Below are 142,346 nucleotides of genomic sequence, written 5' to 3'. Positions count from 1 at the left end.
TTCTTAGGGAGTCTGTTTCAGCTTCGAGGACCAGTGAGATGTAGTCTGCCAGGTAATGTTCTGGTAAAGACCTACAGGAGGTGGCAACATCTAACTTAAGTGTTTTACAATGAAATGGGAGCATTGACGAGCACTAATATCCATCTGTGGCCTTCATTGGCAGTTGATTGCGATACCAGTGGAAAGTCTTCGGTAAGCAACAAATCCGTTGATTAAGAAACCAGTTATAAAATTATTTTCTCAAAAGGGACCACCTCACGAGTCACTGAGGGGAAAAAACGCTGCCAGCAGGTTGCAGGGCGAAAACACTTAGGGTATTTTGTGGTTGTTTGGATTGAGTTGATCCAATCCAGACTTTTCCGGCCCGCGCTCACGTTGGCGTTGCACCTGCGTTTTTAGCCCACACGGCTTGATTGCGAATGAGAGATATCCAGGTACATTTTTAAATGACTTGTCTAAACACGTCAATTCTAGAAAGCCTGCTCTTTTGGACATATTGGCAACTAAACATTAATGAAAAGGCCACGCCAAGAGCATCATTTAAACCAACATCAACAGCATTTCACCAGATATTCAATCCAAGTGTTTTAATTCTTCAGTTCTGTGTGCTTGGCTGTGTTCACATGGTAAGTGCTGCTGTCCAAGGCCTCGGTGCCAGTAAAGGTTTAATTTGATGGGGCCGACACGGATAAAGGTGTTTTTTTTTTGCTAAAGTAACTTGCTTTATTGGACATACACGTGCTTAAATGAGTTTTTACAAGAATGCATATGCATGACAAAAAAGGCTGTCAATGTGGCAGCAGGCGGCACGGAAAGATCATTACGAGTCTTTGTATCCAAAGTAATTACATCCAAAGCCAAGACACGTGTGGGTGAGCTCTTAATACGTTGAAAGGCAGATTTCTTATGTATGAAACCATTTCCTCTGGCTGATTCTAAAACACCAGGAGCAAGATGGGCGTTTTTAGAACGGCAGCAGGAGTTGTCATGAACTCACTCTTTATGCCTGAGAGGTAGCTGCATGTTGCTCGTGCACAGAGCTAGAGAAGCTAATCTTTTCAACCATCACATTTACATTCCTTTAAACGTTACGTCCCGCCTCCTTATCCTGATTCACTCAGAAATAAGTCACAGATAGATGCTCTTGAAATGTCCTTTCTGCTAGACTTGGGAAGTGATAAATTATGACACTAGAATGATGTGAAATGCAATTTTAATCTTAATCAAAATGTAGTTTTTGCAGAGAAACATGAATTACTATAGTGTTTGAATACATTTTCAGTTTTATAAAGCGCTTTTCCAGATGATCAAAGACGCTTTCACAAAAGCAACTAAATGTGTGTAAAGGTGCTTAAAATTAACCATCAAAACTAAAAGTTTGGGTAAATTAAACATCTTACTTGCTAAGTTTCTTGAAGTTTAAATGCTTTGAATAAAAACATAGAGGTACATTTTGTAATGTTTTGACTAGATGGAGTCAAAATGAGCTAAAGGAGGAATTTTCCGGTAGTTGTTGTCTTGTCTGGGACCTTCAGAGTGAAGAAAACCTGTCGGGTTCGTGGAGAGAAAAGATGTACTCGGCAGAGCACGGCCTTTTTGCCCCAGTCATTGGTCCTTTGGGAGCCCTGTGGTTTCTTCTGTCTTTTATGGCTGTCAGAACGTGTCCTGGGACTCTGCGGCTATCTGTGTGTGGTGTGTTTATATTTGAATTAATCTGCATTTGAGGGTTTTTCATACCTAAAATACACAGAGTAACAATCTGCTAATTACCTTAAAAACTTTCTTCACACCTCAAACCACACACACACACTCACCTCCTTCTCACACACACCCACATTCAGTCTTGGTGTATCTCCACGTTGTGGCTCAACAAATGTTCCCCTCCATTCAACTAAATTGATGTCAGGTTTATGCACTCGTTGAGAATGACTTCAAACAGCTGGAAAAGCAGAGACTGGTCTTGTTAGCTGCTTCAAAGGTAGGCCATAAATTACGTTAGTGATAAGAATGGCACCATTTGATCAGCACCATCAGTCGGCCATAAAGTTGCTGGTTTCTCCATGTCTGTCTTTTCTTACCCACGGCACACAGACTCTGCTGATGTGCTTCATTATAACCTTAACTTAAAGCGGATTTCTTTTAATGTAAATGCTTTATACATACCTTTAACACTGTGTTTATTGATTTCTTTTAACATAAAGCCATGTGACAAATATTACAGACATAAATTAATAGTTGAATAAGCTGGCAGGATGGTACTTAAATTAAAATAAACTAAATTAAAATAAACATATACATACTAAGCATGGGACAATATGAACATTTCGTGTCATGATTATCTTATTAGGAAGCAAATATTTGTATTGCGTCAAACATCTATCCACATAAGACATGTGATTCTGAAAGAATGCTGAATTGAATACGAGTATCTCTTAGCATGTTGCATTTATTAAGTTGAAAGCTCTGCCCTTGTTCGTTTGCCAGCAGAAGGAGATTTGTGACCCATTTGCTGTCCCTGTTGGTGGTTTGAATCCCCCGGGCCAGTGGCAGTGATGAATGAGTCGGGTCTCTGTTTTATTGAAACGTGAAAGTCCGCTAGTCCCTCAGACACTCACTCACTCACTCATCTCGCCCACTCACAGCATGCACACTTTATTAGGGGGCCCGGACCCCCCACATGCCATGAAAACGGGTGATGTCTGTCTTGCATTAACACACACACACACAGACACACTCTTTTAATTTTCTCACTACAAGCTAGTGAGCGCGGCTTGCTCATTTGTGCTGCCATCTCCCTGCGGTGACGCCGTCGTGCCTCCGTCTTTAATGTTTTAACACAGGGAGCGAGCCACTCAGTCTAGAGACTGAAACATCCAGCTTTAATGCAATAGACGGAGGAATTAAGACTGCGGTGGCTCTGCCAATGAGGAAAGGCTGACTAACGCAACCAGACATCACACATGTAGAAAGTCCCGCGCAGGCTGTTTTACATTTTGAAGAATTTCACGGACGCAGTCATCCAGAGTGAATTGCTGTCAGTGTGATTGTACTAGAAGCTACAAGTGGTGCATCAACAACATGATGAGCCAGTGTTGAAGAGTGGTAGCTCCGAACCACAGCGTTCTGGCAGTAAAAACTAATATTCATGTTGGATTTCAGCAGAAAGTGCACGGAGAGTTTTTCCCCTGTCTGCGTTAGTATTCAGTGCGAAGAGTTTGGGGTTTTTTTACAAGGCAATAGAAGATGTTTAGGAGCAGTTTGAGGTAAATTGGTTTGGCCCTCTTCCAGTCGAGTGCTGATCTAATCAATAACAATTCCCAGCAACGTGGAAAAAGAGCTTTATCTGACTTGTATTTAAAGTATCACACTTTCATCGACTGTTTTCGTGACTATTGAAGAGCGCAGGACTCACAAATTAACTGACAAATTGTTCCTTCAGCATTGATCTACTTTACAGTAAGGGTTTAATAGTCGTGTAACAGCAGCATCATTATACAAGTCTGTGTTTCCAACTTGAGTTGCATTGATTTGGTCACAGTGGACCGCTAACTCCATTTATAGGACCACATCTCTGACCCTATGTTAACATATGCTTATATTATTCCACACAGTGAGGTATAAAGAGATTAAATGGGTTAATAGAGGGGGGAAAAGTTAGCTGCTTGTACTTAATTTACCTCATGTCGTTCAGTTCCTCCACATTTTAATTGAACTGCTGCCTATTCTGTGTAGGATTATAGGTTGTAAAGATTGTGAAGCACGCCGAGGCAAAAACTATTCCGAGTGAATAAAATTGGCTTCACTTCTCATTGCCATGTGTTAATCAGTGCACATTCCTGTCTGTTATTTGCTCTTGACAAACTCCTGAACTCTGCTGGCTATGACTGAAGTTTTTATGACTTCAGGAGTCTTACGATGCACTTCAAATTGATTTTTAAATATAAACGCAGAAAGGGTTGCTTTGTAGATCTAGCGTCTCTGTTTTGTCACATCACTGTCTCATCCCCGAACTCTAGCATTGTCCTACTAGATATAATCAACAGTGGAGCCTCTTTGTCTATGTGGAAAGATGCTGAAAGGAAAGCAGCATTCTGGGAAATAGGAGGATGAGGAGATGAAATTTGATTGGCAGAAGTAAGGGAATGAGTCACTCATCCAGTTCCCTGGATTTGGAGCGACAGGCCTATTCTGGGATGTGGTGACGCGTGTGTGTGTGTGTGCGCACATGCACACCACTGTTCACATGGTTGAAGTCACCGAATTTGTGTGTTTTTGAAGGAAAATAAAAGTCGTCTGGCAACCAAACCACAACACAGAAGCCAGATTTAAATGCAGATGTTTATCTTCTCTCTCCTGCTCTGAAGTCCTTCTGCAGCAGCACCACTCTGCAAATCACTCCAGCTTCATAACGGCCTCCATCGGTTTCTAACTTCTCCTCCAAGTTGCGCGATATGAATTATGTCCCATCAAGTATTGTAAGAGTAAAGTTTGCCTGTGGAACTTAATTTCAGACCCTGGTCCCTGTAGTCTAAATGGGGATTAGTGACTTTTCACTGATGGTGCTTCTTCTTGCAGTGATTTTAACAGCTTCTTGTTGAGTCTGACTGTGGATCTGACTGGTTTGTTGGCCTGCCTTATTTCCTGCAGACTCTCAAGGTGTCACCAGCATGCACGAGTTAGGTGTGATTTTTGTGTGTGTGCACATGTTTGTTGTTGTGCAACTGATACCCAATCAGTGCTGCCTTATTGCACCTCTGCAAGGGCACAATGCAGTCATATCTCACTCTCTCTTTCCCATCTTTATTTTGTCGGCCTGCCTCTATTTCCTACCCACTATCATTCACATGCACTGATACATTTGAACACACAAACTAAAACCAAACTCTGCCCTGACTATAGGAAAAAATAAATATCCAGGGTGGCTGTCAGTAGCCAGGTGCTCATTACAGCTGAATGTTTTGCAGGGGTGTCATTTTCTGGAAGAGAAGCGTGCTCAGACAAGTTCCAGTGCACGTGTACATGCATGTATGTCTACTTCTTCTCTGGTAATATGGGCCTCCAACCGTTTGCTCATGTGCTGCAGATTAGGAGCTAGAAGTTTGACCTCTGGTGATATTCTGTTTCCCTCCACCACAGTGACTGATGAATGCACAGGAGCGTCCCCTCATATTTGTGTATAATAAGTGACTATTGAGTACGCGCACGCCTCGACGCCGAGCCAGGGCTGGCTTAATCACAGCCGCGGCTGCCTCCGAGGTGCTGCAGAGTTATTCAGGACGCGACAGGTTTCTGTCTGGCGAGGTTCAGGTTGCCGCGGTGTCACAGATTAGAGGGATAGCCGTAGCCGAGATGGTTTACACACTTAAAGGCTTCGCATTGCAGTCCAGTGCCTTCTTGCAATGTCAAACGCTATACTTTCTACTAGGGATCGACACGTTATTGGCCGATAATCAGCTGTGACATTTCACATTTTCACAATTAAGTATTTTTTTTATCAGATTGCCACTAAAATAAATGAATTTAAAACATGCTTCTTGGGTTCTGATGAAGCCTCTATCTGTCGTCACCATTCTCTAGTCGCCTGCAGCACTATCTACGGTTACACGTGGCAAGTAATAGCCTATCAACCCCACTAAAGGCAACAACCACAGAGGGTTCAAGCTGCTCCGCTGAGCGAGTCCAACCTAAGGCTGTATAACCAGATTATTAGAGGTTATAGAAAGTATACACATTTCATACACCATGTACGTACATAATGCAGAGCTACCGATGCTCGTTTACCCCTGGACCCCTTCATGAGTCAGCACAGAATTGTACAGTAACAAGCTGCTTCATGACAGGGTTATCTTCTATTATATAATTGAATAAATAAATAGTCCATTTGATATAATCACATGGTTTTTACTCGATGAAAGTTTTTGTAATCCGTCAAACAGTCCTCACTATGCAGCCTAATGGGTTATTTACTTGTTACATTACTCTTTATTAATATTAGATCATTGTAATTGATGCAGTAATATATAAGATGCATTTTAATGTTAAAGTTGACGTCAATAGATCTAATTCTGATTTTATACTGTTGGGTAAAACCATAGCTTTATAAATACGCGTAGTGAAGTATAATAATATTATTCTCTGAAATGTAATGAAGTAGAAAATGGTGTCAACATTAAATGTACTTACTTACTATCTACCACTGATCAAAACCATGCTGTTCCAAAAAAGGGTGCGACCAAACCAATTGTGCACCAGTGCAACCACTGGAAAAGTTAGTCTGGAGCCCAGTCTGAACTTTTTTGAGAAGGCAGCTGCCTTTGCTCTTTAAAACTGCTCATCCCGAATGGTGAGGCTTTGTTTGGTTTGGATTGCTCGCAGTCTACGGGAATCAGCGTTCACTATTTGGAAGATGGATTACCGAAATGGAAAGCAACCACATCATCCCCATGAGAACAGTGGGCTGATTTTGAAGCCATACAATGCCACTTCATTGATGGTCTGCTTGAAGCTCCAGCGGTGTTCCCAAGTCTGCCAGCAAACCGAGCGTTTCTCATTATCATCTAAGGCGTTTATAACGTGTTGTCTCTTGGCAGCTCAGCACATTAAAAACGGAGCGTCAGGGCGACACGATTCAGCCATTAAATTTAACACCCATAGAGTTAAAATTAAAGTTATTAAAATGATTATGGTATTCCTTTTACTAATACCTAGTACTTTATCAATGTTTGCTTCTTGGTTTGGGAAACACGTTTCAGCCTGCATCTCATATAGCATGAGACACCTTTTTCTGTCTGTCTTTCTGCCCTCCTTCCTCTCCCAGTCCTGTCTATCTGCTCATATGTGTCTGTCTGTGTCAGCTTTGTGTAATGGAGGAGGCATCATGTGAGACGCGATGTGAGGGTTCACGCCATGCACCTACAGCCATCCTCCTCTCCCCGTGATCTCTGCTGGACTCCTTCTTTTTCTCCTTCTTCTCTTCCACTTTTCTTCCACCTCCTCTTCCTCACTTTTCCACCTGATTTCCTCCTCGTCCCGTCTGTGTCTGAGACTCCTCCCTGGCTTTAAGCCACTGGCTCCTCGGATCTAAACTCCATCCTTTAAGGGTTATTATGAGATCAGCTCAATGAGGAGCAGAGGGTGTTTTAAACAGTAGTTAGAGCCTCAGGACTCCTCAATGAAGTGGTGTAAGACTGTTTACGCAGCAAGGTAAGTGTGGAAACACAGACATCGTCTGCACAATCAATAGTTCATCCTCTTAAACTTAAAGATGACCTTCCACTTCATACAGATTGCAGACATGCATTTCACCGTTAAAGTGAGGTTAAAACTTTTTCAAATAATTATTTCCATTAGTTGTTTTTTTTACTTTCTGCACATGCCCGTATCGTTAACGCCCAGTTGAGATTCCTCTTTTCCTGCTCTGTAACCATTGGTTTCCTGCCTTTCTGTGTTGTCCTGATCCCATCCCCGATAAACCTGATCCAGTTTTTAGTGGTCAGCCAGCCATTTAGCTTGGCCGCTTACCTCTCTGCGTCGCTCTCGGTGCCCCTGAATCATTATCCTGCAGAAAGACACACACCGACCTTTTGCAGCGGCTAAAAATAGATCCACCAATGAATAGGAGGAAGGGAGGTAAAAAATAAATGGGGGGATAGTTGGATAAATGGAACAGCATGTTAAAGAAAGTTGTAGTGGAGAGCACGTAGAGTAGGAGGCCGTTTGTGTTTAGTCTTCTGGCCTTCTGGACAATACCCCAATGATGGCTATCGGTTATTAACAGCGCTGTTACAACACCGGTGACGTCAGCGCCCCTAAGAAAAGCAGACCTGCGTGTTAAACCCCCTCACCCATCGGCTGCACAGATCCCGTGTTTCTCTTGGAAAGGAGATCGCAGGTGGCTTGGGACTGCAGGCTAATAGTAAATGAGTTTTCCTACCCTGTACGTGGCTATATATAGAATCCAATGAGGCCTGAAATGGTGTGTTTCACCTCCGCCTGACAATCAGAAATTCTTCCTGTCTGGAGTAAAGCTTGCCAGATAGCACAAAGGGCTTTGGGTTTGTTTGTCTGCTTCAGTTTTCCCCGACTTCCAGATCGGACTTCTATAAAGTAGCTGGAAAACCTAAAAGGCTTAAAGATGCCCTGTAACATTATTTAACACTTACACACCTCAAGTAGGGACACACTGATTCCACTTTCCTTTACTTACTTTGGTACTGAGTACGATATGAGTACTATTACTCTGCTAAAAATAAAAATCTCTGTAGGTTTCTTCCAGTTATGGTAGTTTGTGTTCATTCTTTCCTGCTCCTTTTCTGCCCATGACCTGTTCCTACTCTCTCTTGTCTTCTGAGTCATACTTCTTCTTATCTGTTAATCTGTCATATTACTCACATTATCCACCAGCTGTAGCAGATGCAACTCAGTTCAGTGCATCTGTCACACCGTCGGCTGTGCCGATTTTCTGTGTCCTTGTCTGTTTCTACTAATGTGTTGCCTCTGAATTATGGGTGACAGCAGTTAACCATCAATTGGTTGGACATTTTTGACCAGTTAGGGATGTCGTTCTTCAGGTTAACTTAAGGTCTACATGTTAACCAACAGAGCTATGTGGCGCTGCAGCGAGCTCCGTGGAACGCAGATAAACGAATATTGAAAAGGCTTAACTTCAGAATCAATGCATCATCTTCTAATCAGCCTTTAGAGAGACCGCTGATCAAACTATTGAGATTGAATCAGTGGCCGATCAGCTGATATTTGTAACCCGGCCTGGAGCGATGTGAGTGCAGGTTGACGGGGGGTCGACACGGTGTTGTTCAGGTGGCCCTCATCACACCCCTCACGCTGCAGCTCCCTGGATCCGCGCCCAAACTCTAAACTCTTTTGGCAAGTTCTGTAATTGAATCATATTTTGTCTTGTCCGTCGTGACTTGGCCGTTTATTTTTAGAGCTAAAAGCTTTTGTTGCTAGGAGACCGTGTGTCTTAGGAGAGGCTGAGCGAGGGAGGGACAGAATGAAAGAGAAGAGAAGAAAAGAAACAGGCAGTGGTGTTGAGGGGGAGAGAGACCGAATCTGTGAAAGCCGAACGACCAAGTTACAAGCTATGAGTCAGCAGGGACATCGGCAACACACACACACACACACATGCATGCGGTGGGCATGGTTGCTATTCCTGCGCTCTTTGTCTGTGTGCTCTGTGCACCCACGCATGAACCCACTTACCTCTCCCCACTAACCTGCGATGTGTGTGTGTGAGAGATATTAGCTCGCCCACTTTGATGTAATCCACTCCCGGTGTGTGTCGTGTGCGTCAGTCTGTGTCCCTGCAAAGTGCGTATATGGACGTGTCCACGTGTGTCGTTTTCTACCCCATTATACAGCAGCGTGTTGTGTCTGTGTCACCGCCTAACCCGTCCCCACGGACAAGAACCGGATTGTCTGCTTTATGAATCATATTCTCGTACCCCCATTAGTAATCTGCCTTCAAATGGCTATTATCAACCGTCACAGCCGGCTCGTCTGTCTTTGGGCTCTCTCTCCAGCACCGTAGGAGATCAGATAGCAGCGTGAGGTTTATTAGTCACCAGGAGCGGGTCATTTATCAGGAGTTTTTTTTTTTTCTCTCCAACTTTGTATGGTTGTTTTTGTTTTTCAGTGTGCTAGCCTCAGCATTCAGAAAACAAAAGGCCAACGCTTTTTATAACTAAGAGATGTTATAACACATCTCACTGTGGAAACGAGCAGAATCTAGGGATTGTAGTTCATTGAAGACATTTCCCACTAGGCATGGGATGATATGAACATTTCAAATCATGCTAAAAACTCTTTTTATTGTGTCACCAATAAGACTCATCATTTCAGTGAAAAATAATCTAATAATCTTAAATAAGATGATCATAAATCATAAGGTCTCCCTGCATAAATACACTTTAAAATGTTTTTTTTATCCTGTATTTCTTAAATAATGCTCTTTTTTATTTCTCTACCATGATAGTGAACTAGACAGCTTGGTCAAGTCACTCGTGACAATATTTACAATTATCCTGATCATGGAAATTCACCACGATCCTGATATTTGTTGACGTAGACTAAAAGAGTAAAGCAAAAGCAGAAGCCCTCCCATCATGACATGTCCATATATCCTGGTATCTCTAGCTACTAGCTTCTATACATAAGCCTCCTTTATGAATGATTGCCAATTTAAACATGGCAGGCCTCCTATAAAAACAACCACAAAGCTTGCATGATATTTGGCACACGAAACAAGGCAACACAGGAAGGTATCATGTAATGCATGAGGTGAGAGATGGCTGACTTGTTATCTCATCCTCAATTAAATCTCTCCTAAAGGGGGAAACCTTGCAGTTATTCAACGTTTGTGTGCCTCTATTATCTCGCCAGATGCTGACATGCATGCAATGTCACTCATGCAACGCTTGAGTTAGGCTGCCTGCTCAGTCTAAACTCCTGTGACAGTGTGGGTAGTTTTTTCAAGCATGAACAAGATTCAAAACTCTGCCTCCACTTGAGTGGCACTTGACCTTTTGTTGTAATGTGTGAGGTAACACTGTATTGTAACCACAAGGTATTACATATTCAAGTGTGTTCTTGTGGCTTCCTCTCTCTGTGAGTGACGTTCTCATAGGAACATTCAGTGCGTGTTACTACTTCTATAACTACTACTGCCTCTACTAGTACAGATTAATGAAATTTGCCCAACATAGCTGCACGTTGCACACCTGATAATGGACTTTGGTTTCACCGTGTCTGACTGTGTTCCATGACTCACTCCATTTACACCTGCTATTAAAATGTCATCTGTATCTGGATAAGGGAAAGCACATGTTAAGGCCTGCTGTAAATGCACGGATCATTGTGGTCTTACATTGAACGTCAGCAGAGTCAGCTATTTGTTAATGCTGTTCACGAGGATTCAGAAAGTCTTACTCTTCTTCTTCTTTTTTTTTTTTGGTTGAGAAAGCACCACCCATGTCGTAGGAATGTCATGACTCACTCTGGAGTTTGTTGTCTCGGTTTCACGAAGATACTGATCTCTGACTGCTGTTGCTGCTTTATTAACTGATCCACTGTGGAGGAATCTCTGAGCATTCGGAGCAACGCTGTTGCAATGAAAATTACCAACCTTTACTGTTTCCCAACCTACTGAGAAACTCACAGTACAGACAACAGCAAATATTGTGCAAATGGAAAAGTCATAATTGGCTTAATTGCCATCTGTGCACCATATTCAGATACAGTTCACTTTACCCTGGAATTTAGTTGCCAGATTTAGGTGTTCTGCCTCTGATTGGCTCATGTTTGCTACCTTCTTCGGTTTGTTGCTGGAGGAGAAGGATCGGTGGAAGGTCTGTTGGTTTAATGGTTTCAACGTGGAGGTGGAGGTTTGCATCAGGAGGATGTTCTCCTGATTATGGGAGAATCAATTTCTTTTAAAAATGTAAATTTGGAGTAAATTTGGATGTGTCATAATGCAATTAATGGTCCTTAATGTTGATATGACCCACTGATAAACATGATAAAGTGCCACTTCATATCAAGCAGGCACACCAGATAGTGTTTTTTAGACCCAAATCATATACATTTATTGTGAAATCCGACAGTTTTCTGTCCTAATTTCCCTGAATTCTGCGTGGAATCATGTGGTAGAGGAGTAAAAATTCAACGATGTATAAAAAACCTGATGAATGTCAATTAATTTGATGTAACACATCATTGCATTGTTTTTTTAACGTAATAAAGTGATTCAGTGCCGTTATAAAACGAAACATTCCATCCTTTTCTAAAATAAATGACTCTGAATGTAGCTGTTAAATAAATTGAATAAATCTGTGTTTTTGATGACTAACAGGCGAACCGTCCCTCAACACGCGTCTTGCGCTCTCATTGGCTGCAGCTCCCTAACAAGTCATGCTAGGTGATGCATTTGTGAGACCCGTCTCGCACCGCTGAACGGCGAGCTCAGAGCCTCTGATCTGGGGCTTTTATTGGGAAGCTCCAAAAACTATCTGGGAGTGGAAAGTCAGGGCTTAAGTTGTCTCCGAGGGCCTCCTCGGCACGACTGAGTGTGGAGGAGCTCGCTCTCGCCTTCGCTGAAACACCAACGCAGACAGCAGATGTCACGAATATCCCGGCCAAAATAATTGCGATTCACAGTATTATCCTGTTAATCATTAAAATATGCTTAAAACTCAAAAAATGCTGGTATCACTTCCCATTTTTCTAAGAACATTTTTTATTATGTCAGCAATAAAACACAGAAGTCTTTCTAAACATCCTTTTTTAATGAAAAACATTCAAATATATTACAATAAAATAATAAATCATAACCTTTCTACCATGACTGCGAACTAAACAGCTTTTTCTAGTCACTCGTGATATTAAAGATTATCCTGATAACAGAAATGAACCACAATCAACGTGTTGAGATTATTTCTAAATCACATGACCCTACATGCAGTATGATGCAGCAACTTCCATGATGTATCAGCAATATCCACTGCAACTGGGCTCAACGGGCCACATCCCAGCCGTGTTATAGTCTGGCAGCCTTGAGCACGTCATTGTTAAAAGTTCAGTGTCACTGCTATATAGATATGACAGCCTTTGTAGAGTGTGGGAAACTGATTGTAACCTTGGTATTTAGGATACTGTGTTTCTTTACAGTTACATAAACACACTCGCGCACAAAATTCAGCATTGTTATATTGTGCCCACATGTTTCCCACCCTTTGCTTTCTCAGCCTTATTGCCAAGACACATCTGGTCCTAATGAGGTGTGTGTGAATGTGTGTGTGTGTGTGTGTGTGTGTGTGTGTGTGTGTGTGTGTGTGTGTCACTATGCCTCTGCTATGCAGCCCTTCAGCCTGGCCTTGTGTTGAAGTGGTGTTGAGTCTTTTACTGCCACCCACTGCTTTACAACTCAAAGCCTATACTTTTAACTGGTGGATAATATTGTGTGTGCGTGTGTGAGTGTGTGCGCTCTAGTTATGAAACCATAGCTTATATTGTGTCTGCACGTATCCCAAGGCTTCTTAATGTGTTACAACAATGCTGATGATCCAGCTTTGATGGCGATAGCGATGCAGTTTTGATGTGACTGCAGTCTCTGGGAACAGATCTAGTAGAAAGGCTCACAACCGGCTCTCCTCGAGGCACTAAATCCACTTAAAGCCATAGACTGTAAGGCGTTAAGGATTTCAGCGTACAGGTTGTATCCTTGAACCTGTGATTCCACACAGCCTCGTGTATCGTTTCACAATGCTTAGAACCGTGTTTGACATTTTGTCTCATTCCTGATTTAAGAGCCTGTGGAGTCGAACCTTTTCCTCATCCCTTAGTCCTTTGCAGGTTTTCAAATAGCTGAAACACAATTATGTTGCTTGAAAACAGCAAGGCCACAAGGAAACATTTGTAAGAATGGAAAAAAATGAAGTTGGATTTGAGAAATATTTCTTTTTGTTTACATCCTGGCTCAATGTGCTTGAGTAGAAACCAGTCAAATCATTTTTTTTTTTTTTTTTTTTTGCCTATGTTTGACTCGTCAAAACACAACCTTCAAGCACAAAAGAATGGATGCCAGTCGACTGGTTTCTTGCAAATGCCAGGAAAATGCCAAACAAATAGTACAGAGTCCTGTCTACTAGCTGGAAACAGGAGCATTTTTCACCTATTGTGTTGACCCCTGGACAAAAACAACCGCAGTCAAACAGATTGAATATGAATTTATCGCGATTAAAAACTCTCATAATGACTCAATGGTGGTGAGAAAAGCTTGAAACTGATTGGCCAGTCAGCGGTCATCAGCTTCATGATCAGCTGATGATCATCCAGCTGTAACACCCCTCTCCTCTCTCTCCCCCGCAGGGTTTGCCTTCCCGGATTGGGCCTACAAGCCCGAGTCGAGCCCGGGCTCCAGACAGATCCAGCTGTGGCACTTCATCCTGGAGCTTCTGAGGAAAGAGGAGTACCACGACGTCATCGCCTGGCAGGGAGACTACGGGGAGTTTGTCATCAAGGACCCGGACGAGGTGGCTCGTCTGTGGGGGGCCAGGAAGTGTAAACCTCAGATGAACTACGACAAGCTCAGCCGAGCTCTAAGGTGAGACGGAAGCAGGTGAAAGGAGTTGCATGGCTGCAGGGTCCATGTGATGTAGATTCTGCATCCGAGTCCACATGGACTGTACATGCCAACAAACAAGTGAACACATCTGTATTCAACATATAGTGTAACCAGAACTACGCCTGTGTCCGGTTTTGTACCTGCCCTCAAGCGTGTAAATAACTTTATTTATTCACTCCTTTATATCATTTTGTTTGAGCAAATATGAACATTGTCACTGAACACAAACATTTACAATGTAGGATTCAAAGTGTTCAAAAATGTCTTAAAGCAACGAGCTTTGGCAAACAGAAACTTGTTTGTTCGCACGAAAAACAAACAGTACAGCACAGTTTAACTCTAGAGAAACTACACTAGAAACCAACCTTAAAACCTTCTCAAGCCTTTTTAAACCCCGATTTTAACTCTAGAGAAACTACACTAGAAACCAACCTTCTCAAGCCTTTTTAAACCCCAATTTAAGTCTCATCAGGAGCAGAGCTGCAGAGCTAGGTCTGGAGACGCTTGTTGCAAATATTACGCTTCATATTGAGGTCATTCCTGATGGGTATCAACACCAGAGGTGTCGGATAATGGCGAAGAGCCCAGACGTGTCGATATTAAGTTACAGGAAACTGGAATTGTGTCCTTTTGAACTCCAGGTGAACTGCGATGATCTCAGTGAAACGTACAAGACTGATTTTAAAATAATTTGTTCTGGGTAAAGTTACAGCAAAGGTTAAGGATAAGAACACACCAGAGATGGAACCAAACTTGCTGTTTAAAAATTATTCTCAGCTTCATGTATTTTTGAGTGAAAGGTTTGGTTTTTAAGGAAGAGAAAAATTAAGGATTTATTTTATCAAGAAATATACAAAGAAATACATGTTTTATATCAAAATGTTGAAGCTAAACAGCATTTTTCATTCAGCTGACCTTATTTGTCACCTTTTTTTAAAGATACTGTGCAGTTATATAAGTGACATGTATACATACAAAGTTTTATGCTTTGCAGTATAATCCAGCTAAAAGATGTTACTTTGCGCCCCGAGCCTTTTTAAAAATACCCTCTTTGTTTTCGGTGCAGGTTCATCTGAGATTTAATTACAGCTTGAAATGTGTAAAACTTAAATGTATTTTGTCGTGAATGAGCACCTGTGCTTCGTGCTGCAGCTCCAGGTTTGACGGCAGCTTTAGAAACACACCCCACCGTCCTCCGTGCAGCACATGTGGGATGCTGCAGAGTTTTATTTAGCTGGCCGTCTGTTCATTTACACAAACACACAGATTGCTAGTCATCAATGTCGCCTCCTGTTTTGTAGGTTGGTGTGGGTTAAAGTTTGCCATGGCGATGACTAGCTACACTGCCTCATCACCTCACACACACACACACACACACACACTTCACACCTTGTTACATGTCGGTCCTCCTCCAGCCCATCTGTGTCTTGTTTTTTACTTAAAGCTTTTTTTGTCTTTGACTTCAAGACACTCAACTTTTCCCGAACTTGCAAAGGAATATATTTTAACACATAATAGTTATGTGTGGTCCTGATGTTACACATTCATTTTGCAGTATTGTTTTTTAAGGATAAAACCAAAAAATGCAATTAATTGTCACGACTGAGATCTGAGAGACGGGGACGGAGACACTCAGCGCTGTGCTGTGTTTCCCATTTATCACTTAGACTGTGGCGTCCCGCCAAAGTCTATTCTGTCCCGCCGCAGTTTCATAATGAACCAAAAATATTTTTACACTTCTCGACGGGTGGGCTGGCTGGTCCTCTCTGGATGCATTTCCTCCGCAGCTGTGCACAGCGACCGGCTCGTAAAGTGAAAGGGGGCTCACGGCTCCGGTCGTGTCGGCTTAACGGCAAAGCTTGCCCGGATTTTCGCTGCTTCTCGGGGCCGTGAACTTGGTGCTCGTCGTGTCCAGCTTTTTGTGCTTATTTATAATGGATTTAGGCTATCGGGTAGAGTGCAGCGTGTGCTGTGTCTGATTTATTTAAACTGGACTGACTTGCAGTGTTTCATTTCAGTCACTAATTTAGTAGTAATTAGGAGGAAGTTCAGTCGACCTTTTCTTTGGTTAACTACAGCTCAGTGTTGGCGCTTCAGTCAACGTGTTTTATTTGTTGATCAAAGTTGGGGATGAATTTGCTTTTTGAAAACATCAAACTAAAACAACGACATCTCAAGAAGGAAAGGGTTCCAGATGGACTGACAAGAGAAGAGACTAGAAATAAAACCCTGTGGTTCTTCCTCACATCCAACTACATCACTGTCACGTTAATTGACGGCGTTGGAGGAACGTTTTTTATTGCACACACTGAGCAATTTATTGCTTCAGACGACTACATTTACCATCAACACTGATTAGACATCCACTTAAAAAGGTGGCATTTCTTTTTGCTTTTAACAGGGAATAAAGCCCACAAAGTTTTAACAGCAAATAAACCGTCTGTTTGATACCGGAGCAGCGACGTTCCCTCTAGTCTCAGTGAGTGTTTTACATCAAGGACCTAGCCTCGGCCAAAATTAGTTTTGAATGTCTTTTCTGTGGTTTGCAAACCTTTTTTATATATGAATGAGTGGCTGTTAATTAATTCTGAAGTTCTCCCTCTTTGTTAGATGTGAAGTCTTTGATTGTAATTGTGTGTGTGTGTGTGTGTGTGTGTGTGTGTGTGTGTGTGTGTGTGTGTGTGTGTGTGTGTGTGTGTGTGTGTGTGTGTGTGTGTGTGTGTGTGTGTGTGTGTGTGTGTGTGTGTGTGTGTGTGTGTGTGTGTGTTCTTGGCCTTTTCCACCCCGACTCATTCAAAGTGTCATCCATCCAGCCACACGTCTGTGAACATTATGTCCTTCCAGCTTTTACGACACATCCAGGCCCGATATTGTTAACACCCACTCACAGACGGGCCGTTCACCTCCTCCAGCGACGGCAGCGCGTGCTGTACGTCACTGCGTTCCCTCTGATTAGTTTTGTGCTCAGTAGTTTTGTCATGATTTCTCTGCGTTCATTGTTTGTTGTTGTTTGTGCGGCGGCTGTACATCTGCCTTGTTTGTGTGGGTGTGTGTGCCGTCGTTGTCTCTTTCAGAATAGGTCCTTCACTCATCGAGTCATTTAGCGGCTGGATGAGCTCCTGGTTCACTCACACTCCCGCTCTACTTTGTTCTGTATTGTACCAAAGTCCAGTGACTAACACTGCGATCACAGAGAGGCAGCGATACAGCCGGGCACGGCTTCATCACTCTGACTAATTACTGTGTTTTGTTTTTACTTGTACTACTAGTGTGACCGATTTTACCAATGTTTTACCGTTCTGTAAGAATCATATCTTATTTACATTTTGGCTTCTTTCTAGACAAAGTTGAATTGTATTTTGAAATCCCTGGATTAAGTTTTTTGGGGGTTTTAATGTTGTGCTTGTGTGATGATTAGATATGACAGATATGTTGTATAGGAGCCTCACCACGGGAAGATCATTTCCTGCGGTTACGTTATGTCAGCTTGGAAAGGCCCGAGGGTTAAAGGTTGCTCCGTCCGTGACCTTTAAAGCACCCGTTGCCTTGACATCGCCGCTTCCCGGGGCTGTGGACTTAGTTCTCCCTCACCCCTACGGGGAGGAACAGGGCCCATAGCGAGACTGTCAACTGGGACAGTCTGTCCAGGGTGGGCACCCTGACCCTGAAACACGGAGCCTGTCTCGTTAAGTTTATGACGTTTTTTACTCAAACATCAAGTCGTTTATAGATCTTGACTCTTAATTTAGCTCACCACGTTGATGCATTCAGCTAAAAATGTGGATATAAATTATTTTTTTTATATCACAATGTAAATTGCATGGAAAAAAAAGGTGAAATATCATGCATCCCTAATGTGGTTTTTGCTTTTCCATTTGTAATCATGAATCTTGTGTTTTATATCACATGAATTATGCATGTTAGTCGGACGGATGTATGAAGGAACTTGGATGGATGGATGAATAAATAACAGTTTCTCTACCTGATATGAATTCACTGTCAGCCCTTTCTCCTGCTGGAGAGCAGCTCAATTATAACGTATTGGCAACAAGAGACGTGTCTACAGCTTTATGTTTATGTTTTTATGTACAAATATGACCACTGAGCTCCCCTCTGCTCCATCCTACTGGAAATGATGAATAATGTAATGTTATAGTTCCCAGAATGAAGCGGCCAGTCTCAGCTGAATGAGGGACACTGATTTCTACGTTTTTATATATATATATAAAGAAATGTGAATGTGGTTTGGACCCGAGGCCATCGGTGACTCACAGGGAGCCATTTTATCTTTTGGACGAGCCGTCAGCGGCTCACTATTCACTCCTACATCGCTCTGTGTATTGACGATGACTAATGCAGTCTCACTAATGGAGCCGCCGGGGTAAGACTGAAGCAGAGCGTCTGTCTCACTTCCTTAAATAATCACAGGGAGATTTTCAATTGTGTGCTGTACAATCAACACGCAGTGGAGCTTTGTACAGCAACACTGTGCTTCCTGTCATACTACATTGTTTTGTATCTTTATATATATATATATATATATATATATATATATATATATATATATATATATATATTCTATCATAATGTATTATAATATATAAGTATTATCCTACTTATGTGATGTAACAAAATGTGATACCTGACATCAGACTCTCTGGTCATGAACATTTGCCTTAAATGCATGGAAAATCCTTGGAAAGTCTTGGAAATTCATTGGTAAACGTGTGTATGAACCCTGTATAGAAATAGCCAAACGTCGTGTTGATGGTCGTTTGCTTCTGCAGGCCATAACGAGGCATCAGTGTACTAAAATCCTGTTATATCTCCGGTAATGTAGAGCAGCCTCTCTGCACCTGAACACTGTACGGGTGCATTACTGAGATATGTATCAGGTCATTTTCTTTGTCCCAGCGGAGGTGGTTTTTCCCTTTTTCCCTGAAATAACAGCTCCAGTTTAACAACTGAAAACCCACTAATGGCTCTTATTATCTTTTCATCCATTTTCCATGTAGTGCTGTACAGAACTGCTCACGTACAGCAATTACCTCACATTGGTAGAAAATGCAGATTTGATTGGCCGTTGATGACTTGTGACCCCCAAAAGCTGCGGCCAAGATTACCAAATGTCCGCTCATGTGCCAGGAGTCACGGTTTATTCCGATCTATGGGAGAATAATGGCCGACGGTGATTTGCTGATCGTTTTTGGTTCGAGCTGTGAATAATCGCTGACTGCTGCTCAGACGTTCTGTGGCAGGACGAATCTTCCTCCAGTTTAAGCTGGAAAAATGTGCTTGAAAAGTTGACTTATGGTTTCACACTGATTAAATGTTCGGCTGAAACAGAAAAAGTGGCCAAGACCTGAGCTTTACCATATGTTGCTGATGATAACCGTTTTCAGACACGTGGAGATAACACTCTTTTCCATCCTTCCCTCGTTAGATACTACTACAACAAGAGGATCCTCCACAAGACCAAAGGGAAGAGGTTCACCTACAAGTTCAACTTCAACAAACTAGTGCTGGTCAACTACCCCTTCATCGACATGGGCTCTGGTACGTACACACATTTACGTACTTTAAATCTCAGGTTGGGTGTAGATCTCACTGGGAAAGTGTCTTAAGATGCATAATAATCAGAGAGCACTGAACCAGGGCTGTGTGGGTGAATGTTGACATGTAGTGGAAAGTGCTTTGAGTGGTCGGAAGACTAGAAAAGCACTGGAATAATGCACGTCCATTTACCATTTACAACACAGCCAGACAGACAAGGGAATAATAGACTATAGATTATGAATTTTCAACTTTAATCAGAACAAAACCCGGCTTAACATGGATTTCTCCCATTTTGATGCCGTTTTGACGTGTTATCCAAGACCAGACTTTTAGATGCAACTACATTTAATTTATGTAGCATTCCAATAATAAAATAATAATCTTATATTTTGCACTGATTCTTCTTGAAGATTTGTCAGAGTATGCAGTTGTCTGCAAAGACAATTTTTGAGAAAACGCTTGTATATAACGGAGACATTCAAATTTAGTCTTCCAGTCTGCGATAGGTGAATTACCAGTTTATTTGCCAAAATATAAATCAGACAGACTTTGGTCACAACCGAAACACTGCATTGCCTTGTATCGGATCATACAGCGTGCTGTACACACAGGGATGATGTACATTTTGTCACAAAACATTAGTTAAAATGGCAAAAAACAAGGATTTCCCTTTGGATTATTGCAGAAAATAAGTTCTGGTACAAACCAATTTTTATGATACTTATGACACACCACTTAATGTTTTCTTTTAAAAGCGTGAATACAATCTGCAGATGCGAAAAGGGGACGTTAAGCCAGAGTCGCATTAGGACGAAGCTAATGCTCTCATTTAGTCACTTGTTGCCAAACGCCTTTTTTTAGCTTCAAAATTTCCGAGTAGGGTATTTACTGACATATTTTATATCGTAGAAGAAGAAAAAACGTTAAAATATTTTACGCCTGTGTTAACCACAGACCTTATTTCAGCCATCCAACAAAAAAAAACCCACATGGGACGAGGGAACCAGAAGAACAAAAAATGCTGACTCATTTCTGTGTTTTAGGATTAATTCCTGCAGCACTCTGTTCATATCAAATATGTTCCTATTTTTACAAATATAACTCAATATTAGAAGCACAAATCCAACACACAAAGTGATTTAGATTTTATTTGAAGTGTGTATCTGCCTGGTTGCATTACGTGTGTGTGTGTGTGTGTGTGTGTGTGTGTGTGTGTGTGTGTGTGTGTGTGTGTGTGTGTGTGTGTGTGTCAGTGTGCCACGTCCCAGTCTTACCCTGTCCTCCCTCTGAAGTCGTCTCTCGTTCTGGTCCCGGCCACCCAGCGTAAACACAGCCCATATGGGAGCGTTGGATACTGGGTGACATAAGTGCAGCACGAAACTTTAATTATAGCCTCCGTGTGATGTGGCCCACACACTGACATGTTGTGATATGATGGTTTTCATACGACCGTTACACACATGCCCACGTCAATCTGGATTGATCGGCCGGCGCAGACGCTCACAAACATTAGATCAACACACGCGGCGTTTTTTTTCTTCTTCTTTTCCCCTCCTCATCGTCTGTGACACACATGGCTGTGAGATGTGGACTTTTTGAAAAAGAGAGCCACACACACACACACACACAGCGGTACTGGAAAAAACAGAGGAACCCAACCCATGTTTGTGATGGCAGAAAGACCGACTTTTCCAATATTTAATTCTGGCACGTGCACGCATGCCAAGAATTTACTGCAGTGCCACAGTCTCCCTGGCAGGAGAGCGAGAGGAGGGGTTGAAAGAGAAGGGAACTTGTGGCTTTGTGTAACCCAGTGTTTTCTTTCTGTGAGCCTCTGACCCTCTGGGTAAAATAGTTGGAGCTATGGGAGACATGTGACCTGCCCTCATTAGTTACTGCTCTCTTTCTCTTCAGTTTAAAGGGCTGGTTCTTAAAACAACATGTTTACCCACTTAGCTCCAGTGAGATCGTGCATAAAGATGGTTGTATTTGTCTTCATGCCTCTGGTTCAGACACATTTGTGGTCACTACATCAAATTAGGAGAAAAGTCTCTTAATAATGGCTGCAAGGAAATGTAACTAACTCACCCCTCTCCTCCTCCTCCTCCTCACAGGTCGAGTCCCTCAGAGCGCCCCTCCAGTGCCAACCGGCGGCAGCCACTTCCGTTTCCCCCCCTCCGCGCCATCGGACATCCTCTCCTCCAGCGAGGAGCTGCGTAGCCCGGGGATGTTCAGCAGCGTCGCTCGCCGCATGGCCCGCGGCTCTGTGAGCGACTGCAGCGACGGCACCTCCACCAACTCTGAGCTGGAGGAGGCCCTGGGGGCCGATGAGCGGGGCGTGGGGCCCGATAGGGCTTACAGGGGCCTGCTTCCTCCACGTCTGCCTCACGACTCTCTCTACAGGATTTACCCCAACCAGTCAGGGCTGGCCCGACATGGCCCCAGGGTCCATCCAGACACTCTGTCTCCATTCCCCGTCTCCCCTCTGCCTGGCCCCGGCGGTCTTCTGGCCCCGACTCTGTCCCCGGCCCTGTCCATGACCCCCACCCCCCATCTGCCCTACACCCCCTCTCCCTCCATGTCCTCCCCCATGTTGGGCTCCCACTTCTCCTTCAACCCAGAGGACATGAAGCACTACCTGCAGGCCCACACCCAGTCCGTCTACAACTACCACCTCAGCCCCCGAGCCTTCCTCCACTACCCCAACATCATCATCCCTCAGCCCCACCGCCCCACACTGGAGAAGCCCGCCGCCCATCACCTCCACGGCCCGCCCATGACGCTCTCTCATTCGCTCAGCCAGCAGCCGAGAGGCGGGGAGGAGGGAGAGCAGCACCCGTCTCCGTTCAAGTTCAAGCTGCAGCCGCCGCCGCTCGGCCGCAAACAGAGGGAGTCCTTGGGTGCTGCTCCTTCCTCCTCCTCCTCTTCCTCCAGCCAGTCCTCCTCATTCACAAGCTCTAGTCAGATAATCAACTCTTCCTTGGCTGCAGGGCCTCCTAAGATCAAGGTGAGCCTGCTGACACACACACACACACACACACACACACACACACACACACACACACACACACACACTTAGGGATGGTTCAAGCATGAATAATATCTGGCGTTAATGAAATGTCATTCTTTCTCTCCAGGTGGAGCCAATATCAGACATCGAGTCAGAAGAAGAGGTGGAGGTGACTGACATCAGTGAGGACGAGGAGCTTAATCACATGGATGATGATGATGAAGAAGGTGACATCTTCACCCCGACAGCTCGTCACAATCACCATCAGCTCAACAACCATCACCGGGCCAACGGACACGGGAGCGGCCTCCCTCCCCCTCCACACATTAACCCCGACGACGACCCCGACGATGATGAAGAGGTCTTCAAGACTCCCGCCACCCCTTCCATCGGCAGCGCCGGCCTGGCCTTCCCTCTCATCAACCTGAAGAGCGAGCCGGGTCAGGCGGCTCCCATCAGCCCCGGGGGCACGCGCTGCATCCCGCTCAAACTGCGCTTCAAACGCCGCTGGAGCGAGGACCAGAAGATGGAGGCGGACGGAGAGAGGGACGAGGCGGAGGACAAGAAAGTGAGGGCCGAGGAGGAGGTGGTGGAGGGGAAGAGAGAGGAGGCGGGCGGGAGAGTGGGGGAGGTGGAGAACGGGGGAGGAAGAGGAGGTGTTATTTTGGGGCTGATGCTGCCACCGCCTCCCACCCAGCGCAGAGCGAGCTCGGAGCTGCAGAGGGCGACGGCGCAGCTGTCTCTGGAAAACACTGGCTGCTGAGCTGCACGTTCCTCCTGTCTGACAACAGTTATAGACCATAATGCCTTGTGGTTTCTTGACGGCACTAGTGAACGTAGCAGGTTTTGTGTGCTTATGGTGAAAAATGGAGACAGAAACTGAAAGGCGATAGTGGAAACTTAAACGGCTGAATCTGTGAGTGTATCATGTGTTTTTTTTGTGCAATAATTTTTGGAGTTGGGCACTTTTTACTGACCTCACAGCCCCACAAGCTCCTTAAATTATTAAACATAAAGCCAGATGTGTTACATCTACAGATTCACAGCATCGCCATAGTTACCTCTCGGCTTCTGTCACCGTTTGCCGCATTTTTTCTTTGCACCCCCCTGTGGTCGGCAAGCAGCCACCAGACATTACGGCCCGTGTAAAACCATCACACATAGACGTGTAGCCTTTTAACATTAGAGCCCTGCAGACCATTCATATCTCCTAGGAATTGCACATTTCAACGCCTCCTCGCCGTCATAGCGCCAGTTAAATCTGCCACCTCCCGTCTCATCTCTTTTTAATGGGTCTATTTGTTCATCTGGTGCAGTGAAACAAATCACAGTCCACCCTGAAGACTACAAAGGCAGCCTGAGTTGTACAGCAGTAGATTTGACTGATTTCCTCACCTGAAGGTGGAGAGTCCTCCCCCCCACGGATCCTAACGTTACTAAAGAACACTTTTAACAGCCCTGATAGAGATTACAGAAGTGCCTCTCGGTCTGCAGCCATCACCAAGCAGCCGTTTACAAGACGGAGGGCAGCGAGGGGGGGGAGGACGTGAGACCTCGCTCTGATGGATCTCACAGACTGAAGAGGGCGATTTAGAAAGAGCTCTCCAATCACAGTCCTTTCTCCGGGAAACCACTCGGACTCAGAGAGACGCATCAACGCCAGACTAAGTGGCCTCTTCATCCTCGGCTCATTCACTACATTTTCTAAAGACGTTTAAACGAGGGCGGAATTAAACACCTTGAGGACAGTCAAACTAAAAAATAAAAAAACACCCCGAGAGGGGGAAGAGGAAGATTGTGACGAACTGGCTTTGACCTCTCAACCTCCGAGACGCCACACAAGACATTTGTTCGCCAGCAGGTGGACGTGGCTCCGGCTGTACAGAGAAACCTCCCTCCTCTTCACTGGTGGAGGAAGCAGAGAGGAGAACGGATTAATTACAGACACACTTTCTGTGTTCAACTCACACTCTTTGAGGGGTTTGGAGATTCGAGGGCATTCGTAGTGTTTATTCCTCTAACGTACAGATTAACGCCTCCCCCCTCCCCCTCCCCCGTTTGTTTTTAAAGACTCTGATTCCTGTCAAAGGAGGCTTGTGCCTCCTCACCAACACGGACAGTATTTTCGGGCATTTGCAGTGATCTGAGGACTTTCTGTATGGTGGATAAAACAGCCGAATCTGTTCACAAGATATTTTGAGAAGCTTTGCATCGGTTGGTCTCCGGGGCAACCGTGTGATGAATGTGGAACTCAGGCAAACCCTTCACTATCCAGATATCAGACCGCTTATTTTTTTTGTGATTGTTTTAATTAGTTCAAAAAGAGAGAGGGAAAACCTTAACAAACAATTCCAAATAAGATTGTGCCTTTTTTAAAGCCAACAAAGAGTTTTATCACGTGACATCCCCTCACACACACACACACACACACACACACACACACACACACACACACACACACACACAGTAGCACCATGCCTTCTACTTTTTGTAAGAGAGAGCTACAGAATAAGCAAATCTACACGTATATATTTTATTCAAATATATATTGAATTCAAATATTATATTTCAATATGGTCATTTGATACAAATCAGGAAAGTCCTACTATTTTTAAAGGTAAAGATATGTATATATTCTAATGGGCATATTATTACCAGTATAATTCAGCCTTTGCCTTCTCACCCTTGCCTTCTCTTGACCGTTGAGCTGCAGTCACAAAGGCCACCGGTGTCAGAGTTTTATATTTATATTGTACAAATTTAAAAAGCAGTTATTGTGTATCCAGGGGGACGGGGGGGTGGACGGCCGAGCCGTGGAACCGGGTCAGGAGCTGCTTTGTTGTTGGGGAGCGCTTGTTTTATGATCCCGGGAGAAGCAGACAGGCGGCGTTTACCACAGACGGGTGATCGTCTCACCTGCCTGCAGCTGGAACGCCGTCAGCATCAGGCGAGCCAGCGCTTGGCCCCTCGATGCTGATTGGACGGCAGCAGCTCTGCGTCACACGGCAGCACCACAGCTGCCGATACAACTGGACTTTGGTTTGAGTGTGGACTCTGGACTCTTTGTGTGTACGGGGCTGGGTTGAACCACACACACACACACACACTCACCCTGTCCTGGTTACAGTGAGGCTTTACTGTGGCTAGAATAAAGGGAAACATGACATCACACATGACATCAGACGCCCCCACAGTCTCTAGACGGCAAACCATAGAAACTACACACACAATTACACACACACACACACACACACACACACAGAGGAAATGGCATCATAAAACCTCAGAGCGGAGCGGAGAGACAGGGACTTCCCATAACCTGACTCGCTCATTCTGCTCCATGTGTGTGTGTACTTGTGTATGTGAAGGTGTGGTTTCTATGGTTATGCTTACTACACACACACACACACACACACACTTCAGCACAGCTTAGAAAGGACTGGCCAGATGAAGTCTTGGCTCAGGTTATTTTCTTTAGTCCAGAACTCGCTCCGGTCTTGTGTGTATCTTTTTAAAAAAAGGCTCATTTTTCTTCACCACACACACAAAAAGAAAAACATCACGTCTGTCCTTCTAATCGGTCAGCATTAAAAAAGGCTCATTAATCGTGGGTGGAGATGTCTGGCAACGAAGGACCATTTTAAGGACAGATTTGAAGTGTGTGTGTGTGTGTGTGTGTGTGTGTGTGGTGAAGGAGGACCTGAACTGAACACCTGCGCTGCCTTACCTGCTTCCAACACAGAGAATCCACCGGGTCGATACGCTCAGCCCTCCATATCGTCCCTTTCTTCTCTATTTTTTCCAGACATATTACTGTTACTCTTGTAATTATTATATTATTAACATGGCTGTTTTTTATTATTATTTTGTACCCTGCCCATGGCCCAGCCTCTTCTCCATGAATTCCTGGTTTTTCTGTGAGTTTTGTTTGCACTCTTTTCCATGAACTTCAACTAGTTGGCTACAGTGCAGTCTTTTTATTTTATTTTTTTAATCTTACTCTCACTGATTTTATAACCTTGTTACCGTGGACAACAGGAGGGTCACATAATCCCCACGTGATATACAGCGGGGGAAGAAACTTTTCATTTTACTTTTGATGTTGTATATATATTTTTTTTCATTCTGGAGGATTCTGTAAGAAAAAAAGCTTTGTACTGTTTAACCATTGTATTATTTGAAACGCGTCCCCCTCGTCCTCTCCGGTCGTCTCCGTCTCTCCTGTCTTGTCCACCTGGACGGGGAGAGGAGGGGAGAGACGGGGACTTTAGTTTCACTTCTCTGTTCATCTTCATTTGTAATTAAACAATAATCAGGGTTCATTAAAAAAGGTAAAAATGGATTTCTGTTTCTCTCTTTCTTTCAATTATTCATCTCATTTTTATTTACTTCTAATTAAGTAAAGCCACTTAATACTTCTACTCAAATGGGCCGCGTTGCATGAGGAGTACTTACCTTTGGGTACTTTAAAGTATGATGCTGATTATTCAGTGAAAGTCTACATTTACATTTCCTCCCAGATGTATTCATGTGTGCTTTAATGATTATGATGCTAATTGTGTCACAGACGACACCTCGGCGTTCCACCCACTCCACGTTTGTACTTCAGCCAGAACGGAAGTTTGAATTACTCACCAGACTGGCAAATCTCTTCCATCCCCGACGTGGGTTTATCTTCTGCTTCGTCTCATGATTTGAATCAGACCCATGACTGGGTCCTCCGGCTGCTGCTTTGATTGGAAGGTCAGAATTTGTGCTCTGATTTAATTTTTACGCCAGGCATTTAGATTCGTTTTCCATTTTTTTGCCCCAAAATAACTTTTATTGGTGAAAAGCTTTCCAATTATTATCTCTTTAATTATTGTGTTTGCAATTAAATCAAGTAATCATTAGGTCTATAAAAAGTCAGGGCGGGATGGCGTATTCCCATCATGACTTCCCAGAAGGCAGGAGGATGTCTTAAAATAACTTGTTTTGTCCGACCAAGTGTAAAACACCCAAAGACATTCAGTTCACAATCATGAACGCATACAGAAACCAGCAGATCAACAGCGTGAATATCACCAGGTCAACATGTTATGTGTAATATATATTATATTTGTGTGAGATTGAGCTAATAACCAAAATCCATCACATGGTAAATGGCCTCATTTATATAGTCCTTTTCTCCAAAGCGCTTTACATTAATGACTGACATTCACCCATCAATATTTTTGGAACATGTCTAACTAAAGAGCTTAAAAAATACCTATTTGTTTCAAGAAAAAATACATACTCAATGTATAAATACACACATAATATATAAATACATGTGTGGATGTGGTTTAATTAAAGAGTTTGTGCCGAGGAACGGTCAGATCTGAGGTCAGTGAGTATGTTTGAACACCACGTCGCTGTCGGCACGATCATCACGCTACATGTAGTTTTCCACCTCCTGTTTGATCACCAGACTCACTGGAACTCTGGCTCCCCCTGCTGTCCGTTTTCCAGTACTTCACCTTCTACATGCTCTACTGCTCAGATCTCGCGAGATAACATGTAAAAACCAGTCAAGAGTCGATAATCAGTGTTTTACTGAACTTTGTTTACATAAAAATGTCAACACACATGTATATATCCAGTCTGGAAGCTCGTGCTGAGGGGAAAGTCTACATTATGAAAGGTAATTAAATGGAAATATAACAGCTGCTCATCACGTTAATGACGTAACTGTGGACTTTGGTGACGTTAGGTCTGAGCAGACGTTATATTAAACAGATTAACGCTGCTATTTGATCGTTTTCCTTTTTTAAACAAACAATACAATATAAGGCACACAGTGATATAATTCTCAAACACTGAATTTTAATGTTGAGTAAAACGGCTTTCATACATGCTAAATATGAAGCTACAGCTAGCAGTTAGCTTAGCTTAGAAACAGCTAGCATGGTTGCGCCTCTAAAACTCACGAATAACGTTATGTCGTTTATTAATCCTTTAATTTACATACAGTAAAAGTATAACTAAGTTCATTAACTTGAGTTATCTACTTAAGTACAATTTTGAAGTACTTGAACTTGGGTATTTTCTTTTTTTTAATTATTATTTTTCACACAAAATAGATGTATTTCCAAAACAAAAGTATTTTCAACTCTACTAGTAATACAAACAATAAAGTAATACGTACACAAGAAAAGATAAAACAACAACCACTCTTTACTTGACTACATACTTGACTATCTGAGAGGGAAATACTGGACTTGTTCACTGCATTTATTTGACAACCTTAGTTACTAGTTATTTTTCACACTTAAACATCTCATAGTTTCAGCTTCACGAAAGTTTTCAAACATTTTCAATGCAGTACTTTTACTTGTAATGTAGTGAGATTGAGAGTTTTAAGCTCATTTGATGATTTTCGGGGTTAATATCGTGATAATCGTGATATATTTTCATATTGTCGCTAGCTGGGTTGCTTAATGTCTAATATAAAATAATAAAATATATGAGTTGATTAGTTTCTAAAGTTGTGTAGTTAATGAAGAGTGAAGTAACAAGTGTAATAGTGCTTCCAAAATATCATGGAGTTGAAGTTTAAAGTAGAATAAATGGAGTACTCCAGTACTATGGAAAAGTAGTACTTAGTGTGAATGTATTCGGTGACGTTCCAGCAGCGATTTGTCATTTTCTATACTGTCCTCACTTTCACAGGCTCTCTTTGTGTTCCCATATTTTAAAGTCCTGTTAATCATTCCACTATGTGTTTCATCTCTCTGACCAGCAGCTCTCGTCCTCCCCTCCACCTCCCCCGCCTCCCCCTCTCTCACCCCTCCAATCTGATTTGGAGCATTCATCGGCCCCTGATCTCAACAGGGGACGGCCTGTATTAATCGGAGGCTGATTGACGGGCTGTTTGGCCTCCAGCGGGGAGGGATTGTTGTCTGGCTGTGGGACGAGGTCAGAGGTCACAGTCCAGAGAGCCCGAGACAGAAACCAGATCACAACAGAAGGCTAATTGTCATGCATTGTAGCCGGGCTCCTGCTGGGGAGCCGCCGTCCCTTTCACCAGAGGTCAGAGTGAAAACACCGGACCTCCAACGTTTAAAACCCGGTGAGACACACCATTCATGGACTTTTATTTCTATATCAGCGACATACTGACTTTATGTGAAATGCACTTCGCTTAAAAACAACATTATAGTCACTGATGTTTTAAATGTGTAATCAGATAAAAAACAGTAAAATATCTGAAATAAAATACATTTTCTTATATAGGAATTTTCTATAAATTAAAGTTACTTTTAGATGAATCGAGGAATGAAATTATTAGGAATATTTGTTATTACAAAGTACATAAAATAATGAAAATAATCGTATCTAAAGTTTGAGTTTATTATTAATATATTAGTATTTGACCTTATATACCGCTTCTTTAGGCAAAATGTTTGTTTTGCTAGTATTGTAGTGTTGAAATATGGTAACAAATTCATAATAGTTATCACTCTCCTCACTCTGTTTTCTGATGTTAACGATAATGTCAATTAAAAAAAATATTATTTTATAAATAATATATATAATAATAATTTATAAATATTATTATTAAGAATTCGCCTTTTATTTTATTTTGTTTCTATTAGTTGCTTTCCATGTTTAACTTGATTAAAATGTATTCCCCTTAATGATTCGCCTGTGAAACCAGTCAGGCTTTAATGAATGAAGTTTAAACTGTATATATTCTGGAAATTGTCTTTTATGTACATTCTACATTCTACTTTATTTAACTTTCTTTATATATTCTTAGTGTTAATATCTTTTTTATGTTGTACTTTTCTTGTCAATGCATGTTTATGATTTATTATCCTTATTTTTTTGCTGTCTTGCTGCTGTAACGCTGTAAGTTTCCCCTCTGCGGGACGAATAAAGGATCTTATCTTAACAACAGAAACCCCGTTTGATGAAATGCAGAAGGAAGACAGTCGAGTGCTCTAGCAGGTCAGTCGCCGTGAGTCCAGGATTACATGCTGACTGTCGGTACTTGTGTGTGTGAGAGAGTATTTCTGGAGGCAGATTGTCGCCGGCAGAGCAGCCTCGTCAGTAATAAGGATTCATTATGGGAGTCACGAGAACGTCCCCTATAGCTGCTGAATCACCTTGTCTATATGAACCCTGAAGGAGCCTGAACCTGGAGGAAACACCGGCGTCCGTGCCTTGTTACGGTTCCTAAACAGTCGCCCTGACATCTCATGTGATGAAGGTGCTGGAGAGGCGGGTCCTGACCCACCTTTGACCCCAGGTGGAACCATCTCTGGACCCTCCGTCTCCCCTCAGCCTCAGCTGGGAGTGGACGATGCCGTCATCCTCCTGCTGCAGCGAGCTCACTCGTATCTGGATGGAGCTGTGAGAATCACATTTGATTGGAGCTCCACAGGGAACTGTCCTGTCTCCCTGTTCTTTTCACCTCGTACACCACAGACTTTCAGTACAACTCCGGGTTGAAGTTTTCTGACGACTCTGCAGTGGTTGGGTATGTAGTTGATGGACGGGAGGAGGAGGACAGACTGGTGGAGGACTTTGAAGAGGACTGGAAGAAACCACCTCTAAACGTGGCCAAGAGGAGGACAGCTTCACTACCCCGGTGCATTCTGGGACACGATGTTGGCTGACAACCCTGAGCTTGTATATTAGAAGACTATAAATAACTCAATTCTATTTAACTCAAAAGCAAATTTAAACACTGCCTAATGTATATTATATATAATTTGTTATCCTATTTTTATATCATATATATTTTATACTGTAGTATTATCTAATATAGTATTTATATTGTGTATTCTATATTGCCTGTCTATCTATCTATCTATCTATCTATCTATCTATCTATCTATCTATCTATCTATCTATCTATCTATCAGAGGTCAGTGCATTTTAGTTTTAGGATACAGCGCCATCTACTGAGCAATAGAGGCTGTTGCAGAAACTGTAGGGTAAATAAAACTGAATTCTTTGAAATCCCTCCATTTTACAAGTAAAACACAACACATATATTACAGGAAACCTCACCCTTCAGGACGGAGTACAAATAAACAATAATACCAAGTAACATGATATATATTCAACTGGGAAGTAACGTTTTCTGCAAAGACAAAGAAAGTTCCACACATCCTTTTAAATGTCTTTGAAGAGCCTTTAAGTTATATATTGGGGTTTTATTCTAGCTGTGAATGATTGAAATGTCTTCTTCTCCACAGCAAGGAACAGAGGAACCTGAGGAACAGAGCAGTCATCCAGATGATTGAATAAATGCAGGCGAGTGACACATTTCCCACATGTAGGCACGTTGATAACCTGATGGTGTTTTTAGTTACAAGCTTTAAACATTACAGTCAAACCGTGAGCAGCATCTAAACGTCGGCTCGTTACCTGTTCAGTTGTCATCAAAACAGTGACAGAAACTGCAAATATTACAACACATGGCGGTTTATAGTATTCATATACAGATATATTTTATATTTTACAGTACATCTACATTATGCCATGGTGGAGACGATCACGTGATCCGTCTCTCGCTCTCCATTTGGTCTTTAAAACCAAAACACACAAAAGTGCTGTTGAATTAGAGTGTGTGAGTGTTGGGTCAGGTACAGAGCAGGGTCCCCCCCGAGCTGTTTAGCAGTTTAAGTGGCCATAATGCATTTAGTGTAAAGTGACTGGGATTCAGGGGGCTTAGCCACAGCTCTCCGCCTCGTTCTTAGAAAGTGCTCAGAGGTGCTAATACCAGCCGGATTTATGGCTCATTCACAAACTGCTCGACTTCTGCAGCAAAGAGGCACTCTCAGTCCACCTCGCTGGCCCTGTTCGCTGACACATCCATACCCGTCTCTCTCTCTACCTGTCTCTCACAACTCTCTTCACCATCTGTCTCACTGTCTACCTCTCATTTCCAGTCTCATCCATAAGCTTGTCTCTTCAATCTGGCTTCCCTTTAATGTCTCTCGGCGGCGCCTTACGAAACCAGACGCCCCTCAAAGTTGCGTACTCGCCCTACATTTCTGACTACACACTCGTCTACGGTGAATGAGCAGGGAGGGAGACAGACAGAGAGAGAGAGAGAGAGAGAGGGAGACTGCAGTGCTTCACTATCAGGGTGTGGGAGATGTCTGGAGATCCCACTCACTCTGCACTTACATGTCTGGCTGTGTTTGTGGTGCGTTCTCCATTTATGCATCGCAAGTTGTACATGTTTATGGCCAGGATATGTGTACTGTACATACAGAAGTACAAAGCCTCTGTGTGTGCGTGTGTGTGCGTGTGCATGTGTGTGTGTGTGTGTGTGTGTGTGTGTGTGTGTGTGTGTGTGTGTGTGTGTGCATGTGTGTGTGTGTGTGTGTGTGCATGTGCATGTGTGTGTGTGTGTGGGGGGGTTGCCTGTGCATTGATGTGCAAACTAAATACTAATAATAAACCTGTGTTGTACTTTGTCATGTATGCAACAGTGCATATCTGTATGTTTGCACGCTCAAAGAGGTTATAGAGTCTGCACAATATACACAGACGTGTGTGTGTGTGTGTGTGTGTGTGTGTGTGTGTGTGTGTGTGTGTGTGTGTGTGTGTGTGTGTGTGTGTGTGTGTGTGTGTGTGTGTTCCAATACACGTACAGCTTATGTAACATCGAGGCATGTAATAACTCCACCACGCCTACTATGTGTGTGTGTAGGTGCTGGCTTGTATGTGTACGCCTAGTTGTGTGTATCACACTCGCCGCATGTGTGTGTGTGTGTGTGTGTGTGTGTGTGTGTGTGTGTGTGTGTGTGTGTGTGTGCGTGCCAGGCAGACTGCATTGCCGCAACCAGCCAGCTCTGTATCATCATTGACCAGATTCGCCATCTGTGCCTGTAAGCTATAGAAACAGCACGTCGCACTGCTTCACAGCAATCCACACACCATTAGTTGCTTATGAAATTGCAGCGGAATGCCATTATGTTGTTTGAGTGTGTGTGTGTGTGTGTGTGTGTGTGTGTGTGTGTGTGTGTGTGTGTGTGTGTGTGTGTGTGTGTGTTAGTGTATTTGTGTGTGTGCACTCATGCATCTCAGCCTGTTTGCATGTTGTCTTGGATTCATCGGCGTACAGCCTGTACCTGCTTGCACACATGCACTGTGTGTGTGTGTGTGTGTGTGTGTGTGTGTGTGTGTGTGTGTGTGTGTGTGTGTGTGTGTGTGTGTGTGTGTGTGTGTGTGTGTGTGTGTGTGCAGGGAGGCCTTCAGTGTATATGGGTCACGCTCTTAGGAACCATAATCCCACGTTTGGACCCGTTTACTCACTGGGGTTTCACTCTTCCTGTTTGGCCGAGCTGATGGCAACAAGCATAATGACCTCACCGCAGCATTCGGTCATTGGCCTGCAGACCCCGGGCCCGTCGGCCAATCACACGCCGCTCCGGTGACGTATAGCCTCCAGCGGCTGTCCCGATTGGCTGCGGGGGCGGGACTTGGGGATAAGCGCGCCTCTGATTAGCTGGGAGTGGAGAGAGAGGAGTTACGGAGAGAGAAGCATGTGAATTTGGGAGTTGGTGTTCTCTGTGGTTCCCCTGAAACTACACTCAACCTGTGGATCATCGATATCTGCTGCCATTCATACAGATCAATAACATAGCACTAGATAGTTTATTCATCTGTTATAAGTGAGCTAAAGTTATGATTTATGAGACATGACGTATTGATCTATATTCCTTCTAATAACGCCATGTCAGTGTTTGTAAGTGTAGTGAAGGAGACAGAGAGCATCTCCTGTTTGTAGACACATGAAGAGGGGATGAGAGAAGAGGAGGAAGAAGAGGAGGAAGGAGGAAGAGCTCAGTCCCGTCCTGCGTGCCTGTAGAAGCCGGACATGCCCACACCGGAGCCCCATTGGCCGCCGCAGCCTCGCTCTCCCAACAGCTGTTCTGTGTTTTCCCACACCGCGATTGGCCGCGGCGCGCCGTCCGTCAACCACACTTTGACGCGAGGCCCCGCCCCTTCCACCCATCCGCGCGATCCCATTGGCTACTGTACGCGTTTCCAGCGCGGCGATTGGCCGCGCGGACTGGTTGTCAAGGCTTTGGGGCTTCATTCACCATTTTGCGACTGTAGTGTAGAATGTACAGGGCAGTAGTTTTTCCTCCTTTTAAGTTGCTTTGCCGGAGAAACATGAAGTGCCGCTAATTGGCAAGCTCGCGGACGACCGGCCACCCTTTGCCCTATTTTACCCGGCGGACTCAACAGAATCACGTTGGGGGTGTACTACATTAGGTGAGTAATAAGCTGCCCACAAATCTTTCTCCTGCAGCACTGCAGTGGGGCTTGTTGTGCTTTTTTTTTTTTTTTTTTTTTTTTCTCTCCCTGCCGAGCTGCTAACGTTGTTCATGTTGGCCATAAACAGCGTTAGCAGTCGAGCCGATCGGCGTATTTATTATTTATTTTCGGTGTGTCGGGCTGGCCCGCGGAGACGAGTTTAGAGGGCGGATTGTCTTCTTGCGAACAAAAAAAAAAAAAAAAAAAAAAAAGGGAGCGGTGCGGATAGACATTAGTGAGCTTGAAACTTTTCCACTAGAAATAAATTCAACGCCATAACTGCCGCTGGACTTCCTACAAACTGTCCTGCGTTTGTATTAGAAAAACACACACTCGCTTCCTCACTTCACGTCGGCACATTTCTTCCTCTTTTTTCTCTCTCTCTTCTTCTTCTTCTTCATGAATCAACGTGGCTGTTTGGAGTGTTTTTGTTGGAGGGGCCTTCTCCTCGGACTCATCTAGTGGTTGACAGCCTCGTATCTTCCTCTAGCGATCATGACGACAACATAAAGTTATTCGGGGCAGTTTTTTTGTAGCTGTCACTTTCGGATGGGACCAAAAAAAATAAATAAAAAATGAAGGCACTTTTTTTTTTTACCCGCTGTGTTTTTATGGTGTCACCGAGTGGATTCACAAAGTTGTCATGCAGCACCGATAATAAGCGCCGTATTACTCCGTATTAAGGCTCTAATATGCCCGTTAAACCGCCCCCCCTCCTCCCCCGGTGACGGTGAGTTGAGGTTTTCCAAGCAGGCCTTGTGTGTGTAATTGAGGCCTGGTCGCTGCACGCCACCGGGGCCTGGCCGCCGTGTTTTGGGAGTAGAACTGGTAGTAATCGCGGTACTACGAGGGCTTGACACATGAACGCTTCTGTCCCGCTGAACCACAGTGACGACATCGCCTCCCGGACTTTTATAACTCGTTCTTTGCACCCTGTGGCGCGTCGCTGCCGTATCTACTCTTGGATTATGATTATGCGAATGTATTTATACACCAGGTCGTTAATAAAGCACTGTAGTAATCCTGTTATACACGTTTGGAAAGGAGGTTTGCTCCATTCTCTGTTAGTGGGAGACATTAATGTAGCATTCAAAGTGAGTTGGCAACTCTGCAGGAGTGACACTGTCATGTGTGTGATGGTGAATAATTATAGTGAGTGTGTGCATTAAAGCATGTTCAGCAGGGGGTCCGTGCATGAATACATGAATACAACCTATAATAAGCAAGTATACATCTTCCTATTTGTTAAATGTTGTTAAATTGTGATGTAGAAATGCCAATATAGAAATATATTCTATGAATATGTCAACAATGTCTTAGCATTGTATAAATACATCATTACAAAGTACTTTAATACATTATTATTATTATTATTGGACCGGTTTAATAAGCAAGATCAAATTTGGTCTGAATAACATTAAAGAATAACATTAAAGCCTTTATGTTTGTAGCATAACTTTATTCTTGATATTGTAGTTGCATTTTTGTTGATTTATGGATAATTAAAAAGTGATCCAACCATGACCTAACCCTGACAATCGCCTCGTTATAATGCATTGTGCAACCAGAAAGTCATCCAGTTCATGTTTTTTTCTTCTTCTCTCTCACCTCGCATGACACTCAGTCGTGTCTGTGTGTTATTTGTTGTACGAAAAGAAGCTAAAAGCCGTAATGTAAACATACAAATATGAGCTGAACCGGTTAATCAGCAGGAAGCGCTCCTCTTTGATTGCTGGAACATGAAACGATAGGAGGCCCCACTATAGCTTTCTATACGGTCCTCCTCGCTCCGTGTTTCACCGAGGGGAGAGTGAGTTGCGTCAGTTTGTCTTTAAGCTGTTATCATTAGGCCCATGACTCTGACACCAGCTGTTGTACACAGTGCACTACTGAGTAAACACACGTAGCATACCTCTATCGTGACCAAGTAAGGCCGGCGGCCAAATTATTTTATGGTGGCTTGCTCTACGGCTGTCTGTCTGTCCTAAATAGGGATTTGCATAGAGCACACGGTGATGGCTGTTAGCTCCCTGGCTGTGCACCCTCCACTATCACCGCCTGGATGTTTGCTGTGTGTGTGTGTGTGTGTGTGTGTGTGTGTGTGTGGCCTTAAGACAGGCGGCACTTATCTCTGGAAATGGATTTCTCTCCAGTCGATATGATGTGGCAGATATTAAAAGGACGTGAATGAATGCAGGCCTTCACAGACAAACAGGAAGGCAGCGGGAGGGAAGCAAGAAAAGAGACTGGTGGGAGGATGGATGTAGAATCAGGGACAGACATGGAAGTTAACAGACAGGCAGTGACAAGTAGACACGCGTGTGATAGAAGGGTTTGACAGTGAATTGAGTTTTGACCCCCCCCCCCTCCCCCTCCCTTATACACTTGTTGTAAACATGGTTCTGGCTCTCGTAGCTCTGTGGAGACTCTTGTATTGGAACAAATGAGGCACGGCACACAGCAGCTACACCCGAGGCGAGTCCCGCGTGTATCAGGCAGCACACGGCAAACCAACCAGTTAAATGACAACAGTCTCCGGTTCAACAAGTCAGCAAAATCAATCTGTTTTTACTTTGTGATCTGGAGGGGGAGGTGAACCAGCCCGGTGTGGAATGGGAGATGTTCTGAAAGACCAAATGACCAACGAGCGATACTGAACGACTCTAGTGTGGATTGGAATAACAATTATTCTGCTTCTTCTTCTTCTTTTTTTTTCTTTGGGGGTGACCGCAGCACAAAATGAGGATACTAAGTGGAAGGAGAGGAGGAGGAATGAAAGAAATCCATATCAGGAGAAGGCAGGCAGAAACGGGATACAAGAAAAAAGAAAGTGTGATAGTAGCAAAGGGAGCGAGAAGGAGGAATAAAGTAACGGGAAGTTAGGTAATGGTCTTCCACAGGAAATGGAGTTTGTAGGGGCGGATTGACTCCGCTTTGAAATACATAGATAAAGGTCGCCACAGAGCGAGAGAGAGAGAGAGAAAGAGAGAGAGAAAGGGAGGGTTTCAGTATGCGAGCGAAGAAGGAATTCCCCCGCCTCTACTGCCCCGGCCAAGTAGTGTGTGTGAGAGTGTGTGTGCATGCAGAAAGGCTTGTCTGGGCAAATTGCAAAGCGCTTCTCACTATTTCCATACTGTGTGTGAGCCTGCATTGTGTTTACCCTACAATATGACCTCCTGTTTTCTATATGTACCTGGCATGGATGCAGGCCTTGTGTAATGTGAGTAGAAGCTGTTATGTAACAAACTGATGTGTAATGAATGTGTGGTTGAGTCATTAGCATTACTACTCTACTACATTTTCTTTTTTAGGACTACTTCTTCGTCTTTATTCCGTATGATGCCTGTGATCAGAAAAGCTTCCACTTTTATTTGGATTTTACTTCGATGTGAATGTTTTCATAGATGTTTTGATTTTGATTCGATCAGTCACTTTTCCTCCCAAAGCCATGCAGTTAGTCGCTATCTGTCGTAGTGAATGGGCTTTGTGCATGTCTGAATGTGTTTGCCACATGAGTAACCCACACTCCCTGTTCCCTTTCTTTCAGAGTCTGTGGAATAAGGTGGGCAAGCGCCGAAGTCGTGCGACGAAGACGAGACAGGATGAGAGAGAGTGGCCCCGGCAGAGGAGGAAAATAGAGAGAATAGAAAGGAGGAGGACGAAGGAGAAGAAGAATCAAATCGAGGCGAGAGAGGAACACCAAAGAGAAACTCTGGGATAAATAAATAAAAAGACTTGTTTGAAGGAAAGGCAAGCTAGATGAAAAGATGAAGCCGATAAAAAAGCAGGGCCGGCGCTCTCCTCCCTCCACCCGGGCCAAAGGGGGGAAGCGTCGCGGCGTGGGGGATGCCCAAGAAGGCGGGGAGAAGAGAGACTCAGACGAGAACAGAGACAGAAGCAGATCCCCACCAAACCGAACATCTTCATTTTCTTCAAACTCACACTCGGAGTCGTCCCAGACGGACCCAATCAGAGCACGGGACACCTCGGAGGGGGAGGGGCTTCACAAAGAAGGGCTGTCGGAAACAACGGTGTCACTCGTGATGGATTGTGGGAAATTTTTAACGTCCCCGGATGACAGATCAGGGAGGTCGGCGGTGAGCGGCAGCAGCCACAGCGACAGCGGCGGCAGCAGCTGCAGCAACAGCAGCACGCCGAGCGCCAACAACAGCCCGAACCCCGCCGCCAGCCGCAAAACGGCCACCTTCAAGGCCCGCGTCCCCAAGAAGAAGTACACCTCTGAACACTGCTTGTCTGCTGCTGGTAACCATAGCAACCTTTCCTCCAGCACGCCCCCTCCTCTTCCTCCTAGTGGCGGGGTCATCAACCACGGGTCGACAGGTTCAGGAAGTGACATCTGTGTCTCGCACCCTGACGCCAACACTCAGGGCAGGAGCCTGATGGACGAGTTCCACAGCAGGACCACTGGCAGGGAGGGGCCTCAGGACGGCTCCCCGGGACCCCCTACCCTCACGCTAGTGGGGGACAGGGAGAGGCCCGGAGGAGGTGAAGCCATGAGGGATGCGGAGCGCGTGTCGCCCAGCCTCCTGCCCCGCTGCTCCTCCACAGACACCGCCAGCGAGCACTCGGCCGACCTGGAGGTCGTCGGCGACTCGCACGCCCTCGCACACGCACCATCCAGCCTCCCCGACGCGCTGTCCGACGCCCTCGCCAAGGGGCTCAAGAACCAGCGCGTCCTCGCCCGCCAGCTCAGGAGAAGAAGTGACGACGAGGGAGGAGGCGAAAGGAGGGATGAAGAGGGGATTTCAGACTTGGTGTTCCGGGCCGGAGTGGTGCGTAAGGTCAGCGGGGAATTTGGAAACCTGGAGGTCCAGCTGAACGGCGAGAAGAACATGTGCCGTTACCCGTATCGACACGACAGCCCTCCGGGGGTGGTGGACATTATCCTCGATGCCGCGCCGCCCGGTGTCCATCCCATAGCTATTGGCACCCGTGTCTGTGTACCATTCGGCAATGAGGAGGGCAGCGAGGGCCAGTGGCAGTGGTACCGAGAAGGTGTGGTGACCCAGGTGGACACGCACCCCGCCGTGGCCAACCGCTACCGGGTCCTGCTGTCCGAGGAAAGACCCGACTCCGTCGATGAGGAAGAGGATGGCAGAGGGACGGCTGGCGGCACCCAGGCAGTGTGGGTCTCCCGACAAACTCTCCGGCTTCTGGTGCCACCGTGGGACCTGGATCTGCCGTCTGTAGGGGGGCGGGATGGAGAGGAGGTGTTCAGAGACAAGGACAGGGAGCGGGAGGACAGGGAGGAGATAGACGTGGAGCAGGAGGTGTGTCGTCTGAGCCGGGGGATGACACCCGGCGTGGGCTCGGTGTTGGGGAGAGGAATACCCTACCCGGGCATGGTCCCTGTCTCCTCCACATCTGGCCATAGCAATACCTCCCCAGTTACCCCGGTGTCAGTCCTCAGCCTGGTTCCAGGCCGAGAGTGGGAGATGGAGAAAGAGTTGGAGAGGGAGAGGGACCTCCAGAGAATACAGGAAAGAGAGAGGGAACGAGAGCGAGAAAGGGAGAACAATGCAAAGCAGCAACAGCACCAACAGCAGCAGCAGCAGCACCACCCGTACATGCCACTCACCCCGGAGGAAGACATGGAGGTGTCCCACTTTAACATGCTCCCAGTGGGGGCCATCATACCTGGGGCCAAACCAATGGCACTTCCTCAGCACCGCCACATCATCTCCAAGCCCCCGCCTGGCTACCTCAGTCCACACCTGTCTGTTGTGCGGGGCATAGGGATCCCCCCTACCCACCTCGCCTTGAACCCCCACGCCCCTCCTACACCTGTCCTATTAGGCCTTGACCCACTATCCGCAGCAGCTGCGGCAGCTGGTGCCGTCATTACCACCCCTCAGCTCCCTCCCCTCCCTCCCATCTCCTCTTCCACCCAGTCCTCCTCCAGAGTGGAGAAGGCCTCGGGAGGAAGCTCTTCCAGCGGAGGAGCCGGTGGCGGCGGTGGATCCGGATCGGGTTCGACCTCCTCCTCCTCCTCGCGTTCCCGCACCCCGTTGACAGCCGCCCAGCAAAAGTACAAGAAGGGAGACGTGGTGTGCACGCCGACAGGCATCCGCAAGAAGTTCAATGGGAAGCAGTGGAGGCGGCTGTGCTCGAGGGAGGGCTGCTCTAAAGAGTCCCAGCGCCGAGGATACTGCTCCAGACACCTCTCAATGAGGACCAAGGAGATGGAAGCCAGTGGAGGGAGCCGGGAACGGGGCGGAGCCAGCAGCACAGGGACCCTGACGCCGTCCGACCTCCGGATGAGCGGCGGGAGAGCTAGCTCGGAGTTCGACTGGGATGAGACGTCGCGTGAAAGCAGCGAGGCCAGCAGCCGTGGAGGAGACTCCCGTCCCCGCCTGGTCCTGCCCTCCCTGCTCCCCCAGGACCTCTCTCGTTTCGACTTTGATGAGTGCGAGGCGGCGACCATGCTGGTCTCCCTGGGGGGCTCCCGCTCAGGCACGCCGTCATACTCCCCGATCTCCAACCAGTCGCCCTTCTCTCCCACCCCGTCGCCCTCGCCCTCTCCTCTCTTCGGCTTTCGTCCTGCCAATTTCAGCCCAATCACTGCTCCCGCCTCGCTGACTCCACGCCGCCACCGCCAGCTCAGCGGCACCAAGATGGGTACACCAGGTGTTGAGCGAGAGCGCCACCCCTCAGGGATCGTGCCCACTTTTCAGACCAATCTCACGTTCACAGTTCCCATGAGCCCCAGCAAGAGGAAGCTCGACACCCACCCGCCCCCTCCACTGCCTGTGATCCAGGACTACCAGACCAAACCGGAGCACCAGCAGCTGGTGGGCATCGGGGGAGGGATTATGGGAGACCCAAACCTGGGCCACAGCCCTGCCGCCTTCAGAGTCCTCTCCCCCCAGAGTCAGCCCACAACCCCTTCCTCACTCTCCTTCCCCCGGCCTCGTAGCGCCACCAGCAGGCCACCATCCTCCGCCGCCTCCACGCCTCCACCCATGCTGGTCTCACCCACTCCTCCCTCCCCGCTGCCCCAGGAACCCTCCCCACGCCGCATTGTACCCCTCCGGGATTCCCCGGTCATTGTCCGCAACCCCGATGTCCCCCTCGCCAAGTTCTCTGACGGTCCGTTAGGCAGGAGAGAGAGGAGCAGGTCCAGAGAGCAGAGCCTGCCACAACACACGGCCGTGCCAGGCCTGCAGGTCCCGGTCCCCATCAACGGGGCCACCACCAACGGGGCAGTCCTCCTGCGCAACCCCACCTCCACGCTCGTCCTGGTCACCTCCAGCTCGGTAGGTTTTCTTTTTGAGGAATATGATGAGGGATGGACCATGTGGATAAAGTCGTACCTCAGTTTATTTTATTATTTAATGTGATAGAAATATTATATCATAGTACAGTTTGTATTAAGTGGGTGGCTTTCATGAGCCTCGGGCCCTAAAAATGAAGAACATCCATTTCACATATTTGGAGTGATGAGAATGTAAGGATACTTAAATGCTTCTTTTTGTTGAGGGATTGGTTGTTGCTTAAAGGCTGATCTTGCCAAAGAGTCCATTTCCACACAGACAGAAGGTTGTTTTATATATTTAAACCCAGACACTGTATGATCTCCATTTCAGTGACCGAGAAACTCCACTTTGAAAGTAAACGATAAGAACACTCCACTGAAAAATCAATATCTCTAGTATGACATACTTATTCTGATAGTTACCAACGTGGATTTACAGTCCAATAGAGAGCCATCAAACGTCTGAAACCAACCCTGCACTTAGAGCACCAGCCTGACATGGAAGCAGTGTTATTGCCTGTGTGGTGTGTGGACTCTATGAACGTCTGGAACGTACTGAAATAATTGATTAACAGCAGAGAAGTGGATGATGCTGCAGTAGTAAATTGAGTGGCTGCTACCAGTTAAGTGTTTAATACTCAAAAGATAGATTTCAGTTTGAAAGAGACTATATTATTGTGTTAAAATACTGTTTTGATGTGTCCTCCCAGTCCCTGACTCCAGCAACAGGAGGCCACGCTGCCCTCTCCAGCTCCTCAGCGATGCCCACCTCCACGGGCTCCGTCCTGGCCTCCTCTGGGTCCGGAGGCAGGGAGAGGGAGAGGAAACCCGAGGGACACCAGGACGCCTCCGGAGGGGGGCTGCCACAGCCGGTAGCCTGTCACCCCACGCCGACCGCCCTGCTGCCCCTCATACTGCCAGCCGAGTCGCCGCACCCTGCTCCACGCAAGCAAATCATCATGGGACGGCCGGGGACCGGTGAGTAAGGACGGGGGAGGGAGATCGTTATGGCTTTGACCTTTGGTCCCATCAGATACAGAGTCTGCTGAGCCACACGTCTGCCGTACTCTAAAGTAGGAAGCGATGTGCAGGCTGACGCTTATGTACTCTCGTCTAGATGTCCTCGCTTTCATTATCTCTCTCGAGTTGCAGAGTGTCATGCAAGTGCTATGGCTATGACTCATATACACTCTACTATTGTTTGTTTGCAGCCGAGGAAAGTAACCATATTCAAAGGAGGGTTTTTTAACCTCTTGATGTTGACTTTTAGTGAGTTCTTCGTTTAAATTTCTTCACGAACATGTATGTGGCAAATACTACATTTTCACAAAGATTTTATTTAATTTAAATTATACGATGTTGGATAAAGAAAACGACACAAGAGGCTAAGTCCCTTCCTGTTCCCCTCGGGGGAACTTATTTTGCAAAACAAATATAGTAGTCAACGGAGAGAGACTAATATGTCTTTTATTGAACCATGAATAACATATATGATGTCAATTTAAGTCAATAATTTGGTCGTTTTTTAATGTATTTCTGTGTGAAACTCTTCAGTGAACTATATCTCTCGTCTCGTCACCAACAATAACACTTCCTAAATCGCTTTCTTAAAAGTGAAAATAGATTCTAACATTCATTTTGTCCCTGGCTTCAGTCCTGCATGTAGATTTGGTGTTCTGGGGATGTTTGGTATTCTTATTTTCCACCAGCTGCCTCTCTATAATACATGTGTACTATGAAGGAGTACTGTGTTGTTTGAGGGAGGGGGAAGAGGGTGTGAAGTTACCCGTATAAGCATTTTTTGTGAAACCCTCTTTCACGTATGAATTTCGGCAAAAATCAGTTGTGAAAAAATGTTGTCAGCTCTGTGTGCAACTCTGTGTTGGATATAAGAAAATTTGGCGGTGAGCAATAGAGGTGTTTGGGTTAATCATATACTGTGTGCTTGTTTCCATGCCAACCTTGGGATATTACAGCCCAAAAATGTTACTAATATAGGAATGAGGAAGATCGTTTCCAATTGAGATGCAGGATTTCTCAACTCTTTCTAAATCTAAAAAAAAAACAGAAAGTGTGATAAAAGTACAGCTATGTGTCTAAGTGCAGAGATATATTGTCAATTTATAGGTTTAGGTTTACATACATATTTGATAAACAAGTGATTAAAAGTCATGGAGATGATTGTGTATTTTTAATATAAATACAGGAAACATGGCGATGAATACAGGTGTGAAAAGCACCACATCTAGAGCATGAGGATCCTTAAATTCTGAATATTTTAATACCCGCTTTTAGTGTTTCATAACCCTTCTGTGACTGAATTATAATTTCTTGATTTGGTTGAAGCGGTGGAGTCGACTTCAGAGTGAAACTCGTTCCCCCGTGGTGTGAAGATCAGAAAAGGTCTGATATCAGTGGTGCAGGCAGCCGCCCGGCCTCACTCCTTGTGTGTAGTTGTGACTCAGAGTGTGTGTGTGTTGGTGTCACAGTTGTCGAGTGTGCGTGTGCAGAGGGGGCGTCACCCTTTTTACATTTCTGCGTGAGAGTTAAGAGGTGTTTCACTGAAACTTTAAAAGGGCGAGAATATTGACATGTCTAGACATGCAAGACTGAGTGCAACAAGGACATTCACACCCCCTCCTCCACACACACACACACACACACGCACACACACACACACACACACACACACACTCATCTCACCGTTCCAGACAATCAACAACCTCAGACAGGGCATCAAGGGCAGGTCCAGCGTGATATGAATGTGTTTCATCACTCTCAGCAGAAAAAAAAAAAAAGGAGTAATCATATTGCCGGCGCGTTGTCATGGATACGCTGTTTCCACCAGCAGAATTAGTGCAGTAAAGCGTCGAGGCCTGAGCTGATTACCGGAGCGCGCTTTTTTTCATCCTCTCTCTCACATCCCTCCAACCGCCACCTGCCTCCGTAGCGTTACATTTCCTCCGCCATACATTTTTAAAAACACCCGCAGCCACAGTGAAGCCCAGAAACAAACACGCCCCCCCCCCCCCCCCACAGCTGAGATCGCTCCTAAATATAGCCCAGCTCAAGTGCAGCTGCATTAGCATCACAAGTTTCATTACGGCTCTCTTTGAGAACATCGGCAGCCTTCAGTGACGATAAGTGCTCAGCCGAGGTCCCGTCTCGTTACGCAGCTCGGGAAGTCCATTATTGTTCTCTGCACCCACGGACCAAATGATTACGTGGGAAATTCTCCGAGTGGTGATAATGTGTAGTCATAGGACAGGTGGAGATCTGCAGCTGAGTGGCATCACGTCCCACCTTCAGAAAGAAGACAGCTGTTCACCCCGTCGTCACCGCCGGTCCTTTAAGTAAACCAGCAGACAGATGGTCGTGCAGTGTGCAGTCAGCGCTTCCCTGGAATATTCTGAAACGCTCCTTTAAAAGTTTGAACAATCTCAAGTCCGGTCTGTTTAGCAGTTAGCACCTTAAAGGTCGTAAATAGAGACCGACATCCAAACAACTGTCTGTCTCTCAGCCCATTCATTCATTTGGAAGTCGGGATGGCACGATTTTATTACGCATCGGGTTAAAAAACACACAATAATGGATCGTGGTTAATCATAAATTTCTTCACCAGTGAATTAAAAAAAGCTGCCGAGCTCGTAAGAAGGTGGAGAAGTGAAAAATATAGTCTGATTAAAAGAATACAGGGTACAAAAATACTTTAAAAATGTCCTTTATTTATCCTTTATTTAAGCAAGTAGACCATCTTATTTAAGAGTATTTCATTGTTCACTAAAAAGGATAAATAAATGTGTGACACAAAACAAATATTTGTTTCTTAACAGTGCCATTTTTTTTAGTTTTAAGCATGTTTTGATGATCATTAATATCATTTATATAATATGAATTATTTTGACCAGGATAATCGTGATTGGTGGTCGAAGGTCACTGTGAACTTACATGGATGTAAATGGCAACTTGACTGGTGTGTGATGCATATATATATATATATATATATATATATATATATATATATATATGAATTTGATCCCAGTATTTTGCAGAAATAGACATCTTGTACTTGTACTATGTGCAGCCCCGCCTTAAGAAAGCAACTTCTGGTGTGAAAAGCAAGCGGATCAGCCTAACCTGCTCAGCGGAAGTTCTCCATGCAAACAGCATTATAAATTAAGTAGTAAATAATGCAAAGGTCGGAGCACACAGTGATAATATTCATGTGACACCAGAATCTGCATTCAGTGTCAACAGTGGAGGATATGTTTACATATTCCTGGTTGTTGAGCTCCACACTATCTGGATTTTAGATGAGCCATAAGCCTGCAAATGGTGAGCTATAAATAGACCACTTTAATACTTTATTATAAAATGATTAATGGAAACTGAAACTGGACATTGCGGTGCTGCAGCAGAGTTCAGACCCAGTAGATATCCAGCCAGAGAGGCCGGTTTGTGGAATACCGCAGTCAGGAGGGTGGAGCTGGAATCTTAATAAATTATACTCTAGTTATATACTTTATATAGTACGTTTATAGATGTAGAGACACTTGGAATGAACTGCTGCTGATAAAATTACTCCACTGATTCCCAAAGTGAAATATACCAAAATGCTGTAGTGTTGACATTCACAATAATAGCTGTTGTTGTAGTAGTTGTTCTGTTTGTTGTAGTAGTTGTAGTAGTGGAAGTAGTTGTAGTAGTGGAAGTAGTTGTAGTAGTAGTGGTAGTAGTGGTAGTAGTGGTAGTAGTTGTAGTAGTGGTAGTAGTTGTGGAAGTAGTTGTAGTAGTAGTGGTAGTAGTGGTAGTAGTGGTAGTAGTTGTAGTAGTGGAAGTAGTTGTAGTAGTAGTGGTAGTAGTGGTAGTAGTGGTAGTAGTTGTAGTAGTGGAAGTAGTTGTAGTAGTAGTGGTAGTAGTGGTAGTAGTGGTAGTAGTTGTAGTAGTGGTAGTAGTTGTAGTAGTGGAAGTAGTTGTAGTAGTAGTGGTAGTAGTGGTAGTGGTAGTAGTTGTAGTGGTGGTAGTAGTTGTAGTAGTGGTAGTAGTTGTAGTAGTAGTGGTAGTAGTGGTAGTAGTGGTAGTAGTTGTAGTAGTGGTAGTAGTTGTAGTAGTGGAAGTAGTTGTAGTAGTAGTGGTAGTAGTGGTAGTTGTAGTAGTGGTAGTAGTTGTAGTAGTGGTAGTAGTTGTAGTAGTAGTGGTAGTAGTGGTAGTAGTTGTAGTAGTGGTAGTAGTTGTAGTATGAGTATTGGTAATAGTGGTAGTAGTTGTAGTATGAGTATTGGTAATAGTTGTAATAGTGGTAGTAGTTGTAGTATGAGTATTGGTAATAGTGGTAGTAGTTGTAGTATGAGTTGTAGTAGTGGTAGTAATGGTAGTATGAGTATTGTTAATAGTTGTAGTAGTGGTAGTAGTTGTAGTAGTTGTAGTATGAGTATTGGTAGTAGTTGTAGTAGTGGTAGTAGTTGTAGTATGAGTATTGGTAATAATTGTAGTAGTTGTAGTAGTGGTAGTATGAGTATTGGTAATAGTTGTAATAATTGTAGTAGTTGTAGTATGAGTATTGGTAATAGTTGTAATAGTTGTAGTAGTTGTAGTAGTGGTAGTAGTTGTAGTATGAGTATTGGTAATAGTTGTAGTAGTTGTAGTAGTGGTAGGTATGTGTTGCAGGTGCACAGTACTACAGGACACGCCTACTTAATGATACACCCTTGAAATAGTCACTGTGTGGTTTGGGGGAGTAGTCTCCTAGTATATTGTATAGTAGGTCATGTATGTGTAGTGAAACAAGTGTTTTTACAGGTATTTAAAACATGCTTTTGTATTAATATTATGATATATGTTTAAATTAGTGTAAATGCGTGTATGGACATTGTGATACTGCTTGTAACCGTGGGACCTCCATCTTGTAAAGGAGACTCGTGTACAGATTTAACTGAGTTCAGTCTGAAGCTCAGCTGCAGTCTAGACAGTGAAGTCTGGAATCTGTGTGGATAAAATAACAGGTTCCCTCATCACACCATATGACCTCTCAACTCACATTATCCCGAGGGTTGGGTCTCTCTCTCTGTGTGTGTGTGTGTGTGTGTGTGTGTGTGTGTGTGTGTGTGTGTGTGTGTGTGTGTGTGTGTGTGTGTGTGTGTGTGTGTGTGTGTGTGTGTGTGTGTGTGTGTGTGTGGCGGGGGGGTGAATACACAGCTCTATTCATGGTCTTCAGTTTCTATGAAAGTGTGGTTTTTAGTGGAGCTTTATCTCATGGCTGGATGAGGATTTCACTTCTGTCTTCCTTCCACGATACCAAGGTGGATGAACATGACGACACATCTCTCTCTCTCTCCCTCGTGTTCTCACAGTTTGGACCAACGTAGAACCTCGCTCGGTGCCAGTGTTCCCTTGGCATTCGCTCGTCCCTTTCCTGGAGCCCAGCCAATCAGGAGCGGCTGCCCAGCCTGCCGACGGCCAACAGCTTGTCAATCAGAGCAAAGGTAGCTAATATCCCCCGCCCCCTTCTTTCCTCCGAATCCCACTGTTTGTAATCCAACAACTACATCTCATCTCAAGTATTTCCCTGAGTATAAAAACCAGAACGGGAAACAGCATGCCGGGCCGTGTTTCTGCCAAAACACTCAAGTAGAAATGTCGGGCGGACGTACCAGCAGCCAAGTCAGTGTTTCCCAAAACAGTTGCGACTGAATTGCAAATCAGCACAGTTGGTGTTCACACCAATATAGTTCCAGTAACATTGTTGATAACACTATTTATCGAGCGGAGTGCTAAAATCTATTCAGAGACTCATTCTGACAGCCAGAAATCATCCACATAACATCGTTTCAAGTCTTTAGGTTACTTTACTTGATCTTTCTGTCCCCGTAGGTTTTAGAGCTGCAACTATTCATTAATCAGGTCACATTAATTATAAAGATATCAATATTTTCTGTCAATTGACTAATCAAGTGTAGCTGTAGACTTTTTAAATGATCATTTTTTCATGTTCATCAATCTCATAATCTCTATTTTAGGATGCATTAAAGATGAAAACAACTTTATTTGGGGGGATTTGTTTTGAGAAAAATCAGCCCGATGTTTAGAGTCTTCAAAGTGTTTTTCCATCCAACTAAATGCTGCAAAACTTCTTGAATAAATGATAACGTTCTCAAAAGTAGACGGTAGTCTGTGTAAACATAGTAAAAGTATGCAGGCTCACTAATGGCCTACAATAAACTTTGCTAACGGGACATCTGCAGTATAAAAACAAACGCTGTGTCAACTGGATTTCATGACCAAATACTGGTTATATATAGATGTGGTCATCAAACTGTTGAGGGAACGTTTCCCAGTATTCCTCTTACTACTGCGACAGATTAAAGCCATATTATATGGATGTAGTCAGAGCGTTTCACGCCCCGCAACGCCGTAATAAAGCTGCCAATCGACAAGCTGCATGCTGGGTAGCTGACTGTCTATAAGGAGTGCACGTAGTCATCATGACATCACCCACTGGTTTGGGACCTTTGAAGCCTGGATTTTGCCATTTCAGCAAATTAAAGCTACCGTAAACTTTACAGCTAAGTGTCGAAGCAATCTAAGTAGCAGGATTCAATTGGTAGTGACCTGCCAATCACAAGGTAGCCCCGCCCCCTAAAGCATCCCCTGCTTTCTGGTCTGGTGGACTCTAAATGGACCATAATGTACTAAATGAACATCATGCTGGATTGAAGAAGACTTGAAACTAGAGATTGAGACCATAAACTCATGTTTACAATGTTTACTGAGATGATAAATAAAGTAAGAAGTAGGCTTTCTCATTGACTTCTGAAGTTTTAGGCACTGTCTGGCTTCACTGCTGCCTGGTGATTCCCTGCATTTACACATTACTTCCTGCTGTCATGGAGCTTTTCACTCACTGGCTTCTGTTTTCCAGAGCCTCGCTGCGGTGTGGCCCTGGTGAGTGACGGGCGGTCCGGCCCTCCAGATCTAGAGAGGGGATCGACGTCGTGCCCTCCCCCGACCAATGACAATCCTCCTACAGACAGGGGCGGGGCCGACAGCGAGACCGAGAGCGATACAGATGACCCGTAAGTACACCTCCCTGGTGGTTTCATGGGGCTTGTCGTTTTGTTTTCTGGCACATAAAAGTAAAATTTCTTTATGTTTTTATTCACATATAAACTCACTGACCTGTTGGAGTTGGATGGCCAGTTCATTAACACAATATCAAGGCATTTGTTCCTGTAAAAATGTAGTGACTTTAAATAAAAAAACAACCTTCTCTCTTTAAAAAAATGTTGGCGCTGCATTTACATAATGTAGTCTCATTTTGAGACTTCATACATTGTGTTTCCTTTCTGCGACTCCGGGTATGACTAACGAGAACACAGATAGTAGCTGTAGACGATATTAGACACAGTTTGTCTGCGTCGTTTGAATCGCAGACTCTCAAGGACGCCGCGCTCCCAACAGGTGCATTAAAATTCACCTCTGACAGCGATATTCTAAAGAAACAAACAACAACAAACAACTTTCCTACCAGCCACATCAGTGTGTGTGTGTGTGTGTGTGTGTGTGTGTGTGTGTGTGTGTGTGTGTGTGTGTGTGTGTGTGTGTGTGTGTGTGTGTGTGTGTGTGTGTGTCTGGTAAGAGTTGTACAGTCTGTGCTTGTTCATTCCACTCAGTCTCGGCGTCTGTCTAGGTTATTGCTCTTTCAGAGTGACTCAGACTCGGCTGTCTGGCTGGTAGTGTGGTTTTGAATGTTTCAGGGTCGCTGTGTTCACAAAGGCTGCCGTCGCCAAAAGAAGTGCATCAGCAATCTCTCTCAGTGTTGCAGTGGTTACACCTGTTATCTCAATGGAGAGACTGGCGGCATTAATGAAAACAAAGTTGACTCATTTGAGAGGATTTGAGCTCTCCCTGTCCAAACACCCCCCGCTGTAGTACGGACGTACACATATGAGCAAAACATACACAAAATTATCTGTTTGTTTATCATCCATCCATTCTCATTATTACGTTCTGGCTTTTTTCCCCCAATTATTTCTTTATTATTTTTCACATTTACCAAATAACGAATCCAGACATTTAAATGGATACAAACTAATAATCATAATAATAATAATTGAACAGAGTAAATGAAAAATACATTTAAAAAAGGAATTTAAAATAAGTAAAAAAAAAAAAAAAATTCTAATACAATTCTAATAAATAAAAATTAAACGCTCAGCTTTGATTTTTTTTTTTTCAATTTTATTTGAATGTTTTTTCTATTTGCCCATTCAAACTCCCCGACTGACACCTTTTGATTGCTTTGGCTTCATTTCTACCTTCATGGACGCTGATTGTGTTGCTCTTTTTCTTTCTCTGCTTATGTAATCTTTGCTGCGCTTTGCGTTTGCTCTGTATGATAAATTCTTTAGTAATGCCATAGTCGTGTACTTTCGCCTTGAAACTTGAGTACACTCTAACAGCTGCAATCTTCTGCTCACAGTTTCCAAAGACTTTCCACACAATGCAAACAATTCAAACCGTCTTCTTGCCCGCTGTGCCAAGAAAAGCTCAGTCTGGCTTTATTCACCTCTGATTTATTGCTCTGCAGTTTTTTGCTTCATCATATAGTTAAGGAGTCTGTGCGGTTTATTTCATACGAACCCATGAAAACCAGACATTCCCTTTTTTCAGTGTCTGTCTGGATGTTTTCTTATTCATGTTCTCTTTTTGGCTCTCATCACTAATATAAACTGCACTATATTTTAAAATCATAATAAGAATTTGTATACAAACTACTGTCTCCACAATAGTAATTCAAACTTCTGCATTCGTATTATTTATTCTGTGTCTGGTTGCTTGTTTTCTCTGAAAGGATCCAGCAGCCCACAGGAAGAATGCCATTTAGTGGTGTTAGTAGAAATGGGATTTTCTGTGTAACTAACTGAATAAACAGATAAAGAGTGTGTGGTGTGTAGTGTGTAGATAACATTAACGGTTAATGAAAGAGAAAGTAAGTCTGGAGGAGTTTGTATAACAGAATTAATAAACAATCTGCCAATTAAAAGGCAACATTTTTCTGTTCTTTTTACACCATAACATGTAAAACTGGTCAAGTGTCTAAATTGAAATCCACCACAAATGATTGATCGATATTAAAACACAGTAAAGAGTGGATTCAACATCTTATTAAATGAGGAACCGTTTGCTTTGATTTCCTCTTTAAATCCTTCACCCTTTCGCCTCGTCACCATGACTTGTTCTCTCTGTGTGAATGTAGGTTCTCCCCGGGTGTGGCCAGCGATGCGGCGCCCTCCACTGGCACCATGAAGAGGCGCACACAGTCCCTCAGCGCCTTGCCCAAGGACGTAGACAGGAAGGTCAGTCCACCACCACAGATAATCAGTAGAGAAATGTATTCTTACCATGAAACTAACATGTGTGTCTTCTTCTTCCTAAAACCCCAAACAGAGGGAGAAGGACCACATCCGCAGACCAATGAATGCATTCATGATCTTCAGTAAACGCCACCGGGCCCTGGTGCACCAGCGACATCCCAACCAAGACAACCGAACCGTCAGCAAGATCCTGGGGGAGTGGTGGTACGCTCTGGGGCCCAACGAGAAGCAGCAGTACCACGACCTGGCCTTCCAGGTAAAGACACACGTCTCTCTACTACTAAAGGCCTCAACAGAGCCGGGATATGGGAGCTGTAACGTGTGCTCCAGATGCACCGACAGCAATAGCAGCTTTTCTCCTCCTCCTCCTCTTCTTCCTCCAGGTGAAAGAAGCCCACTTCAGAGCCCACCCAGACTGGAAGTGGTGTAACAAGGACCGCAGGAAGTCTCTGTCGGAGGGCCGTGGCATGCCTAAGGAGGCCCGGGAGAGGAGCATGTCAGAGAGCATCGGTATGTGTGTGTTGATTGGTATTGATATGCATTGCCAAGACAATGGACGAAGCAAACGCCACTCAAAATCTCCGTGAGGCACAATAGCATACAAAGTCAATGCAAAGATGTGAATGCATGGAATTCACTTCCTTCGCAGATTCGCCCCAAATTCAAATATTTCAACTCACATGAGTAAATCCTGTGTCTCGAAAGCCTGGCGTCCTGCCTTCACTGAATGAGATTTTTGTGGTCACCCAGAGCTCTATGATAGTAGCTCACATTAGTCCAGAGACCAGACCAGATTATATTTAGAAATGTGTGGATTTTTTAATCTTCTTCCTGGTGATCTTTGGTTGAGTCTCTCTCCTCTTTCTTCCAGAACCCCATCCCGAGGCTCAGGTGCTGGAGGGGAAGGGAGGAGGCCCGGCCTGGCCAGTGGGGTCGGAGCGTCGAGGGGGGATGTTTGTGGGGCAGCACCCCCGTCCCCGAGCGTTTTCCCAGAGTGCCGTGCACACCCTGGAGCAGAGGGAGCGAGAAAGAGACCTAGACAAGGTAGGCACTTGTTAATCCGTAGCTCAAAGGCAGCCAACAGACTGGGGAGATTTCAAAGACAGTGAAGCAAACTGTTCCAGATCAGCAGCTAGTTCGCTCTTAAAGGTGGAGAAAATTAAAATCATGTGCTTCCAGTCAAGTCAATATTCAAGCACTTTAAACTGATTTAGTTCTTCCAAGAGAACACACACAAAAGTAAATCAAATAGAGATAAAAGCAACATACAAGGGTCATGCTTGTGTGTGTGTGTGAGCGCATACACACCCACAAACGTGTGTTTATTTATAGACAGCAGATGTGTGTCAAAGCTTTTCCGTTGAACTCCACAACTGAAAGCACGCCGCTCGAAAAAACGGTTCAAGTGGGTTCTGTTGGTTCTTTGTGTGAGGGCCTGAGTCGTTGCTGCTGAAAAAGTCCACCCAAAGCTCTGGGGGAGCTCAGCCTCCAACTTCAGAGCTTTTCCCTCTCTACTTGTTCAGCGCCTTTGAAGGCTCTGTTGTGTTTGCTGCTACGCTCCTAATCACAGGAGGGATAGGCCTGCATGTGAGCTCTTTGTTTCAAAGGCTTCCATTTAATGCACTGGCAAAACCCGTATACATGCTTTGATAATAGTGATATAACTTGTGTGTGAAGTCTTGTTCTGAAGGTTTTACTTTTTTTTTGAGAGTTTTGAGGATACTAGTGGAGTGCCTGATCAGAATGGGTCCCGAAGTGCTGCTTGCAGCTTTGTCAAAACCCGCTCGTAGACTTCAAACAGGCCTCCAGTTCTGATAAGTGAAGCCCATGCTGAAGTGCCTTAATCTTGCATTCTGTCTGCTGGCCATCAGGGGGCGACTCCTCTGGTTGCAAAAAGAAGTCTGATTATATGGAAGTCTATGAGAAAATGACCCTTCCATCTGCATTTGGTGTATTAGTATTAACAGTAGTAGTAGTAGTATTAACAGTGGTAGTCCATGGTGGCAGGTATGTTTAGATGGTTCTATCTCCAACATGTTGCCGGAGACCAGAAAGCCGTCCCTGTTGAGCAGCATCACAGCAGCCAGACTCAAGTTAGTAACAGTAAAGATTTCTTTAAAATCAATAGTCTGCCGCCTTAATAATGCTAGCAGTGAGCATCAGACAGGACAATGGCGGCGGTGCAGTCAGGCTCAGGTTCCACCGCCATCCAGGGAAACCTGCCAGGCGAGAAAGCACAAGGACTCTTAGCTGCGAAGATGACTTTAACACTTAGCTGTGAAGTTGACATTGAATTATGAAGCTAACTTTGTCAGCAGCTTCACACCAGAAGCTCTTGGAGGAGCGCTTGTAACAGCAGCACGAATGCACTAAAGGTAGAAGGAGACATTATTTGAGAAGACACGGTGGCAAGATGAAAAACAGCTGATGTCATGATTGACAGCAAGGAAATGATGAGTGAGCATGCGTGAGAGAGAGGAGTGAATGTATGAGCAATAAGAGCTAGCCGAGGCAGAAGTATAGTCTTCCTGACTGACCTTACACTAAAAATGCATCATATCCAGCAGCCAAAGTGAACTGCAGACAACATGTTTGAGCCCTGAAGCTCCGCCCCCGTTGCTGCACGGATCGCTGTTCGCTTGTTTATTCAAACGTTTATCCTGAAGGTGTCATTTCACGTCAACGTCGTGCAGACAGATTCCCCGCTTTATAATATTTTAAAACGGTTAAAATGTGCTTTTTCTTTTTGGTATCTGTCAGGGGGAGGGGGCCAGTTTGTTCCGCCACCGGCCCCCGCCTCCGTCCATGTACCAGGGCGGGGTCAGCGAGGACGTGACCAGCGACGAAGAGCGCATGGTCATCTGTGAGGAAGAGGGGGACGATGATGTCATGGGTGAGTTGGACGAGTCTTGCGGCAGTTAGAGAGATTGTTGCTGCATAGTTTCAATCCCCAACGCCATCAGCACGTCGTTAAAAATAGACACCGAATTTTAGGCTTCTCAGTCAGAATGGCGATTAAAACAAAAAAGAAAAAAGACAAAGTAGACGTGTCATGTGGTGAGCCTCAGCCCTGGACTGTGGATTGCCAGTTTAAGCATATAAGAATAGCACATAATTGGCTATTTGAGAGTCATACTGCGGGGTTTGATTGCAAATGAAATCACTTCTGGGGAGCAGTTACTTTAAATGTGTTTTAATGCCAACTTTTTGATATTCATTGTCCCGCCCTCAGAGGATTCCTGTCCTGAAGGCTCCATTGATCTCAAGTGTAAAGAGAGAGTGACGGACAGCGACGAGGACGAACCAGATGGACAGGTTAGCTGCAGTGATCATCAAATTACTCAAATGACTTTACACAGTGGACTTCACCCGAGGGAGATTTTCTGACTGGTTTATTCACTACTTTGATCCATATATAGTCGTTTTCCCCTTATTTGATAGAACGTACAAAACCAGGAGAGGGAATAAAGTAAACAAAGATGAAACAGCAAAGGAAGCTGCAAAACGTTCATACACAAAATGGTAAATGATGAGGGGAACACTATATGGAATAATAATTAAAAGCCTTACTTAATGTAACTAACTAGAATCCCGCCTCTCATCCTGTTTCACTTAAAAACACGTAACTTAAAGTGTTAATGAAGAAGAACTTCACAGCTTTGATCTCTCCGTCTCCCTCTCTCTCCCCCTCCAGCATGGCTTCCAGTCAGTGTCTCGCTCCTCTCTCCCTTCTTCCTCTCCCTCCATCCCTCACTCCGACTCCTCCTCGGCCAAAGGGAACGGAGAAGGAGGAGGGGGTGAAGACGGCAAGAGAACGAGAGACGGAGGAGAGGAGGCGAGCGAGGGCAGACCCAAGAAAGAAGAAACATCAGCAGCAGGAGGAGGAGGAGGAGGAGGCGCCCAGGCTCCCCTCGCTTTGTCCCAGCAGGGCGTGACCCAGGTCCTCGGCGGCGTCCGCATGGCTCCCACAATGGCGATTAACGTGGTACGACCCATCGCCAGCACGCCGATGGAAGGAGCCGTCGCCCTCAACTCCCTGCCTCAGGACAAGAAAGCCACTCTCCTGATTGGAGGAGCTCAGCAGCTGCCAATCCCGGCGGGTGGTGGGTACCTGTCCTCATCCTCCTCCCCCGGTCCCGTCAGTGTAACGCCTGTTGGGGGCGGCGGTCTGGTGACGAGCCTAGTTCTGGGAGGTGCCCAACCAGTGCAGCTCCTCGCACCGCAGCCCCTGCAGCCGCATGCACAGACCTCCCTACCTGTCCTCCAGCCCGTGCTCCTCCCCACGGCCGCCGCCTCCGCTCTCACACCTCCCGCCGGCCCCCAGCCGCTAGCGCAGGTCCAGTACATCCTGCCCACCGAGGGCCCCTCCGCCCCTCAACTCACCCACCAGCAAATTCTCTCCCTGCCCACCAATGCAGCGCTGGCCAATGGCATGCACTCGGGGGCGGGACTCAGAGTTGCATCAGTCAGCCCCGGAACCAGAGGTGAGACAGAGAGCAATGATTGGCTGGCAAAAAAAAAACAAAAGAACAAATCAGAGTTTTCACTGAAGACTTCTTTTTTTTTAAACTTATTTCTTCTCTTTCATCTCTGCGGGAAGCTCTGAAAATAGATTTGATTGGCTTACGTAATCATTGATTGACAGGAGAAAGACTGTTGACATGAGTATGAGCGCCCGACGCCCACCCATGCCTTAATCACTCTTGATTCATAAGAGTCTGAAGCGACGGAGAGGAATTTCACGATAATCAGCAGCTGAACCTCCTCGTGTCTCAGCGTGTCTCCTCCCACCCGTCGCTCCTGTCCTGTCTTCACCTCCCCTCTGCTGGCTCCACTCATCTGTTCCTCACGCCGAGTGTTTCTAATTCCCTCTCTCCCTCTCTGCTTCTCACTCATTAGTCCAAACCCAGTCGCCGGTCTTGCAGAGCAAGATGATGGTTCCCATGGCAACAGTGAGAACAGGGTCTACTCCTCCTCATCCTTCCATTTCTCTGGTAGCTCCGCCTCTTCCTGTGCAGAACGGCTCGGCGTCAGGAAACAAGGTGAGAGCGTCGGCACGGTAACGAGAACACATCGTGTTTCACTGCTCCGTGCCGCAGTAAATCACAAGCTGCCATTTTTAATTGGTCTGTTTTGAAGGAAAATAAAGTTGAGAAAAGTACGATCACACGCTGTACAGTCAATCGATCAGTCAGTGGAGAGAAAATCAATTAATCAAGGAAAAAAATTAATATTTTCTGTTCCAAATGTGATGATTTGATGCTCCTTCCTCTTCTCTTTTATTTAAATAGTGAATTGAATTCTAATCTAATTGACGGATTCTAATTTCTTTTCATATTAAAATGATTTATTATTTCATGTTTAACTCAGGACGTGTAAAAATACAATTATGTAATAATATAATAATAATAATAATATCAATAATAATAATATAATACTCATAGAAATCAAGTAAAAAGAAATAAGTGAATAAATCACATAAAATGTAGTCCATTGGACTAATGGAGTCCCGTATTTGTTCTCTCTATATTCCCTTTTCTTCTCTTTCTCGTGGGTGTCCTTGCCTTGGGTCACCCTTTCTAGACTTAATTACTCAGTTTATCTTAACTACCTCATGAAGTGAGAAACCACTAGTTTATTCTGAATGAACCAGTTGCTTTTACATAGTGCTGGAATCGTACTGCTGCACCGGCTCACCTGCTAGTGTACTATCTAATAATATTTATATATAAATACGTGTGTGTTTGTGTCATAGGCCTATGTTTAGATATGTTGGTGAGAAATTATTTTTGTTTATGTGTTTTCCTCCCACGCAAAGATCATCCAGATCGCTCCCATGCCTGTGGTCCAGACCAGCGTTCACCCTTGCGGCGCAGCAGCAGTGCATCCTGGGAGCTCCTTTCCTGTTTCCGTGGCAACGGTGATGGCTCCCAGTGCCGCGCCCCCACAGACTGTTCTTCTGACCTCTCCACCCACCAGGTCACTTACACCTGTTAGACACTTTTATTCTCGCCAGTTTTACAGCTTCGGCTGGTCTCAGCTTCCTCTGAGAAGTTTGGATTCAGGTCGTTAAGGCCGATGAGTTAATTGTGTCCACAGTTTAAACCATTATAATCATCCCTTGGAGCGATGTCTCAGTTTTCCAAGTTCAGACAGGGATAAACAAATATGTACAGTTCCAGCTAAGCCACAAGTAAACATTTGTTGGTTTTCTTTGAATCTGAAATAATGAGTTAAATATAGGATAAGATAATCCTTTATTAGTCCCACGGCAGCGACATTTACAATTATTTAAATACTTATCGGCTGAATAATCATCAATAAAAATAATCGGTAGCTGCTGCCCTAGTTTTTTAAACTCTGCATAATTGCAGGCATAGATTAGCTCTGTCGTTCTAATAAACGTCTGTTGCATCATCTATAATTTGTAGCATTTTGTATCAGCAGAGTATCCGTGTCACTGCTTTACCAGCTTCTAGGTTAGTGAGCTGCTTCGGCCATTATCGACTGTCCATGTGTTATCTCAGCGATAACACGCAGCTCGTTCCCTCCTTTAGGATCACCTACGTCCAGTCTGGCCCAGGAGTTACCACGGCAACACCCCAACAGGCCACTTCCGCTCCATGCCCTGCATATCTGCCATCATCCCTGGCAACCCTGGGGTTCGCCGCCATCGCCCCGGCAACGCAAACCCTGGTTCAACCCATGGTGGGTCAGTCGCCGCTGTTAGCTCCGGCGCCGCCTCTCAGCTGTCAGCCGCAGACGCCTCCGGGTCCGTCGTCGGGGGCCGCCGGCCGCCAGGTAGAGAGAAGTGTTCAAACCGGCATGTATCGCTGTGTGGTCATGGATAATTAGATAATTAGAAAAAGGCATGTCATAAGAAGCCAATAGTGTTTCAGGAGTATTATGATAAAACTATATATTTAAGGGTTTTCTTTCAATAAAATACTGCAGATTTTATATACTTATTTCACAAAATGTTTAACCAGCAGTGTAGGAATGAATTAAACCTGCTCAAAAGAAGACTGCTCATTAAAAAAACATGTATTTGTTCAGAAAAGCAGGAGCACTTGCAGCGCCAGCAGTGCTAAATGCATCATCACTGTGATACTTCTGAGACATAAGAGTCAAACTGAAATTAAAAATGCCTTTTTAACCTTCCTGTTGAGCTTCAAAGCTCCATTACGTGGGCAGCGGAGGTACTGTCAAAGGGTTACTTTTTTTATTTATTTTTTTGTCAAAGGGTTAGATTAAATAAAAACAATTTTTATAATAAATAAAAAATCCTTTTTTTCTCAAAGGGTCAGATTAAATTTTTTTTTTTTTAATTGTCAAATGGTAAGAATTGATTTTTTTGTTTTGGTCATTTACAAAGTAAGTTATTCTTATATATTAATATGTAATATGTAAATATAAATAAATATGTAAATATGTATTATATCTAAATGTGTTCAATGTGTCGTAAAAAGGGATTAATATTGGCAGGCAGCGATGGGTGAGGGGAAGCAGAATATGTATTTTATATTTATCATCACTGCCGACAGTGTTGAGGAAGTGAGAACCTCTAACAAATCTTCCATTACTGTCTGCTCCGTCAGGTACTAGCTGCCATCTACCCGGCACCAACCGTTGCACTGCCTTCTGGCGTGGTCTCCATGACAACCGTGCCACCGGCCGTGGCCGCCCCGGCCCAGGACGTGCTGCGCCCTTCCTCTCCGTTGGCGACGGGGGTTCAGGGTTCAGCGACGGGCCCCCTTGTGGCAGAGGAGGTGGAGCTGAAGGTGGAGGTGAAGAGGGAGAACCTGCCGGATTTAACGGAGGACGGAGGACAGGCCTGGTCGAGCTGTGCTGCCGGCTCCTCCTTTTCCACTCATGTCATAGCAGGTAACGCTCCACCGGTGGCTGTGGTTTTCAGTCTCATTCATTCGCTTTGGGCTTGAATTCCTCAAAAAACGTATCATTTAGTTTTGTGTGAAGCCTTTAAAGCATCGAAACAACAAAACTCACAGTTCGGATCATACGCCGATTTTGAGTCATGGATGAGATGAGCAGAAAAAAGATGAATATAACTTTAAGAGATCACCAATCACTACATTTTGACCCCCCAATCCTAAATATCTATTTTATATCACCGTGAAAACATCGCCTTCATACAAACGTCTTTATTCAAGTTTTTTGGCAAAGATTACATTTTCATCGTCATCATGATGATATATTTTACGTCCCAATACTAATTTTTACTGATAGGGCATGAACGCACCATAATGTATCATGCATTTTACAGAATATTGTCCGATATTGATCTCGATGGTTAAACTGTGTAATGACTCCATGGTTCACATGCGTGCCGAGCTGTGGAGGATCCATACAGATCTCAGATCAGCTATGGTCCATTACCTCAGCACTACTGACGCCAACATGAACCCATCCTACCGTGACACCTCAGTCACATCGCGTCCCATCTACTGGCGGTTCACTTTTCCTTTTTCAACATTAAAACCATGATGTTGCAGAATCGTGGGAAAAAGAGAACTCTTTACATTGACTCTTTAAATGGGAAGGTCATAGTATTTGAAGTGGGGTTGTATGAGGTACTTAGTAGATGGAGTTTGGAGAACCAGCACGGGAGCAAAGCAATGTTCTGTAGTGGACGGAGGCAGCAGGAAAACGTATTGTAGACACCTACAAAAAGTCTATATCAGTTAAAGTGTCCACTATATTTAGAGTGTTTTACTCACTTTACCTTGCTGTCAGACCGGGGAACTGTAGCTCTCTTCAAACATTCAGTATTTCCCTCACAGAACACAGTGTTTAACTCATAAAGATGTTTTTAATGTCTAAAACAAACTCCATCTACTGAGGAGAATCTGCCTTTTCAGTTTCCCAGATTAAAATCTCGTCATTAAACTGAGTTTGCAGGATTGCGACTGTAAGATAAACGAGGGGAGATGCTGTAATTTTTATTTTATTTTTTATTTTTATTTTTTTATTTTTTTACATCAAAGTCTGAGATGATCTTTATCCGTTCCAGTTAAAAAGGAGGAGGACGTCAGTCTGCACATCAAAGAGGAGAACCTCAGAGATGGACACTGCAGAGAGACCCACAGCGACATGAAGGACAGCAGTGAAAAGAAGGGAGGCAGGGAGACAGGCAGGGAGACAGACAGGGAGGGCGACGGCATGGGCGACAGCAGCAAAGAGGTGAGGAACGCTGCCCCCTTCATTCACATTGTTCTAAGCTTTGTTAAAGATCTTTAGTGGCCTATTCAAACCGCTTTAAGTCAGATTTTATTCATCGCTTCAACTCTGAAAAACTCAGAGAAAACCTGTTTCTTGTCATCTACATAGTCCTCTATATAGTCCTCTACTTAGACCTGTATTTAGTCCTCTTCATAGTCCTGTATTTAGTCCTCTACATAGTCCTCTACATAGACCTGTATTTAGTCCTCTACATAGTCCTCTACATAGACCTGTAGTCCTCTACATAGTCCTCTAGATAGTCCTCTACATAGTCCTCGATATAGTCCTCTACATAGTCCTCTACATAGTCCTCTACATAGACCTGTAGTCCTCTACATAGTCCTCTAGACCGTCTCCTGGATAGTGAGCAGGGAGGAGTGAATGAGTGAATGATTTCAGAGCAGTGAGTCATGAAGGAATCGTACACCAACCCTCCTGCTCTCTTCCCAGGCTGGACCTCGCACCCCTCCTCCTCCACCCTTAGGTCTGGACCCCCCTCCCCCTCCTCCCCTGGAAAGGGAGCCCCCCTCGTCCTCAAAGAAGACCAAGTTCAGACCCCCACCGCTCAAAAAGACACCCGACTCTCTGGAGAAGTAAGTGGAGCCCGAATCATCAGCTGAGAGGGACTTCACATTAGTCCCTCCAGTTTGACTGAATCAAACGTATCTGAAGGGTTTGGTGTCTAAAGGAATCTCAAAGCTTTGGAATTGAAATGTAATGTGTAAATAATCGTAAATGAGGAATTTAATCTGAATGCCAGACGTTTAAGGGCTTTGTCATGATTTAAGGGTATTTTTCACGCTTGGTCCCTCAGCCCTCCAGTCAAACTCAGACATTAGTCAGCATTTGTTGCCCAAATGTGAAAATACTTCAGACCTGGAGCGCTTTGTGGTTCTCTTGGAGTGTTCACATATGGGCAAAAAATGCTGACTAATCGATCTGAGCCCCATCGCCTCGTCTTTGGCTGACGGACAAGAATGAAGTCCAGAGCCATTCTTGTTATCAGACTTAAATTATGGCTCTCGTAAAGTCAGTGCCAAAGCCAAATAAAACACAAGCCTGTCCAGTCCTTCTAGCCTTCTGGTCGTTTGCAAGACAATGTTCTCTCTTTTAACAGTTTACATTTCCTCCAGCTGAGAGAGCTGGGACGACAGTAGCTTATCTTCTGTGATTCTAGCGTGAAGCAGCTTGAAGATGAGCTACAGCTCCACCGAACGGACGCCCGTTTAACAGTGATTTTCACACTTCGAGTTCTGTTCCAAACCTCCCAAGTTCATGAAGTTGATGGTGGAAACTCTCTGTTTCCTGAATGTGAGTGGGCAGAGGGCTCCACCATTGATATTCTTTATTTAGACAGAAGGAGAGTGGTGGGGAAGCCACGGAGGAGAGGGAGTCCTGGTGGAGCTCAGCCCTGAGGCTTTATATTCCAACCAGCTGATTACCTGACTGGGGGGCCGACATGACCACGGTGTTCTCTGTGTGCAGGGTCCTGTCGGAGACGTACTTCGAGGAGCGTATTGCTGAACTTCCAGAGTTTAACCCGGGGGAGGTCCTTCCCTCGCCCACGCTGCAGAGTCTGGCCACCTCGCCAAGAGCCATCCTGGGAAGCTACCGCAGGAAGAGACGCAACTCCACCGGTGAGATGGAGTCCAACACATTACTTTCTTTACAGAGCGACCTTTTTAAAGGTTGGATATCTACTGATTTATATCTAATGAACCCAGTGAGAACCGCTGGATCTCGGACGATATTTTCATGCAGTTTTGGCCAAAAACCACCCAGTTCTTTGCATGCAATATAAATATGTTATTTCCCGCCGATTCTAAAATAGTGTGTTTGAATATTTGAGCGTACTGGGGTCCCTGGATGGATGGCTTTACTAGATATATCGACTATTAGGGGGTTTATGAGCTGTTTTTAGAAGAGAAACGCTCGCCATCCAATCATTGAAGAATGCTGTTCTGTCAGAAATTGTCAAACTAAACTACATCACTGACTGACTTCTATGGCGTTCCTCAAGGTCTTGGTGTCTGAATGTGGTATTTTCGAGGGATTTTTGATCATTTCTATTAATTCCCAAATGGTCAAAATCTGTGTAACAAATGAACAACTTATGAGACTTAATAGAGCATGAGGATTGCCACTTCAAAATGTTCTTTTCCACTTTCACAGTTTATTTTGATTAATTCATTGATTATGTGAGTCTCGAAGGGTTAACCTGATTCTTCTGATTTCATCACTTCCTGCCCCTCTACCTTTCCCTCTCTTCCCCTCTTCTCTCCTAACTCTGTAACCTCTTTTCCCTCCATATTCCCCTCCCTGCATCCCCCCGACATCCTCAGAGCTGGAGGTGACAGCAGAAGACCCCAGCTCACCGAGGAGGAAAACCCGACGTCTCTCCAGCTGCAGCTCGGAGCCCAACACCCCCAAGAGCGCCGCCAAGTGCGAGGGCGAAATCTTCACCTTCGACAGAGCAGGTATGTCGGCTACATCGGCTGCAGCGACCCGGAGCTTGCTCCCAACAGGTGTATTAAACGTTGACTCTGATGTCCAACCAGGTACAGAAGGAGAGGATCTTCTTGGAGACCTGGACCGGGTCCCCTACTCGTCTCTGCGTAGAACTCTGGATCAGCGTCGGGCCCTGGTCATGCAGTTGTTTCAGGAACACGGCTTCTTTCCCTCGGGTGAGTAGATGAGAACAACCCCCTGGCATGGAGATTACCCTGTTATTGAACCGCACAGACGAACCCTCTTACCTTAGAAGATACATAATGTGCTGCCCAGGTCTCCCCGAGACGACTCGGATTTATCGGTTCCATAAAAGCAGCGATGAAGCAGGAGATCAAATGTTTAGAGCTTTGCCGTGAAAGAAGTAAATCATCAAATAAATGTGGCTCTTTAGGTTTGATTGTAAGCTCTGGGATGCACGGCCCGTTCCAACTGCCTGACTCCATGGTGGACGGAGCGGTGGAAATGTGTTTGAGGAAGGTGATATATCGTTTTGGAGCGAAAGGAATGAGGCGGATTTATCGTCCGTGTAAAAATGTCTTCAATGCAGCACAGTCCTCCCTCTCCGTCCGGTCCAGAAACACCATCCATCAGCGCTGGTTCGAACCAGGGATCGTAAGCTTGAAGAGAGTTTCTGAGGAAGTTATGAGCGTGTAATCTGTATAAGAAGAATAGCAGTGGTGGGAGGCCAAGAGTTTTCTACCTGGGCTTTAGAGATGCAAGACAATCGAGACAGTTTAATCTAGAAAGATACAGATTCAACAGGGGGGTCCAGGACCCCTAGGGGGTCTGCAGAGTTACTGCAGGGGGTCCCTGTAATAATTTTTTTCTAAAAATGTAAATATGTCCAAAAATATGCTTTAACATTAATACAACCTGTATTAAGCAAATATAAATCTTCCTGTTTGTTTTGTATTATGTTGAGAAATTGTGATGTAGAAATTCCAAAATAGAATTAAATATGAATCCGTCAACAAATATTCATTTAATGGCTTAGCATTGTAAACATACATCATTACAAAGTACTTTTACACATGTTATTGGCTGGTTTAATAAGGAACATTATTTTATATGATATGTAATAGGGGGTCCCTCCACCGGGTCACTATAAGCCTGTGGGGTCCTTGGCCTGAAACCTTCCAGGTGCTGATGTGAGCTTTTAGGTTGTCTACCAAGTCAAAGCAACTTAATTTGATTAAAAGTTTCTGGAAGGTGGGTAAAGTAGGTGGTGACTAATGGAAATGGCAGATATTTCATGCAGTTTCGGTAACCACCGCTCTTCTTTCCTCTCTGTTTTCCGACTCCTCCCTCCAGCTCAGGCCACGGCTGCCTTCCAGGCCCGCTACTCGGACACCTTCCCCACCAAGGTGTGTCTGCAGCTGAAGATCCGCGAAGTCCGTCAGAAGATCATGCAGACGGCCACGCCGGGAACCCTGGAGCCCGGAGTGTTAGGAGGGTTAGCCGAAGCCATCGCCACCCCGTCCCACAGCTCCTCTTTCAATCAATCAGCCCGGGAGGACGGAGGGACGGAGCAGCACGGGGACAAAGACCGGAGCCCCGGGGAGACGAAAAACGAAGAATTATAAGCTGGAGAGGATGACAAAGTGGGGAAAAAAAAAAATCAAGGAAGAAAGAGAGAGGAGTGTGTCATCCCCGCAGAATGTTCTTGTATGTGTTGAACCAGTACTGTGAATGGCACCAGCGGGATCCGTTCTACCGGCACTAATCTCCACCAGACCTGGGCAGACTTACGTTTGAATAAGGTCGCAAATATTCTAACTACTCAAGGTGCGCTTGATTTGTCTAATCAGACTTTAAAAAAAACACACAAAAAACGCCTCAAAATTGGACGAAACGCTTGCAAGTCCTGATGAATCAAGTGCTTCTTCTATTGCCCCCCCTAAGTATCCAGAATATTTAACACTTTGCCCAGGTCTGCTCTCAGCACATTTGTACAGTAGTTTGTAGTTTTGACACACAAACTCTGCAGCACACACACACACACACACACACACACACACAAACAAACAAACCCTGGTGCATATGTAATCTCCAGCATGCACATGACCCCACATAAACACACACACACACACACACACCCTTACCAAATCAGACTGTTACTCTTGGTTGGCAGCCCCCCGGGAGCGGCCACCAAGGACCATGACACACAAAGGCACTTTGTCACTTAATGTGCAGATGCAGTTTGCTGTTGCCAGCCAGCCAGCCAGCCCTCACACGCCATTGACTTGACCTCCTTCTCGCCCTTCCACTCCTCAGCACAGTGGTCGGGACGCAAACACAACCCCAACGACCTCCACTGATATTCCACAGCCCCTTGATGCTGCAAGACAGACAGCACACACACACACACACACACATGCAGTACATGCACACACATACGACACACACACACACAGCGCATGGACACATCTGTGCAGTGTGAGCACTTGTACACAAACATAGTCGACCCTGGTCTGACCAAGCCATCGGCCTGCACAGTTTTTTGGTGATTGTAGTGAGAAGAGAAACTGAAAGCATGGAATCTATAAACAAAAAGAAGGCAGGAGTTGGGCTGTAGTTTGACCAATCTTTGCACCTTCAGTTATTGCCATTATGAAAGACTGAGTCCTCATTGGCGGGAGCTGATTATATATGTCTGTATGTCTGTTGGGGTCCCCGCCCCGAAAAAAACCTGTGTGAGCAGGCACCGTAAAGAGATTATGTAAAGAGACTATTGGTTGTGAGGCTTTGAAGAATCAACGTTCCCCGACGGGGAAAAGGAAGAAGAGGAACCCGGATGACGCTCGTCGAATGGAGGATTCATATTCCAACTATAGGAAGACAGATCATAATAATGAATAAGGACAACAACGTGACAAGCTTACCAACAGAGAGAAAGAGTAGAATTTTAACCAAACTTCTCTGAATCTCCCAGTGGATATAATGTTGCTTTCTCTCGTTATCGTTGCCGTGGAAATAACCAGTTTTACCGTGGCCTGTTTTTCTCTTGTGGCTCTATTGTGTTTCTTCTCCAGCATAAAAAAAAAAATCACAACAGACAAAAAAAACAAAAAAACAACTCAAAGAAGGGGACAAAATCAGTCTGTGCCCCCCACTTTTAATTACCTGGGGCGGTTCTCTTCTCCCTCCCTCCTCCTTTAACCCCATTCCCTCCTCTTCGATTTCTCACCAGACACAGAAGTGGGTGAGCAGGGGCGTTTGTCGTTTTGTAAAAATGTTGAAATCAGGTGTTTGCACAATTTGTGCGGCCCTTCTCGCCGCAAGTTAAATCAGGAAAGTATTGTTTTTAGAGATTGTTTTAGTAGAAAAAAATAATAACCTTGTTCCGTATGTTTTCAACCACCTTATTCCTCCCCTTGTCCTCCCTGCTTTTCCCCTCCTCGAACCCATTTCTCCTTCGTCCTTTCCTCCTTTCTCTCCTCGCCTCCCGCGGCCCCTCAAGTGTTGTTAGAAAGTGCCCTTAAGCACTGGTCCCGGGTCAAGCGTTATGTAGCTCAGGATGGTTCTGGTTAGGGTTAGTTCAGGGAAAGCAGATCCTAGACCAGCCCTGGAGGGCAGTCTCTGGAGCCCTCCCCTCTTCCCTCTCTTCTCGACACTTTATCCTTTCCCGTCAAATGGTGCAATAGGACATTTATTTTTTTGGAAATGGGTGGGTTCTTTTGTTTTCGGTGGAAGGCTCTGTGCCATAGATATTAAATCCAGTGCAGTCAGTCAGTGAGAGGAATGAGCTGTTGTGATACTGTCTTTAACTATGGTATAAAACAAAAAAGAATCACACAATTATTGTTATTGTTGAAGAGATAGAGAGTATAACTTACTAAAAGTCAAAGACAATTTTTGAATAGCACTTTTTGGCTCTTTGCTTCCTCAGTGAAGAGCAGGGGTAGTTATTATTATGGGTATCTCTTTTATTTCTCTGTATACAGTTGGATGTGTGAAAAAAATATATATACCGGTATTTCCATATATGTGCATTTAGGTCTGTGTTCGGGTGTGTGTGTATGTTTTGGCACATGCAGGTAGTGTGTTAACACAACCAACCTCCTGTTCTTTATCCACACAGCAACATTATCAATAGTATATTTTTCATTGTATTCTACATTCTATATTCTACTCTAGAGACAGTATTTTTATAGTCACCATGACTATTTTGTCCACCATCTTGACTGTTATCAAACCCAGTTGTTTCAGGATATATATGAAATATATATTCAGGCTATATAAATATATATGAATACACACAGGTAATGGAGGACTATCAATTCACATCTCTTTGGAGTTAGGGCTGTAATGTGTCCATCTGCATGTATGTGCAATCACATGCACACGCGCACACACCCACGCAGACATATGTGCATACACACACATGTATGTGTGTACACTGTATGATTGTGCTTAAAAATAAACTGTCCTTACTTTGGAGAAGGAATTTTAAGATGAGCGAGGTGAGTGTTATCTCATAAGCAGGCATGTTGACCATGTGCAATATTTCTAAACAACAACAAAAAAAACAACTAAATATTGAAAATATTAAAGTTCTAACACAACGTGTCATGTCCTTGACTTTATTTCACATCCTTGAATCTCTTTAGTGTTTTATAAAGATTTGAATGCATGTGTTTACACATCAATCCACATACAGAAGGTGGCAAATGATTTGCTGCTGTCTCTACTTTCTACTTTGCTCTTCACAAAATTACAGAATAGCTGGTGCAAATGAATCCTCGCTTGAACTAATTTGGTGACAGAAAAATAAACATGATCTACAGATGCAGTGGCGTTAACCCACCAGGCACCGAAATCCCCCAGAACTCACAGTGGGTACTTATCCAGCTGGCCTACATCAAGCATCTCAGTGTTAAGAGTGTTTATTGGATTAGAATAGCTTTTCAGATACAGGTCATATTGGGTGAGAGGTGGGTTGAGGTAATAGGACCTGACCAGAGAGCCTCCCGCATCTTCAAAAACACTCTGTGGGAAGCTACACATTACGTCAGCATGTCCACTTCAAAACAAATAAGCCCAGAGGCCTTTACCAGCTGATGTTCAGTGTTGTTTTACCCACACAATATCATCATAGCACTGGTTATACTGACTAAAAGTACGCAAAAGCCCTTCATTTAAAGCAGTCTAATGGCAGATTTAAATATCACAATGCTGAACTTTTTTTTTGAAGAAATGATGTTCCTTTTGCATTATTATTGTCACTTTTATTGTAATTTTAAAAGCAGCAAAAATACTGATTATCAGATTTTAAAATGAGGTTTACAGAGTGCTTCATGGGTCAGCTAAATACATCTGAAATGGAAAGATAATCTCTGTACTGTTAGGATTTAAGTGATGGGCAAATTCCCACTAACAGGCCAAATTCAGTGATTTTTATCTGCATAATAAAATAGTCTTTTTTAAGTTTTAGGTAATATATAGGCTACTATGCGCGTCGCTCTTCCCTTGGCCTACATTCACTGTGAATTCATTTTAAATATGTAGTTGTTTCGAGCTGAGAAAGCCTCTGCAGCAAACCCGAGCAACAGCTACTTCGAACTTCATCTCCCAGGTGGCATTGCGAGCGGTCTGTTTCTAGGTGTCTAGCAACAGCTATCAGCTCAGACAGCCGGCGGCAACGGGAGCGGTAATTCTCAGTGTGTCTTTCCACGATTATTCGCTGCCGGGTATTCAACATTTATCGTCACTTGGCTGAAAATAGTGAACAAAAACCAACCCTGACCCCTGCACAGAGATATGAGCGGCAGCGGGCGGCCCAGGACCAGCTCGTTTGCTGAGCCGCCAGGTGTTCCAGGAACCGCCGCTGCATCCACCGGATCAGCCGCTGCCGTGGGGAGCAGCACAGGAAAGTCCGGGGTCCCGCAGGCCTCCGGCAGCAGCTCGTCGGGATGCTCGAACCTTAAGCTTGCCAGTAAGTCCGAATTAACCGCCAGCTCTTTGTCTGGGAATGTCTCGTCTATCCGGTAACTTATATACTGTGCGTTTACCTCAAACATGTCTGCTGGTGTTATTTGTAATAACCCAGAGGATAGTCTTTATTGCCCCTGTGTGGTGGAAAGCAACTTGCTAGCATGCTAACCTGCTAGCATGCTAACGTTAGCCACTTGTTTGTATGTTAACGTTACTAGTTCCCCGTCCGGCCGATGGATGTAACGTTATTCAGCCCTACTGGTGTCAAACTAGAAAGCGGACTGGTTCATCACTATAACCCGGTGTTACGTCAGTCATATTGCCGAGTAATCTGATTTAAAGTGATGTTAAAATACCAGCCGGGGATCTAGTTTGATCTCACTGTGGTCAACGTGAGTGAGCAGTAAAGCGGGGATCTGTTGTTCTTTGTGGCCAAGCTAGACTCGAATACCCGAGCTCTGTGCTGCGTTCAAGGCTCTTTTTTGTTGTTGTTGCGGGTGCCGTTGAGTGCGGCATCGGCTATGAGCCGCTCAGGAGAGGGGTCAGGGCGGAAAGTTGCCCCTTTCACCAAGGTCACCTGTGGGGCAAAGGCTTTAGCAGCAGGTGGCCGACGCCTGGAGGATGCGAGTGATGCACGTCCAGCACAAGAGCCGGGGCCGAGGAGGAGGTCTCCTCTGCCTGAGATGGAGTTATAGGAGGCCTCTTTATGGCCATAGTGACAGGTGTAAGCGGAGATCTGTGTGCGTGTGTGTGCGCACTAATCCAACCCTTATCATCCATTAGCAGGCAGTGGTGTGTGACTTTGATATTAGAGCCCAAATGGGAGGTCATCTGTAGTTCAAAGCCGTGTGACCCATGTTTTCTTGCGTTCCCTCCCTTAGCAACACTGACTAAGTGCCTCCAGCTGTTGAATATGATGGACGGACTGGTAGAACCTGGAGGCCATTTCAAGACTGCATTAACCCAGATATTCAGATACCTGTGAAAGAGGGGTGCGAGTCGACACTTAGAATTACTGCCAAAAAGTATCTTGAACAGGAGCATTAAGGATTTTGTGTTGGCATATTTTATAAACTAAAATACTGGAAGACCAGTGTTTTGCTCCAGGATATATAGAACAATAATATAAGATCATTTTTAGTGGTATTCAGCATTTTTATTGTTATCGGTATTGGCTATTTTATATTCTATATAATTAAAAAAAATATATATCGTATTTAATTTAAATGCACTTCTTTGGCACCGATGCAGCCATTGTCACAACTCTCTTTATTTTATTGGTTTGAACCTTATAAAACTTCAGGGAACTGTTTTATTATTATTTTTTGTTCATTTGTTCAACTTTATAATAATGGTGCCGATAGCTCCGTGCACTTTTTGTGTTTAGGTCATGTTGAAAGGTTCTGTGAATTCAACTTAGTTTAGAGACAGATTAGTAGATGAGTAATAATAAAGTAATATAGAGTGTTTGACACCTCATGGCAGCTGGTGAAGATATGCAAAGAAGAACCTGACAAGCCCAGACATGTAGTGTCATTGAAAGAGAGCGAATAAAGACATGGCACATGGAATTAAACCTAATGAACGACGTCATTGTGATAAACGTCATTTTCCACTGAAATATTTGCCAGTGTCTATAAAATGTCCTATCAACTAGGACATTGATTTAATTAGGTGGAAGAGTGGATTAGTTTGTTTTATTGTTAATATATTATACCCGAGGAGATTTTAAAATATGTCTCAGGGCTGTAAATCAGAAAACCTCCCCACATCTCAGGGTGATTGCCACGACGGCAGGGACAGTGTCCAAGCAGTTGTTCCATTATTCCCCCGTCTGCGGAGCAGCGCCAGGTCAGAATTTGTCTCCGGATGACATCATCACCACACTTTGTCTCCTTGCTGTCCGACTTAATGAGAATTGTTCAAATTCACAAATTAATTTCAGCTGTAAAATACTGGAGCAAAGCATTATTATTATTGGGAGCATTTTCCCCTCAACAGAACCGCATCATCATGTTTATGTCTTTGGGAAATATAACAGAGATTGTTTTATGAAAATTTTATGTTCTGTTACCTAAAAGACATAATCATGATCCCCAGGGAATTGTGTTGATTCTGTTTTTGTGGTAGATTGTCACAGAAACTCTAAAACAATAGATTCTTGATAGAAACATCACACTTACACCAGATGTTCTCCCTGTAGACGAGAGGGCCTGGTTTGATTTTTGAAAGATCTTGCTGCATTAAACTGCATATTAATAAGGTAAACTTAATTCTCCTTAAGCTACTACTTGCTTTAAGATGGGGCGTTCATGTAGCAGCGTGTTAAATCTGCTGGTAAAGCATGAATCACAGTAGTTTGTATATTTCCTATTGTGATTGTGATGGAGCCGTGTGTATTCCATATTTTTTAATACACAGACATGGCAAGAAATGATCTGCCGTTTGAGCTTAAAATTTAAAAATGAATCCTGTAAAAATTTAAATTTTACAGGATTATTTCCTCCTGCGAACTTGAGTTTCCTTCTGTGAATGACAGGAAGCCGAGTGTCACACAAACACTGAGCACAGACACAATGAAGCATGATAAAACAGACACAGTATCGACTTTTATTATGATAGATTATTGTCCTCGGGGAAGTTTCAAGCATGTGTACCAAGTTATTTTTTGCTGTAAAAAAAAATGACTGGCAGCAGGAAGAGAGCCCTGATATCCCCGGCTGTACTGATTGATGCCTCAGCAAGAAAAATGTAAGAGGAGGAGCAACAGGGACAGTTGGCATAAACATATCCTTTAACCATCTGCCCTACTTTTAACCTGGAGCCCCTGTGAGTGTGTATTCATGAACCCAGTCATTGAGCTGAGAGAACCCAGTGACCCGGTCACTCTGCGGGCCTCACAGTTTCAGCTGTATCGGATATCGCCAGCGTGCCCGCCTATTGAATGACCACCCCACTTCTGTGGCTGAGGACACTTCACTGTGTGTGGAAGTGGAGGTGCAAGAACATCAGGACCAGCGCCGTATCAATAAGTGCATTGTCTTGTTTGCTGTACAAAGCATTAAGTATTTCGACACGGTCAGGGTGATGCAGCACAATGACGGCGAGCTGAGGAAAAGGCTGCTCCATTGTTGAAGTGGCAGAGATCCACACATAGAAATGACTTGAATACTCCCGTGCTGGAATTACTGAAATATATCTGTACTTTGGTGAGTGATGTGTAAAGTGGCTGGTTGAGCAGAAACTCTTCACCCGTCATTTTTTCTCATCATTTTTTTGTGCTTTGACACTTCAAACCCTCTCAGGTCAGCCCTGAATTAAAGGGGATGAAAGTGGTGAATGATTGATCTCATCCCACCTCCTGTCCACACCAAAAGTGTGTTGGGCCGCTCACCGAACTGGTGCATCTGCTGATGATGGCAGTAGTCAAGTAGTGCCCACTTTATTAGCATAACATCTGAAAGTGGGGGGACAAGTAGTCCCGTTGTCCGGCGCCAGAGGCTGCAAGGTATTCCACCCGATATGTGATGGACCAGCAGTGAGTCGCCACAGAATATTACAAACATAATCCCTGTATGAAAGGCTGTTATCTCTTAAAACAGTCCTATCAGGACAGAGGAAGCGACGGCCTATTTTTGGGTCTGGGTTCCCAGTTTAATTAGTCACAGTGTCTTGAATGTGAACTCTGCCATTCTCTACTTCCCCGTAGGCTGCGTAAAGTTGACTTCCATTCACAAGGCTGTCATTAACCTAAATATTCAGATGTGTTAAGGGAGAGTTAAAAGTTGGGTTGTATGAGTTACTTATCCATACTACCAGACGACAAGTTATATAATATTTTCTGTCTTTTACTGATTTTATTTTAATTTTTAAATGTCCGTCATTAGGATGGACAGGAGACCATTGAGTGTGTCTGTGACATCACGGCCACACAGCGGAGCTGGTGCGTCTGCACCACTGCTGCAGGAGGAGCACGTGCTGCAGGAGTTCCTCCCGGTGAAAGAGAGTGCTTTCAGGGTCGTTAAATCCCACGAGTCTGGGGAGGCAGCAGGTTCAACATTCAGAACAAAATAAAATAATCTGCTTTGTGTTTTAACTTGAAAAGTTACCATGCAGTCGGGTTTGTGTTGAATCGAAGAGGGACCACAGCCCACTTTTTTATAACTTCAAAAGTTTGAGCACAATGAAGCAATTAAGAGATTACGTCCTTAAGTGTTCTGAATGATAACCCTGTTCTTATATCCCCCTGGCCTCATACTGACATCCCACCTGTCTTGTTTCCTAGGAGACAGCGGGAAGGTGACGACAGTCGTGGCCACGCCAGGTCAGGGACCGGACCGCCCACAGGAAGTCTCTTACACTGACATCAAGGTGAGCAAGGAAGTCATCACCGCCGTCCTTTACAGTACCACTTTAGAAGTACAACTTCTTCACCTCGTATACTACTACTATTAAGTTCGACCAAGACCTCACAGAGTCATCAGAAGCATCTCTGCTCTTTATCTGAAGGACAACTTTGTCACCTCATCTGCTACTGTATCTAAGACATTTATCGCCTCATTTCACATAATGACTGCAATATATCTGGCTGAAGTTGATAAGGTTGTTGATCAATACCAGTGGCTCCATAATTACTTTGCCTCCAGTGGAGATTTATGGTTCAAAGCCGACTTTATGGCCTACTTTCTGTTCGCTATCTTGTCTCTGATCTGAAAAGGTGACATGACTGTCGATGGTGAAAGGCTCATGAAAACGGGATGAGATTGGTGTTGCATTGTGCCACTTGTTTGTACCTTTGCAGGTCTCGCTGGTGATTTCCTTTTATCACCACTAAGATGACTTAATATTTCTGTAATAGTATGCTTACATACATTTATCCAGTCTTTGTATTCTTATCAGAAATAATGACCCATGATTATTAGAATCGATTTAAAGAAAAAAACATGCCGGTCATTTGCTCCGTTCAGCCCACTTATGTGTTGTGCTGTTGGTACCCGCTGTGTGTGTGGTCAAGAGAGAGAGACGGAGGGAATATTAGAAGACAGTGTGACTTCTTGATGACGATAAGCAAATGATTGAAACAGAATCTACAGGAATGAGTGTGTGTTCTGCACTGGTGAACACGCAAGAAGGACGTACTCTTCCTCTAAAACCAATATCACAGTTTGCTGCTGACCTACTTTAAACAGGTTGTTGCACAACTTAAACACTCAAATTCAAATAAATTGGAAAGTTGTGACTGAACTCCATTTTAACCTTCTGTTGTTGCAGCTGGACTGACACAGATAAACAGTCGGAAACAAGAGCCGCATACATCATGTCTAGTTTTGTACTTCACCTGATAAGCTCTCATTGATTTGGGATAAATTTGTGAAAACCTTGCAGGTGATCGGCAATGGGTCGTTTGGTGTGGTGTACCAAGCTCGGCTCATCGACAGCCAAGAGATGGTGGCCATTAAGAAGGTTCTGCAGGATAAGAGGTTCAAGGTAAACATCCACATCTTCTCTTGTTTTTCTTGTTTTTTGATGTTGCAGTTTGGTTCTATGAAAGTAAGGTTCCCCCATCTTTCTCATGCTGAGTTTGTTTTCTTGTGTTCCCTTTGCTCATGTATTGTTTATTCTCTCTGCAGAATCGGGAACTACAGATCATGAGGAAGCTGGACCACTGCAACATTGTCAGACTACGTTACTTCTTTTACTCCAGCGGAGAGAAGGTGCAGCTCATGTTTGTTTGTTCTCCCCTCTCATTTAAAGTAAAATCTGAAAAACTTTTTCAAAGGCATCGTAATCACACGCTCTTAACTCACAGTACCGTGGTTTCAGGGCATTGCAGTAAAACAGGGGAAATAATGTATGCACATAATGCGCATAAAATATAACTTTACACGGATGCAGCAAATTAAAATACATTTCTCAACCCTGAAAAAAGGAAGCAATCCATTTCTTGGACTGACGAATATAGAAACCCTTCTGATCGTAATGTTGGAGAAGTAAATTACTGTAAACAAGAGTCTGCTTGTTGCCCTTTATTAGTTTTAAATAAATACACTTCTAACGTTCTATAACAATAGGTAGAGCTTGAAAACGTGTATTAAATCATGCATATTTTAACACGATGATCTCTGCCTTCATGCTTTGCTGTACAGAAAGATGAAGTGTATCTCAACCTGGTGCTGGACTTCGTCCCTGAGACGGTCTACAGGGTTGCCAGGCATTTTAACAAGGCCAAGAGCATCATTCCCATCATATATGTGAAGGTAATTTTCTTCTTTTTCTGACCAAGACTTTTCTATGTTAACAACATTCTGAAATGTGCAAAATTTAGTGGGTAAAGTCTTGTATTAGATTCATATTAGGATATATATTGCAGAAATGTGTTTGTCTAACAGCCCTGCAGCTCTATTTGTTCCTAAACATCTCACAGGAGGACATCTCTGAAACTCTTACACAATAATACAAAGCACCATACCATTTGTTTTGGCCTCCCCAGGTGTACATGTACCAGTTGTTCCGCAGTCTGGCTTATATCCATTCCCAGGGCGTGTGCCACAGAGACATCAAGCCCCAAAACCTGCTTGTTGACCCAGAAACTGCCATCCTCAAGCTGTGTGACTTTGGCAGGTGAGCCGATCATTTATATTCACAAAATCAGGAGCTGTAGCATTGTATGTGCAGAGTTACACTGATCTGTATATATTTTCCAAAGGGGGTTTTCAGTGTGCTACATTGCAGATGATGTGTTTAGGCATTACTTATTCATTCCAAACAGCCCCGTGGCATCATGGGACTCCATTCAATATGGCAGACCTACTTCTAAATCCTGACATTTGCTCGGGTTGGGCCGGTGTGAACATTTTCAAACTGGTTTGATATCAAGTCAAACAATAAACCGGTATGCAAAATTGTATCAGCGAGTGTTGAGCAACACTCGGCAGCCACTCCCGAGTGCAACGTACTGAAACTGAGCCTGGGAATGAGAGCGTAGCGGCTCCAGTCCACCTGGTGGCGATGATGCACCTCGAAGCTAGTTTGCCAACCAACAATAAACACTAAAGAAGAAGAAGAGAGTGAAGTGGCACCACAGGTTGTTTTCAAACAGGGCTAGTTCAATGGTCCACTTAATTAAGGACCATTACAAACCAATAAACGGGGAGTAGAATGGTTTATATAACCGTCCATCGAGCTGACTTAATGGCCACATTTATATTCGTCATGGATGCTCCATACAAATGTAAATTCTATGTGACTCACCGTACAAACGCGATCTGCCACAACAAACTCCTGATAACCATTTCCTCCCCAGCGCCAAGCAGCTGGTCCGCGGTGAACCCAACGTGTCGTATATCTGCTCGCGCTATTACCGCGCCCCTGAGCTCATCTTCGGTGCCACAGACTACACTGCAAATATTGACATCTGGTCAGCAGGCTGCGTGCTGGCCGAGCTTCTGCTCGGACAACCCATCTTCCCCGGTGACAGTGGGGTGGACCAGCTTGTAGAGATTATCAAGGTGAGTGTGTTAATAAGGTGTCTGCTGCTGAACCGCCACCTGTAATTACTCTTTATCAGTGGATATTATCACAGTGGGATATGAGCTTGGTTTCTTGTGGGTGGGCTCATCTATTATGTCGTATTGATGTGCCAGAATAATCACAGGTGATCAGAATACAGCTCACTCTCCTACATCTGCTCTCAGGTGCTAGGAACCCCAACAAGGGAACAAATCCGAGAGATGAACCCAAACTACACAGAATTCAAGTTTCCTCAGATCAAAGCTCATCCATGGACCAAGGTAAGAAAAGACCTGAGGACGCCAGCAGGGCTTCACTGTCTGGCCTGTTGCATGTGTTTTTTTTATAACCTTACGTATGATGTAAGACACATTTATATATATTATTTTGTGAAGGAACTCTTCATTTTTATTTTTATTTTCCAGTTTTCCGGTAGAAAAGAGGAGAATACCTGACGTGTCGTTTGCCCACACAGTCTATTTAAGTCTGCCAGTGGAAGTGCTGTAGTGCTCTCCTTCTAAAAGTCGATTAACCCTGTTACACCTTAAGAGTACAGGAACGATGTAAAACCATGAGAAGTGGCCCTTTAACATTTACTACAAAGCAGATAGCTTTCCACTCTAAAAACGGCATACAATACAGTCGATTTTTGTGTTTTCTTCCAACATTTACCACGTTTGCTTGAATGAAATAATGTGGATCATCAGAGTGTCATGCTAACCTCTCAGTAGATGATAAATAGACATACTTCATCCCTTTGAACCAGTCGGGTCCTTCATATCAATTATAGTGTGTTTTTTATTATTTACAATTGAAAACGTTGATACTGGAAATTGTCTAGTGTGGATGTTATCGTTGGACTTATGTTGTTGTTGTTGTTCCTCAGGTGTTCAAACCTCGCACCCCTCCGGAGGCCATCGCTCTCTGCTCCCGCCTGCTGGAGTACACGCCGGCCTCGCGGTTCTCACCACTAGAGGCCTGTTCACACGCCTTCTTCGACGAGCTGCGCCAGCCGAACACACGGCTGCCCAGCGGACGAGAACTGCCGATGCTCTTCAACTTCAGCACCACAGGTACGTTCATGCTAACGTGCAGCCGTGAATGGAGGTAGAATCCTTCTGCTGATGGGGTTGACGGTGTAGTCTGGAAAGCAGGGGTGGGACGATGTACGATTTTATTGCCAGAACACTCGCATTAAGTTGGTTGTGGTGAATTTCCATTATCAGAATAATCGTGATTATTGTCACTTGAGTGAATAAGAGGTGAAATGGAAAGAACAGACTTGCACCGTGTTGCTATTTTAAAGAGACATTGCTGTTGAGTTGGAAGTTGCGCTCGATAGATTCCTCACCATCTGTTTTGTTTAATACAAACATGTTGTGTTTCCTGGTCTGCTTCGGGCCAACGCTGTGACCTCAGCGGAGGTGCAATTAATGCAGCGTACACTAACCTATTGTTGTGTGACCCTGTCCTCCCGATATATGACTCATCACTAAATAAAACCTCTTTATGTTCTGCAGAGCTGTCCATCCAGCCCCAGCTGAACGCAACCCTCATTCCTCCTCACGCTCGCTCTCATACAGCTGCTTCCGCCCACGGTGAGAAACCGCTGTCTGTGTTATCAGGGTATCAGTGGCAGGATCGTGGTTTTATGTAGAATTAATACGTAAACCTGATTTAATACAAAAAGTTCATATTTTTTATTATTTACTCACTTTAATTTAGTGAGGGAATAAGTGAGGAAGTCAGTTTATTTATGTAGTTTTACTATGATACATTGTGTCAAAAGTACTAGTTTTAACTTTTTATGTTCTGACAGTCCCGCAGAATTAATCTATTGTGGAAAATACATAATGACCAATGATATAAATTTATTTTTTAATCTCATGAAATAGTATTCTGTAAATTATTGATAAATCATGAAAAAACATCTATACATTTATGTAGCAGCCACAGTAATGTCTGTTTCCTGACACAAGATGGCAGTATTGATACGATACCTGTCATGAACTGAATGTGAAATAGAAGAAGTATATAAATACGTACTGAACGTTGAACATATTGCCTCGGATGTAAGGAGATAAGTAGAACTGACAACAGAGTCCACAGAGAAGTTAGTTATGATAAGAAAAGAGAAATATTTGAGTTGACAATGTGGAGGACTTGATGACTTTCCTGGTGGTAGTTTGTTTTCCATGATGACTCACAAGGTGAAATCAATACCAGCCGCCCACTGCCTCGCCTTGTAATCATCACTTATGACCACTAGAAGTGTGTGGCGGTGTGTCTGCCTTTGATTTTCACAACTTTGAGTGTTTACAAACCGAAACCAACACATCCTTCTCAACTAGTCTTTCCAGTGCAACTTAAGGTGAATTGTTGTGTCGTCCTGAAATATAACGACCTCCTCTTTTTCAAACCTGTTTCCAGAAACCGATGTAGTCTTAATTTAAGGCTTGTAATGTCAAATCCTGCCGTCGTGGACCGTTAGTTCACCTCTGACCGTCTTTTTTTCCCTCTTCTGTCCTTTTTAGATGGAAGCGGTTCAGATTCATCTCAACACAGTTCAGTACCAGGATCTCTTAACAGCATCTGAAGCAGCTCCTCACCTGCCAGCATCACCCTTATCTCACCCTGACCCCCACACACACACACACACACACACACACACACATTACTGCTTTCCTCCATGCTGCTTGCTCTCCTCCTAGATGATCTGGTTTTGTACAGTAAACGCGTTGAACAAACAAACATTAGTTCTTTCGGGGTTGAAACTAAGGCAGGTGATTGTGAAACAGTTGCTGCTGCTCGGGTGATCTGTGAAGGTTCAATAGTGGGGGCTGGTCCTCTGTAATATAACCTTTTTTTTTTTTAAATCAACGTTTTTTTTCTTTATATTTGTGTTTAATTTATTTGACTGATTGAAAGCATCATGTTGTCACAAAACATTTAGTTTCTAGAGTTTTTTCCCCCCACTTCAGATTATTTTTTTTATATATATATTTTTCAGTGTTTTTGCATCTAAACTGTACACTGCCTGACCAAGATCCCAACTATGATAAATAGGTCATCAGGGTAACGGATGTTTCATTCGACTCAGGGCGGGAGAGCGGATGCAGGGAACGATCAATTCCTGAATCCTCCGGCCACATTAGTTTCCAGCCTGATGTTTAGGTTTAAATTAAACCTCCGCGTCTTGTTCATCTACATACTTTAGTGGCGGGTAGAGTAGAAAACCTCATCAGCGCCATGGTAGCAGTAATCAGTGTTTGATCGGAGTTGTGTCGCTGCATCATGTTCAGTGGCTGCGTTACTTGAACGGACCGGGAATAACCGTCTGGTATCACCTCTTTGCTTCCTGTTCTAGAGAGTTTATTCCTCAACCAAACCGTTTCCCTACATGTTCAGTCTTATGAGTATGGGTCAATCATGGATTTAGATTCATTTTCAGCTTTTATTTGTGATTTTTTGTTGTTGTTGTTGAATTAATTTCCACATCCAGGAGGGCAGAGGTGTTAATTTGTTATAAAGTCAACAAACATCCAGAGGAATTATCCTCAGCTCCTGCTCCTCTTCTTCTTCCGTTGTGAAGAAAGTGTGAATGTGGGGCTCAGCAAAACGAGATCTAGAAAACAAGCTTTTTTGAAATCGAGCAAAGAAATTAAAGTTCTAGTCGTGTAAATATGAGTCCATGACTGGACGCTGCTCAGTGCGCTGCTTGCTGTCCGTCTACCAGCTAGTTAGTTGTGTTCACTCGATGATTAGATGAAAAGCAGCGGTGCTCCGGACGCCACGGTCCAACATCATTGCAGCAATAGAAACCATTCAACGGATATTGAAGTTTGTCAAGTAGAGATTCTGTATCACGACCATCAATTCTTCTTGAAGAAATTGTTTTCCAGAATTTACTTGCTGAAGAAAACAACCAATTTATGCCTTTTTTAACCACCCAAAAGAAAATAATGACTAAAATTGGCTTGGAATTCATTTTTAATTTGAATTTTTTTAATTTTTTGAGCTTTCAAAAATGGAAAAAACACACGTTCATTGTGGTCATGATGTTGTTCAGTGAAAATGTTTGAATTAGGCCAACAGTTGCTGCTTTTAAAAAGAATTGTTTTTAAAATAAACTATCCATTTTAAAGCTTTGAAAAGTATTTAAATGTCGTAAATATAGGTACTTTTAGGGTATTTTTCAACCTGGACTCTTATTTCCCCATGTTTTTGTGTCAACAATCTTTGAAGGAGGTCCAGTATTGAACAAAACATAGCGAAGTTACCCTTTAATGCCCCCCATTACATCCCCTTTACTGCCTGTTGACATTCATACAGAAAAACAACAGGCTTTGTTTAAATGATTTCTCTCTAAACCCTATAAGATCCCCTGAAACACATTGGCAGATTTAACACAGATGCTAGCGAATCAAAATGAAATATTACTCATGTCCTGATGTTGGTGAGAAAAAGATGCTTTTGTACTACAAGAGCTGAATGTTGGTCCTCCTGTCGATTAAACGTGACGGTGAAACATGAAGATTTAAAGCTTTGTTGAACTCGACGGGGGGAAACTTCATGTAGTTTCATTTATTTATTTGTTTTTGTGATGAGGATGGATGTCGGTTAATTTCATCCGAAGAGAGCAAACTGTACTTCCATCAGTGGAAATGATTCACAAAGTTCTTTACAGAAACTAAAATCAAAGAGAAATTGTACACAGAAGCAAACAAAGATGAATGGAAGGCTTCATGTGAATAGTTGTTGAACATGAATTTCAAGCATGTTGGGTGATGATGTTTTTGTGCTCCTTGTACTTCTATCTTTGTGAGGACCAATTTTTAATTTTACCCCATAATATTAAGAAAAAGGAGCTGTTTGAGGTCCAGGTGAAGGTCACAGGTCAGAGGATGTATTATTAGGGCGGCAAACTGGTTCTGATTAGTGAAGTCAATGCTGAAGTGCCTTAAAGTTGCATTCTCTCTACTGGCCATCAGGGGGCGACTCCTCTGATTGTAAAAAGAAGTTGATTGCATGGAAGTCTATGAGAAAATGGTCCTACTTTATCTATCATCTCGGTAAACATTGTAAACATGAGTTTATGGTCTCAATCTCTAGTTTCAAGTCTTCTTCAATCCAGCATGATGTTCGTTTAGTACATTATGGTCCATTTAGAGTCCACCAGACCAGAAAGCAGGGGATGCTTTAGGCGGCGGGGCCTACCTGCTGATTGACAGGTCTCTACCAATGCAGTTAGCTACTAAGCTGTAAAGTTGACCTTGAATTATGAAGCTAACTTCGTTAGCAGCTTTACTTCAGAATCCAGATGGATCCAGATCCAGTAAGGGTGCCGCTCTGCTGCTTGTGTTCATCTGATCCACCTGTCGCTCCTCCACAGTCCTAATATGGTCACTTCCTTCACTGGTTGCTAAAAATCCAAGATAGCAACGGCCAAAAGGCTTCGAAAAACCGTAGTCCCCTAACCAACGGGTGACGTCACCATGACGACGTCCTCTCATATACAGTCTGGTGTCCTCTCAAGTGTAGAAGTACAAACGTGTCATCTGCAGTCTGAACTGTGTTAACGATGAAGTCAGATTTCAGGTGAAGGTTGTATGTTTGATACTATTGTTCTATGCCTCCACCTGCAGCCATGTTTGCTTACCTTTTGTTTTAAATGCTACAATGCTTCTTTTTTTTGTGTAAATTGGGCACATTCACATAGATTTTTTGTTCATATGAGGAGAGTGGAGAGCACCTTTCATTCTCCTTCCCACCGACTGTTTCCTCCCAGCTAACCTGCCAGTCCTGTGTGTTACTGCCGGCCTCATTCTGCTTTCTTTGCTGTAAAGAGTCCAAGCCGCCGTGTTTGATGACCTCCGCAGGTCACACTCAGAGCCTCTGTGGCTATGAAAAGGTGTGACCCGGCGGGAGGAATCAAACGTGGCTCGTCTCCCCCCCCCCCCTCCTCACTCTCCTTCTCTTACGGCACGTGTAAATAACACTGGTTTTTATTTTCCTCTTTTTACTTTTTATTACAGAGATGTTTATATCTTACCTCCCCTCATCCTGTCGATGAAGCAGTCTTAGTTTGTGCATTTTTGTAAATACGTTTTTTTTTTTTTTCACGATTCAACATGTAAATACTGCAAAGAAGAAGAAGAAAAAAAAAAGCAGCCTCCTCATGTTTGTTGTTGATCTTTCTCTCTCTCTTTCTCCATTAAAAATGTGACGTAGCCGTTAACGCCATCATTCCTCAGCTGGTCTCCCCGTTCTGTCCTCTCTGGGACCATCTGACTGTTGAATGAACGTTTCCAGGGTTCTGTTCCAAAATGCTCTTTTCTGTTCACTCGGGATGGAAGATATAATCACCTAAAACATGATGTGACCTCTTAAAATCCCAAGGACACGTCACGTTAGACGTCTCCAACCTGCTTCTCTATATCTACTGTTGAACTATACAGACAAATAAATGCAAACTGTTTGAAACGATCAAGTTTGTTTTACTTTTTTATCATTTTTAATTTGACTCCAAATCACATTTAACGGACTGCAGATTCGGTTCTGTTCATGCCAATTACAGCCAAACATACATGCATATAAGATGCATTTCCTATTTTGTTTTATTTTGGCGTTGGTCAGCGTCTATCCTGTTATTGTACCGTTAAAGTACCTCCTTCCTTCTGTCCTCAGTGACCTCAGCTGCTGAGAAAACTCTTAATTTTGAAGATTTAAAATAATCAATTACACAGCAGCTATAAAAAGAAAACGCCTCAAGCAGAGATGAGGTGTGAGCAACACTTAATTTTAATTAATTGAACACGGCTTCATCAAATTTTCACGTACAGTTCTCCCCAAAACCTGTTTTTTATTGGCTTTTTCTTTCACACACAGTTGTTTTGGAACAGAACTTTGTGTTGTGACGGATTGCAATATATTATTACTGTGCAGTATTGAGAGAGTAAAAATGTTGACTGACAGATTCAAGTAAACCAAATCTCCGAAGTTCTCATCTGTGTTTTTCAGACTCTCAGAAAGTTCCACTGTGTGTAAATATCACCTCCCTTATGTAACCGAGGGAGAACGTCTCATCTCTTTTTCAGTTGTCACTTTTAGTACATGTTTTGTTTTTCGTTTTACTCCAATGCTGTTTATCTTTGGTGTCATCTTGTCCTGGTGGACTGGTGGAGTGATGGAGGCATAGACGGAGGAAGAGAGAGAAAGAAACACGAACCTGTCTGTCTCTGTTCTGTGTATGTACTGTATAATATGAACTCATTTACTGTAATAAAGTGATGAAACTGTGTTTCGGTTGTGTCCACTGTTTTCTCTTTCAAGGTAAAAACAAAAATCGAGGTCATGAACTAGATTTTACAACAAAAAAACTCTGAATCTAAAAGCAGTATTGCTCCTGGAGACGACATCGATGTAGTTCACCTCCAGACCTGCTGGCGGCGCTGCTCGTTTATTTGGCGGGGTTTGTTTCTACGGTTAAAAACCTTCTTCGAAGTTTCCTCTGGCTTACAAAAAAAAAACCTACGAAAAGAGCAACGAGAGCAAACATTGGAGGTAAATCTGCCTGAAAAGGAATACCTGTATAACGATTCAACAGTCACTACTTATATCGTGCTGTTATCTAACCGTATCCTGCATTCGAAGCTGGTTACTTTAGACTGGTACGACGTTGTATTGCGTCATAACTCGGAGTCACATGCAAGCTGGCGTCTCTGGCTAGCCACCGTTAGCTTAGCTAGCCACCGTCAGCTTTGCTGGCCACCGTTAGCTTTGCTGGCCACCGTTAGCTTAGCTAGCGGCGTTAGCAAGGCGGCGCCGGTTGAGAGGCCTGTTGGAGGATGCTAACGAGCTGTTAAAACCGTTATATTTGGGGAAACCCGCACGATAAGAACTAAACCAACCCATTAAAACACAAACAAATACGCCGTAGCTTGACCCGTAACGTATGAGAAACGCTGTTGTTGGTGGTAACTTTAATTAACAAGCAGCTCGCCGAGGCGGTTAGTTGTGATCGGTTTAAAGCTAGCTAGCTAGCGTTAGCTTGCTGGTTTTCAATCTTCGGGCTGCCGCTGGATGAAAAGTGTGGACGAACATCAGACAGTTAGTAACGTGAAGCACGTAATGTGGTTTAAATAGTGTCACAATTAACGTTATGTTGGCTTAACTTACATTAGTGCACTAACAATTAAAGCATACGTTGATAAATAGGCACCAGCTAACATACCATAAATAGCCAGCCGACAACCACAACATGCCCCTCGTTGTCACTCATAATAATAATAATAAGTCTTTAGCCTATTAAAACAGTCCTGCAGTAAATCCCATGTGTAAGAAGGTCATTATGTCCCGTTTCTGTTGATGTTTAAGAGCTGTTTGTTTAAACGGATTATTTTGGAGGTTGTCAATTTGTTGTGACTTTGAATTTTAATGTCTTTATATTAAGAGACGTGTCTAATATTCACCTCAGTATTATACTTCTTTTTTTTTTTTACGAAATTATCTGTTTTCCATTTTTAATTATTCTGAACTCTGTGTTTAAGATTCAAGCACATTTTGTCATAAGAAAAAAATGTAGCAAAGTGCGAAAAATCCTGCTCAAATTGTCTTTTGATATGAAAGTGTTGCTTAAAAAACATTTCCCAGCTTGTATACTTTTGTTTTTAACTGATGAGTCAGTTCAAACTTGTTAGACCAGCTTATCACACCCTCAATGTACCAACCAGTGAGTCACGGCAGGTCAAATGAATAACCTGAATAATAGCGCTTGGGTGAAACAATAATACATCATAACTGGGGGAAATATGAATTACATTCTCTTAAATCTGCTGAGCAGAGCTGCTATCCACAGCAGCGTCAGGTTTACACACGAGTAACGGCAACGCAACTTCATTATTTCAGAAGATAAAAGTTCTGTTTCCTCTCAAGTTTGTAAATAGTCTACATTGATTAGGAGCTGCTTAAATGTCCCACGATATTTGCTGCAGTGACATCACTGCAAGCCTGGAAACTTTACAATGACTGAAAGCAGCCCCTCTTATCATTTAAGTACATTGTCAAAGCAGAGTTTTGTGAGCTGTAATGTATGGATTTGGCGTTAAACGTAATCTGTGGTCTCCTTTCTGTCTTGTTGTGTCTGCAGGTAAAAGTTGAGGGCCATGGCTCGTGGGCAGCAGAAGATTCAGTCTCAGCAGAAGGCTGCTAAGAAAGCAGCAGAGAAGAAGAAAGGCACGGCCGCTGACCAGAAGACTGCAGCGAAGGCCGCCCTGGTCCACACCTGCCCCGTCTGTCGGGTTAGTACGACGCCGGCTGCTCGTCTTCTTAGAGGATTCTTTCACAGTGTTATCTAGTTGATTCATTTAATCTATTTTCAATTTTTTCCTCTAGAAAATGTGACACTTAATGTATTTTCCAAGGCTTTAATGATGTGGCAGCTAGTTATTATCTCAGTTATTTATTTTCTCAGATCTATTACTGTGATTGGAAGATGTCAGTAAAGACATTTTTTCAGTTTGAGATCTGATAAAATTAAATATGAATATATATATTTATTTCTTTGTTGAGGCTTACTTATCGATGTCAACGTAGCTGAAGTTTGAAATCAAAAGCAAAGTCAGTCGAAAACGCCAGACGATCGTAACTTCAAGTAGAGTGTCATTTGCTGTTGGCCTGCAACAGTTTTCATTGTCTACAATATATATAAATATATATATATATATATATGTTTTTTTTTTTTTCCGTAACAATGCAGAACACAAAGCTTATGAGTTTATTTTTATTAATGACAAAGATACATTTTCTTTCAGTCAATCAATTTACATTGTTTTCTGTTTACAGATATTTTCTGAAAGCATACCTCAGGCTCTCAGAAGCCGACACAAATGCAAAAAAAACAATAACAACAAAATTAGAAACTTCAACAATGTCCGGAAAAATGAAGCTTTGTATTCAAAACAATGCGATGTCTTCTCATGATGGTATTTTGATGTTCACTGACTCCCACGTAAAGCAACTGGCCTGTCTTTTATTCTGTGTAAACTATTGAGAAAACTGTATTAATGGATGAGCTATTTCAGAACTAATTTGTTGCCATGGAATTTTATAAATTGAAACCATAATTCTTTGTGTTTTCAGACGCAGATGCCCGACCCCAAGACCTTCAAGCAGCACTTTGAGAGCAAACACCCCAAGTCCCCGATGCCTCCTGAGCTGGTGGACGTCCAGGCATGAGGAGTTGCTGACTTGACCTGAGCCCGGTAACTTTTTACTTCAGCTTTTTGTCTTGACTTGCTTTCAGACACTTTTTTTTTTAACTCACTTGGCCTTTAATATAGTGTTTACTTTAATTCTAAACACATATACATACTATTGTTTACAGATACACAATGACCACGGACTAAACATTGAATCACTGCGCCAGAAGGATGTCGCTGACGAACACTGGGACCCGTCAGTATTCATGGACACCATGTTAGGAGGAGCGAGATGCTGTGTATGTACATGTGTTTGTGAGAGAAACAGTGACGGGGCAGAAGAACACCAGCACCCCACTTTTATATTTATTATGTACTACCTTGCTATTCCACACGGGGGAGGGGATCTGCAAGATTGCCTGCTAACACTGAATTAAAATGATCTTGTAATTATCAGTTACAGCTAAGAAGTTATAGAGAAAAAAAAATATTTTTGAGTATGTGGCTTGCTAAGAATAGATTGCACATTTTAGACCTAAACAATATAAAAATAGACCCTTTTACAATTTGTGAATACGCACGCAGTTTGGCAACAGAAGTACGGCGGTTGTCGAGCTATGCGAGTGCATCAACCACCAAAGATCTCAACCGAAACAGACGGACCTTCCAGATGTGACTATCCAGATGTGTGGATGTGAGGGGGAGAAGGGGCCCAGCATTAAGTGGCCACATGTGTGCATGTATTTGTTGGAGAAACCTAGCGTGTCGTCACTAGATGATCCAATGTTATCTGCAGCCATAGACGCTGCCGGTGTTTCGGTCTAAGAAGTGACCGTGTTAACTGGTGACTCTGTCGCGGTTACTCATAGTGACCGCATCTGTTCAAAAACATGGACTGAGCATTTAGGTTTTCTCCTAAGAGCCATCATTATGTGTGTATTCTACACTAACGTCGCAGAAAGGCACCGGTTAACACGGTCACCTGTTAAACTGAAACACCTGTTTCTGTCTGTTGAACTTGTTCCGTTGCATTTCGATGCTGTGAACAGTTTTGATTCCATGTCTGCGGCTTGCTAACTCCTCAAACGCCACTTCGGTTGCCAACGTGCGTTTTTTGTTGTGGTCGTCGGGTGTAAAAGGGTCTATTTAATCACTAATCAACGGATGTGGCACTGCTGTTGAGTTAAAACCTTCTACTTCGAACATTTTATTTTCATTTGAGTTAGATGCATGATGTCTCCTCAGCCATCTGTGCACACATGACCATTGGCTTCTTCATAATACCAAAATCCTATTGTGTATTTTTGTTCATCGTAAAATGTAGAATATTAGTTCCTCAATCTATTTTTTTAATTTTGGAGATTCACGGTTGTCCAACGAGACTCGACAGCTTTGCCTCATCCGTGCTGCTGCTCCACAGGTGTGCACACTCAGTTACACCTTTACCACAGTACCTCATGTAGTACATGCAAGTATCATGTGTATTTATGGGGTTATTTCCCTCCCAAATTCTTCCACTCACGTTTAACGTCGTCCTCCTCGGGCATGTTCCCCAACATAATCTTGGCAATAACACCATTTTTTTTGTTTAGGTAAACAAAGACGATATTTGTGCTCTGTGATCATTTATGCTTTCAGCTGTTTGGCGTTTGGTTGTTGATTGTCTGAAGAAATGTAATTGGCCCAAATGACTGAGAGTTAAAGATATTAGGAACTGCCAAAAAAGATTACTCCCTGTTCTTTTTTTGGTTCTTCATATATTCAGTAGCAGGCAAAAACTTGACTAATTTTCTTTCACTGTACTTTTTTTTTTTTTTTTTTTTTTTTTACCCTTTTCAATAAATTGAACAATGTATTCATGTGACTGGTCTTGTCAGCTGACTCTGTGTCCACGCCGAGAGGAAAGACCGGATTATTAATATTTACATGACATTTAATTTAATTGACAATATGCCAGTATTTGATAATTTTCAAATTATTATTTTCTGCATTTTCTTTTTTTCCTCTTGGACCAAAAACCTACTGAGGTAGATACTGAACTGTGAATTTTGTGTACTGTTACACCCTTGCAGTGACTGATAGTGTGTGTATTTAAAACAGCGCTGCAACTAATGATTATTTTTCTGATCAATCAATTCAGGATTGGTTAAGAAATTAAAACTGCGAGCAGTGATAACGGGCCCTCGCATGGCACGTAACTCGGTTAGTGCTACGACCGCCTGACGTGTCGGACCGCCTGGCCTGGCCTGGCCACCGCCACGGGGCGGGTCGTCCCCGGCCACCGCCATGTTGCCAGTCGTCCCTGGTCGTCCCCGGCCACCGCCACGCCGCGGGTCGTCACCGGCCACCGCCACGGCTGGCGCCTGTCCAGTGGCGGCGCCAGAGTATTTTTTCTGGTTCAACTACGGTGGGGCTAACTCATACGACGGTGGGGCTCAAATCAATGTCAGAATTTCAATGTGAATATATAACAACACCCAGTGGCGCTGCCAGCCGGAATCCAGTACGCACTGGGAGGACTTTTTTTGAAGGTGGAAATTTTTTTTTGATGCTGCTGAACCGGGCCGGATGCAGCCGCATTTGAGAGGACGATCGCGCGTGTGTGCGCAATTACGCATAGCGTGTGTTGGCCCCTCTCCACTACACAATACAGCTCGGCTCTAGTCTCGTCACCTCTCTGCTGCTGAGCACTGTGGGCCGAGCCGATGCATGTCTCTCTCCCCGGGCCGGCAGAGTTATCATACCTGCGTGTGTGCGCGTGTCCAAGCGTGTGTGTGCGTGCGTGGAGTGCTCACAAGCGTGCGCTTGTGTTTAGGTCGGGGATGGAGGGCACAAAAAACTATTTGCACCGGGGCCTATCACCATGATATACACTACTGATTTCACTGATACTGAAAACATTAGATTTTGTCCATTTGTTGCTGTATTTGCCGTTTCTGTGCGTACATTGAAATTGAATCCTGGCGGCGGCGCTGACAACACCCTCCCGCAGCTATAAACACGCACACAGTGAGAGAGAGAGACAGAGACAGCGAAACGTGAATAGTTCCGTTAACAGCCGGGACCCGAGTGGTCATCTTCCCCTGCAGGTGTCAACGGTGCGTCCGTAGTTTTATCCAACACGCCCGCCACCGCCATCTGTTGTTCCGTCCGACGACGTTTAAAAACAAATGTATCCATGATCAATTTTGACCAGCTTACTAACGTTAACTTAACGTGAGTGACTATAAGCCGCTAACGCGAACTGCTAGAGCCAGGTAGCTTACAAACTAGTAGCCTGCTGTCTCTGTGTCGAGCAGACACTAAAAGCGGGCTCACATGAGTGACGTTTACGTACGGACAGTACAGTCTGTTAATGAACCCAGATCAGTGACAGTTGTCATCGCAGCTGCCTGAATGCCGTTACGACGTGACGTGTGGTGCTGTTGAACTCCGCACTTTTCACATGGGAGAGAGAGGGGGATGTGACATGTATCAAAGGATCTCCAGCCGGGATTCAAACCTGAGGCTGCTGCATATATGCAGACATGGTAAATGTCATGCACTCTAACCACTCAACCACCTGCCTGCCATGAATAAGCCTTTTTATGACTATTTTGCACTCACTACACTCAGATTTTGATTGACACGCGATATAGAAGCATATGTTAGGACTTTTACATCATTTTTACAACATTTTATGAATTTTGTCGATTTTTCACTTTTTTTTCGACATGCTATAGTATGACTTTTTTTTTTCATGAAAAAATTGATCATGGCTTTTTATGGCTGTTTTGGACTCACTACACTGAGACTAGGCGCGTCAAGTGATATGAGCGATTTTTATGACTCTTTAACAATTTTAAATATTTTTTTATGAATATATTCTGACTGACTTTTTTGTGAATTTTCGACATGCTATAGCATGACCTTTTTTTAACAATATGATCAAGGCTTTTTTTTTAAAGATTATTTTCTTGCATAGACACCTTTGTATTTAGCGGTGGATAGAGAGGAAACATGGGAGAGAGAGGGGGATGTGACATGTATCAAAGGATCTCCAGCCGGGATTCGAACTTTAGGCTGCTGCATATATGCAGACATGGGTAAATGGCATGCACTCTAACCACTCAACCACCTGCCTGCCTGCCATGAATAAGCCTTTTTATGACTGTTTTGGACTCACTACACTCAGATTTTGATTGACACGCGATATAGAAGCATATGTTAGGACTTTTACATCATTTTTACAACATTTTATGAATTTTGTCGATTTTTCACTTTTTTTCCGACATGCTATAGTATGACTTTGTTTTTCCCTGAAAAAGTTGACCATGGCTTTTTATGGCTGTTTTGGACTCACTACACTGAGACTAGGCGCGTCAAGCGAGATGAGCGATTTTTATGCCTTTTTAACTATTTTAAATATTTTTTTAGGAATATATCCTGACTGACTTTTTCGTGAATTTTCGACGTGCTATAGTATGACTTTTTTTTGGGGGGGGGGGGGGGGGGGATATGACTAAGCCTTTTTATAACTATTTTGTAGGGATGTGACGCTCGAAGCTGATGTTTCGAAACAGTGTCGAGCTTCCGGAACGCAAGTGTTTCGGACAGTGTTTCGAAATGTGGTTCAAAACGCCCTTGTCACGTGACCACAGGCTTCGTAGTGTTTCATTCAGGTTTCAATCTGTTTTCCACAGGTGGCGCTTGCCGCGCGAGGCAATTGCCTAATTAAACAGCTGGTTAATCTAAAACACAAAGCCCCAGAATGCTTAAAAGCCACTCAAACACATCTCATCTTTGTGGGTTTTTGTGAGGAGAGCGATTTTGAGAGATATTGAGAGTTAGTAGAGCGATTTTGAGAGATATAGTGACATAGCGACAGCAATTTGGTGTATTCTTGCAATTGATAGTAAAGTTAGTGATATAGATTAATTGACAGGCTAGAGACAGACAGTGAGCGATAGTTTAGATAGATAAAGTGACGTTAATATTTAGGGAATAGCAGATTAGTGCGAGGTAGGCCTAGTTGTAGTGTTTAGTCAGGCTAGTATAGATAAGCTAAAGATGCAGTGTCCGTTCATTTTAGCCTAACATGGCGTTATATATGTATGCATATGCTGTATAACTAACTGCTCTTTTGATCAAAGAAGAGCCACAAGCAACAACGTCCTCAGAGCGATCAGCATCATCAGCATCATCATCATCATCATCACCAACATCCACATCAGACAATTTATGGGAGTTGTTTGATCATCGTGTTGGTGAAACGCAAAACATTCAGAGCGCCACTGCAGATGCCACAGTGGAAGTTCAGAAATATCTGACTGATGCCTTCATCCCAAGAACAGCTGACCCGTTGAAGTACTGGCAAGAGAGGAGAGTTGTTTATCCACATTTAAGTGTAATGGCAAACAAATATTTGTGTATTCCAGCAACAAGTGTGCCTTGTGAAAGGATTTTTTCCAAGGCTGGGGAGGTTTTGTCCAAAACCAGAAACCGACTAAATGCCAAGACTGCAGAACAACTATTATTCTTAAATAAAAATGTATCTTGACATACAAAAAATGTGTTTTTATTTGTCCATGTTGAACCTGATTAGCATAGCCTAACTTTCCCAATTCGTTTATCCTTTCCCTACAACATGTTCTCAAGAAAAAGCCTGGGCCATCAGCCTACATTTTAAAACAGAATCATGTAGGCTACTATGAACCTGAAATAACAAAACATCTGGCAAATTTCGATTTAAAAAAATTCTATTTAAAAACACTGTTGGTGGCACTTCTTGGGAATTGAACACCGGACTTTCGGGTGTACGACGCGATTGTTCACCATTAGGCCACGTTACTTTTCGCGGTTGGGCTGACTACCTGACAGCTATTTATATTCTCTGTCTGAACCAGTTGAGTTTCACAGTCAAATTGTCATGCTAGCAAAACTGGCCACTAGATGTCACCATGGAGAACCAGGTTTCGGATTGTTTCGAAACCTCGACACAATTCCGGCGCAATTGCTTTGAACGCTTCGCTGTTTCACAAAGCCTTGTTCTGCCCATCCCTACTATTTTGCACTCACTACACTCAGATTTTGATTGACACGCGATATAGAAGCATATGTTAGGAATTTTACATCATTTTTACAACATTTTATGAATTTTGTCGATTTTTCACTTTTTTTTCGACATGCTATAGTATGACTTTTTTTTCATTAAAAAATTGATCATGGCTTTTTATGGCTGTTTTGGACTCACTACACTGAGACTTGGTGCATCAAGCGATATGAGCGATTTTTATGCCTCTTTAACAATTTAAAATATTTTTTTATGAATATATTCTGACTGACTTTTTCGTGAATTTTCGACGTGCTATAGTATGACTTTTTTTTTCCCACGAAAAATTTGACCATGGCTTTTTATGCTTGTTTTGGACTCCCTACACTCAGACTTGACGCGACAAGCGATATGAGCGATTTTTATGACTTTTTAATATTTTTTATGAATATTTCAAGAATTTATTTTGACTGACTTTTTCGTGAATTTTCGACATGCTTTTGTATGACTTTTTTCTAAAAAAGATTTAAGTTATTCTTCCAGCGTAGAGAAGTTTTTATTTAGCAGTGGACAGAGGAAGCATGTGAGAGAGATGGGGACGTGACATGCAGCAAAGGACCTCCAGGCGGGATTTGAACCGGTGTCGTCTACATATATGTTTACATGGGTAAATGGCTTGCACTCTAACCACTAGGCCACCTGCCAGCCATGAACAACCCTTTTTATGGCTTATTTGGACTCACTTCACCCAGACTTTGATTGACACGCGATACACAAGCATATGTTACGGCTTTTAAATCATTTTTACAACATTTTATGAATTTTGTCGATTTTTCACTTTTTTTTCGACATGCTATAGTATGACTTTTTTTTTTCCCCGAAAAATTTGACCATGGCTTTTTATGCTTGTTTTGGACTCCCTACACTCAGACTTGACGCGACAAGCGATATGAGCGACTTTTATGACTTTTTAATATTTTTTATGAATATTTCAAGAATTTATTTTGACTGACTTTTTCGTGAATTTTCGACATGCCCTGTATGACTTTTTTCTAAAAAAGATTTAAGATATTCTTCCAGCGTAGAGAAGTTTTTATTTAGCAGTGGACAGAGGAAGCATGTGAGAGAGATGGGGACGTGACATGCAGCAAAGGACCTCCAGGCGGGATTTGAACCGGTGTCATCAGACATGGGTAAATGTCTTGCACTCTAACCACTAGGCCACCTGCCAGCCATGAACAACCCTTTTTATGGCTTATGTGGACTCACTTCACCCAGACTTTGATTGACACGCGATACACAAGCATATGTTACGGCTTTTAAATCATTTTTACAACATTTTATGAATTTTTTGGATTTTTCACTTTTTTTTCGACATGCTATAGTATGACTTTTTTTTTCCCACGAAAAATTTGACCATGGCTTTTTATGCTTGTTTTGGACTCCCTACACTGAGACTAGGCGCGTCAAGCGAGATGAGCGATTTTTATGCCTTTTTAACAATTTTAAATATTTTTTTATGAATATATCCTGACTGACTTTTTCGTGAATTTTCGACGTGCTATAGTATGACTTTTTTTTGTGGGGGGGGGATATGACAGCCGGGACCCGAGTGGTCATCTTCCCCTGCAGGTGTCAACGGTGCGTCCGTAGTTTTATCCAACAGGCCCGCCACCGCCATCTGTTGTTCCGTCCGACGACGTTTAAAAACAAATGTATCCATGATCAATTTTGACCAGCTTACTAACGTTAACTTAACGTGAGTGACTATAAGCCGCTAACGCGAACTGCTAGAGCCAGGTAGCTTACAAACTAGTAGCCTGCTGTCTCTGTGTCGAGCATACACTAAAAGCGGGCTCACATGAGTGACGTTGACGTACGGACAGTACAGTCTGTTAATGAACCCAGATCAGTGACAGTTGTCATCGCAGCTGCCTGAATGCCGTTACGACGTGACGTGGTGGTGCTGTTGAACTCCGCACTTTTCTTGGTTATTTTGTTGTTGTTTTTTTCTTGGTGGTTTTATGGTAGGGCTAACGGTAGGGCTGACACAATTCTTGATGGGGCTATAGCCCAACCAAGCCCCTCCCTGGCTGCCACGGCGCGGGTCGTCCCCGGCCACCGCCACGGCGTGGGTCTAAAATGGCTGATTAACTGTAGCGCCCCCGAGTGGTCAATTTTGATGAAACTTAGGGGTTATGTTCCAGGGAGAGATGTCAACACACCCTGCAAGTTTTGAGCAGATTGGACATTGTATGCTGAAGTTACAATGACTTCCTGTACAATGGCAAAAACGTCACGCACTGGCCACGCCCTTTGACTTATGCAAGACCTTTTGATGACTCTTCATCATTGCAGACTTGAGTACATGATGACCACGTTTGAGGTGAATCTGATAAAGCTGCTAGGAAGAGCCCGCTGAAGTATAAGACTTAACACTTTCTATAGCCACTAGGTGGCGCTCTGAATATGAGTCAATATTGCAGTGCTGATGTGTTCAGAGTTGGACTCTTGACAAACCTGTGAAGTTTTGATCATATCAGACAATGTACATTGAAGTTATAACAGTTTAGATTTTTGTGGTTGAAGCATGGATTTCGTCCATGTTCAGGACGCCGTCCTGGCCACGCCCTTAGACTTATGTAAGACCTTCGATGATTTTGCATCATTGAGGCCTCTAGAACAGTCTCAGCGAGTTTGGCATGAATCGGATCAACGGTGTAGGAGGAGTTTGTTAAAATATAAAGCCTACAATTCGTTAAAATGGCCCAAAATGGCTGATTTATTGTAGCGCCCCAGAGTGGTCAATTTTAATAAAACTTTCAGGATATGTCCCAGGGACATCTCAACATACCCTGCAAGTTCATTGGGTTAAATATTGTGGAGTTATGTGTATTGAATTCTAGAGCCCCGCCCCTCTAATGTTCATTGGCTTATAACTTCTGAACGCAACAATATTTGTTGTGATGACACACAGCAATTTTGGTGAGAATCGGATCTACCTTTTAGGAGAAATGAGCAAAAACGGGTTTTTCACAAAATTCAAAATGGCGGAAAATTTCGGTAGGCGGACTTTTGTAATCCCTTAGGGTTTTTTGTAGAGCACACTTGCCTGCACATGGTTACCAAATTTTGTGTCAATCGGAGTTACTGTGTGAGGGGTGTGGCCTACAAGGCGCTAGGTGGCGCTAGCGAGCAACTTTTTTTGTGGCTAACTATGAAATCTCAAATTTTTCGCCAGTCCACATGTGCATGGCAATATTTTTCAACTTCTGAATATGACAAGGCCCCCAAAAAGGCCGTCGAACTTGCGTAATAAGAAAAAGAATAAAAATCCCTTCAGTTTCAATAGGGCTTCGCTGCCCGACGTTGTCGGCGCTCGGGCCCTAACTAGTGAAGATACCTGTAACAATCCTCTGACCAGCAGTCCAAAGATATTCACTTTACTGTCTTGAAAAGAGGTTGTATTATTATTTACACAGAGCTACTAGTGTTATTGATTTTCAGAGGAAAATGTAAATATTTTATTAATTCAATACAGTTTTCTCTTTACATAGACGTTGTGGTGCAACAGTAGTAGCGTTGTCATTCAGTTTCATTCTTGTTACAGTAAAAAAACATACAGGCAGCACTATTTAAACCCGTCTATGAAAACTAAATCTCAATAAGAAAGGCAACTTTGGTAAATAAGATGAGAATGTGAACATTGTAAAAAAGCCTTTGTGTCCAACGTCTTTGCAGAACTCTAGAGTTGGCAGTTCATGCCTGGGGGGGGGGGGGGGACCGGACTGTTCGGTGGCTCTCATAGACACCCGCAGGTCTTCACCACCATGTTCCGGTGCTTTTTGAGGATGACGTTGTTGTTGTCGTCGTAGAAGAGGACTGAGATGGGGCTGAGCTTGGTGGGGGCGCAGCACGCCTTAGGAACCTCCTCAGGCTTCAGCAGATGGACCTGCAGAGGGGAAGGCCAGGTATCTGAGGAAAGCTCTGAGATCTAGAAATCCTACTAAAGTATATAAAATGTATCCGGCATGTCTGTAGACTCTGGGAGGAAGACGGAGAACCAACACTAACATGCAGAAGGACCCTGACTCGGGACTCGATCCCAGGACCTTCTGGCTGTGAGGCGACAGAGTGACCCGCTATGCCACCATGCAGCTGTAGTACTGATCTGTCGATCAGAAACTAGTGATTCTGTTATGACTTAAGATGTTAGTCTCCCTAACTCGGGTCGGTCCCTCCAGGGGCTGTGAGATGATTAGTACACAGATGTGTGTAATATTTGATGTACTATCCGATGTAGACATCTGAAATGTGACTCACAAGCAATAACTACAGCTGTCAAAATAAATGTATGGAATAAAACATTCAATATTTATAGTATAATATTGGTTTTATACCAAAGTATTGGACATACTATTTATTGTACTAAAATAACGGGGTTTAATTCCAGTTTGAAGGTAAGTATCTCTGTGTATTTGGTTCTCTTTCTGGTGGATGTACTGACCACCTGCTGGATGAGGGCGTGGTTGGTGGCGTTCATGCAGGAGCCCAGAGGATAGAAACACTCTCCATCACAGTAGTACGCTGAGTATCCGGTGGGGGCCAAAACCCAGTCCTGCACAGAACCGGAGATATAGTGACATCATCATCATCATCATCATCACCAGCCCTCGTCTGATCTCTAGAAATATCACATCAGCTGACATAACATGGAGAATTTAATTATTTACCTGATGAATAAATGTTATTCACACTTCAAGTAACGTTTTTATTGATCAATTTGCTCTATGAAGCAGTGTCACCATGAATATGGACAATTATATAGAAACACAGAACGTTCATTATGAAAATCTCAATCATTTTGGCTTTTCTCAGATCAGAATTGTATTTTTCAAAACTACTTGTCCTCCACATCATCCAGTAAACTGAGAGCATCAAAGTATATTTTTTCACATATAAAGTATTGCTTTTTTATGCCTTGGTCATGACTTTTATTGACATTTTTCTTTACAAAGTAAAGTATAATATGACTTTTTTATGTACTATGATTTTTTAACATAATATAGGAGGAAACTTTCATGACTTTTTATGATTTTGACATTCTATATACTATGATTTTTTTGACATACGATACTATTATGTCCTTCGACATATTTATATATGACAAACCACATTTTTGTGGACATATTGCACAATGCCTGCTTTTTGGATTTTTTTTTATCGACATACTACACATATTTCATGGCTTCTCCACATACTATAGTACACATTTTTCATTACTTTTTTTTAACATACTGACCCTTTTTGAAATACTACATTTTAACTATTTTGGACATATGATTAATTAAGACATAGCATACTATTAATTGTTTTTTGACACTATACTATCACTATTTTCGTTATTCTAAAGTGCAACCTTTTTTTATCGTACCATAACATCAATTTTTGCACGACATACTCTACTGAGGTTTTCAATATTCTATAAAAAAAACATTTTTACGTCTTTTCTGCATCTTGGGAATTGTCCGTCAACAAATTCCAATACATATATTAATACATATCGTAAAGGCATAAAGACATAAATCCTGTCCAATCACTTGCAACCAATCACCTACTGTATATACATAGAGTATACAGTAACTCTGCAACAGCTGAGAAAAAAAGGTCAGGATTCAGGTTTTTAACACTGATCTCGTCTGTACAAAGTAAAATAATGAATGCAAAAAGTTGACTGATCTGAAGCCTCATTCATAATAAAAATATACATACTTACATATGAATCAAGAATGAAAGAGTTTAAAGAGTTTACTGACCTTCCAGCCGAGGTCACTGAAGCTGACGTAGAGCTCGTGTTTTTTACACGGCTGACCTCCGTTGTTTGCAGGATTCCGATCTGAAGAGAAGAGAAAAACATGAAAGGAAGATGAAAATTAATAATTCACCCAAATAAAAGAGAAGGATTTTTCAGATAAGATCATAACTTTTCATGTTGCATTTTCTATATTTTAAAGTTTCACATTGATTAACGAGCCACAATCAATACATCAAGCTGAGTTCCCTTCAGTTACATGGATTATTAATATCTGCATATCAAACTCCATCGTTTTTTCATAGATTATTGTAAATAAAATCCCACTTTTATGATGGAGGATTTCCACATCATGTCTTATAAAACATGTAAGAACATGGGGGCCGTGAGCTCACTGTGGATGCTGGGGGGCGGGAGGTCGTATTTGGGCTTCCTCCTCCGGGGGTGAGGCTTGACGGCTCGTGGCGGCCGACACGGGACCTGACTCTCCCTGAAGAAGGTCACCATGAAGGGCTGTTTGGAGCGAGGGCCCCGGCGGCCCACCAACCCGATCCAGCCTGCAGACAGGGAGCGGTCTGGGACCCAGAAAAACACACAATTCAATTCCAGTATGTGGCGGCAGTTAAAGGAGGATGCTGATTGGCTGATGGACCCACCCTCCTCTGTCTCCACGTACAGCCGTATGCCCAGGTTGCTGCGCGGGTGGAGGAGCCAGTGGTTGGAGGCCGAGGTGACGTCGAAGGCCAGCCAGCCCTCCTGCCCCGCCGGCACCGACTGCATGTCCAGCAGCACCAGCTCTGGTTCTCTGAGACGGAAATCAATACGTTTGATCAGCTCAAAGGGACTTTTATCAATACGTTTGATCAGCTCAAAGGGACTTTTATCAATACGTTTGATCAACTCAAAGGGACTTTTATCAATACGTTTGATCAGCTCAAAGGGACTTTTATCAGTGACGTTGAATGGATGTTTCACTCAAAATCAAAGCTCAAAGTTTCATCTGCAAGAATGCAGTCTGGCTATTGTCACCCTTTATTTCTCTGGAGAGGTCAAAGGTCAGCCTTATGGGGGATTCATTGTTTTACTGAAGTACATGAATGATGGTAATGATGACCAAAAGCATTAAAATCCACAATTTGTAACAAGTTAACCATTGTTTCTTAGTGAGACTCTAGTGAAATCATACGTATATTGTATCAGAAATGTTTCTGATGTTTATAAAACATCACACATGTCTTTTGAGAAGAGAGCTGCAGATACGGATGTGAGCTGCTAACCTGTGTCGGCTCTCTCGCTGGATCTCGTACACGGAGATGTGCAGCGTCCGGTTGGCCCTCTGGCCCATCGTCAGCGTCTTGTAGATCCGAAACTCTGCCGCCGTCACCGTCTCGCCCTGAGGGAGGGGCGTCAGGTCGAAGCGAAACTCCTTCCAGTACGGACGAGGCTGCAGGAGGTCACGCTCCTGTTCCACTGCAGAGACATTAGACGTTTACATGGAGGAGAATGGTTGATTATCTAATATTTCATTTAAATAAAAGGAGAAAATGCTACTTTATACGTTTCATAAGCTGGTATAGTACTTTTTATTACACTATTTTTTCACTGTAGTATTAGGATGGAGGTGTAGTGCCTTGCTTACGGGCACCTCGGCAGCTGCTGGTGACAGAGAACATTGTGATGTTCCACTTCATTCAAAACATGACTGATGTCACGTCCTTATTTGGACTTCCTGTTCAAACACGTTATGCAGATGAAGACGTGAGCGGGCGCCGTGGAAACCGAAACACCAGCACAGTGTGTGTGTGTGTGTGTGTGTCCTTGTGGGGAACACACACACACACACACACACAGATAAATAGAGATACTAAAGACAGGACACCCCTGATGGTTTGGGCGTGCTCATATCAGCACACACACACACACACACACACACACACACACACACACACACACACACACACACACAGCAGTAATTAGAGACACTTAGTGCCCTGAACCACAGCAGCTGCTCAGCACAAACACCACTAATTGCAGGCTGCCTGGTATTTTTAGCGTCGCTGCCTCCACACAGTATTTTCATCTCGTCGTCCGCGGCGGAGCCTCTAATTCCACGCAGCTGCGTAGAAACACACACCAGACCTGCTTCATTCAACTCACATGAACTACACACCCATGGAGACGTGATATCAGAGTCTGTGGAGGGTCAGGTGACCCGGAGCTTCATGGACATGCCAGCCTTTACTCTGCCTGGGTTCAATGTTGACCTATCATATAGTTTAATTGAGTATTTCCATTTCTACGTCTTTATACTTCTACTCCAATTTGGAGGCAGATAGTAGTACTTTATACTATACTTTGTGTATCTAACAGCTTTAGCTATGTTGCAGATGTAGATTATTAATACAAAATATAAATCAACTAATACATTGAAGACTTGAATATAGTAAGTAACATAATTTAAAAAATTAGCCCCACAGTTACCATCAATGATAATAACTTATGTTTAAATCACGTTTAAATCACGTTTAAGTCACGTTTAAATCACTTTTAAATAATGTTTAAATCACATTAAAATCACGTTTAAGTCACATTAAAATCATGCTTAAATCACGTTTAAATCACTTTTAAAACACGTTTAATTCATGTTGAAGTCACGTTTAAATCACGTTTAAATCACGTTAAAGTCACGTTTAAATCAAGTTAAAGTCACGTTTAAATCACGTTTAAGTCACGTTTAAATCACGTTTAAATCATGTTTAAATCACGTTTAAATCACGTTAAAATCATGCTTAAATCACGTTTAAATCACTTTTAAAACACGTTTAAATCACATTTAAATCATGTTAAACTCACGTTTAAGTCACGTTTAAATCACGTTAAAGTCACGTTTAAATCACGTTAAAATCATGCTTTAATCACGTTTAAGTCACGTTTAAATCACGCTTAAGTCACGTTTAAATCACGTTTAAATCATGTTTAAATCACTTTAAAGTCACGTTTAAATCATGTTTAAGTTATGTTTAAGTTATGTTTAAATCACGTTTAAATCTCATTGAAGACACGTTTAAATCACGTTTAAATAATTTAAACGATGTTTGGAGACGAAACGCTGTGTTTTTACAGCGTGGACTGATGCGTTTTCTTCTCCGATGTAGAGAGGAGAATTTTAGAAAAAAGAAACCGTTAATTTGATGTGAGTTCATTAGAGACGGTGTTTCCCATGGTTTTTCCTCAGATCGCCATCACATTCCAGACGAGCAGGAGGAAGGAAGCGGCGGAGGGGAGGATGTCTGATTCTTCCTGCCATGACAGATTGGCATCAGTCGGCTGCTGAGCGCTCACACGGAACTCTGGGTAAAAGTTTTACAGGATTTATGATATATATATATATTTAGTTCATTATCAATTAATCTGCAGTTGATTGGTTGTTAAACAAACTGTCCAAAATAAAAAATATTAAATGTACTTTCATATAGGACATATATACTGCTTTGGGGGCTCTGTATGAATTATTACTAATGATTTATAGTTACTACGAGACCACGGCACTAAAATTCACTGAATTTGGACAATAAAAACCTCGATAATCATTAAGATCTTTGTTTTTTCCTTTTGGTTTCTTACAGAACTGAATCCTCTCTAAACTTCTCTAAATATTTACTTATGATAACTTTCATCATCGGCCCTCGTCCTCCATCCATCTCCATGCCAGAGATCTTCTCAGAGCAGGGAGGTTCTGGGGGGTTCTGGAGGTTCTGGGAGGTTCTCCCAAGAAGCATCGGGAGCGTAACCCCTCCTCCAAAACCACGTGTGTTTTACACATTAAATCAACCACATATAACATGTTAACTTGTGATATTTAGAGATGTGATGAGGCAGATTTTGTTACTTTAAGCGAGCTCGGCTAGCCGTTTCCAGTCTTTATGCTAACGTTAGCTAGCTGGCTACAGCATCATATTCATCGTACAAACTCAATCCCAACTATTGGCAAGAAAGCCCGTTTTCCTAAAAGTCAAACTGCCTTTGAAGTCCAGCTGGAATTATAAAATGTGGCGGTCAAACCACAGCATGGTTCACGTCCCGCCTCCTTCCACTTTAAGCCCTGCAGGCTTTTATTTTAGTGACGTCATTGCTGCTCTGTTCTTTTTTTACTTAAATGTTTCTTCCTTGTGTGTGAAGAGAACGACTGCGTCACATGACCAAACAGGAAGTGGTCATTCTATAGTTTGGCCACTAAGTCAGATGAGCTTCAAAGCCCAGCGAGTTTCCTGGAGGTTTGATCCAAACAGGTAAAAATACAAATAATAATAATAACGCATCACTTCCTGTGCCCCCCAGGTGGCGACGGTCTACTCACCCAGGTTGACGAAGCTCATCACCGTGTCGGCCTCGCTGACCACCGTCCCCAGCGGCGGCGTGTACGTGCTGAGCGTCGGCAGGACGCCGTGGCTGACCTGAGCCAGCCTCTCCGCCCCTCCGAACTTCCCCATCCCGGCTCCGTTCACGATGATCTCGTTGTCCTCGCCGTCGGCCGACATGGCGTGGTACAGGTCCAGCATGAAGAGCGGCGCGGAGGAGGGCGGCCGTAGAGGCGGGTGGGGTTTGGGTTGACCCTGCAGACCCAAGATGGACAGGATCTCCTTCTGCATCTCCTTCTTCTCGCGGCCGCTGAGCCGCCGGAAGCTGGAGTGGACCAGGGCCTCGGCCTGCTGGCTCCACAGGGAGAGGCAGAGCAGGAGCAGCAGGGGCAGCAGGACCAGGGTCCTGGGGTGCAGCAGAGACCGGGATCTGGCGTGGAAGACGCTGCTCACGTGCTGCCGCTTCATCTTGCAAAGACAAGGGAAGCTGTGGGAGTCCATGGTTTCTTCCTCTCTGCTGGAAAATCTAGATGTTCAGTCTCACAATGAATCCGCCTTCGTCTCTCTTCCCTCCAGTGTTTCCAGACGGGCGACCTCAGTGTTTTCGACTCGCTCCAGTTCGTCCTCCCGTTCCAGACAGATGCTGATCTTTGCCTGATGTGTTTAGAGAAGAGCTGGCTCTGGATGGGACGTGTTTACCGCCTTGAACTCCCTCTGTTTATCTCTCCCTCCCCCCTTTGCCTTCCTCTCTCCCTTCTACCTTCTCTAATCTTGAAGAAAGAAGAAAAAAAAAAAAAAAAAGGCCTCACCCTCTGATCCGCGTCTCCCTCACCTCTCAGTCGTGCAGCAGAAGAAACAGAGATAATGAGAGCGAGGGCATAATTACAAGCTTTATCCAATATGTTGTGAACACCGACAGAGGCCGGTCTTTGAAGTAAAACTTTGGGATGGAAAGTACTTTCAGCGATGAGCAGGTGCTCCAGAGGTCGGAGGGCAACCTTCTCCCGGGGTGGACGCCGCAGCGAGTCCACGATCACAGCTGGAAGCTTTCATCCAGTCCTTAATGGTCCATTGAAGACCGCGGGCCACCCACACATCTCTGGGGTCCCCGATATCTGCCGTCATCCAGCTTCGAACAGCTCGTTTCCTGATCGTAATCCTCGGGTTTCTTCAAATCTGCGGCAGCTCTTGTGGATCTGCAGGCAGAGCTGAGGAGCAGTGAGCGCCTGAAGCCGAGAGGGAGTTTCCCTCCCTCCCTCCTCAAGTCTTTAAACTTCATCCTCACCCCTCCCAGTGGTCTCTGGGAGACCTCGGCTCTCCGTCTCCTCCTTTTCATCTCTTCATGACTACTTCCTTTCATCGTCAGATGGCCCGATGCCTCGTTCTGCTCACGACTGAACGGACTCAGAGTTTCTCTGCAGACGTCGAACTGAGTGGAAAACAAACGCTACAGCAGAAAAACCCAATACATAAATAATACGGTCAGTTTACTAATACAGAATATTATCTATCTTTATATATCTTTATATCTCTCCTTTAAGCTCCAGTCAGTCAGTTAGTTAGTCAGTTAGTTAGCTCGCTGCTTACATGCAGGTGATTCAAGCTAATTTAAATAAATAATGAATTTGACGTTGCTCATTTTATTTAGTTTCCTTATTTGACAGTGTGGCTAACTGACTAACTTAGCTGAAAACATTTGTTGCTAGCTACGCTAAAGCTAACTGTCATGGAAATACACCAAATATTAGCTAACTAATAGTTCTTATAACGTTTTTTTTGTCATTGTGAGCAAAAAGACACAAAATAATTACATATTTAATTTATTTAAAAAATAAACATGAAGATTTGGATAATGAACATGTTAGCATAGCGAAGCTCTAATTAGCATCAACTAGCTAACTTTTTTAGCTAAAGTTTTCCATTTTCAGTCCATTTGAGTCGTTTATACTTTAACGGTTTAAGTTAGATTTAGTTATCTGTCTTGTCTTGTTTGTACAACTTTGAAGTATTTCTACACATTTACTGAAATACATTTATGTGATTAGTAAGTTTGCAGATTAAAGAATATGATTAACAACTAATTATAATATATTATGTAGAATGAGCAACACTGCTGCTTATAGATACATTATATTTATTTTCATACTTTCTCTTAAGTAAAGTTTTACTTGTACTGATTAACGCTGAACATCTCAACTCGATGCCCAAAACGCATCACACCGTTTCCTGTTGAGTGGTTCGTTAGTTTACTTTGCTTATTCACAGTGTGTGTGTGTGTGTGTGTGTGCGTGTGTGCGTGTTGAAAGAAAACTTGCAGGGTAGAGACGTGACTGAAATACCGTCCAGCCTGTTTGTGTACTCTCGTCTTCAAAGCCGGCTGGAACTTGTGGTCACTTTGAACGGCCTGAATAACGCTGACCAAACCAGAGTGACCACGCGCTTCATTGCGTCCTGGCCCAAAGGGCGAGTCCCAAATGCCAGGAATTAACGCTGTGCCCATTTTTGTTTTTCTTTCCTCGGCAACATCCAGGAGTTTCTGTCTGATAATGGTGAGAGGAGTGAGAGGAGACGATGAAGAGGAGGTGAAAGAAACAGATTTCGGGAGTGGCTTCGCTAGAAAAAGGGAGCTGAGTGCCCTTGAAACCATATAAACCAAAGTGAAAATGGAAAAATAACATTCCAGGGAGACAGAAGTGGTGGAAGTGAGCGAGGAGGACTCATCGGAGAGGGAAGCCTGGATGACAGATGGACTGCAGGGGGGACGGGAGATGGATTGAGCAAGGACAGAAAATGAGTGTGTACACACAGCTGCAGAGACTCAGACCTCATCATCTCCGGTGGAACCACCAAATAAACAGCACAGAGTTATTTTCAAATACTCCCTCAGTCTCCGTCTCACACAGACGCATTAACTGGAACAGGGAGACGGAGCTGGAGGACGTGAAACAGTGAAGATCTAAGAGGAAGTGTCCCTATCTGTACCCGGGTTGGTACCTGGTCCCGTCTGCGGTCTGCAAACACAATTACATCCATTTAGCTCATTACAAAAATAAAAGATTACCGCATGCACATGTAGACGTAAAGCCTACGTCAAGAAATAGTCCCATAAGAGGATGATGTAGACGGACACGCCTCTAAAACGGATTATAATCATACAGGAAAATGTTTTTGCTACTAATGAAAACGGTTTGAACTCTGAGAAATAAAACACATTTATGAAAAACTTAAAGGAAACTTGAAAAAGTAAACATATGTTAGAAATGTTACATCTACTGTACATGCAAACTGTCCCTGTTTAAAAAGCCAAAATGTGCTGCTAAACCTATAAATATGGTAAAAAATATTTTATCAATGAAAGAAAATCATTGACAAAAATGACTAAATTAAATGTTAAAAAACAAAATGTTCCCAGAACCCAAGTTGATGTTTTAAAAAACTTTTTTTGGATAATTATATTTGGAAAAAACAACTAAATATTAAACTTTTCACCACAGAATCAATTATTAAAATAGTTGCCTGTTCATTCTAACACACATTTTCATGCAGAAAACACACATTCACACACAAACTAACACATTTCCACGGATCAATAAATGATACATAAAAAAAAATCAAAAACCAGGGTTTTACTGCAAGCATATTTTTTAATACAAAAACAGAACAAAAGATGTTTATAATTTTAGTTTTACTTTTACACCATTGACTCCTAGTAGGACCCCCCCCCCCCTCCATGTCATCATCACACTGAGAGTAGCACAGCATCAAAAGGTGGAGGACTCGTCCTGCTCCCGAATCCCCCCCACCCTCAGAGAGACAATAAATAAATAAAAATCACCTTAAGATGTCTTTCTTACTGTAATTTCATTAGTTTTTCATAAACTTCATCTCGTACACGGAGACAACAACGACTCGGCCGTCAGTGAAAAAAAAGCCTAGAAGAAGAAGAGACGCTGGGGCGGGACATGAGGGAGGAAACCCGCTCTCATTGGTCCGCTCGGCCCAGCTCTCCTGTCATTCATATTTGTAGTTCTCTCTACACATGAAGGGCAAACCCCTTTGGTCATGGTCTGGGAATTGTAGTCATTAGCAAAAAAAGAAGAAGAATGAACAACCAAGGCTGCCACCAGAGTCAGCGACCGAGTGAGTAACGTTACCATGAAGTAGAAACACAAAGAAGAGCGGACATGTTTCCTTGGTACAAAAAAACCCACGATTCCTTTAATCATAATACTAAATCACTCTCCGCCGATGGTGATATGACATGACACCGAAAAATAAATAGATTTTTCTTTCAAGCTAAATAACAAAAAGTACAACTGGATTATAAATTAACCAGAAAACAACAAGGAGAAAAACAAAAAATGACATTCGCAAATGAAAATCTTTGCATACAGTGACTCAAGTCAATGACCTCTATCATTTCCTGTAACGACGACACACATTTAACCACACCACCCCGTGTGTGTGTGTGTGTGTGTGTGTGTGTGTGTGCGAGTGTGCTACTGGGTTGCTATGAGCAACGCAGCGTAGACATTAAGGTAGAACTGCAGAGGAAGAGACAATTAGTGCATGCTGGTTGCTGAACATCGGGTTAGGATACACAGGTCGTATATTGTCAGTAATGTGCTGTTAGTCGAGTGTGTCGCCATAAAAATAGTCCTTCCTATTGCCGGTTTGTGATTTTCGTGTGTCGGACTGTTACGCCGGCATGTGACAAAACCACACCGCCCTTCGCTGAGAAGCACACAGGAGGCTGATGTGAACGTTCCAGCGGTCGGGAGGAGTCTGCTCTGCGGTGTTTGAGTGTGAGTGTTTGCCCTCGGCTGCAGCAGCACCGCCACCGTCGCCCCTCTGAGGTCAGCCGGTGTGTGTGTGTGTGTGTGTGTGTGCGTGTGTGTGTGTGTGTGTGTGTGTGTGTGTGTGTGTGTGTGTGTGTGTGTGTGAGCTCTCCCCCGCGTGGCGGCTGCAGATTTTCGGGGAACGCGTCTCGTTTCTTGCCAACCAATCGACATGGCAGTCGTTGCATATTTGTCTTCTCCGGCTCGCCCACAAGCCAAAATAATAATTTCTCTTTTTCTGTGTTGTTTTGGTAGCCGTGGCGATGGCGGTGGCGTGTCCCGCTCCCCCGCCTCCGTGTTGAACGTGTGGTATAAAGCAGTTGCTCTGTCTGATCGGGACAGAAGTGTGGAAGTAAGGCAGCATCACGTCGGGTCAGTCGGGGTCCGGTTCCTCGCTGGCGGGGAACCTTTCTGAAACACCAAGCAGGAGACTGGAAGGCAATAATGGGGTCTCTTCTTAAAGGGGAAAAGTCAGTTTCAACCCCAGATTCTGGCCTGGGACCGCCAGACCAGAACTCTCCTCTTGTGCATGTTTTCAGTTCATGAGAGCGGGGAAAGGAGAAGGAGATTCACTCATCCATCTCCTCCTTTCCCCTGGAAAACGTCCGTCACAGCGCACAAACTCATCACGAGCCCCACGGACTTCACGCGGACGAGTCTGTGCCGATGACAGAAGTCCTTCTGCGCCACGTTTCTGTGCGGCCTGGACTTATTGTTTCTTTGTAGCCCCCGGGGTCTTTGGGCTGGGGGTCTTCTTGGAGATGGTGGGGATCTTGGAGGGCTTGGCCCCGGGTCTCCGCGGGGTGTCCGAGGCGTCGGAGCAGACGGAGCGAGCGTCCTGCAGCTCCGATGCGTCCGACGCGTCGCTGCCGCGGCGACTGCTGGCTCTGCTGCCGGCGCGGCTCCCGGCTCGGCTGGTCGGCCCGCTGGCCGTGGAGCCGCCTCGCTTCGGGTCTAGATGGAGGACGGAGAAGAAACATGCTTTAAAAACATGTCTAGGCAATGTCACTTTAAATTATAGAACCAAATGACCTGATTTTAAATCTGTAGAGCAAACAACATCCTCAACAACATCCTCTGTCCTCCAGTGAGAAGGAAGAAAGCTCAGAGAGACGCTGAGGAGGATCCTCTAACATAGTCACTCCAAATCAATGAAAGACATGAGATTGTGAACAGACGTTCATGGTCCCCAGAGGATGAATCCTATTGATTTCGTAGAATCCCAAACAACCACCATCAAAGTTCTCGCCATATATATATCTTTTTAAACAATATCTTAATTAATGCAGCCTATTACATGTTATATTCATCATTTAACGGTAAACTGAAGATCCATCTATCAAAGGTTAGATGTTAGCATGAGCTGCTAGCATGACGTCACACTCTTAATGATCTAATTAACTCGTTAGAATCACATGATCTGTGTAAGAACACATAGCGGTCTCACCGGTCCGGGACGGTTTGCAGGTGTGCGTCGATCCTCCGTTCTCTCCGGTCAGCGAGCCGCGACTCGAGTGGAACGTCGGCCTCTTCAGTTTGGACCCAGACGGCGCCCCCTGCAGGACAACACAGGGAACAACCTGAGGATAACGGGACTCTGGAGGTCATGTGACTGAAGATTACATCACAGCAGTGTTTCTATATGAGCAGATCAAACACAGACACACAGACTCACAACACGATGTTAGATGAATATCACTACAGTTACTCTCTATAGAAGCATTGATCTCAGCCTGATTCTTATTGGATCATTTGTGGATTATTTACTTGTTTTGTGATTTATTCTGTAAAATAGAAAAAAAAAAGTTTGTTACGGTTTCCATAATTTTCTCAGAGAGATCTTATAAAACTGAAACAAATTCAGATTTAATCTGACGTGAGACAAAGACGAGCTGCAAGTCAATGGATGAGTGATGAATCTATGTAGGTTCATTCCCATTGTCGCATTGTCATTTGATAAAAAATTAAAAAATGTGATTTGTTTGAGCTGTTTTGAATAAATCATTGAATAATTATTAGCATTTTTTTTTAAACAAATCAATGTATCAAGTTTCAAATCTACATTAAACAGGAAGAAGGTGAGGAAAACAAGAAAAAAATCCAAAAAAGTCAAATGTATTATTTTGAACAGAATGTTATGTACTTAAACTGCTTTTAAAACGTGTAAACATTAAACATTATCGACAGTGTCAATAATACACTCTTTAATATATTAGTCAGATTAAATCCGGTCATCTTTCAGAGGTTCTGAAGAGATGATGTCATCTTTTATCCAAACATGAAAACACAGGTTCAGAGTTCTCACATCGCAGCGACTTAAGTGTCTACGTGGCGGTGTGTGCGTTAGTGCATTAGCGCGTTCAGTGGGGGAGGGGGGGTGAGGGGGGGGCAGGGAGGGTATCGGGTGAGTGTGTTACCTCATGCCCAGGAGTGGTGGGGCTGTGACCGAGATCTGGGCAGCAGTGGCACTTGGTTGGCGTCGGAGTTTTACTGTGTGCCAGCCAGGGCTTGGCATAGTCACGCGAGTGAGTATGGGAGGACTGAAGGGAGGAAGGGAGCAAGGAAGGAAGGAAGGAAGGAAGGGTGGAGGAGGAAGGAGAGCGAAGCAGCGGACGGGAGAAGCAAGCGGAGGAGGGAGGGAGGGAGGGAGGGAGGGAGGGAGGGAGGGAGCGGTTGGAAGTGCAGCGCAGTGTGGTTTTGTGTCGCAGCAGAGGATTTGATTTGTATTTTTTTCCCAGAGAACGCAACAATGCAGGAAGCACGTTTTTATAAGCAGGTTAGCGGGAATGACAGGAACGAAGGGAAAAGATGAAAGACAAAACAAAGAAACAAGAACACAAAATTAAACTTCACAGTTAAGGATGTGGTGATGTCAGACAACAACAGCAACAGGAGGATGACCACAGCTGGACAATGTGTAAAATAAACCCATAAAACACTAAACACACAGACAAAGTCATCAACGTGCTTCAGTCGGTCTACACTGAACTAAATGGATGAGTGGTTGTCATGACAACGTTCATAGCAGTCAGCCACGAAAACGTTAAGACTTTAAACCCTTTTAGCCGCACGCTGTTAGCATTTACTGCATGTGAGCGGATCGCCATGGCGACCGTAATTAAAACGCCTTCACCGGGGAGAGAGAGAGGTGAGGACGGTGTGTGGGCGTGTGACGTGGACGTGGTGTAAGAAGTCGGGCCCCAAAGTGCGCTAGTTAGCGGTTATGAAGCTAGCACACACACACACACACGTCACATGATCAAACAGAGACTTGACATTGGACAACATGATATCACGTAGCCATCATCATATCTCTCCAACATCTACGTTTATGCATACATATGTGGTTGTTTATGTGGACAGATGTTTAGTTCCCCTTTAATAAAATCCAGTGATGACAGAAACATGTCACATGACACACGGGAATGATCTCCATGGAGGATGTTGTTGTTAGTGTGAGACGTCACGTTCACCAGAACGATGGAAACACAGAAACCCAAAACAAGCGTCTGACTCCAGATGACTGAAACGGGACTCTTACCCTGGAGGAGGCGGAGGCCGTCGGGGTGGCGGGGGTGGAGGGAGCGGAGGGGAGGGAGGCGCCGCTGTGGGAGGCCGAGGAGGAGGAGCGGGTGGGCGAGGCGTTGCGGGAGCCCGGTTTGGAGCGTCGCCCTCGGGAGCGGAAGGCGGCCAGACCCTGAGACGCTCCTTCAGGCAGGATGAACTTCTCTCTCAGCTCCAGGTTGGTGCGACCGCGAGCTGAAGACAGGCAGACAGACAGACAGAGAGACAGACAGGGGAGACAAATGAGTCGCTGTGTTACGCTTCTCCTCCAGCAGGGGGCGGCAGAGGCAGCGAGCAGAGTGAGGGAGAGAGTCGGTGCTTCCTCGGCTGCAGACATCACAGTCCGTGCATGTTGCATTTGAGAGTGCACGTGAGCAGGGCGGGTGTTTGGGGGGGGTCTCACGTGCACTGTCTCACGTGCACGGTTGTTTTTAAGGGGAGACGTGAGTGACTGTGTTTGGTTGGACAGCAAACGGAGGACTGAATTAATCAACACCATCACACAAACTCAGCTTCCTGTTCAGGAATTATTTCCTCAACAAGAGAATCAAAACGCTGCTAACAGAGTGATTACATGTTTAAAGATAAAATCTTATTGATACTCAACGATGCTAATAACTAGAAAGTGCAGGTTGTGTGACTCATTCCATGTCTAGATACGGATACTTTTAAATAAAACAATCTAATATTATTGATTGTTTCTTAGCTGTTTAAGAAGAGCTACATCGTTGTTTACTCACAACGATTTTAATTTCTGTCATAGAATATAGAAAATAAAACTAACAGGGAGCTTTCACACCTGTAGTTGGTCTGGACCGAGGGGACTAAATCACACATTGTTGTATTCTAGTTCTGACGTTTTATTAACGGTCCAGAGGAGCAGACAGGAAGTTATTGCAGCACTTTAATACCCTGACATGTACGTTCTTTGACTAAAACATGACTATAATAAGCATTATTAGTATTGTTAAATCACCCGCATGTTATGATGGATAATGAGACATGACAGAAGCTCACTCCAAGGCGTCCGGTGCAAACAGCAGGTACATGCATGAGGCGTTTTACTGCTGGATCGCTGTCACACACTTTTTAATCAACTGACAAATTCCAGTCAGATACGATAGTTTTAAATGAAAACAACCCGCTCCAACGTGCTTATTCATGGCCTTAAATACGGATCTATAGGACGGCTTCTCAGACCGAGAGCTTTTCAAGCCGTCTCAGCTGGCTTGGTCTCTTCTCTCGTCCCTATTTATTTCCTGTGGAGGTCACGCAGCAGCATTCTGGTTTAGAAAGTAGTGCAGCAGCCCCAGCAGACAACAACAAGCCTGGAGAAGCCAGCCACGGAGAGAGAGAGAGAGAGAGAGAGAGAGAGAGAGAGACAGAGAGAGAGAGAGGAGAAAATAGACGGATGGACTGAGGAAGATGGAAGAGAAAGTAAATGAAAGGAGTGAAAAAGTAGAAGAAGAGAGCAGAGGAAGGCTGCAGCTAGCCGTAGCAGCAGTGCAACGCTGAGCCTCGCGACCATCGTCGCCTAGCAACCAAAGAGCAAGGCCGCTCAATTAAACGGGTGCACCCTGCAATTACGTCCCCCCTCAACGCCAGCCAGCCAGGTGCACCCTGTAATTGTGTCTCCCACCAACCAGCCATCACACGAGGAAGCCGGCGTTATTAGAAACCCAGGCTGGCCACGCCCAGGTCTTACACACTCACACCAGACAGAAGTTACACTTCCTGACACGACAATAAGCCGTGTTCATTTTAACATGAAAACACAGCAACGTCTTTATAAACTCTTTTTTACGTCTTCATCTTTAATTCCTCGTAAAAAAAAAGTAGTTAAAAATGAAATAACAAGACCAGGGGGTCGGCCAAATCCTGCTTTGTTGTGAATGAGGAAAGCATGACGCAAACATGTGGCACACAGACAAGACATCAATGCCTAGACACACGGAACACACACACATATATACACATGTATATGGACAGCTGTGGTTATAGATGGAGACAGCTGGATGGATGAGAGTGAAGGTGGAGCAGAGAGACAGGAAGTGTAGATACCTCGGGAGCAGAAATAGCCAGGAGTGACTGTCACTAAGAGACACACAAGAGACAACGTGAAACAACAGCATGCTCACAGTGGAGACACACACGCACACGCGCACACGCGCACACGCACACACGCACGCACGCACGCACACACACACACACACACACACACACACACACACACACACACACACACAGAGATAACAAACTGCACACACACACGTTTAAAAATCTTCATCACCACGCTCACACAGACCATAAACACACACCCAACCAATGGGGACGAGTGTCAGTGACCCCTGAAAAGGGCTTTAAAACCAGGTCAGGATAGCTTGCATGAGGAGCAACAGCCGGGAGAAAGGGGGGAGGAGCGGGGGGGCAGAACAGTGGGGAGACATAACGTTAGTCAGGAGATTCACAGTCAGCAAGGCACGGAAACAAGGCCAAACCAACAAACCAGAGAAGAAGAAGAAGAAGAAGAAGAAGAAGAAGAAGAGATTAAGATATAGAGGCTAAGTCCCGCCCCTTCCAGTGGACCACCATTTTCAGAAAAATATGAATTGTAGTCAACAGCGTTTGACTTGTACCATGATGTTTGTTAAAAAGATCATTTTATACGTCAAGAAAGTGGATTTTGGTCAAATAACCGTTGAAGTATAAGTAAAAATACGTAATTAGAAAGATCTGTGAAGCTACGCTGTGTTCGGTACCAGGATGTAACATTACTCACTACCTGTCTGATAAAACACATCACATCGTGTGAAGACGAGAGATGAAGTTCACTGAGTGGTTTCACACTAAACTAAATACGACGACAAACGGAGACTTTCTGGACTTCATTAAAATGATCCTTTAAATGAACAAAATATGTGAAATTAACGGCACAATTCAAACGAGATAAAAAAATCACGTCGCCTTTGACTACAGTACATATTTTTTCCCACATAATGTCCACCGACGGGGGGAGACGGGGCGGAGGAAAGACAGGCAGTTAGGAGAGCGTGAAAGTGTAAGAGATAGAGGAGAAGTCCAACCTATACGAGATGAGATGGAGCTACTGGAATCGGAGCGGAGAATCTTAAGTCCTGGATGTTGCACTGGGGAAAGAGAAAAGGGGGAGGGAGGGAGGAAGAGAGAGAGGAAGAGGGAGAGAACTGAGGACCATGCACCATGCAATACTAGCGTTTGATTTAAAAGAGAATGAAGTAAATAAGACAGGAAAGAGGCCGAGGAGAGACTTGGCTGTAAACAGGAATAAACCCACGGGAGATAATAAGATGATGAGATGGAGAGAGAGGAAGACATGGAGAGAGAGAGAGACAGAGACACCGAATGGAGACGACACTGGAGAGAGAGAGGCGCGGCAGGTTTCACTGCATCACCTGCTGACGGACAAGCGGACGTGTTTTTCTGGAAAAGTCACCAGCTCAGTGCAGGAAGCTCCTCCTCCTTGAGTTTGACGCCATGAAGAGGAGACGAGTGTGTTTGTGTTCTAAACCCGACTGATAATATATCATTCACATTAAAATGTCTCATTACAAACTGCCAAACGAAGGAGAGATTCACTGATGAAGTTGATTTGGTCACATTTGTATTAACAGGCTGATGTTATCAGCTATCAGTGGATAATATATTTTTTATATATATTGTTTTCTTTATTTGTATATTGATGATATGACTAAACGGACAGCTGTAAGTAAAATCAGACATCCAACACCCCCATAAAGCCACAATGGAACGATCCGTTGTTTTCCTGCCACGGCGGACTCCTTAGATCGAATCGTTAAAAAGTGGAGAGAGAGACAGAGGAGGTCTGTGTGTGTGTGTGTGTGTGTGTGTGAGAGAGAGAGAGAGATTGAGAGAGAGAGACAGTAAACATCACTCACCTCTGCATGGATCATTTTTAACCAGGAACTCATCCAGAGCCATCCAACCACCTCCGACTCTCACCATCACCGTGCTGCGAAGAATCCTCACCAGACGGAGCTGCTGAGAGTCGCCGAACTGACGGGATGGAAACCCATCAGAGGAGGAGAGGAGAGATGGAAGAGAGGAGGAGAGGAGACAAAGTCAGAGAGCAGAATAACAGCTGATGGATGAATCTGAATAGAATCGCAGCATCACACCAAGCAGCCCCAATCTGAGCGATCTGTTCTACTTCATCATGCAATGACAGAAAAAAAAAAACCATGCACTGACAGAACTAAAGAGTCAAACTGATGATTCTCAGTCTCGTTCACCAGCCACCCAAACTCAAGCATCATCATTTGGAATCACTGGAGCGTTTCTATGCAGTCTGGACGATTTAAACCGTAGAGCGAAGAAGAAGAAGGAAGTTTTCTGGATCTCTTCCCATCTCATCCACAGCACACTACATAACCCCTCAACCACTAATTACCACTTCAGCCTCGTCGACGGCTTCACAATCTGTCTCTCAACACCAAACACATCAGCAGGAAGACGACCGGACGGTGAAACCTGCTTTACACGCCGCATGGCCACAATGGATTGCTTCTTATTTATTTTTAATCATTATTTAATACGGAATTTAAATGAAATCAAAGCAGAGAGCATCCATATGGTTGGGGGATCGGGAAGCAGATTTCACACATCAGATCACAGCAGCAGCAGCAGCGTCACTTTACCTGGTTTCCAAGGAAGAACTACAATAAATCCAGTGGAGACGGAGCACGGGAACACAGAGAGAAAGAAACAGAGCAAGAGTGAACAAACATGAACTGGTCGCTGACGTATGACCATTTATACACGGTCTTCTAACAATGTCATTGTGTGTTTCTGTTAGAGTTAGTCGTGAGGAGCGAGAAGATGCAGTGGTCGTTATGACAACGCTTTATTAGAAGTGCCAGCTGATGACGGTGAGATGGAGATGAAGACAGCGAAGGAGAGTGAAGCCAGACACAAACACGAGCAAAGACAAGATGGAGTAGTTCTGTCCTGCAGTCGGACACTAGACATCATCACCCAGCGGATAACGATGGCGTGGACACGCAGAGAGCAGCGATGGAGGATGAGTGCTGCCGAAAACTGTCAACAGCCGCTGTAACGTGCTGCATATGTACACGCAGGCTGCTGGGGAGCCAATGAAATATCACATAGCTATAGAGACACACACTTAACGTGTCATAAAGTGGGGCTGAAACAATCTATCTTCCTTATATTGATGAGTGAAACAGGAGAGGAGGCGGGACATAACGTTGGGAAGAATCTGATTGGATGGAATCAAGAAGAAAACATGAACAGATTCCCTCTTAATGGGATTGGTTGTGTCTTCCGGCTGGTTTACCAGGGTCGTTAGAAAGGCTGATGGTCATGCTGTGCTTTCAGAGCGATGGCGGCTGACTGACCGGAGCCCAGCAGCCCGGCGTGCGTCTATGCATCACATTTACGGGGCTTTATTAATGTTTAGGTAACGACAGAGAGGGCTCAGCCGGCCATCCTGGCGGGCTGTGAGAGGTTATTAACAGGTTACATCAATGTTGTGATGACATGTGATGATATGTTATGACACAGACATGTTTTAATGAGATCATGAGGTGAGATGTGGAGTTAAGTGGAGAAGTTAATTGTTGCCTGATGACACGTGAAGATGCAGCCAGTTAAGAATAAACTGTCCATTACTCAGGAGTGGTTTATTCTTATTCATACATGTAAAGCAGAACAAGGAACTAAATGGTTTATTGTAGCAGTATCGATAAATAATAATAATAAGCAACAAGAACCTGTCTAAGTGAATCAGCACATGCAGGTCGTTGACTGTTCACTCAAGAACATAAAAAGCTAACAATCTTTTGCAACAACATTTACAAAACAACATTTCTCTCCGTTGCCATGTTTGTAATGATCCTCTGAACCTCAGACGGAGCAGAACTTACCCGGTATTTGTTCTCTCCGATCTGCTCCACTTGGAACCTCTTGGCACATTTACACTGGGCCACCTGCCGAGTCACCTGCACAACAGACAGCAACGTGTCAGTGAATGTAATCACACTACTCAGCATCGATCGAGGGCTGCAGGATGCTGTACGTTGGATGGATGCAGCCGTGCATGGATCGGACCACTGAGGCTGGAGAGCTCGTCGCTTGAATACGTGTATTTGTGTGTGATTTCCTTCAGTGTTCTGTGTTTACCTCGTCTTCTATCTTGTCAGCGTCGGTGGTGGGTCTGTAGGCGTCCTTGTTGGGATGCAGGGCAGCGACAAACTCGTAGTAGTCGATGTAGCCGTCTCCGTCTCTGTCGAAGATGTCCGCCACGGCCGTCATCTCCAGCTTACTGGTGGGGAACTCTGTTCACACGGACGACAGGCGTCAACACAACGCTCCTCCTGAACCGAATAAACACTGAAACCGCCACGGCCCTGAACCTACTGGAAGCCAGGATCCCGTCGATGAACTCCTGCCGTGTGATCTTTCCATCCTGGTCCTTGTCGATGCGTCTGAAGAAGTCCATGACCCGAGACTTCTTGTGGTTCATCCAGCGCATGTACTTCTTCCTCCACACATCGAAGTCAAAGTTGGCAAACTCTTTGAGCTGAAAGTGGAAAGTGAAGAACTGTGATCCTCTTCATGAAATAGTGAAAGAATGGGATTCTGAACGTTTAAATTAAGTGTATTTATGGCAGTTTTTATGCCGACATGTTTCTCCTCTGAGGACATCAGAGCAACCTCAGAGAGCAGGAAATCTACCTCCTCCAGTCGGTCCAGTCCATCGTTGAGCTTGCGTTGCCGGTCGAGAGCCAGCAGCCAAACCTGCTGCCATCGTGCACACAGCTGGTTGAGTCTGGGGTTTCCCCCGGACAGCTGCATGGCTGCCTGCTGCTGCTGCTGCTGCTGGTGTTTGCCTGGAGAGGAAGCAGAGAGTTAGAGCATCCTCCCGGTCACTTCCGATGAACCATCTGTAACGTGTGCACTCCTGTTATAGGAGGTGATAATATTTGTGCATCTCGAGGTAAACAGGGACTTACGGGCGCCCCTCCTCTCCGCCAGGCTGCTGGGAGGCTCAGCTGGTTTCCTTTTGTAGGTTTTTGTCACTTTGTCAACGTCTGGCTGCTTCCTCGTCATCTCCTCCATAAACATCTGGGAACAACAAACACCAGAAGTGTACCGACTGTTAGCGGACAGCACAAACACAGGCCGGTCTGATTCCATCTCATGGTGCATTAAGGAGACCACATCTCTGCGTGGAGTGAGGAGTCAGCGAAGCCCACCTGGTGTTCTGTGATGAGTGCTTTGAGTTGTGTGATGTCCTGAGGAAGCGGCTCCGTGTCTCTCTGGATCAGTGTGGTCTCGGACCACTGTAGCCATGACAACAGCTCCTCCAGCAGATTGGCGTTGTTGAGCACCTCGGTCAGAGCCGTCTCCAGCCGCTGCTCGTGCTGCTTGGCCCACGTCAGCACCTGGAAAGGTTTGCAGATTAAGTTTAAGTTTGTAACATACAAACGACGAAAATGGACGACCGTGTTCTACAAAACGAATAAACCTCCGACCCGTTGTCCCTTCCTCACCTCCTCGAAGCGCGCCCTGATGATGGTGATCCAGTGTTTGATGGTGGTGATGGAGTCGGGGTGACACAAGGTGAGGATGGCCTCTCCCATGCTGGCCGCCTTGTTGACGTCCGTCCTCTTCTCCTCCACGGTGCCCATGAAGCCCCGGTGTGTGTGCAGCAGCGCCTGCAGGGTGTCGGCCTCTTCGGGAAGGACGCCGCGGAAACGCAGCGTCTGCTCCGCCTCGGAGAGCCACTCCAGGAGGACCTGGATGGCCGTACGAAACTCCTCCGCCTGATGAAGCAGACAGGGAGTCGTTAACAGTGTCCTGTTTTATATATAACCAGACATGGAGCTTTAAATGAGCCGAGCTTCTTCTCTGACCTGTTTGAGGGCCTGCTGGAGGGCCGTCTGCTTCGTGACCGACAGGGCGCACACCGTGTCCCAGCGGTTGCTGAGCTCCTGAAGCTGAACTTTGACCCACGCCGTGTCGTCGCGGCCGGTGTCCATCAGGTCCCGAGCCGAGCGCTTCAGAGCCTGGACACTGCCGGTCCTCTTACCCAGCTCTTTTTGGAAAGCCTGCATGTTTAAACGTGGTGTGAGAGTCAGAACCTTCTGTGATGTTTTTATTCTTTACATATTTAACTTCTACAGTTGTGTTTACACACCTTATGTGTGTCCATGAGGTTGGACACCAGATCCAGATCTCCATGGACGGGCTGGTCTTCAGCCAGCTGGGGCTCTACCCGGTACAACCAGTCCACCAAGGCCTGGAGAGCCTCTGCAAACTGGCCTGAGAACAGCAGAGCCTCTTCCAGCTTGTGTTGTCTATATGGAGGAGAGAAATCCAGCTGTTGAACATCATATTCACATCTGTAATGAAGAGACGGGGGGGGTCCACCATCCTCTTTACCTCTCTACACTCTTGCCACAGACGGTGTCCCACTTGTCGCGGATCTCTCCCACTAGGTGGTCCAGTTTCTGGGTGTCTGCAGGCAGCTGAGCCTTGTCCCTCATGGCCCGCCCGGACCTCACTGTCGTGTCATAAACCGGCTGCTTGGAGCCCAGCGCCTTCTGGAACTCCTGGACAGGTGGGACGAGAGATATTAGGAGATGGAAACGCAAAGAAAGAGAAACTAGAGTGGATATTGGTTGTCTTTGCGGTACCTTGTGTTTGGCCAGTTGTACTTTGATCTTGTCCGGCTCGTTGGAGATCTCCAGCTCTGAGTCCAGCCTTTTCTCGGCTTCTTCTAGCCAGTCTGTCAGCTTCCTCCAGGCCTCATGGAACTGAAGAAAGAGAGCAAGAGTTTGATATCTTAAGACATACATAGGTCACGATTGATTCAGTCCATTCCTAAAATAATAACCTTGGTCTTTATGGGACACAATGAGTATTTAATCAGTTCAGTACCTGTTTGGCACGTTTGCGGGCCTCGTCGAGGTGCCGGCCTCGGTCCAGGGACCTCTGGACCAGCTTGTCCCAGCGGGCCTGGACACTCAGCAGCAGGTTTTTGATGAGAACGACATCCTGCTTCAGGCTGGCGAAGCGGAGCTGAGAGCCGGCCTTCTCCAGAGCCAGGACCTGCTCCCTGTGGGTGTTCACCTCGTTCACAAACACCTGGGAGGACACGAGTGCAGAACGGGTTAGGGAGAACTGCAGCTCATACATGTAATCTGAAACCAGGAGCTGGTTGAAGAGCATCTTCAGTACCTTGTGCTCATCGATCTGGAAGAGGACCGTGTCTAGTATGAGGCTGGGGGACTGGGCCATGTTCAGGGTCTGTTCAGCCTGAGTCAGCCAGTTGATGGTGTCCTGCAGAGAGGTCTGGAAACCTGTCGCCAAGGAAACCGCCTCGTCCAGCTTCGCCTGGAAGAATCAGAGTTCAAAGTTAAAAACAAATCACTAAATCATCTGCAGCCAGAAAGTCAGTAAAACATTCTCCTGGTGTCTTACCCTGCGGTCGTCCATCTTGGTGTTTAAGCTGGCCCACTTGTTCTGCAGCATGGCCAGGTTCTGCTGGGTCTGGGTGGTACCGGGTCCCGCCTCCTCGCCTCCACGAGCCAGCAGCATGGACTCTCCTTGATCCAGCAGGTGGTGGTACTGGTCCGCCCGCTGGGTCAGCTGGGCCTGAAGCTCCATGTGTTGCTGTAGCTGCTCCCTGGCTGTTTCGGGGAGGCCGCCGGTCGGCTTGGCGGCAGACAGCTGGCTCTCCGTCCTCCTCAGCCACTGGAGGAACTCCTCCAACTCGCCATGGAAACCTTCAGCCTACACAGGAACAGGAGAGATCATAGATGTTAATGATTGCTAGCCACACATTAAGATATTCTACCACCACTACCATGCATGAGGTGTGAAAGTAAAAGTATGAAGTACATAAAGCTGTTTCTAGTGCTGGTCTTTGTGAGCTCCGTGTGCGTCTTCATAGTACCTGGTGCAGGGCGGCCTCCAGCAGCTTCTGCCGGTCCTGGGTCTTGAGCAGGAGGCTCTCCCAGCTCTGGTTGAGATGATCCAGCTGGTCTCGAAGGTGGCTGGCCTCGTCGCCGGGAGACGACTCCAGCAGCTCGGAGCCAGCACCGTGCACATTCTCCACAGTGGCATGATGGGACAGAACGTCGTTACGTAGGACCTGGACAAAGAGGCGGGAGAAAGAGTTAATTAACAGGAGGCCGACGTTTATTGTTTAAGGACATGGACGGGTTTCAGAAGTACAAAGTATCACTGATCAACACTGTGAAATTCAGAAACATACAGAAGTCTTTTTTCTCAGGGTGTAACGAACGACATACGTGGTGTTTAGCCAGCTCGATCTCGATGGCCTTGGGGTCGGAGCTGACTGGTCGCTGCGTGTCCAGAGTGGCGTGTGTGTGGTTCAGCCAGGCCTGCAGCTCAGACAGGGCATGCTGGAACTGACCCAGGGCCAGCAGGGCGGCCTCCAGCTTGTGCTGTGGTTCGAGGAAAGACACAAGTTCAGCTTTAAAAATAGCAACTCGAATATTTGGACTGTAATGAAAAGCAGATGTCAAATACATTGCAATCCTTCAGAATGCCAACGGAGACCAACATCGCCAACTCCCAAAGGAAACAGGGATGAGAGCTGGAGGTCAACTATAGAATAGTGTCTCCATGAAACAGCTTGTCTTACTCCGTGATGCAGATGTCATCCTAGAGGCAGCTGGAGTGTAAAGCATCTAAAGTGGTCCAAAGGACTAGAAAAATGCAGGTCCATTCACAAGAGGGTCCGCTACCTGTCTGTGGGTGATCTTATCCCCCAGGTTTTCCCAGAGGTGTCGGAGCTCGGTCAGCGGCTCCTGGATCATGTCCCTGTCCGTCTGGTCTGACACTTTCTTCAACAGCAGCTCCCCCTGGTGGCACAGCTTCTCCATGTCAATCTGCTGCTGGTAAACCTCCACCTTGTACTGCTGCTCGGGGTGGAGGAGGATGAGGAGGAGACAAGCGTTTTGTTACTTCCTGATACAAATCTGAGGAAAGATTGCATCTAAACAATTTAAATGAGACCAACCTTGAGCTCTTCAATCTGCTGCTTGACTGTTCCCAGATCAGTTCCCACAGTCGTCATGTCACACAGCTTGATCACTGCGTTGTCCAGGTAGTCAAACATGGACTAGGAAAGATACAGAAAAAAGCGACATCAACATCAAGAGGACCACAGTTACTACTTATGACCATTGTTCCTTCAGTGCAATGCATGATGGTACCTGTAGTGCGTCCTGATACTGTACAGACGCCGTCATGGCCTCCTCCAGTCTCTCCATGCGCTCCCTCCAGGTCCGGTTCAGACCCTCCCAGGCAGCGTTCATCTGGGAGACGGACAGGAAGACAGACGCGTCAGGTCGGCAGAGATTAAAACAGAAATGTATCTTTTCAGAAGCAAATTAACCAGTTGATGTCTCACCTCGTCAATGGTCTTCTTGACTTCAGGTTTCTCGGTTTCTCCACAGGCAAAGATGAGGTCAGCTCCGAGGGTCCTGACGAACTCCAGCTCCTCCCTCAGACCATCCGTCTCTGCCTTGATGGCCTTGTGGGACGACAGCGAGACAACGTTGTTAACATCTACAGATTGTATTCCTGCCATCTATTCCTCTGCTCCTCCTCCTGTTTATCCTGATTCCCTCCCTCCCTCACGCCCTCCGTACCTCGGCAGCCTCGATCTGCTGTTTGATGAGTGACGGGTCCACGCCAGGGTCCTCCAGCTCCTTCACGATATCTTGGGAGTCTCGGAGCGTGCTCAGCAGCGCCGCCACGTCGGCCCAGAACTTCCCGGACAGGTCGGCGACGTCGTTGAGCTTCCCCTCCCTCTCCTCGGCTCGCTGCCGGATCTCATCCCACAGCGAGCGCAGGCGCAGGAGGCGGCTACGAACGGCTGGAGGAGAGAGGAGAGAGGAGTCAGAGTTTAAACAGGCTGCTGGAGAAATACCTCCCGGTCATTCTTTATGTAAAGTCAAGAAGAGTAATAATGTTTTCTTTGTTTGAATGCTGCCATCTAGTGTCCAGACCGGTGAAGTCTCTGCTCCACTCCCACCATCCACAGACAGTAAGGCCCTTCATGTTGATAAAGCATGGACGGCTGGGGTTCTTCAGAGGGCAGTGGAACAAAGACGCGTGTGTGTGTGTTTGTCTCAGCACGTGGTGGCGTTGGAAGAAATATGCAGAGCATAACGGCTTCATCTGATCATGATGTGACGGGGTCTGCCCGCTGGCTTCCTGCCAGTAACACAGTGACGGACTTTGCCCAGTTGATTGTCCAGTCAACTCGTTGGACTGGAGCCCAAAATAAGATTTTGACGCCTGACACTTCAATTTATAACGTTTGTGTAATGTTTTGTTGCAGTTACAGCCAGTAGTTTCCATTTTAAATGAGAATAGGAGATGCTGTGTTTGTGTAAACCCCTCATGCTGGTAAACAGGTGGACTGTATGTCATGTGTATGTTTGTCATTCACATCCCATCGTCTCACCCTGAGCCGCGGGATCGTCGTGAGCAGCTCGCCCGATGAGCTCCTCTCCGCGGGCGCAGAGGGCGGAGAAGCTCGGCAGCAGTTTGTCCAGCTCCAGGCCCTGGGATCGGTGCTCCGCCAGCTGCTCCCTGATCTTGTCCACCTCCGCGGCCACCGGGGGAGGCTGCCTCAGCCGCTGGACCGCCCCCTCCAGGGTCTCCAACAGGGGGTCCATCTTGTCGTGGAACTGGGAGTGGACAGAGAGTTGGAATAGCGTATTATGAGGAGAAGGAGGAGAGCGTGTGTTGAGGGGGCCGGGGCTGGGCTTCTGACAGCTGGGTGACATTTTGAAAGTGGGAAAATACTGAGATATTATGTGGGTGGTCGGCCATCTGTGACAGAATGCATTCACTTTAAGGCTTTTTCATTATCATCAATTTCCATTTCTAGAGGGGATGTAGAACACTTCTTCTACATGAATTAACATCTCAATATTACACCTTCAGAATGTCACCTTGTTACCCGAACAAAGCTGGATCTACCACACAAGAGGGAGCTGCTAATCCACACAGTTCAACCAGAGACTCATAGACAGGAGTGAAAACGTGGTGGAGTCTAGCTTCTAGGGAAATCAGATCGCTTTGATCAATACATAACACAACAAATCTCATCTAACCACACGGGACAGTTTCTGTGATACAAAAGGACATCGGAGACTGGTTTCATGGACATCAATCAAGCCGGGTCTGAGACCGAAACAATAATTCATGAAAAGCATGTTCCAGTTTCAGACTCGGATCAATTCAGGTCCCAAAACCGACACAAAAGGAGCATTTCCTAACAGATTCAGTTTGGTTTTATTGTCACTCAGGGTTGGCAGACACATGCTTTGGACCGTTATGATGATTATATAACGCTTAGAGGGATAGTTTGGATTGTTTTGTAGGTTACTTACATAGAAACGAGGGAACTGAAGACTTTTATCTACGCTCTCTTCAAAGCGCCCGCTGCCTTGATTGATTAGCGTATTGATGTTATTGTGTATCTATAGTAAAGCTTAAAGAAATTAAAGTTACAGAATAAAACAAAAAATCTTACGGAAACAGATGCTTTGTGTTTTGCTAAGTAATGGTGGCATTGAAGGGAGCGTAGATAACACTGTCCGATGGCAGGGTAAAGTTAGGGTAAATACGGGACACTGTTAGACTGATGCTGATGATTTTAGGTGCTGCTGTCCACAGAAGTACATTGTGTTGCTTCTGTTTCTCCAAACTGTAGGAAATAGAGAGAAGTAGCACCTCATACAACCTCAAATCAACACTAACTATCCCTTTAAGTGTTCATTTAAGCTCAAGAATTTCAAATAAGTAACCGTTACCTTTAGAGATAAACTGCCTGCATAAATGATGACTTTATCACAGATTAGTACTTCATTAGTGAATATTAATATTCATATTTGATGAGTCAACCCAATCATGTGGTGTAACCGCACCCTGAGTGCCAGTTTGATGCTGTCAGTCCGTTGTCTTACCTCTACCAGCTGGGTGATTTCAGTGAGCAGTGACGATGCAGAAAATGATGGTGGGGGAGGGGGGGCAACACACACACAGCACATCCACAGTGAACGAGGGACGGGATGGTGGAGGGTTGCATGACGGGGCGGACATGATGAGGTTAAGGTTAAAGGATGGAGGGGGGAGAGACAAGGAGGTGGAGGATGAGGACAGATGGAGGAGGAGATGGAGCGATGGGTTGGTTTGAGAGGGGGCGGAGGGTGGAGAAACAACACAATGTGTTATATCAGAGACATGCGTAGAGTACAAACTGCCAGGTGATGCAGACGCAGCGACACTCAGTCTGCCACACGGGTGACCAATGATGGCTCATGAGATGGAGTGCAGAGAACGTCAAATATCCGTGAAGGAAACTAGCACTAAAAGACGCCATGATGCTCTCAGAGAAAAGTCTAAGATTACACATTTTGAGGAACATTTCCTCAAGACTTAACACTGCTATATGTGAGTACACTCTCTTAATCAAAAGATATAAAATCATGAAAAATATACAAAACACAAAGTAAAGAAATAAATTCAAGAAAGCAAAGTCAAACGTAGCTTTTGGTGGCTGATAAATCTGTATAATCATTTAGAAAGTCACGGCACACAGGGACGTCATGCTGCTGTAATCACATTGAGGGCTGCAGACGCCGTCTATCAGCCTGCAAACAGACCTGGCTCTCTAATTTGTACTAATTCTTCCCTCAAACGGCTGCATAGTTGAACAAACAAGGTCAATACGTGAAATGTGATTAACTGACTTTCAGACTCCTCAGGAAAAAAGGCAGATTAAATACTGAAACTCATTAGATGCAGGTCTGCAGTCAGGAAACTGTTTCCCAGACTGAGCATTGAACAGTGAGGTATTTGTACCTGTGCAGACTGGGAGACTGCCTCGTCGAGGGACGTTGCACGACCTTTGACCCCCTCTTTGATGGCCATGTAGCGTTTCTCCGCCACGGTGTAGCGCTGCCTCACCGTCGCCCCCTCCTGGTGGCTGAGCTCGGCCAGCTGGGGGCCGATCTTCAGCAGCTTGTCGATGTGGGGCTTGTGCTCTGCGATGGACTCCCTGAGCAGCTGGAGGGGGAGCGAAGGGAACCGTGAACGTGTTAAATTATACACTTCTACATTTGGAGAGCTGAGAGAGATTCGACGTCCTCTTACCCTCATCTGGTCCTGCTGCAGTCGGAGGGCGTCCGTGTCGATGGCTGGCGGTGGCAGCTGCGTGATGAGGGTTTCGGTCTCGCCCAACCACGGCTCCAGTTCCTCGTAGGTCTCCCAGAACCGAGCCACCAAAACCTGGGCCTGCTCCAGGGCCGAGAACCGCTCACTGTGGCTCTGGCTCACTGCGTCATACCGAGCACTCAGAGAATCTGTCTTCACCTGAAGAAGAAAGAAGATATTAGTCAAACTCAAATGTCTCACGTTCGGTCTCTTCCTCTGTCTTCTCCATCGCTGACTCACCATCAGCGCGTCCTTCTGGGCGTCGCTGCAGGTTTCCAGGATGTCGTCTTTGGTGGCGAGCAGCTGATCCACGGTGTCTTTGTGTCGGATGATGTCGATGTTGAAGGCCCTCTGCACCTGCATCTGGGCCACGGTCACGTCCGGCTCCAGGCTCAGGGGCCCCAGAGACGCCAGCTTACGCTCCGTCTCCCCGACCCAGGCCAGCTCCGCATCCACCGCCTCCTCGTACTGAAACGAGCGTTCAGCAGGTTTGAGTTCTCGCAGCAACACAGATCTAACACTCATGTTCACACACAGGTTGAACAGCTTGCAGTACCTGCTGTGACCTCTGGATGGCAGCTTGTACCAGCTGCACCCGCTGAGTGATGGTTTCGTCAGACTGCCGGTAGCGCTGGTTGGCATCAGCGACCAGGCGGTCCAGGCCCTCGCGGGCTCGCCACGGGACCAGATCCAGCAGGGCGCTGCCCACCTCGTTCACCGTGTCCAAGACCAGACGCTTCTCCGCCGACACTTTCTTCAGCTCCTGTAGAGGTCAAAGCCAAGGATACGTTTAAAATGCAAAAGCTGCAATCAAGAGGAAAACATGCTTAAATATAGCCTTTCAGGCTTGGAGGCTGAAATTAACTCCACTAAATGGACTCCAGTGTGTCGCAGTTTCTCCTGCTGCGTAACTATTGTGTGTCTGGGGACCTGAACGCTTATTAAATGGTGTTAAAAGCTGAAAATGTCATTGTAGAGCGAAAAAAAAAGGAGAACGGCGACACATTAAATGGCAATAATGTTCAATAGCTTTTACAAACAGTTATTGAGTTCCAAGAAATCAATGTTACTATGGAAACTCAACTGATGGTGGGTTGAAACTGGAACGGCTGAAAATGTCATTACAGACGGGAGCTGTCATCAAATTAGATGTTCTTTTCAAAATATATTTTAATTTATTCTAGTGCGAAAAAATCAGCCTGAAATTGTTGGCGACGTTTTATCAAGTAAACACCTCCGACTGAATTCCCCAACCGTCACTTTGTAAAGAAAGAGTCACGAAACTCAACTAAGTCATGTAAAATAACTGCATCGTCAGCAGTTTCATAAAAAGGCTGCTCTTTAACACACATCCATGAAATATAAACCCACAGACACACGTTTTAAACCGAGTGACAAACCATTCTGTCCCACACTCCACCCACCTTCTGTCTTTCCTGGTAGGCCGGCGCTGCGTCCGTCTCCACGTTGTTAAGCTCCGCCTCCACGCCGTCCAGCCACTGGTTGATGTCCTCGTGGGCGCTGGCGAAGCGTGTGGCGAGCTGCAGGGCCTGCTCCAGGGTGCGGAGGGCTTTGCTGCTGCCGGCGGTCATCTCAGCGTAGCGGGACTTGATGCCGTCCAGCTTCTCCTGGATGAGGAGGACTTCCTCACCTGAGGGGAGGACACACATCAAGGTCATTCTGTGCTTTCAAGGTCAGCAGAGACAACAGTCTGGATCCACGTGTTCAGAGGAAGACCCGCTTCTTCATTTTTAGATTTCCATTTTCTTTTTTCTCTCTCTATTTACAGAGTTGGAAAACATTTCATCTCCCCTCATACATTATTCATTCAAAATGAATATTTTCAATCCATCAATTAAATTTAATGGCAAAATGCAAAACACATTCTGTGCTTTAACTCTGTAAACACAAGTCACATTCCTTGAATGTGCAAAACAACTTAATTCTCATATATTAATGTTATGTTTAAACATTATAAGCATGCTCTGCAAAATCTGACCGCACCATCGTGTTGATAGTTCCTCTCATGACCGACATTTGTCTGAATAATTGTATTCGTGAGGAGGAACGATGAGGCAGGCAGCTCGGCTCGCATGAGAAGAGAGACCCGGACCAGATGTTCCAGTTCGGGGGTTTTAGTTTCTTTGCAGTCATGATATACAGACTGTCGACTGCTTTATCGACCTCGCTGCTGATCATCAACACACATAAAAGCTGACTATTAAGTCTGACTGAGAGAAGGCTGAGGTTACCGGTGGTCTGTTTGAGTAAGGCTTGTCCGTTCTTGATGGCCTGGTCCACTGTCTTCTTCCTGCTCACGATCTCTTCATTCAGAGCCTGATGGGAGAGAGACGGGACGTTCACCTCCAGCACACAGAACACAGTTTCCTCTTCCCGAGCTCAGTGAGCATCCTTCATTCACTGCTCCAAATGGATTTATGTCATAAAACTACACCGTGTGTTTGTGCTTCGTGCTAGTGAGGCTAAAGCTAATATCATTGTAAAATGATGATGTACATTTTCCCACACAGATTAACTATTTATCATAAACAGACAATCACACATTAGTGATGGATCTATATTTATATAAAACACATTTACTTACTTAAAAGTATGAAAATATGATATTGTTACATATACTAATACTAATACTAAATGAACTGTTGTGGTCGTACCAGAGTGTGTTTGTGCTGCTCGGCCAGCAGCTGGTGCTGGTAGGTCTGCACGGAGACCTGATCCAGTCTCTGAGCCACCTCCGCCAGCCAGTTCAGCACCTCTACCTCCTCCTCCCCAAACAGCTGAGCGTTAGCCAGCGCCTGCTCCAGCATGCCCGCCCTCCTGGAGCACCAATCAGCAAGCTCCGAGTGACCCGACCTCAACGCCCCAACGCGCTCTCTCAACCAATCGCGGTCCGCCGCGCAGCTGAGCGGGGTCAGTGATTGGCTGAGGGACTCGAGGTGGTCAACCTCGGCTTCACGTGAGGACACTTCCTCTTGGACCGCCTATGAGGTGTGTGTGTGTGTGTGTGTGTGTGTTTGAGGGGATGGTGAAGGGAAGTGAGAAAAGAACAGCGAAAGAACAGAAAAACAGATGGAAAAAAACTTAAAATATGAGCATGGAAACGACAAATCATAGAACAACAACAAATCATAAACATCAATGGATGAATGAGGAGAATAACTTAAAAAAGACAAACTAAAAAGTCAACTTAGCATGAATAAAGTGAAAAATGGACTTGGAAATGACTGTTTTACATTGGATTACATTACGTGTAAGACTGCTTGTGTGTGTGTTTGCTGTTATGATTGATTCTACGTGACTTGGACGTTGAAAGAGGAGGCTGAATAACTGAACAGTGTTAAGCCTTCACTCCATCAACCAGGGTCTCCTGCTCATTGACACACACAGTCCCAGACCGGGACCCTTTGATGAGGCGGGGCTCTGTGACGGCGGGAGTCTGAATGCTACCTTGTGCTTGGTGATCTGCTGGGTGATCTTGGCCGTCTGGGTTCCCATGGGCTCGGCGGAGCTCAGGCGTCGCTCGGTGGCGCTCAGCCATTCTCCCAGCGGCTCCAGGGCTTCGTGGAACTGAAGAGCCAAAACCTGCAGCTCCTCCAACTGCCTCTGCCTGGAGGACGGGAGGAGGGGGGGAGGAGAGATGAGGAGGAGGAGGAGGGGGGGATGATACCAAGAGATGAGGAGGGGTGAGGAGGAGGAGGGGGGAGGATACCAAGAGATGAGGAGGAGGACGAGGAGGAGGGGGGGAGGATACCAAGAGATGAGGAGGAGGACGGGAGGAGGGGGGGAGGATACCAAGAGATGAGGAGGGGGAGAAGGGGGGTACCAAGAGATGAGGAGGAAGAAAATCAAGAGATGAGGAGGAGGAGGGGGGAGGATACAAAGAAATAAGGAGGAGGAGGAGGAAGAACACCAAGAGATGAGGAGGAGGAGGATGGGTGTGGGTTGGGGTACCAAGAGATGAGGAGGGGGAGGAGGAAGAACACCAAGAGATGAGGAGGGGGAAAAGGGGGGTACCAAGAAATGAGGAGGAGGAGGAAGAACACCAAGAGATGAGGAGGAGGAGGAGGGGGGAGGATACCAATAGATGAGGAGGGGGGGGAGGAGGAGGAGGAGGATACCAAGAGATCAGGAGAATGAGGAGGGGGGAGACAGATTTTATTGTTTTTTTATTGCTTCCAGACTTTTTTTCCTGCTAGACTGATTTTGTGTCATCCAACTGTCGTCTTTTTTTTTACAAACAGCGTTTATTAAATGTTAGCAAAAAATGTTATGATACATTATTAAATTTGAAAGAAATTCATAAACAGATAAAACATTTATATTGTAGCGTGTCTGAGACAGAGACGGAGGTTTGAAAACACGTCTTTTATTGTGTGTAACCAACGTATTTGATTGTGTGTGTGTGTGTGTGTAATAAACTCCAGAGATGCCTTCCAGAGAGTCGTCAGGCGTGAATGTTTCATGATCATGTTATGACTCTACTTTACACAAGCTCATCAGAGATATCAGACCTCCTCACTGTGAGTTCCCTTCCCTCCAGAGGTCCATTTCTTTCCCCAGTGAACAGACGAGCTGCTGAAATTACTCGCAGCCACAGAAGCCAGAAGTAATGATACTATTTCATTCTTTAAGTGCAGCGGTGCTCAGCGGAGCCACACACAGATGAAACAAGAAAACAGGAAATAACCGCGGGATTACATGCCGCTGAGCAACACCACCAATTACTCTCCAATACCACACATTTAAAGCGAGGCGACTTTGTTTTACTCTCCGTGATATTATCTGGATTTTAGAAGGAAGAAACGGGCAGAAGTGATCGTTCTGAAGTGTCGACTGGAATCCAACAGTGTAAGGGAGACCTTCAGAGAGCAACAGGATACCTTGGTATTGATTGCTTCAGTGAAAAGGCCTTTTCTTTTCTCGCTCCACAGTGAGTGTAGTGTTGAACTCAGACCCTCCCACCCTGAACCGTACCTGCCACCAGCCTTGTCCAGCAGCTCAGTCCACCTCTCTGCCAGACTCTGGAGCTGGGTCTGGATCTTCTCCCGGTCCTGAGTGTCGGCCGTGGCCGCGATCCTCTCTCCCTCGGCGCGGATCATCTCTACCGTCGGCCGGCGGTCGTCTAACAACCTCTGGAGCAGCTGGAGGAAGACAAACGCACACAAAACACGACACATTTTATATTAATAAACTTAAAATAAAAAGGCGTCGTAGAGCAGCGGAGCTTCAGGGGGTCAGGCTGCCGCTCATTGACTGCAGTTCACTTTTGCTGCTGGATGCTGGATACACGAAGGTTACTTTGGTACTACTTAGGTTTGACCATGCGCCAGATAAATCAGCATTGTTCATTGTATGATTTATTGAATTGACATATAATAAAACATATTGATATATTGATCTAGCTCCTCACAGAGCTGCAGTTAAGATATTCCAAAGTTTGATTTACATAGATTTATCTAATTATCTACAGATGATAGGTGATAAACCATGAAACTTTGTCAAAGAATCATATATTAGAGCAAAATCCATTACTGCACGTGTTTGAGGCACTAAATAAGCAGAGGGAGGGGCACATTTATTCTATTCCTACAACAGCAGATGACAAGTTTTTCCATTTTTGCCAACATCAACCATTTCTTCAAAAAGCTCATTGATTATTAGCTCTTTAAAGCGGTAATCAATGTGTGATCTAGTGACCCAGAGTAGCTGAGTTCCCCATGAATGACTAAAAACATGAAATACAGATAGGTACTTCCTAAAGAGGCAGCTGGAGAACAAACTTCCCGTCACTTAACTGGCGATCCAACCCTTCTGAGCTCAGAAAACAACATCCATGAACGCTTCCTGCTCCGACAGCAGCCTCTCTCCTCTGCTTTGAACCAGCGGCTCGCTCCGGCCGCTGGAATGCAGCCTCCCTGCCGTTCACGCTCTGTTTCTCGGCCGAGCGGTGACACCGATCTCCGTCACGGATGTAAACACGCGTGATTGATCGCCGGCCCAGAATGCAGCACAGTTATGTGCACAAACACAGGAAGTGTAAGTTGGATAAACAGGGAAAAGGTGTGTGTGTGCGTGTGTGTGTGTGTGAAAACAATACAAAACCGCCATGCATGCGTGTGTGTGTGTGTGTGTGTGTGTGACTGGTTTTATGCCAGTCTGACTGGCAGACGGTCAACTGGGCGGTTTGGATGCCAGGCAGACGGATCATCGACTGTGTGTGTTTGCTTGTCATTCAAATATCTATTGTTTGTGGTTGAAGGACACTGAGTGACTGATGTGATTATCAATCATGTCTGAACTCATCCTGTTTGATTGATGGAAGATCTGTTTCTCTCACCGTTTAGAAACAAATACATAATCCAGAAACACTGGAAGTGAAAATTAAAATCACAGACAGAAGCTTCAAAGAGCCGGGTGTGTCTAAAATAGCTAAATGCTTTATAGACACTTAAACAAGTCAATATGAGTGGAAGTGCATTCTATATTTAGAATATTTCTCCACTGGGAAGTGAAAGGGAAACTCATCTATACAGTTTTTATTGAAGCGCATAGATGATATAACATATGGATAATGGCTTCCCCGTCCTCACCGCTCCCCTGCTGGATATCAAATCTAAATTAAATGATATTTAAGGGTTGTGTTTTACGTCTCATCCTTCTCCTACCTTTTGTTCTTGGATCTGGGCCTTGACCACGCGGTACTCGGCTGACGGGGGCTTCTGATTGGTCACCAGCTCCTCGGTGTCGCTCAGCCAGCTTAGCAGAGGCTCCAGAGCATCCTGGAATTTCCCACAATGCAACAGGGCCTCCTGCAGCTGGGCGATGCGTTCCGCCACCTGAGGACGGGAGAGAGGGCAGTGAGTTGAGAAGGGAAGGTGTACTGTACGTATCGGGAGGTGGAGGTGGGGGGATGGGGGTCGTACCCGCTTGTTGAGGGAGTTCCATCGGAGGTTGGTGGTCTCCAGGTCGTGCTCCAGGGCCTGGGTGTCGGTGTGCTTGGCGGCGCTCTGGATCAGACCCTGACCCACTGCATTGATGTGCTGCAGCTTGGGCTGAATGCTGTCCACCTGCTCTCTCTCCACGGCCTGGAAGGAGGAGGAGCATCATCAAGCACTGACTCACAGAACACACACACTAGAGAAGAAGGCCTCAGTCCAAAATACACTGAACATCCAAGCTGTGGGACAACACATGGACGTGAGCATTTTATACCTTCAGCTTATATCTAGAAGTGGCTGGATAAAGGGAGAGGAAAGACGGACAGACAGACAGCTAGACAGACAGACAGACAGAGGGATGTGCAGAGATAAGAGAGGAGTGGGAGACAGGAAGGGAACAGGAGAAACGAGGGTGGAGGGAGGAGGGGAAAAAGGACGGGGAGAAGAGGATTATGGGGATTAGAGGGTTCGGCGAGTAAGGGGCTGGCTGGAAAAGGCTGAGTCGACAACACACACTCTCACTCACACACACACACACACACACACACACACACACACACACACACACACACACACACACACAGTAGAGTACACTAACACACTCGCATGACTGCACACAAACTTCACTTAATCACACACCCAAATTCACTCACTCACACTCTCACTCTCACTCTCACTCTCACACACACACACACACACACACACACACACACACACACACACACACACACACACACACACACACACACACACACACACACACACACACACACACACACACACACACACACACACACACACACACACACTTACAGAAAATGTGTGCCCAACCTTCGCCTGTCTGGACGCATTACTCACACCCTCACGTCACGGCGCAGCGCTGCAGCCGTCTTGTGATGACAATAGAGGCAGCCACCCGACACTAACGACAACCAGACTTGACTTCTCTGGCCCGAAAAAGACGGAGCAACAGCCAATAAAACGCTCCTCTGTCATTTCAAACCGGCCACTACTGTATCCAAATACATGGAGCAGATACAGCAGCCCCAGTCCCGAGGATTGATGTGGTCGTCCCAAGCAATTAAATCTATTCAATTTACTTGTGTTTCCACTCAAGAGTATTAACAGATGCAGAAATTGAATAAACTGCTAAAGTTTATTATGCAAAACTGTCACTTATATAAAGAGTTACTGCATCAAAACTAAGAATGTGCTGCTTTTTCTCTCATTTATACTATTGTAGATTCAATAGACAGGTATTTCTGTTGTGAAATGGGGGCAAAACTATAAATCTAACAATTAGTTTTGTGATGATCATCAATGAAAGCGATCATTAGTGGCAACAACAAGAACATTGAATTCAAACGTCCCACCATCCCAATACAAAACTGAATGACTCAGTATTTCATGAAGTGGAGAACATCTTGTTCCAGTCTGACTTGTTAATGTTGCTGAAACAGTCTGGTTTGATCTACACTTGGTTTTACTGTGGAGAAAAATTCCAACAGTAATTACAATAAATGCAAGAAAAAAAAGAAAAAAAATGTTCAGCCTAATTCCTGTAAACCATCCAGCTTCATCCAAAGATTTGCAAAATCCACAAAACAACTTTGAAAATCCTGACCAGTGGGCGCACTGGAAACCACCACCAATTAAATGATTTTCATTTGGTCGTTTGAAGGGGGGGGTCGATCCCTGTCATGAACGCATGTGAGAAGTCCTGACATTCAGAAAAGCCCCACAGAGGGAGAATTAGGCCTGGTGGTTTATCATGCTGTAGCAGCCAAACCCCAACAACCACACACACACACACACACTCTAACACACACACCAGATTTCGGTAAATCCAGTGCCGGAGGGAAATAGCTGGTGTGACAGGACTGGAGGGGGTGCAGTTTAAGTGAAGGAGAGGGTAAAATGTAGGTTCGGGTTTCAGTGAAACACCACTATGGTCTGGAAGAAGCTGCAACAGTCGTGGGTGTCCACCAGTCGAGTAATAACAAACCGCTTCACACCACGACAACCGACATACAAACATCTGAACAAGATCTGGTCCTTCCAACGTTTTCACCACAAAATCAATAAAAGACACATTTGTGATGCAAACTTCCATCAAATCACAAACTAAAACACATTTCAGCACGTTAGACTCAAGCCTTGTTAAATGACCACAAAAATAAAGCAAAACAAATGTATATGTAGGAGTAAAAACAAGGGGATATCAGTTCATCTTTAAGGTTCTATCAGATCAAGTTTCTACTTTGAAGATTCTTGGATGATTTCTACTTTATAGATGCTCAGATTTAAGATGTTTACAGACAGAATACAGCAGATCTGGAACCATACAGGTGGTTTAGATGCGTCTCAGAGTTTCTAACAGTTACGAACTTCTGCACACGATTAAATATGACTGAGCTGTGTGTGTGTGTGTGTGTGTGTGTGTGTGTGTGTGTGTGTGTGCGTGTGTGTGTGTGTGTGTGTGTGCAGGTTGGACACAGCTGTGTTGTGCTCATAGGCGTCATGGCTGCCTGGAACAGGAAGTCTGTCGGCCAGAACAACAATGACTGCAGCCATGACCTGCTCCGCCCTACGCCTTATCCTGGTGTGTGTGAGTGTGTGTGTGAGTGTGTGTGTGTGTGTGTGTGTGTGTCAGAGATAGAGCGGAACAAAAACAGAAAACAGCCATTCCTCATGTGAACATACGTATGTATGTAAACATGCTGTAGGTTGTGTACTGCCTCCTCCTCCTCCTCCTCCTCTGCTCCTCTTTGTCCTTCCTCTCCGCCCGCTCAGAGCGGTCGACTCCACTAAACCAGAGGTCTGGAAAACGTCCCAAATACTTGTCATTCTTCCCCACCTCGGCCCGGCTCGCAGCAGCACACGCTCTTCACCGAGCCGACTCAACTATTGCCACCCTGCTTGTCATCCGTCTGCCTACACCTCCTCCTCCTCCTCTTCCTCACCTCACCTCACTTCTACCTCTCTTCCCTTCTGCTCTCCCCCGTCCTCGGTCTCTCCATCTGGACCGCACCGGCTTTCTCACTTCAGCCGCCACTCAGCGTGGGATGGAAGTCGGTCTGACCAAACGCTGTTTGCACCGAGACGTCGTCAGATAGATCGTGAAATACAGTGATTTTTGCCCAAATGAGTGGATAAACCGGCCTGTGGGTTAAATCGTGGTAAATCTGGCTGCCAGTATCTCCTCACAAGAGTCCGATTGGTTGAGACACAAACACATTGCATAAAGCTGGACCAGATGGATTTTCATGTGAACTCACGATCCCGCAAATCACACGTGATCTTGTTATACGGCATGAATCAAGCTGCCGTGCAAAGGAAAGGAAATTATAGCACCTTTCACTATATTCAGACATTTTATAACGCATGACTAAACAGACGACATGTAAAGTTAAAGTCGGATGCTCTATATTTAGCGTTCATCTGTCAGGCCAATAACGGCGAGGAGAGGAAGAGATGCTTTCCTGTCCCAAACCTCCCTCAAGGACAATCGATTTCTTAAACCGGGACGGATGAGGACGCGTCGCTCCACACATGCATGATAATCACTACCGACAGCACCAAGAAACACATGCCGCTTCTGCAAGATATCAGAGAGGAAATTAAGAAAAATATGTGGAGCATCAGAAACTGAGAGCATGCAGGATGTTGGCCGGCTGCACAAACTTTTTTATCAAAGCTTTAAAGAAGTTCTCTCCTTTCATCTTCCTTTCCCTGCACGACTGATTTCCATAACTACACGATGATAAAAAAGAGCTGGTGGTCATATTAAAAAAACGGATGCATCTTCAGAGTGTTGCCTCTTAAAGCTGCACTCACGCCAGAGAAGGACAGGAAGCTTCTGGATGGGATTCAGTGTATGTGAGCGATAAGTGGAACGTGTGTCTGGGCCGGTAACAGCACTGCTATCGCTTTCCTCTTCCTTCACCCCCCTCCATTCCTACCCTCGTCCCTCACCCTCTTCCTGTCTTTCCCCCCCATCCTCCTTTCTCTTTTACTGGGACGAGGAACGACGGGAGGAAGGAAGCAGACATCTGTCTCCGAACTAACATCCACTCTTTGAAGCTGACCGATCTCAGACATGTGGAGAAATAAATCCCATCCGACACCAGTGTCCTTATTTGAACGTCGTCAAACAGATACAAATCTCATGCAAATGTTGCCTGCATTCAAAGCATGTTGGCTCACTGTCCTCTCTAAAGCCCCGCCTCCTTTTCTCTTTTACAGATGTGATGGCTTGAACACATCCTTTCCCTTCATCCGTGCCACCGCTCTTCTTCACAGATTTTTTGGGGGTATTTTTCGTGCTCCCTGTGAGACAGACAATGAGAGTGTCATATATGAGCTTTGTTGTCTCGCTGATAATCTGGGGAAGAAAAGGCGAGTGATGTTGAGACAAAAATATATGTAAAGTCGTGGAAAAGGCTTAGTTTTTGATCTACTGCTTTCTAATACATTTTAAGTGCACCTACATTCAATTCCAGTGGGGGATCAATGTGTTCCTGCGTCTGCTTTCATGCTCCCCCCCCCCCCCCCTCCATCTTCGCTGGTTTATCCCGGAGGCGGTTGTTCAGAACCAGAATTATCACATCAATCAAAACATGAATGTATGAGCCGCGGACCTGAAGCCACCTGCTTCTCTCTCCCCGCTCGTCTCTCGCTGTCTGCTTCATCATCCGTCTTTCAACACCTCGTCTTTCTGCCTCTCCTCCTCGATTCCATCTAGTACCGGAAATTGTTTTGGAAAATCCAGATTTCACACAGCTAAGCTCTATTCACATCGGACTAGTATTACCCGGGGAGCTCTAGTCATTTGTAATAATTGCGGAGGTCGTCTGGGATCTTAATCTGAAGCCAATCTGCTGATTCATCCGTAATGTACTATTGACACTGCCATGACATCTCCATCAAGCCCCCACAAATAGTGCCAGGCCTTGAAGCAGATTTTACATAGTGGGCAAACGGGGAAATAACAATTTCTGGGGTTGTCACGTGATGCCACGAGGCCCAAAAATACTACTTCCCTTTGTCTTACATTGGGAAAACTCTAAATCAGCAAATATTTTCTTCCAAAAACGAACAAAGAAATCTATTGTTTTGTAGTTTTTTGCATAAATAGTTGCATTATATCCCCGGGGACGTTTCTCATTTGATTTCAACTGAAAGATGTCGCTGCATTGCAAAAAAACATCAACTTTCCTTCCCAATGTCAGCATGTCTGAGGACACTTTAAACCTTGTAGCCGTTGGTCAGTCTGTCTGTCGCGGGCCTTCCCTCGCCTCACTTCCTCCAACAGCATGCAGAGCTGCTCCATCTGTCTGTCTGTCTGTGGGGCACACTGGGCCTTAAAACCAGCTCCGTATTAATCCAAAGACCTTCTGTTTGTGTCTGCCTGCCAGCCGAGCTCTCTTATCATCGTACCAAAGCCTCGCTGCAAGGTGCTCCCCGTCCAGACAATAGCCTCCTCCCGCCAACCTTCCTGTCGGCCGTCACAACTCTTTCTGTGTCTGCTTCTTTGTTGTTCTAAACTCAGTGTGTCTGTCCTCCCCGTGTCTTCACACCGCATCTTTTTCAATGAACGTCTGTCTGAAACTTTACTCCAAAATTGTTTTTTAGTGCATATTTTGGATTTGGAGAATATTGAGGAAAAGCAATAAGAGAGGCAGACGGACGGATGTAAGAAAAAGGGAGGAAACATTCTTATCAGATATCTAAGTTTATATCTCCAGGACAACTTCACACACTGTTTGTGTTGCCATGTTGCCATGCTGGCAGAGGCAGCTCCCCTCAGTATTTACCTCTCACCTCCTTATCGCAACAACAACACCGTCCAAGCACGGAGAGGGAGGGAGGGGGAGAGGGGGAGAGAGGAGAGGGAGCATGGCTGAACAAAGGGGGATTTCATCACAACACAAAAGTGCATGTGTCACCTTTCAGAAATGTGAACAAAAAAATGTCAAATTCAAATTAATTCACTGCAAAACAATGTTTCTGTGGAAGCACATTACTAGTGAGAATCCCGACGGGGATTTTTAATAGATCATAAATCATCTGTCTGGAGAAAGCGTGCATTAATAAATGCTAGTTGTCTCCTTTTGGGAGAAAACTTTGCATTGGAGCCAATAATCAAAAGTTTATTCTGTCTGATCTGGGAAATGAAACTACAGAAAAACAAAAGCTCCCAAACGGTATATAAAGTACACACAGCAAGTACACTTTAGCTGCGTTTTTCCTTCAAATTCTTTCTGACTTTCAAAAGCTTTTTTTATTCCAAAAATCCAGTTTCACCTTGTTCCAGATCATCTGCACTACAGCACTGAGTTTGATCCGAGTGGACAGGACATCTGATTACATTACATTGAAGCCAGAGCCAGAGCAAACACACTAATGCTGAAATGATGAAGCATAAAGACACAAAAATCAGCGACACGCCCAAGCAAACAAACTAATTGATTTGTGAGTGACAGGGCAGAGCAGGCCACTTCGGCCTGATGGAAACTCTAATGTAATCACAGAGCACCAGGAGTTCACGTTGTCAGCATGGGATCAGGTCCATCAGCCGACACAAACACAAACAGAATTAAACCTGGTTTTAGCCATAACATGTACTTCTAATCCCGCTTGTATCTATGGATGGGGTGAGATAGGATTGTGTCCTGGATCACAATAATTAAAATAAATAAATAAGTTGATGGTGGTGAATTTCCATTATCAGGATAATCGTGACTATCTTCACGGGTGAATTGTAAAAGCTGCTATCATAGTAGAGGAGTGAAAAATAAAGCCTGATTTCCAACGAGAGGATCCAAAAATTATTATCATCTTATTTGATTGTTAACTGAAAAGGATGTTCACTAAAACAACATGCGTATCCATTTGTGACAAAATAAAAATGTTTCCAAATGCTTCCAGTATTTTTACGTCCCACTTTAAGAGTTTTAAACACATTTCGATGATTATCGAAAATTATTATTATTATTATTGTTGGGAACTGCAATTATTTTGGACAGGATTGTCATGACACTTCGCCTCTGTGTCTATTTATCGTATCATTAAAAACAGGTAAAAAAGGAACTAAACGAGCATAATAAAAAGGTAGAATGGAGGTAATTTCAGAGTGTGTAGGCAACAAAAACCAGGTTCAGATCTGACAAATCTGGGCCAAACCCTGAGTCACAGCAGAGCTCCTGGAGAGCACGACAGCCTGTCAAACACATGTCACGTTTAGACAGAGACACGGTTACATGCAGACACTCCAACACACAGGTAGATACTATAGAGAGACACGCCGCCTCACAGTCACACTGACTGTCTGTCACCTCCATGCCGAGCTAATGTTGCAGCATTAAACATAGAACATCATTTCAGATCCCCTCTGAACACAGGAACACTGTCTATATACCGTGACACTGATTACATTCTCGGAAACC

The 142,346-nt window shown here is 44.6% G+C and overlaps 6 protein-coding genes across 10 annotated transcripts in view; 4 read left to right on the top strand and 2 right to left on the bottom strand.

Moving 5' to 3' along the window:
• The window catches only part of erf (Ets2 repressor factor), a 32,855-nt gene extending 5,810 nt beyond the window's left edge, over positions 1 to 27,045 (top strand). The window contains exons 2-5 of the mRNA XM_084032253.1: positions 13,882 to 14,116; positions 19,581 to 19,693; positions 21,808 to 22,700; positions 22,831 to 27,045. Coding sequence (XP_083888379.1) covers positions 13,882 to 14,116; positions 19,581 to 19,693; positions 21,808 to 22,700; positions 22,831 to 23,466 — 1,877 coding nt within the window. The 3' untranslated portion in view covers positions 23,467 to 27,045. The remainder of the gene's footprint in view (positions 1 to 13,881; positions 14,117 to 19,580; positions 19,694 to 21,807; positions 22,701 to 22,830) is intronic.
• A 7,752-nt stretch (positions 27,046 to 34,797) lies between these two features.
• cica (capicua transcriptional repressor a) lies at positions 34,798 to 68,974 on the top strand. 4 transcript variants are annotated; one of them, XM_084031633.1, is made up of 22 exons: positions 34,799 to 34,967; positions 38,557 to 42,286; positions 42,996 to 43,263; positions 48,636 to 48,767; positions 50,204 to 50,357; positions 52,541 to 52,640; positions 52,732 to 52,914; positions 53,042 to 53,168; positions 53,530 to 53,702; positions 55,419 to 55,551; positions 55,891 to 55,973; positions 56,353 to 57,142; positions 57,558 to 57,700; positions 58,477 to 58,637; positions 59,216 to 59,459; positions 60,257 to 60,542; positions 61,690 to 61,859; positions 62,349 to 62,491; positions 63,384 to 63,535; positions 64,241 to 64,375; positions 64,457 to 64,582; positions 65,721 to 68,974. In XM_084031633.1, exons 2-22 carry the CDS (start codon positions 38,777 to 38,779, stop codon positions 65,990 to 65,992), a joined length of 7,485 nt encoding a protein of 2,494 aa, XP_083887759.1. In that variant the 5' UTR covers positions 34,799 to 34,967; positions 38,557 to 38,776; the 3' UTR covers positions 65,993 to 68,974. The 4 variants fall into 4 exon arrangements, with proteins under 4 accessions (XP_083887757.1, XP_083887759.1, XP_083887760.1 ...); XM_084031631.1 differs by having other exon boundaries at positions 34,798 to 34,967; positions 64,241 to 64,582; XM_084031634.1 differs by having other exon boundaries at positions 56,353 to 56,761; positions 64,241 to 64,582.
• A 1,028-nt stretch (positions 68,975 to 70,002) lies between these two features.
• Positions 70,003 to 85,152, top strand: LOC311027584 (glycogen synthase kinase-3 beta-like). The gene is made up of 11 exons (XM_084031655.1): positions 70,003 to 70,344; positions 74,629 to 74,714; positions 75,729 to 75,830; positions 75,974 to 76,057; positions 76,490 to 76,600; positions 76,834 to 76,964; positions 77,647 to 77,851; positions 78,038 to 78,133; positions 78,739 to 78,925; positions 79,373 to 79,450; positions 80,387 to 85,152. Exons 1-11 carry the CDS (start codon positions 70,170 to 70,172, stop codon positions 80,446 to 80,448), a joined length of 1,317 nt encoding a protein of 438 aa, XP_083887781.1. The 5' UTR covers positions 70,003 to 70,169; the 3' UTR covers positions 80,449 to 85,152.
• Positions 85,153 to 85,339: 187 nt separating this feature from the next.
• On the top strand, positions 85,340 to 89,915 carry LOC311028492 (zinc finger protein 706). Its single transcript, XM_084033101.1, has 4 exons — positions 85,340 to 85,415; positions 87,001 to 87,151; positions 87,993 to 88,114; positions 88,237 to 89,915. The coding sequence occupies exons 2-3, from the start codon at positions 87,017 to 87,019 to the stop codon at positions 88,086 to 88,088; spliced, it is 231 nt and encodes a 76-aa protein (XP_083889227.1). The 5' UTR covers positions 85,340 to 85,415; positions 87,001 to 87,016; the 3' UTR covers positions 88,089 to 88,114; positions 88,237 to 89,915.
• Positions 89,916 to 97,575: 7,660 nt separating this feature from the next.
• On the bottom strand, positions 97,576 to 105,468 carry bmp8a (bone morphogenetic protein 8a). Its single transcript, XM_084031895.1, has 7 exons — positions 104,252 to 105,468; positions 101,172 to 101,364; positions 100,551 to 100,699; positions 100,290 to 100,469; positions 99,899 to 99,978; positions 98,590 to 98,700; positions 97,576 to 98,034 (listed from the first exon to the last, which is right to left on the bottom strand). The coding sequence occupies exons 1-7, from the start codon at positions 104,751 to 104,753 to the stop codon at positions 97,885 to 97,887; spliced, it is 1,365 nt and encodes a 454-aa protein (XP_083888021.1). The 5' UTR covers positions 104,754 to 105,468; the 3' UTR covers positions 97,576 to 97,884.
• Positions 105,469 to 107,874: 2,406 nt separating this feature from the next.
• The window catches only part of macf1a (microtubule actin crosslinking factor 1a), a 180,027-nt gene continuing 145,555 nt past the window's right edge, over positions 107,875 to 142,346 (bottom strand). The window contains exons 67-107 of one of the 2 annotated variants that reach the window (XM_084032230.1): positions 134,884 to 135,045; positions 134,626 to 134,796; positions 132,935 to 133,101; positions 131,408 to 131,567; positions 130,615 to 130,941; positions 130,192 to 130,276; positions 129,364 to 129,590; positions 128,496 to 128,702; positions 128,180 to 128,407; positions 127,880 to 128,098; positions 127,589 to 127,792; positions 125,181 to 125,406; positions 124,360 to 124,586; positions 124,119 to 124,241; positions 123,922 to 124,023; positions 123,726 to 123,827; positions 123,451 to 123,624; positions 122,992 to 123,147; positions 122,634 to 122,831; positions 122,159 to 122,470; positions 121,916 to 122,071; positions 121,616 to 121,822; positions 121,372 to 121,491; positions 121,118 to 121,287; positions 120,873 to 121,032; positions 120,589 to 120,783; positions 120,226 to 120,498; positions 119,929 to 120,117; positions 119,686 to 119,797; positions 119,408 to 119,562; positions 119,090 to 119,252; positions 118,853 to 119,007; positions 118,597 to 118,671; positions 117,349 to 117,366; positions 116,590 to 116,707; positions 115,738 to 115,800; positions 114,716 to 114,748; positions 112,632 to 112,849; positions 111,508 to 111,630; positions 110,538 to 110,646; positions 107,875 to 110,044 (exon numbers count right to left, since the gene is read on the bottom strand). In XM_084032230.1, coding sequence (XP_083888356.1) covers positions 109,800 to 110,044; positions 110,538 to 110,646; positions 111,508 to 111,630; positions 112,632 to 112,849; positions 114,716 to 114,748; positions 115,738 to 115,800; positions 116,590 to 116,707; positions 117,349 to 117,366; positions 118,597 to 118,671; positions 118,853 to 119,007; positions 119,090 to 119,252; positions 119,408 to 119,562; positions 119,686 to 119,797; positions 119,929 to 120,117; positions 120,226 to 120,498; positions 120,589 to 120,783; positions 120,873 to 121,032; positions 121,118 to 121,287; positions 121,372 to 121,491; positions 121,616 to 121,822; positions 121,916 to 122,071; positions 122,159 to 122,470; positions 122,634 to 122,831; positions 122,992 to 123,147; positions 123,451 to 123,624; positions 123,726 to 123,827; positions 123,922 to 124,023; positions 124,119 to 124,241; positions 124,360 to 124,586; positions 125,181 to 125,406; positions 127,589 to 127,792; positions 127,880 to 128,098; positions 128,180 to 128,407; positions 128,496 to 128,702; positions 129,364 to 129,590; positions 130,192 to 130,276; positions 130,615 to 130,941; positions 131,408 to 131,567; positions 132,935 to 133,101; positions 134,626 to 134,796; positions 134,884 to 135,045 — 6,834 coding nt within the window. In that variant the 3' untranslated portion in view covers positions 107,875 to 109,799. The remainder of the gene's footprint in view (positions 110,045 to 110,537; positions 110,647 to 111,507; positions 111,631 to 112,631; positions 112,850 to 114,715; positions 114,749 to 115,737; positions 115,801 to 116,589; positions 116,708 to 117,348; positions 117,367 to 118,596; positions 118,672 to 118,852; positions 119,008 to 119,089; positions 119,253 to 119,407; positions 119,563 to 119,685; positions 119,798 to 119,928; positions 120,118 to 120,225; positions 120,499 to 120,588; positions 120,784 to 120,872; positions 121,033 to 121,117; positions 121,288 to 121,371; positions 121,492 to 121,615; positions 121,823 to 121,915; positions 122,072 to 122,158; positions 122,471 to 122,633; positions 122,832 to 122,991; positions 123,148 to 123,450; positions 123,625 to 123,725; positions 123,828 to 123,921; positions 124,024 to 124,118; positions 124,242 to 124,359; positions 124,587 to 125,180; positions 125,407 to 127,588; positions 127,793 to 127,879; positions 128,099 to 128,179; positions 128,408 to 128,495; positions 128,703 to 129,363; positions 129,591 to 130,191; positions 130,277 to 130,614; positions 130,942 to 131,407; positions 131,568 to 132,934; positions 133,102 to 134,625; positions 134,797 to 134,883; positions 135,046 to 142,346) is intronic. The other variant, XM_084032229.1, reaches the window with a different exon arrangement.

The sequence above is a fragment of the Eutrigla gurnardus genome (genome assembly GCF_963514095.1).
Source record: "Eutrigla gurnardus genome assembly, chromosome: 17".
In the NCBI taxonomy this organism is placed as follows: domain Eukaryota; kingdom Metazoa; phylum Chordata; class Actinopteri; order Perciformes; family Triglidae; genus Eutrigla; species Eutrigla gurnardus.
The sequence above is the reverse complement of the archived record's forward strand: the minus strand, read 5'-3'. Positions and strand labels throughout refer to the sequence as shown.

Coding starts and splice junctions, on each gene's coding strand:
- bmp8a (XM_084031895.1), bottom strand. CDS start 104,753: ATGGACTCCCACAGCTTCCCTTGTCTTTGCAAGATGAAGCGGCAGCAC. Junction 100,470..100,550: donor GTACGTGGAGACAGAGGAGG/GTGGGTCCATCA, acceptor TCTGGGTCCCAG/ACCGCTCCCTGTCTGCAGGC. Junction 99,979..100,289: donor CCCGCCCCCCAGCATCCACA/GTGAGCTCACGG, acceptor TCTTCTCTTCAG/ATCGGAATCCTGCAAACAAC.
- LOC311028492 (XM_084033101.1), top strand. CDS start 87,017: ATGGCTCGTGGGCAGCAGAAGATTCAGTCTCAGCAGAAGGCTGCTAAG. Junction 87,152..87,992: donor ACACCTGCCCCGTCTGTCGG/GTTAGTACGACG, acceptor TTGTGTTTTCAG/ACGCAGATGCCCGACCCCAA.
- cica (XM_084031631.1), top strand. CDS start 38,777: ATGAAGCCGATAAAAAAGCAGGGCCGGCGCTCTCCTCCCTCCACCCGG. Junction 48,768..50,203: donor GCTTGTCAATCAGAGCAAAG/GTAGCTAATATC, acceptor TCTGTTTTCCAG/AGCCTCGCTGCGGTGTGGCC. Junction 59,460..60,256: donor CGGGGGCCGCCGGCCGCCAG/GTAGAGAGAAGT, acceptor CTGCTCCGTCAG/GTACTAGCTGCCATCTACCC.
- LOC311027584 (XM_084031655.1), top strand. CDS start 70,170: ATGAGCGGCAGCGGGCGGCCCAGGACCAGCTCGTTTGCTGAGCCGCCA. Junction 75,831..75,973: donor TGCAGGATAAGAGGTTCAAG/GTAAACATCCAC, acceptor TTCTCTCTGCAG/AATCGGGAACTACAGATCAT. Junction 77,852..78,037: donor AGCTTGTAGAGATTATCAAG/GTGAGTGTGTTA, acceptor ATCTGCTCTCAG/GTGCTAGGAACCCCAACAAG.